Source organism: Mya arenaria, chromosome 2 (assembly GCF_026914265.1).
Source record: "Mya arenaria isolate MELC-2E11 chromosome 2, ASM2691426v1".
NCBI lineage: Eukaryota > Metazoa > Mollusca > Bivalvia > Myida > Myidae > Mya > Mya arenaria.
Genome location: NC_069123.1, coordinates 28,103,293 through 28,247,471, shown reverse-complemented (window position 1 = coordinate 28,247,471; position 144,179 = coordinate 28,103,293). Strand labels below are relative to the sequence as shown.

The following is a 144,179-nucleotide window of genomic DNA, read 5'->3' as shown; positions in this document are numbered from 1 at the left end:
TCACATACTTCTCAACAGTCTAAAAGCAAGCGTGCACTTATTTATATTTAATTTGCAATTAAATAAATATAAGTACTTTAATAGTACTCACAGTTGAGTTTGTTGGAAGCTACTTAAGACATGGGTAATCGATTTTGGCGGAAATAAATCCAGTAATACTTTCCGTGCTATCGCCTACGTGTCAACTTTTGTTTCTATAAATTATCAAAGTTACACGACTTGCTTTCTCCTTGCCGCCCTGTTTGGTCCAACCTTAAGACATTTCATCCTTAGCAATCGCACCTTCGGTGCTTTGATTATAGTAGAACCATATAGTTGTTGCTCCTAACTGCAGTCATCTGCAACCTGACTGCGCTTTATAAATCATTTAAATGGTCGATATTCTTGTCAACATTGAAAAGTATTTGTTTATTAATAATAATAATAATAATAATAATAATAATAATAATAATAATAATAATAATAATAATAATAAAATTAATAATAATAATAATAATTAGTTTTGACATTGTAATGGGGGTTAGAAAGGTTAAAACAAATTTCACATTTTAATTTCAATACATTTACATACTTAATCAATTATGTAGGATAATAATATTGGCAGTAGATGTATTATTTACGCGTGTCCAGTTATCGTAGCAGCCAATGAACTAGTTAAAATGGCATGTGTGGCTTTTGGGGCCCTTTATAGTTTTTGTTCACTTCAGCATTCTTCTTCGAATCTTCTGGCGAACGATCATATGGGCGTCTAAGGGTATCCCTGCACAGGGTCACTCCGAATCCAGGTCTGTTTGGTAAGTCAATGAAGCCGTTTGCCGGAAGTGGCTCATCGGGAAATAATCCGCCAAAATATGGGACTATTTTGTCTGCCTTAGGACTCAGATTAATGTATTCCGCCACGGGACAATTACTAAAGGCGTACTGGAGATGGTAGGAATACACGCTTGATCCATGTGGAATCACCATGGTGTCGTGCGACGCTGCCATGGCAACGACGCGCCTCGCTTCCGTGATCCCGCCTAACCATGTTATATCCGGTTGGATTATGTCAACACAGCGGGAATTGATGAGTTGCTTAAAGCCGTAGCGATTGTACTCGTGTTCCCCAGTGGTCAGTAGAACTTTTGATCCCCGGAGGTTTTCGCGAACCTCTTTGTATCCTTCATAGTCGTCGGGCGGTAAGAATTCCTCCATCCACTTGAGGCCGTGCGGTTCTAGCTCTTTGGCCAGTCTGGTTGCGTAGGGGACGGTAAGCGCCATGTAACAGTCCAAGCTCAGGGGGAAATCGTTCCCGACTTTCTCTCGCCAGCCTTTGTAAAACTCAACATTCTTTCTCATTCCTTCGTCGCCGGCGGAGGGTCCATATGGACATGGAATCTTAGCGCCGACGAAACCGAACTCTTTCGCGAGATCGGGTCTCGCTGTTGTTGAGTACACAGGTAATCGCTCCTTCGTTTTGCCTCCGAGTAAAGCAAAGACCGGCTCATTCCGCAGTTTACCTAGTAAATCCCACAGGGCCAAATCCACAGCGCTGATAGCCTGGATAGGTAGTCCCTTGCGACCGTAGTTTAAGGTCGCTCGAAACATCTGATCATTCATCAGTTCCACGTTACGAGGATCTTGGCCTTCGATGAATCTGCTAAGATGTTTCTCCACAATGAAACATCCGGGCTCCCCGCCAATCGTGACGCCTACACCGGTAGTTCCGTCCTCCGCTTCCACCTCGACCACGAGCGATCCAATCGCGTTTATACCCCACGACTTCCGGTACTTTTGGTAGAGCTCGTATCCAGACATCGGATTGGCCACCGGTATGGGACTTCCGTTGATCCAATGGTCATCGTCGACGTCATGGCAATCAGCTCCCTGGTCGCCTTTCGCCGCTTCCGGTACGTAAGCGCGAACCTCCTTAATGCGCGGAAAATCTCGTGCAGACATTGTCTTCGTTTTCAATCAGACCTCTTCGGATGAATAACGAACTACTAAATATGGATATATTTACTTACTGATAACCTTGAGTTGATAATTAGATGAGGTATCTGCAGCCGCAGCACATTTTAAGGTGAAAGATATGCTGATAAATATTTATTAAAAGATAACGATGTGAATCTTACAAATAAGCTCTCATTGTCATGATAAAGACCATGATATTCACTGATTAAAAAAACAAGTGAACCCCAGTAAATCGTGAGCACTCTTGTTGTTTGTAAATATGGACAAATCCGGTATACTCCTTCCAAACCGAAGGTAACTCTTAGCGCAAACGGAACCCGATCTGGTAAGTTCGTTACAACAATCATATAGTCTGGTGGTACTCTTGGTAGGGGTTCCCACATGAAGAAAGGGCTTAATCGATCTGGCATATTCGTATATTCGTATAATCATTGTATGCGCATTTGTGGTCTTTAGAACAACCAATGGTGGTGGTGTTGGCGGTTGTGGTGACGATGGTGATGATTAAGATGATGATGATTAAGATGATGATGATGATGATGATGATGATGATGATGATGATGATGATGATGATGATGATGATGATGATGATGATGATGATGAGAAGGAAAAGGAGGAGGAGTATGGGAGGAGGAGGAGAATGGTGAGGATAATGCTTATGATGATGATGCCGTCCTTGACTAGATGACAACAGTCTCTACCCACTACCTCGTGATTGAAATGATCTAACTCGCGCATCGAATCCCTATGTAATTTCAATAACTCGAGTAATAACTGCAGTAACTATTTCTTCGTTTCGTATGATATTTGGGGTGTAAGATAGTTGGAATTTATGATATTTTGGGGTGTACATGAATTATATTTGGGATGTATGGTATTTGGGGTGAATAATAGTTTGAGTGTATGCTATTTGGGGTATTTTGGATGTATGTTTTTTTGGTAGTCTTATACTTGGGATGTATGATATTTGAGGTGTTATATATAGGGTGTATGACTTTTGTACTATTAAGGGTGTATGATATTTATGATTTTGGGGTGTATGATATTTCTGCTGTATGATATTCGGAATGTATGATATTTGGAGTGTATGATATTTGGGGGTATATGGGATGTATGATATTTGGGGTATTTGGGTGTATGATATTTAGGGTGTATGATATTGGGGATGTATGCTATTTGGAGTGTATGATATTTGAGGTATTTGGGATGTATGATGTTTGGAGTGTACGATATTTGGGGTATTTGGGTGTATGATATTTGTTTTTTTTGGGGTGTATGATATTTGGGGTGTATGATATTTGGGGTATTTGGGTGAATGATATTTAGGGTGTATGATATTTGGGATGTATGCTATTTGGAGTGTATGATATTTGAGGTATTTGGGATGTTTGATATTTGGAGTGTACGCTATTTGGGGTATTTGGGTGTATGATCTTTGCGGTTTTTGGGTGTATGATATTTGAGGTGTATGTTATTTGGGGTATTTGGGATGTATGATATTTGGCGTGTATGATATTTGAAGTATTTGGGTGTATGATATTTGGGGTATTTGGATGTATGCTATTTGGGGTGTATGATATTTGAGGTATTTGGGATGTATGATATTTGGAGTGTATGATATTTGAGGTATTTGGGATGTATGATATTTGGAGTGTATGATATTTGGGGTATTTGGGTGTATGATATTTGGGGTGTATGATATTTGGGATGTATGATATTTAGGGTGTATGATATTTGGAGTGTATGATATTTGAGGTATTTGGGATGTATGATATTTGGGTGTATGATATTTGGGGTGTATGATATTTGGGATGTATGATATTTGGGGTGTATGATATTTGGGGTATTTGGGTGTATTATAATTGGGGTGTATGATATTTGGGATGTATGATATTTGGAGTGTATGATATTTGAGGTTTATGATATTTGGGGTGTATGATATTTGGGGTATTTCGGTGTATAATATTTGGGGTGTATGATATTTGGTGTGTATGATATTTGGGGTATTTGGGTGTATGGTATTTGAGGTGTATGATATTTGGGGTATTTGGGTGTATGATATTTGGAGTGTACGATATTTGAGGTGTATGATATTTGGGGTGTATGATATTTGGGGTATTTGGGTGTATGATATTTGATGTGTATGATATTTGGGATGTATGATATTTGGGGTGTATGATAACGGCAAATGCATGCAGCAAACACAGGAATCTCAGATTTTCTTAAACTTTGAAAGCGTAAAGAGGATAACTTTTTGTACAAACCTTTTTTGTCTTTTTTTAGGAAATACCTAAAATGGATATAAAATGTCAATTAATTGTATTATTTCAGATAAAGAACTCTTACTGCGTGCGAAAAAAGCGTCATTTTGAAAAATTGGATGAAAGAACAAACAGTGAAATATTATTTTTCTGTGATAAATGTTTATTAACCACCGAGAAAAATGATGATATCCTATAGTGAAGTATGAAGACAAAACAGTGTAAATGTTATGTCATTTATTTTGTCTTAGTATTCAAAAATAAAGTTTAGCGGCATTGTGAATAATTTGAAAAAAATCCTAAATTTTCTGAAAATTCGTCATAAACAACATCATTATCTAATTAGCCATCAACAACAACGTCTTTAATTCTTGATAAAATGTTGCAACCGTTTGTAAAAGTCCCAGCTTGACCACTTGCCAAGACATGGACATAATTGACCAGAAACTAATCGCTCTATTTGGTTCTATTTTAGGAGATAAAGCTGGTCGTTCATATTGTGTCCATGGCGGTAGCGACACGCCCAACTATCATTGTCGCGCAAGACGTTTACGGAGCAGTGAACACATTGCCAGATACATGCGTCTGATACCCGATTTAGAGTAGTTAACCCAAACCACACAATACAAATTGCTTGAAAATTACCATGAATGATCATAAATGTAATGTGTGTCGATGCTATTTAGTTTAAAAGCAAATTGATAGAAGGTAATGGCCATAAAATTAAATAATCGTTGTAACGTAATAGCGACAGTCTGACTCATAATAATATGTCAATTGACAGACTGAAAATACGCTTTAAACATAAATTTTGACTTAAATTGAAATAAAGCGCATTTTCATTATATTATAATTGCACGACATATTGATAAGCAACAAAAGTTATTATGCAAATTGGAAAATTACTCCGTGCAGTTTTGTTCACAGCGCGTGCGCGATGAACCGGGAGGTGGCGCTGCAGCCGAACACGTGACACTCCCATAATGCCTTGCAATCTGTTCGTCTGTTTCTGTCGTCTGCAAGGAATCTTCGAATCTGCTGTCAAGACAGAATTTGACTTCCAGGCTTTTCAAAAAACAAATTTCAATTTTAAGTATTCTTGCTTCTTCCGAAAATTATACCTTATTGTGTTTCAAGAAAAATGTCATGCGACAAAAAGATATTGCATGGCTTTGTAAACAAAAGCCCCAAAGCGTATTGGAATTTCAACCTTCTGCGTAAAATAAAGACACAACGTATGATTTTAGTTTTGAGTAATGCGTAAAATCAAAACAAAAAAATTATCATTAGAACCGCATTTTTTTTCTGAGCCTGAATATTTCCAATAACATTTGTCTAACAAATGTTTCACAATTTTAAACTCAATTTGCACCCGTTTTACGTTTTGAGACGCATTCTTTAGTTAAATTCCTAAAAAAAACTTAAACACTAAAGGCAAAATTATGGAAAAGGATATGAATTTTAGCAAAAAAGTACATATAAGCACAATTCAATCAATTAACTTAAATTATTTCAGATATAACTTAGTTATTATATCAGAGGAAAATTGAGATACATAATTATTCAAAATTAATACATACACACGTATAACAAACACAAATATTGAATGATAAACCTTTCATTACATACTAAATAATGTATTCATGGAAAATATTAATAACTGATAACAAGATCATAAACCGTGTATTTAATAGCTGAAATCGCAAAAAAATATTAAATGATTGGTGAGTGCTAAACTATTTACTGCTATCGTCTCATAAGGTAGAAATACCGTGATCTCTGCACCTTTCTTTGAAATTAAACTCTATATCCTTCATAAGAACCATTGTTTTCGACATTTATCAGTGTGTGTATACCACGTGACAAATTGCGTCATAAATGCTACGTCGGAAGGCAGTATTTTGTTTCGAACGAAGACTTTAAACAAAGATAACTTCACTATTTCTTCACCATTTTAAATGAAACATAGTGCAGTCTATGCCGCTTACGAAGCCCCGCCTTCGGTCTTTTACCAGAGTTTGATTGAGAGTTAAGTTTCCTAAAACACTTCGACAAACTTTTTCACGACGGCCGTCTGACGGAGCACTGTCAAACCATTACTCTGGAAAGAAACAGGTTTGTCGAAGTGTTTGAATAAATTAAGCACCTTATCCAGTGTGGACACACCACGTGGTTTGTGACGTCACATTTAGTTATAACGTGAAGTAAAATACCGCATTCCGAGACTTCCGTTTTAAGGCAAACATGGTGAATATATATATAAACAACTTTTTGGACCAGAAAGGTAATTTGCTTCTCGTCATAACAAACAATACTTTGTCCATTTTCAGCATTTGCCCACGATTTTTGAAAAAACTATAAATTACTCAACATGCCGCTTAGTAACCGAGTGTAATGTACATTTTTCCGCTTAGCCTCCGCTAGGTTTTATAAAAAATGATATAAAAATAACACACTTACAGCGATAATCCTTTTTGAGTCGAGCGGTATTTTACTTCACGTTATAACTAAATGTGACGTCAAAGACCACGTGGTATGTCCACACTGTTATCAAACTTCGGTAATAAAACGAAGGTGGGGCTCTTTTGGCGACATAGACTGTCCTTTTTTCATTTATAATGATGTAATCATTAGTTATTAGTTAGAAAAGTTATCTATGTTTAAAGTCTTCATTTTAAGCAAAAGGTTGCCTTCCGAATTAACATATATGACGTATTTTATCACGTGGTATACACACACTGTTTCCACACACACTGCATCCTCTTTAGTATATTTGAACATCTTATTAGGTAGTAAGAATGCATCTTTAAATAAAATGTTAGGAAATTAAAACCGGCCCGGATCTTTCGATCGTCGGCATCTATTGTAGCTACAAAAACTACGAACGATTTGATTCCGACGCCATACAGTCATAGCAGGAGAGCTCTCTGTTTTGAATTCATTTACTCTAATTCCAAGAAACAATGCAATCCGCTTTGAAGTTACAATTACCGATGTGGCCAAGAGTATTTCACGCGGATTAAATTACAAAAACAAAATGTCCAGTGCTCAAGTCTGTTACAAATTAGTTTCGCTGGATGGCTTCTGACAAACCGATCTCGGAATAACTACGTTCTAATATCGAAATGAATTTCGGTGACAGACGGTGGTTAAAATTTAGTTTTCATTAACAATTTGAAATATTCTGGCAATCAGGCCGATGACAAAAGGCGATTAAACGATTCAAATACCATAGGGTACACAGCAAAATGAGCATATTTGATTATGAAAATGAGCAAGATTAAACCCGAGCCGTCCCATATGGTCATATGGACGAAGCCCTTGAAATACAGCCAAGTAGCGGTCCACGGCTATTGTTTCTGGAACAAAAATAGGGAACCTAGCCGTATGACGAAGTTAATATATCAAGAGGGGCATTAGTTAAAGATCTCATGGATGCGTTGATCAAAGACTTAAACGTAAAGTGTGTTTTTCGACGTGTCAAAGGCGCTGGTTTTAAGAAGAAACGTATGTGCATTGTTATGAGCAAAATAAAAAATACTATATTTGTGTCCGAGTTGTCCCTTCGTATGGTCTGAAAATTAACGCTATGAAAATGATATGCGTATAAAAAATACGCGCTTCCAGACATTCATTTGGTTAAGATGAGTAGCATTGCCTTTTTCAGGGGTTCCGTTTGTTTTTATTCTAAAATTTGAATATTGTAACTTGCAAATATAGGGAAAATCAATGATCAGATTTAAGATATACAAAACGCCTTGTCTGGCATTAAAGGGACTAGACACCAGATAATACCTTTGCAAGAAAAAGAGAAAATTGACAAAAACTTACATACAATTGATAATGAACAACGCATTGAATCTTACCTACATTTGATATATCACTTCGCTTACGACACATGTATCTTTCGCAGTTTTTGCGTATTTTTCCAATTCCAAATTTACTAGATTTGTCTACCACGTTAATCCCCGTAAATTTCACATGCTAAATATACACACTAACAGTGCCGTAGCCAGACTTAAAAAACACCGAGGCAGAACGGTCTAGGGGGGTCCGGGGGCTTACCCCCCCCCCCCCCCCCCCGCGATTTCCTGCATTCTGGAGTATCTTTGGTAGAATTAAATGCATAAGAACGTTACATATAAATATAACATTTCAACATGTTTAGTGCTATACCTTTTGATACAGGTGAAGGTAATTCTACACGGTTTACATAAATTTTGACAAAACAAATGTGCATTTAGAAGAAATTTACAGTCACAATCATATGAGGCTTTGTTACCAATACCAAAAACCTACTTCTGAACGTCTCACATATCGTCACTCTACCGTTGTTTGTAGAGTTTATTCTATTATATCTAATATTCTGTTCTTTCTTCAAATATAGATATTCCGCTTCGATGGTTTGAGTAGATTGAGGCAAATGAAGAAAGTCGAAAAGAGTTATTTTTAGAGCTATTGAAATTGTTATATGCCAAAAAATCACCGAGGCAGCTGCCTCGGTGTGCCTCAGTGTAGCTACGGCACTGCACTTTAGCTCGGAAACCATTATACTCTATTTTAAAATAGGACAACACAGCTGAGACAGCGACGACATTTTCTTCTAATCTTGTAAAATGATGTATTATTATTGGCCTCATATTATTTACGTCTAATCTTATTTTGAGGAAATACTGTATTTGCCGAAAATGGGACCATCTGGTGTCTAGCCCCTTTAAAGGTTGTTAGTATGCACAAAAATAAATGGTTGGATGCAACATAGTCGCATAACCATTTCTCTTGTGTAAGTTTATACTTACACCCAGCCGCTGTTAATGTATATCGCTTCACCTGATTTAAATCAATAACGGCTGACTGCTTATTTACTGAAATACATGTAATAGAAAACTTGAGAAATATTGCCTTTTTAATGGACAAAATCAAAATGTTGACCACTAACTCTAAGTATCGACTGGTGTATTCTTTATTATAATCTTATATTTTGTCAAAAGGGATGGCTTTCTTTCGTAATTTCGCCGATTTTTTTTTTTGATTTCGTAAATTCAGCCGTTATGGATTTTATCCATGTGCATCAGATTATTTAAAAAGATTTCGAGCTCTAAGTCTGTTTGTGAATATGCATTTATCAATTTAAAGTGGTCGCCCGGCTGTAAGGAGTTTTTAAATGTTTAAAATGTTTCATGCATATTAGCAAACAAAATCAACAACAACAACAACAACAACAACAATATTAAAATAACAACAACAATGGGACAAGATGTTTAAATGTATTTTTAAATTGTTTGTGTGTTATCTTTAAGCGTTCAACAAGGAACGACAAGAATTTATTTTCATTCTTTACAATGTTCTTGTCGTGTTTCTCAACATTTCATTATAAAATTGTAACAAAAACGATTCACGATTAATTAAACGAATTTTATACGAATTTCGTTAATTATTCGGCCTCCCCCAAAAAGCGTCTCATCAAGGTGAATGGACATTCGAACATGAACAGACTTTCGGAGCAATATATCAAACAACATTTTGAGAGCTGAAACAGATTTTGCTCTTTAAGGCGGCTAAAACATTAGCGATGATTTCACGAATTAGTCCCCTACTATGTCAGAAAAAAGGTGAACTTTGACAGAAATTCGCCATACATCTTGATATCCTCCCTGTAATCACGCCCTTGCCTCGACTGAAAGGCTATACATCACTAAATGTAGCCGGAACATAGCCGACCATAGCTGATCACATCACAATTAAAACGCGGTTTCATTATGTTTCATTATGCTTCATTGCTAAGCGTGTGCTCATTAATGGTCCGCAGCGTGGCCGCCCTCTGTAATTTGAGTTTTTGTGACGAAACCTGTCGCAACAATTAGCTACAATTATGGGAGTCATTGGAAAACATGGAATGAAACATATACATAGGTTGGTGCTCGTTTAATTTTCGACGCCATCGGGCTATATATGGGCATCAGCCGAAGTGAATGTATTTGTATTTGTTAGTTTGTGGAGCATAGTGCAAAGACAGATTGAAACCCTGTAAGGGCTGCCCTGGTGTTTGATCGTGCACAAGGGTTTAGCATTGACATACGGGACCACCGTTTAACGACCCGCCGGTAAGACGGTTGACAGTCAAGTGTTTTACCACTAGACCACGTATCTACCACAAAATTATACAAACAAAAACAACAACAAACACACAGACACCACCACCACAAACATCAACAAAAACGGTATGTCTTTAAGATGTGTTCAGTTGTTCACGTTATTAATGCCTGTCTACACTATATCATATCACTGCACTCATTTTAGAACGTTTTTTGAACCATTGGTTAAAACGATATTTTCAATTGCATGCGTACCTTGAATAAAGCAAAATAATGGGCCGATTGTTACAAACTTTGCTGCGACTGTTAAGAACTTTGTTACGATATATTATCATCATCATCAGCAGCAGCAGCAGCAGCAGCAGCAGCAGCAGCAGCAGCAGCAGCAGCAGAATCAACATCATCATCATCATCATCATCATCATCATCATCATCATCATCATCATCATCATCATCATCATCAGCATCATCATCATCATCATCACCACCATCATCATCATCATCATCATCATCATCATCATCATCATCATCATCATCATCATTATCAGCAGCAGCATCAGCATCACAATTAAAACGCGGTTTCATTATGTTTCATTATGCTTCATTGCTAAGCGTGTGCTCATTAATGGTCCGCAGCGTGGCCGCCCTCTGTAATTTGAGTTTTTGTGACGAAACCTGTCGCAACAATTAGCTACAATTATGGGAGTCATTGGAAAACATGGAATGAAACATATACATAGGTTGGTGCTCGTTTAATTTTCGACGCCATCGGGCTATATATGGGCATCAGCCGAAGTGAATGTATTTGTATTTGTTAGTTTGTGGAGCATAGTGCAAAGACAGATTGAAACCCTGTAAGGGCTGCCCTGGTGTTTGATCGTGCACAAGGGTTTAGCATTGACATACGGGACCACCGTTTAACGACCCGCCTGTAAGACGGTTGACAGTCAAGTGTTTTACCACTAGACCACGTATCTACCACAAAATTATACAAACAAAAACAACAACAAACACACAGACACCACCACCACAAACATCAACAAAAACGGTATGTCTTTAAGATGTGTTCAGTTGTTCACGTTATTAATGCCTGTCTACACTATATCATATCACTGCACTCATTTTAGAACGTTTTTTGAACCATTGGTTAAAACGATATTTTCAATTGCATGCGTACCTTGAATAAAGCAAAATAATGGGCCGATTGTTACAAACTTTGCTGCGACTGTTAAGAACTTTGTTACGATATATTATCATCATCATCATCATCAGCAGCAGCAGCAGCAGCAGCAGCAGCAGCAGAATCAACATCATCATCATCATCATCATCATCATCATCATCATCATCATCATCATCATCATCATCATCATCATCATCATCAGCATCATCATCATCACCACCATCATCATCATCATCATCATCATCATCATCATCATTATCAGCAGCAGCATCAGCATCAGCATCATCAGCAGAGTCTGAATTTGAAACTATAAAGCTGCACCCAAACAGATTGACAGTTTCGAATTTGTTTTATTTTTTGTCTCAGAAATAGCCGATTTTTGCATCAATGCCTTCAATCCATTCATATTAGATAACTCGCAATAGAACATATCTCAATTGTCTGGAAAACTGCCAAAAATTTCATTTTTTTTCTTAAAGCATTAGTAACGCTTTTAGCCATAGAACATGAAATATCAAACATAAATATGAAAAATGGCTATCGGACTGTTTGTAAGCAGTCTTATATCATTGTTTTCCAGACATTAGCACAAAAGTTGGCTCATTCCGAGACAAAAAATAAAAACAATATTTATGCAAAAAGCTTCAGAAACATGCTCAGTAGCAAAAAGTTTAAACATAAACCCGGTTCAGTAGCAATTGTTGTCAAAACTGTCAATTTGTGAGAGAGCAGCTTTAACATTCATTTTCACAAACAGATAACAGATGATACTAAAACTAGTCTAGTAATGAGTACAAGTATTTAATCATCGATACTTTGCTGACACTGTCTTGTTCCATAATAAAAATTAAGATTTGCAGAAGGGGCATGATTACGAACAGTCTCAAGTCTGAGTTCAGAACTGCAAAATAATTGTTCCAAGATGATGAAACCAGCTGAATTTTACATCCATCCTAATATTAACACTTAATCACATTATTTCTTTTGTAAAAAAAAGGATTAAAGATGATTCTTTGTAATTTAATGAAAGTGCTTTTCTAAGGCTGAGTCAAGACTTTGACTTCAGACTGTTCGTTATCATAGCCCCTGGGGCTCGAGTCTCAAATTCACACTCAATACGTTTTGTGAATATGGGCCTAAACCTTTATCAACATGGACACTAATTTTCTGAAAACGAAATTGATATGAATTTTAAGATATCAAGGATGTATGTAGTCAAGGGGTGGCATTCAATATTCAACTTAAGTAAATCTTATGGTCATACATCATAGACTGCATTTACTCTTTTGCCAGTAATGGTAAGTTATTAAGAACAAGTAATCCGATTAGCTACATCGTTCTTAGGTTCATTTAAGACCAATAATGAGTACCAGCCCAGGTAAACAAGATGATATGGTGAATATCATCCTAAACGTTATCGACATGGAGTGAATTCTTCCTCAAACATTAACGACATGAATTCATCAACTCAAAACGTCTTAAACCCCCAAATATAGCCAAGAAGCAAACGACGGATGGGCAGATGGTTGAAAAACAACTTAACAAGCTACATTTATTGATCTGAAAACTTTAATCTCTTTGAGGGTCGTTGTGCGATCCCCAATTTAACACGAATGGCCCCCGGTTTTCTTCAGGACAAAATAGAAATTAGCCCCCCGAATTGGCTCCTCACATATGCCTCACTGGGTTAGAATGGCTCAGACATTTTAGACATGTTTTGGAGGAATTTCGAGTAACGTGACAATTTAAACTGGATAGTAGACCCCACATTATGCTCAAAATATGATATCTCCTAATACAGTCATAACTTGATATGTCGAAGTCGTTGGGACACCTAATGAAAACATTCGAGATAACGAAGGTTCGATATAACCGAAATACAAAAAGTGAATAACTTCACCGAATAAAAATCGAAATAAGTTCGACATAACCAGAACAACGAGACAACCGAGTTCGACATAGCGAGTTTGGACTGTATTACCAAACTATTTATGTTTTACTGTTATAATAAGTATGCAACCATGGAAACAGACTGCCAAATATTCACAGTAATCTCACAGCTTAATAAACAGATAAAAGCAAGGACTTCCATGCCTTAAGAACTAGTGATTTTCTACAACTCAAATATTTCTTTTTGAAATTTCTTCACATTTATAGTTCGATCGCCCGGCTCAGCTTGCCAAGATAGATCTCCCGTTAAATAGAATAATTTTCTAAACTATCGTAATTTGCAATTGGAAACACTTTGTCATGAAACAACTTCACCAAAACGTTTCATGCAAATTAAGATAAACGCAAAAACTACCAGCGACCCAATAGCAATCATCAGAGGGCGGAGCGTCGAGCATATCGAATTCTGAATCAAATAGCTTGAGCAGGCTCCTAATGCCGCAAAATTGGAAGAGGCAAACGCTATTGGTCCATTGTGCGACAATAGCGCTTTACGCTATCACTCGAAACCGATACAAAATCTTAGACATCTTGGAGAAAATACGGTTTTCTTGGCTTTTAAGTTTTATATGTGGTGATCATTGAATGTTGTGTGTTTGGAAGTCGTAGGAGGGTCTGACTATAATCCACGTGCTTATTTTTTGGCGACATTCTTGACGTTTGAAATAAAATGGACTTTCTTCTTTGAGGACAATTTCCCAACACGTTGATTTTGGAAATGTATTTTATGCTGTGGAACCGGATTTTTTGTTGATTCCAGAGGTATTTTTGGTTTAAAAACACCAATTCTATCAGACTTTATAGGTAAGATCATGTTTGAGTTTATACTGAAATTGTTCAGATTTGAATATATGATGCAAATATTATTATTTTAGTATGCAGACATAAAAGTATACAAACACAATTAGGGAATGCTGCTATGAATATGTCAAATACAAAATCTGATACGAACACTTCGCCTTATTGCCTCTATAAATATATTATAAATTTGACACTATTATTCAAAATCAATACATACACATGTATAACAAACATCAATTTTGAGTAATAAACATTTAACTACTTACTAAATTATGCATTTATGGAAAATATCAATTACTGATAACAAAATTGTAACCGTGTATTTTATAGCAGAAAGTGCAAAAATATTAAATGATTGGTGAATGCTAAAATATTTACTGTGGTTTACTATAGCCGCATAAGGTTGAAATACCGTGTTAAATGCTCATTTTTTTCAAATTTAACTCAATATCCTTCATAAGAGCCATTGTTTTTGACATTTATTCATCCTTTTTGGAATATTAAAACAATATTATTTGTGATCAATCCTATCTGTGAGTAAGAGTGCATCTAATACTGTTCAAAGTCTTTATTTCTTTTTACCTGGACACGTTTGTTTTTAATTATACATTATATTGCATTGTAATGAATAAATAAAGTTGATTCAAGTATTTCATTTTGATTGCAAATCATTTTATGTTGACAGTATTGCTAACAAAATTGTAACCAGCCATTAATCAGTTAGTATTAGTAGCAGCGTCTGATAATAAACCGGTATCCTGGTACCTGTAATCTTAAATGGGCACCTGTCAGTAAACGTTCTGACATGGGGCGGGTGTAAAACCCGGCCCTGTAATTACTCTACACCCGGTACCCCACTTTGATTGTCTATTTTAGTTTAAAGGTCTTAATATTCGGTCAAATGATAATGACCTAACTTACGAGCCTTTGTAATGTTGATTGTGTTTATAAGAAGTTATTGCCTACGGTTTTAAAAAAGGACGACCTATTGGTTAAATGATTACAGTCTGACAGAGTTACATGTACAACATTATCATTCCCAAAGTCGTTTTAAGTCCCCTCATACCCTTTGGATATTTCCCAAACACTGGCCATATTATTGTCTGTCTTTTTAGAAAATAATCCTTTACAGCACATAAGCAATTTCAAATGATAACCAAATTTATATTGTAACCAAAATTCACAAATAAATGTTTTTCTTCAAATTATCCAAGTAAGAATTTTTAATGTCAAACGATACACTTATATATATATATATATCATCATAAATGTGTAATTAGAAACAATAAACATATAATATTGCACACAATTTTCTAATTGTAAATTTATAAACTTTTAATGCCTGTAAAAAATTGAGCCAAACATGCATTTAGAGCAAATCCGTTTTTCGTTTTTTATTCGATTGATTCAACAACATAATTATGTTATATCATTTTTCAACTTTACATTTTTTTTAAATGCACAGCAAATATGTTTAAATGAGTTGCGTATTTCATGTGTTTCATATTCAAGTATTAGGCCATTCTAAATTGCTTTTATGTTTAGCGTCAACCCGTCGTACGAAAACTTATCTAGATCTCTTGATAAAAAAGCGAACCCGCGAAAAAACGAGTACTTAATACAGTGTGTGTATACCACGTGATAAATTACGTCATATATGCTACGTCGGAAGGCAATATTTTGCTTAAAATAAAGACTTAAATCAAAGATAACTTTTTGCTGACATCACCATTTTAAATGCAACAAAGGCCAGTCTATGCATCTTAAAGAGCCCCACCTTTGTTTTATAACCGGAGTTTGATTAGGTGATTAGTTTCATCAAACACTTCGACAAACCTGTTTCCCAAACAATGTTTTGACAGTGCTCCGTCAGACGGCCGTATCGTGGAAAGGTTTGTCGAAGTGTTATAAGAAACTAAACTCTCAATCAAAATTTTGTAAAATACCGAAGGCGGGGCTCCGTAGGCTGCACAGACTGCGCCATGTTTCATTTAAAATGGTAAAGAGAATTAAAAGTTATCATTGTTTTAAGTCTTCGATCCAAGCAAAATATTGCCTTCCGACGTAGCATTTATGACGCAATTTATCACGTGGTATACACACACTGAATACGAGGCATCCTTATCAATGAATAATAAAGACTCCATAGTTCGTTCTGGACCATTTTCAGTTGTTAGATATTCATTTCAAAATGAGTTCATGTTTCATATAAAACTTGTATTTAAATGTGTTGACCATGGGAATCACACATCATGCATTATTTTCTGATATTAAATGCCAATAATACGAACTAGTACAAAGTATGAAGCATGCTGATAACAATTGTGTTCTGCAGTCGTACTTATAGTAAAAGGAAATGGAAAATACGAGACTATATGGCAGATCGTTGATCATGTCAAAGAAATCGATCAGGAAGCCCAAACGCTCTCTGCCCGCGGACGCGTAACATAAACGAATTTGTATGGCCTTAATTGCTAAGATAAAACAAAATTTGAGAGAAAGGTGAAAGGTTTCTTTCTTTTTAAGGAAGTTCTATTTTTCTTCGTACTCAACAGCTCTGGTTGGAAATCAGTTTAAAATGAACAGAAATCTTAAAACTGTTATCTTAAACATGTACTCGGTATCTTTTTTTACATGTACCGCCATTTGGGCAGTAACTTGTTTAATTGACAATCACTCAGATTGACCACTATGCAAGTATACAGCTTACAGACTAGTACTGAACATAAAGTTTAGTGTATGTTATATATATTTTTTTTTCATATTCCTTGTGGTCTATAGAGAAGAGTTAAAGACATATTTTATTTCAATTATTTGCAAAAAGACATCAAGTGATATACGTTTATATATATAAATTCCCATTCACCGTAGTGACGCGATGCTATTGGACACTCGGTCAAAATAGCTACGTATTTAATGTATGATTCCACATAGTAAGCTTATTAGAAGTGAAAAGCATTTCGTATAAAGCCACACGAATCGTTTAATGTTAAGCATTTTCAATTAATATCACACACCCTCTCGAATCTTCCACCTTTTGGCAACGTTATATCGCTATTTGTAAAGCCATTAAAGAGACACTCTTATTCAAATCAATACATACACATGTATAACAAACTTAAAAAAATTGTGATGAACCTTTAACTACTTACTAAATAATGCATTTATGGAAATGTACGTGTATGTGTTTTTTTTAATTTACTAGATAAAAACGCACAAATACTAAATGACTGGTGAGTGCTAAAAGATTTACTGTTATCTACTTTCGTCTCATAAGTAAGAAATACCTTAAGGCTGCACCTTTCTTTCAAATTAAATTCGGTATTCTAAACTATTATTCATAAGAACCATTGTTTTCGACATTTAACCATCCTGTTTGGTATATATTATTAAAAAATGTATTAATTGTGGTAAATCTTATTTGGGAGTAAGAGTGCATCTTTAATGTATGATTACCCATAGTAAGCTTATTAGAACTTAACAGAATTTCGTAAAAAAAAACCACACAAAACGTTTTAAGTTAAGCGTTTTCAATTTATAACACACCCTCTCGAATCTTTCACCTTTGGCAACATTATATCGCTATTTGTAAAGCCATTAATACGATACTTAACATCAACAAACATTCTAATTTTGTGTCATTATTTCACCATTTCTCATTTCGAACTCTGTGGGGTAAAATATGTGAAAACACGACTTAAAACGACACGAGAAGATCGCAAATTGCGGGTTCCTTTTTCACCAGATGCTTCGAGGTCCTCCATCATTATCTATACGTCATTAATCACGTGACAACAGGGGGTGTATCAACCAATCATTATCTCTTTTATTCGGATTTGTTCTGCTCTCTTGGTCAAAACTAACACCCGCAAAAAAGTCTTGTTAATAGGGGCAACTTCATCAACAATTTAAAGATGGGTTAAGACCCTAAAGAAGAAATAGCGATGATACTATTGTTCTTTTGTATGTCTGTCGGATGTGTTTTGTTAGGACAGATATGAAGAGCTTGCTGAAGTAAATTGCCGGATTGAAGTTTGATACTTTTCGTGCGATGTCTGCGTTTGTTTTGTTTGATATTTGAAGATATTACTTTCCTTTTTGATGTAGGATTATGTGCTTAAGCTTTGATTTTGATAATGAATAAGAAAACGGAGGTAGTCATTGAATTATTCTGACGTGTTAACATTAACTGGTATTCAATTTACATTGATAATTTATTTATACATGCATACCCTATTTGTGTGTCTTTATGACATAATATAGATTAATAAAGATGTGGTATCTATAACTGATCTGAGAGATAAGGCGTTAAAAACTATTTTTTTCCATTAACCTGACCGACCCTATTTTTTTCCTCCCGACCTCACGACCTTATATTTTTTTGCCGTAGGGTGATTTTTTTCCAAAATCTCTTTAAAAAATATTAAATACAAAAACTTGACCATTCTATATTTAAAAAGTTCTACAGTAGCGATGTACCCTGATATAGGTTGGTTTGGTACAGAATCTCTGTTCTCAGTTATTATTTTTCAAAAATAGAAGAAAGTTATGCCTACCTGCCTACTCTATTTATTTTGGAGATGATAGTGGGCAAAAAAAGAACATTTTGTTGGCCGAAACTGAAAATATTTTGGTTAACATTAAAACGATTATTGCGTTTGAAAATGACCATGGTTTGATTTATAATTAAAATATACATTTATCTAATTTTTTATCAATATTCCGTTTTACTCATAAGCTGCAATTATCCATTTTTATTAATTATATAGAAAACAAATTCTGATAAAAATGTATAACATTCTGGTTCTCATCCGGGTTACTGAAACGTTTTTTTTTAAACCAGCTAACATAAATATAAACTGTTCTCTATTTCAAATTTGATTTTAAATTAAAACGTTGAAGTATATATACATTGGATTTGTCTATATCATAATGTACTCATAGGTAGAAAAGCCGCCCTAGCTGTTTCATCTTTCAGGAAAACATCATTTTTTTTTTAAAAATTCCACAATCAAAAGATCTTTCTTTCTCCTTAAATACAGGTTCGCATCTAAACTCGCAGACACGGACAGACGGGCGATGATGGGTGTGGTGGCGGAGACGGGCGTCGACTATGGCGCCATCTACGGCCCGTTTCCCGCTGTCGGCAATATCCCGTCGGCACATTTCATTGGCTACCTGACCAGCGACAGTGTTAGGGAAACGGCTTCAGTCAGGGTAAGTGGAAGATTGTCGAAATTCAACGCATTTTACTATTTCCAGGAAAACATTATCTATTAAAAAAGGGATTCCCATTTTTTACGACCGACCTTAATACGTTTGATTATACAAAAAAGGTACTGTGCATAGCCATAAGGGCTTAAATACATAAAATGTTTGTTTCCAGTTTTCATGCCCAAAAACAGGGGTAGGTAGGTCGTAAAAAATGGGAATATTTTTAATAGCTTAAGTTTTCCTCATTTTTCTGTTACCAAAAACAATAGGTTTAATGCTTAAGAACATCGATACACTTAGTATTTGCATCGCTGGGATTGTTAAAAGCTGAACGCCGAAAACACTTTGTTTTAAACATTTAATAGATTAAAATCAAACAAATGAAAAAAAATCTCAAGGCAATAAGAACGCCTAAGATTGGCGGTAAAAAATCGGGTAGGTCGAGAAACCGGAAAAAAACATACATTATTTTACGTTTAAACCAATTGTTAGCAACAATACGTATTCACAGCTCATTAATCGATAACGTGACGGCCACCAGAACCTTGATTTATCAACGCGAATTTTCCTCAGACACGAATACTCATATTACACAATATTTAAATTTTAACCAGACATATTAAAGGGACTAGACACCAGATGGTCCCAAAATCGGCAAATACATTATTTCCACAAGACAAGCCTAGAATTGTCAAAACCAGCTAGTATGAGACCGATAAACATCATTTTACATGATTAAAATAATATTTTGTCGTTAACCCGTTTACGATTATCGCATACTGATTTCCCAGTTTATAGTGTGTATAATTAGCATGCAAAGTCACGTGTTTAGTAATGATACATGTGCCGACGCTATTTTTAAATTAAGTGGGGTTTACGTGGTAGACAACCCCAGTAAATTTTTAATAGGAAAAATACGCAAAACTGCGAATAAGACATGTGCGGTATACAAGCGATGTGATACATCAGTTAGGGAGATTCAATTCGTTGTTTACAAAGACTTCATTTTATTGTTAGTTTTCGACAACTTCCTTTTTTTCTCGCATCGTATCATCTTGCTTCTAGTCCCTTTAAAACAATAATATTCATTTATATTTCCCTATATGAGAGCTACGCGGACAACATCATTGTGTGTTTTTTTACATCCTGACAACTCACACCGAAAGGTTCAACATTTAATAGGCGGGACATACGTGAAAGACAGCTTGGAACGACATAGCTTCCTTTAACAAGAGTCGCATTTTCAAGTGTGTTTTTTTCAACCCTCTAACCGAACCATGTTAATAATATTAACTTAAAAAGACAGGTGGGTTTAATTAGTCAAATTTATATGAGTCCAATTTGTATGTACGCGACAACCTGCTTAGAGGGGCGTGGTTAACGTACGCGAGATAGGCGCGGTCTATGGATAAACAAAATATTAAGTGGTACGCAATCTATGAAGCATTGCGGTATTGAATAAAGTTTAGACTGTTGGAAGGTCAATCATGTTTGGTTATTAAATGTTTAATAAACATATATCCTCCAGACATGCAGACATACGTGAAAGCTGGGAACAGCCTTTTTACCGTTCGTGTGAGCGGCGAGATCATAATTAAGTTTCTTATCCCAACTGGTTTTCAACTATCATATTGCTCCGACAGGCTCTATATTTGCATGTGCTGTTTAAGATTGACGAACAGTCTGGTTACCGTATGTAAGAACAGTGCGGCCCAACTTTAGTCGCTCATCTCGACAGGTTGTAAACGCTTTATGACGTCCCAACAGGTTCAACATGCCAATGTATTCCCCCAGGTGGACGTACGCCACAACCAGCTGGGAACGGTATGGTTACCGTACGTGAAATCGGCATTTTAAGTATAAGTTAACCTTCATCCGTACAGTTTGAACAACTCAAACAGGTTGGAGTTCAACATCACCCCAACATGTTAAAACATACAGATTTTTTCGACAGGTGGATGTTCATGACAATCAGCTGGGAACGGCCTGGTTGCCGTACGTGAGAGCGGCGCGGTCGATGGACGAACAGAATATGGAGGCTTACACAAAGGATGGACACATTTACTATAGGTGGGTTGGGGTTTATCTTAAATCTAAGTGAGTTATAAAAAACAGAGTTAACGTAAATTTTCCGTTTTTTCCGTTTATGTTTGCGTTGCCCGCGTTGCTTACTAAAATTCAGACAAGTGAAAAGCAATTCGAGTATGAAACAAGTTGGTACAAGTATTCTTTATTGCAATAATTTCAATCGTTTCCACAAAGTAGTAGTAAGTTTTTATCATAAATACAAAAGTTGATATCGCGGTATTAGTGTCTTTTTGACTTTAATAAACAACAATGACTTCGCCTTTACAGGACCTTGCAGATCATTCGAAGCGGGAAGGAGCTACTTGTCTGGTACAGCAAAGACTTCGCCCAGATTCTCGGAATACACGTTTCCCTAACTCCGATAGGTAATAAAATGCACCAACGCATAATCTCAAATTATATAACAGTAATTTCAAAGCCAATCACTTTTATGCATTACAAGTATTATTTTAAATTAAGTATTTACAAATTACGACGAAAAAATTATCTTAAAGAGTTCAGAAGAGTTTTATAATTATACTTTATTATAGACATCACTAAATTACCATTGTAAAAATCTGAATAACAACACATATTCTTCAAACACAATAGCAGAAATGATCATACCAAAGTTATAATAAATATGACAGGCCAATCTTAAACTTTTCTGCAGATGGTGACGAAATTCCGTGTCCGAAATGCGGGGAGAGTTTCCAGTACCAGTATTCAATGTTAGCGCATGCGCGCTTCCGGTGTAACGGTTCACAAAGCACCAGTTCAATAAGTCCTGGTCGCAGACACCCCAAAACAGATCACGCTCTACCAAGTCCAAGTTTTAGCGACGGGCACGCAAGTGACAATTCTGATAACTCAGACATAAGGATATTAAAACGTAAAAGTGATTCTGATGTTGACCTTGACCTAAGTCCAGCCAAGGTCATGGTTGTAGAGGAGAATAACAATGTCGCCACGCCCCCTCAGTGTTCTCCAAAAGCGGAACGAGAGAGAGGTGAAGCTGGAAGTGCTTTCAGGAAAGTGGAAAAGTCGACTGTAAGCCACTCCCCAACCGGACAGTCTAATGAGGCAAGAACATCTGTTCACAGACAAGAATCTAGATCAATCGCAAATGAAATGTTACAGGAAAAAAGCCAGGACAACTTAATGCGTCATCTGTACAATAAGAGAATGATGCCATCGGCTGCATTGAACAACCGTTTTGTTGGCGGGTTTGGAATGATGATGCCAAATTGGCTTGTTCCGAAATCATCCAGCACCCAGCAGTACATTGATCCACGGTTATATGCCGAAAGGTGCCCAGTGCCAACGTCAAGCAAACCGAACTTTTTTCAGAACCTTCCCGGACCAATAAATGTGCTATCCCAGGACGCCATAAGGTCGTATCCAAACGGTGAAATGTTGAGTAAGCAGATTCTGATGGAGCAACTACGAAAATCTCAGCTTCCGTGCGTGCCGACGGCGAATCCAATGGTTGAGAAAATTCTGCAGACCGCCTCCACTCCGCCAATACTGCAGCGTCCAATACAGCAAATGAATCTGGCCCAAAACTGGTGCGCAAAATGTAACGCGACGTTCCGCATGACTAGCGATCTCGTTTACCACATGCGATCTCACCACAAGCGAGAGTTTGACCCAATTAAGCGGAAACGAGATGACAAACTACAGTGTGACGTGTGCAAAGAAACTTTCAAAGAACGTCATCATCTCACACGACATATGACGTCACACAGTTGACCCAATTAAGCGGAAAAGAGATGACAAACTATAGTGTAAAGACTTAACTAAAGTGTGCAAAGAAACTTTTAAAAAGAACGTCATCACCTCACACGACATATGACGTCACACACATGACTTTTGACATTAAGTAGAGTGATAATAATATTGACTGTTGTTAAATTGTGCCAAATTGTAAAATCGAGATAGGAGCACTTCGTCAAGAACAAAACTTCAAAAGATGTATGTAATATATGTTGTGCAATATATAAATTATAGGCAATTGCCATGTATTTCGGAGCGAAACATGACCTCACATCAATCTTTTACGTCATATAAAGTAGTGTGTAGCTAATTTAATACAGTGCGAGATGGAGTAAAATTGTCAACAAACTTAAATAATTAAATAATGAAAGACATAGTTTCAGCCAATACCCCCCCCCCCCCCCCCCGGATATTTTAAGAATGTCCAATGTATATCAGAGTATTCAAGGGACACTAAAACTTGTTTCTTTAAATATGTGTTAATCCTTTATACAGAGCAATTGCGAAAATATTTTCTATTACATAAAGCTAATGACTTAATACTACTTTAATACACATTTGTGTATAATAAGTTAACTAAAATCACATTCAATGTCTTTAAATAAATGCGATAACACATGTCAGGCTTCGAATTATGTTCATTGTGTTTATATTCATAAAACTATATTAAAACACCTTAAAAAATCAAATTAGAATACATTACACATTGTTCCGATCGTTGTAAAAGTTAATGTTTGTTAACGGCATCGTTGTTAACGTTTAAGGTGATTTTAGTTAACAACGATCCAGTTAACAACGTTGTTAACTTAAAAAAAGTTCTGAACAATCGGCCCATTGTCTCAGAAAACTAATGCGTGAACATTTGTCAATATGTTTCATTTTATTCCTGTTTTAGTTTTGCATAATTATGTGTGTGTTTTTTGTTACTGCGTATTAATGTCCAATTAAAATCTTGTTATTTCTTAAAACCGACGCTGCTCGTTGTTTTATTTTATAACAATGTCTTATTACTGCAGTGAATAGTTTCCTATTCAAAACCACCCTGTGAACAGATGGTGGCCCCACCGCAAGGCCCTAAATCTACATGCGCACGAGCGCACTGGGCTCATTAATGAATTCACGTGCACTGGAGCCTGGAACAAAAACACCGCAACGCCTTAAATGACAGAAAAAGATTTCGGGCCTAACCTCAATTGTCCTCGACATATGTGCAAAAACTCCTTCAAAAACCGCATTAGTTTCCTTAATTAAACACTTCGACCTTTCCGCCGAAGCCGCTCGAAGAAATAGCTCAGTCATTTAAGCCTTGTTCATGCTACATTAATGCGAGAAAATACAAATTTTCATTCCTGTCACCGCATGTATTCTGTCGGCAAAATGAACAATTTAAACAACAATGCTGTTTTATGAAAACCATGACCAGAGAATTTTCAGTTAAGATTCTCGTCTATTTAGTTGTCTTATTTTCAACAATTGACTATTAAACAGAAACTATTATTTCCTGTTTTGGATGTAGTCTGTACGGTCGGAGAATCTAACATGAAGATGGTGGTAATTTTAATTTATATATAAAAAGTTGATATACTATGAGCCATTTGCTCATAGCTTCGATAAAGTTAACATCGTTGTTAACGAGATAGTTGTTAACTTTTAAGCGTGATATATTTGATGATGTGCTTGTATATTTAAATACTAGTAAAACATAAAGTCTTAGATCTTGTTAGGAACCCTGCAGATTAGAAGTACACGCGTATTCAAATAACTTCCAGAGTATTTAAGATTTGTAAAGTTAACAAAAAAGAAGTTAACAACGTTGTTAACTTTACCAAAGTTTTGAACCAGTATGTTATAATTATCAACATACACACATTGTTTTCTGATTGAAAATATACGGTAAACATCTAACGAAATAGCACCCTAACTAGATCGAAAGCAAACCAAAAGAAGTACCATTTTTTATTATTTTTTATTTTTGCAAAGGAACAAACAGAAGCAGACACTATTGTACGACCCATCAATACAACAATCTGTCCGTGTTTGCTCGAAGAGACAGTTCCTCACAGACTCATATTTCTTCCGCCAAGGGGATGAATGGGGACCATTGGGAAACTAATTAGGTCCCTAATGAGATAGACATGTTCCAACAGAACGCCTCAATCAACCGCTGTCACACGAGTTTACCATCCCATACAGAGCTGACGCGGTTTTTCTGCAAATCCAAGTCCCTTTGATTCAAAAGTTATCATAATTCCAAGTTATTCATACAAGTTAATTTAGACCGCCATATTTGGTATTCAATTTGGAACCATTCTTAACTATTCTGATTAAGCGCACTGTTCCAGAACATACGCTGTCAGCGACCGGTTTTTGATGCTTCCCATCAAATTTATGATACGTCAAATTCCAGCGGCTTTCCCGATACCGCATCCATTATGTTTCCTAATAGACCATTCGTCTCTATATCCATCATCCACTGACCACCAGACATTATCAACGTCAGACTGCAAACACGATTTTATTGGACATACAATTATTCTTTGTGTCTTTTGTTAGCTAACTCATATGTACTGTTACATTCGGAACTCCTCGGCCATTTTCCATCGAAAACAACATCCGATCGGATGTATATATGGACAATTTACAATGTCTACTCTTGGAGTTCTTGATTATTTATGCAATACAACACTTCACTGGCAATCAATTTAAACGTAGATATGTTGTAAATGTATTGAACCAATAATTCTACTCCAAACGTAGCCATCGTATTTTGAAGTCATGAAAAGAAGTCATTCGAATCTGTTTTGGCTTTATTTGAGCAATACTAAATTCAGACGATGTCAATTATGGTAACAATTTCAACCTTTCCAAGTGAGGCTGAAAAAAACATGAGTGATTTACATTTAATAAAATGATTTATTTATATTTGTACATGTAATATGACAAAGAAACTACAGGAACGCCTACCAAACCTGTCTACGGTACAATGATCAAACGAAACACAAATGACAAGGGTGGGTGTGTACGCTTATTTATACTCGCACTCGGGCCTTGCCCATTCGGCGAGGGCTCCGTTAAGCCCTGGTTAGAGCTACCCTGGTTCTTTAACGTGCACCAGTGCATAGCACTGTCACACGGGACCCCCATTTAACGTCCTTCCCGGAAGACGATTAGTTTTGTTAAGTGATGCGACGGGGGATCGAACCTGCGACCACTGGATTGATAGTCAAGTGTGTTACCTCAAGACCACGGATCCGCCACCAAGTGACAAGGCCAGACGCACAGACATATAAACAATATCGTTAGCAACATATTGTAGGGTCAGTGCCTCAAAACGGTCTGAGGAAAATATTTTTTAATATGGTCTTCGTTTACATGGCCTCATACTTGCCAAAATATTTACTGGCAACTCGATTAGTTTTCTTTCTGTGTAACCATTCGAGGAGTTATAACAGCTGTGCATTAACCCACTTAGAATGCACGTCGATTCAAAGGCAGTCAGAATTTGGCAGTTTTACATAATAGTTAGATGACATGAAGTAACATTTTAATTATCAAGAATGGGCGGAGTGAGAATAGCCCACGCACCCTTCTTAATCATCAAAATATTACTTCAGGTCATCTACCTATCTTCGAATACAACCTCACTGACTGACATATTGTGAAATCAAAAATCTGACGCAGCCTGAATGTGTATCGGATGAGTGGTAGTAGGTAGACCTTTAAACACCTGCTCAAGTTGGAATTATTAATGATTAAGTCTAGAACTTAATGATTGCCTATCTGTAATTTCATTGGCTGAAAATGTAAGTTGTATTCTATTCTGCGATTAAGATTTACTGCTATTTTGATAGTATCTTGAAGGACATTGGTATTGACTGGATTTTGATTTTTCTATTCAAAGATATATACACTTTGCACTTGACTACGTATCAACCATACGTATGTTCATCTTATATTTATTCAATTTATTACGTTTTTAATGCCGTTCTTACCTTTAAGTAACCTTTAACTTAAAACCTAAATATCCACGAGATTTAACAAAATCCTTATTATTCATCCCAATATAATCATCCTAGTTTACAAAACATTTTCTAACTGATTTATCATAGATTCTACCACCGAACCGATTTCTATCCCCCTAAAACTTTTCTATCCCCTTAAACTCCTTGAACTTTTTTATACCCCTAAAACCTTAACACTTTCCTATCCCCCCCCCCCCCTGATATTTTATATCCCCCTAAAATTTTCAACCCCCCCCCCCCCTTAAACTTTCATTAAATTTAACTGACATAATCACGTCCACAAAACTACTCATTTGAGATCTTAAATGAAGAGCATTAAGCAAGTCTTCTTCCAGCTTGATTAGTTCTTGCGATTTCTCAATTTATCCTGTTTCCCATGCGTTCGCTATATTGATGCGCCGGAGATCATTAGAAGCGACAATAACAGCCTTATCACTCAAAATACAAATAATTGCACAGAAGTGTTTTATTGGAAAACATACCGATTAGTGAAACGTAGCATCTGATATAAGCTTAACGAACATATTTAGATTGGGGTTATGAGGAGGGTGAGACGATATTTGATTATGTGACATATTTGGAATTGCTCAGACCACGTGATTGATAGGGTATTTGGTTAGATGAACGCGGCGGCGGTCGGATGGCTGAGACAAACTATATAGACAGTTTATGTAATTTTCTGATTTTCACCATCTGATAAAAGTAAAGTGAGCATGTTTTAATTGAGGTCAGTTGAGTTTCCAAGGCAACCCTTCAGTTTTAAAGATCCTCTTTAAGATATTTTAAGTGAAGTTGTTGGATTTTTTTCTTAAAGGGGCTAGACACCAGGCCCCAATTTCTCGAAACTTCTTAAGTCCCTTATAACAGGATTAAGCTAATCTCACTATTTTTGTTTTTCTATAAAATGTGTTATATTTACTTCTTCAAGAATTTTTAGAAATTATGTAGGAATAATCTGTATGATTATCAGAATAAACCATTTTTCATTTACCAAAAAACATTTTCAGTTTGTATTTTGGCTAATTGAAATAAGCGACTTAAGCCTGTAAAGCTTAAGACGTTTCGAGAAATTGGGGCCAGATGGTCCAAAAATCGGCAAATGCAGTATTTCCTCAAACCATGCCTTGAATTGTTGATGCGAGCTAGTAGGAGGCCGAGGATACATCGCAAAACGCAACACAATCATGGTGGTGTCTCATCTGTGTTTTCCCGTTTTAAATAGCACATACTGGTTTCCCTGTTTAAGTTATATCTGTTTGTGAGTACTAATAGATATACCGACGCTATTTTTAAAGTTACTGAGATTTACGTGGTTATACAAAACGATGTCAATTTTATGTTAGTTTTGGCAATTTTCATTTTCAATTGCAATTGTATCCTCTGGTGTCTAGTCCTTTAAATGCCAGACAAGGCGTTTTTTATATCTTGAGTCTGATCATTGATTTTCCCCATATTTGCAAGTTTTGAATATTCAAATTTAAGTATAAACGGAAAACCTGAAAACAAATTATAAAGGCTATGCGACGCGTATGCGTGTATTGTTTTAAGCATTATCCTTTTCTTCTTCTTCTTCTTCTTCTTCTTCTTCTTCTTCTTCTTCTTCTTCTTCTTCTTCTTCTTCTTCTTCTTCTTCTTCTTCTTCTTCTTATTATTATTATTACATGTATTATTATTTTTATTATTACTATTACTATTATTATTACTATTATTATTATCATTATTATAAGCGTATATTTTCAAACCATACGAAGAGACAGCTAGGACACAAATGATATCACGTGATATATATCTTGACAATGATCATGCAGAGGCTAGCAAGCTAGATGTGTTCTTTTTATCATTTACAAAATTAATAGCTTTTCAATGCGTTTAAAATATTTCATTTTTCCAAGAGTAAAAACTGTTTGCGCTTAAGAACAACCCATCCATTCTTTGTTTCCAAAATTTGGCATGACAGCTTCAGAACTGTTTCCTTTTACAAATAACATTAGCGATCTTATCTCCGCTCGATTTAACACGAATGCCGGAGATTGATGGCCTACCAATATGACCCGCGACAGTTGCGCCGCGTTTCGCCGCTAATTCGCGATATTTCTCAAAATCACTGGCTTCGTTGAACATATGTATGCGGAAGAAATGACATTGTCGGAGTCTGTAATACATCAAATTGTTAGCAAATTTGGATTAGTGTAAACACCGTCACTGGCAAGGAATTTTGAGAGAAATATGTTTGCCGAAAGTACAATTAAATTTCTCCTGATCAATCGTTGAAAACAGGAAAGTAAGTTCTGACTTTCAGATGTTTGGAGATAACAATATTTAGATATCAACATGAAACAGTGCTTCATCACCTCGGAAAGAGGTTAAAATAGAGTGAACAATATATATTGGTATAGAATAAAAACACAAATGATGCACTGCCTCAACGCCTTTCAAGGTAGATGTATATAGACCATATCTATATAGTATATAGTTATATGCAACTGCTTATATAGGGTCTATACCAATAAAGAAAATGAGTCTATACACTGTTTCAACTTCAATCAACGTATATACACTGCTGCAACACCTATAACCGTATATAGGCCATATCTATATAGCAAAGGGGTTTATACACTGCTTCAACGCCTATCACCGTATATAGGCCATATCTATATAGCAAAGGAGTATATACACTGCTTCAACGCCTATCACCGTATATAGGCCATATCTTTATAGCAAAGGAGTCTATACACTGCTTCAACGCCTATCACCGTATATAGGCCATATTTATATAGCAAAGGGGTTTATACACTGCTTCAACCCCTATCACCGTATATAAGCCATATCTTTATAGCAAAGGAGTATATACACTGCTTCAACCCCTATCTCCGTATATAGGCCATATCTATATAGCAAAGGGGTTTATACACTGCTTCAACGCCTATCACCGTATATAGGCCATATCTATATAGCAAAGGAGTATATACACTGCTTCAACGCCTATCACCGTATATAGGCCATATCTATATAGCAAAGGAGTCTATACACTGCTTCAACGCCTATCACCGTATATAGGCCATATCTTCATAACAAAGGAGTCTATACACTGCTTCAACACCTATCACCGTATATAGACCATATCTATATAGCAAAGGAGTCTATACACTGCTTCAACGCCTATCACCGTATATAGACCATATCTATATAGCAAAGGAGTCTATACACTGCTTCAACGCCTATCACCGTATATAGGCCATATCTATATAGCAAAGGAGTATATCCACTGCTTCAACGCCTATCACCGTATATAGGCCATATCTATATAGCAAAGGAGTATATGCACTGCTTCAACGCCTATCACCGTATATAGGCCATATCTATATAGCAAAGGAGTATATGCACTGCTTCAACGCCTATCACCGTATATAGGCCATATCTATATAGCAAAGGAGTATATGCACTGCTTCAACGCCTATCACCGTATATAGGCCATATATATATAGCAAAAGAGTATATGCACTGCTTCAACGCCTATCACCGTATATAGGCCATAACTATATAGCAAAGGAGTATATGCACTGCTTCAACGCCTATCACCGTATATAGGCCATATTTATATAGCAAAGGAGTATATGCACTGCTTCAACGCCTATCTCCTTATATAGGCCATATCTATATATCAAAGGAGTATATACACTGCTTCAACGCCTATCACCGTATATAGGCCATATCTATATAGCAAAGGAGTATATGCACTGCTTCAACGCCTATCACCGTATATAGGCCATATCTATATAGCAAAGGAGTATATACACTGCTTCAACGCCTATCACAGTATATAGGCCATATCTATATAGCAAAGGAGTTTATACACTGCTTCAACGCCTATCTCCTTATATAGGCCATATCTATATAGCAAAGGGGTTTATACACTGTTTCAACGCCTATCTCCGTATATAGGCTATATCTTAATAACAAAGGAGTCTATATACTGCTTCAACCCCTATCTCCTTATATAGGCCATATCTATATAGCAAAGGGGTTTATACACTGCTTCAACGCCTATCACCGTATATAGGCCATATCTATATAGCAAAGGAGTCTATACACTGCTTCAACGCCTATCACCGTATATAGGCCATATCTATATAGCAAAGGAGTCTATACACAGCTTCAACGCCTATCACCGTATATAGGCCATATCTATATAGCAAAGGAGTATATACACTGCTTCAACGCCTATCACCGTATATAGGCCATATCTATATAGCAAAGGAGTTTATGCACTGCTTCAACGCCTATCACCGTATATAGGCCATATCTATATAGCAAAGGAGTATATGCACTGCTTCAACGCCTATCACCGTATATAGGCCATATCTATATAGCAAAGGAGTATATGCATTGCTTCAACGCCTATCACCGTATATAGGCCATATCTATAAAGCAAAGGAGTCTAAGCACAGCTTTAACACCAAAGATTGAAACAAATTGCCATCGAGTATCTTTTTAATACTAGGTTTATATTGATATAAACACATACTTTATTTGCTTAAAATGGTAGGAAAATGGCTTTCATATTTTGTTGTTGGAAAATATACATGTATCAAGATATTGAATGTGCCGTCGAGATCAATTGTATTTAAACGAAAACAAAGCCCCCACTGACAGAAATGCATCTATGGCAGCCATTCGCAATCTGTAGAAGAATGGATGGCCTCGCAAATATCTGTATCAATTATTTGCGCGGGCCTGACTTAAGCAAGAATGATACCAGGGAAATAAATGTTCCCATAAGAGAAATTCTATTAAGCTAACTAATTTAATGATTTGTTCCATCAAGGGCTCGTTTTGCAGTCTAGAATTTATCCAATTTTGAGCTAATATTTGACATTGATTATGATAGAGTTGCGACAGAAAATGAAGTCTTTGGCAGAAATGTATGGAGGGATTCGTGGGCCATATTTATTTTGCAGATACCGATGCTATTTGTCTAGATTTGGTGTCAGGTTCGTGGAGGCAATGCGTTGATTCTCCTACTGCATAAGTGAAATTCGGATAACGGCAGAGTGATTGATTGTCCGTATCTGGTGGTGTGGGAAGCAACAGTCAAGTTAAACCTACGGCGAGTGACTTAAAGGGATTCGCTCATTTTTTGGCACCCTTTGTTTTTTCCACGGTAATTTATCTTAAAACACTTAACTATTTTACTCTTTTATGCGGAATATGCAGAAAAGAAATACATTTAAACTATAAAACGATTCTGCTTTAAGAGGGGAGGCGACCCGCTCCGGTAAAGTCAAGGAAAAAATAGGAAACTTACAACAAAACCCCTGGCCCACGAATACTCTTCGGAAACTGAGGATACTTTAACCTTTAACCCCTGTGTTAAAAAGCGTTAGCGCTATCCAAAATCATGGACTTCAAAGACAATATTTGAGCATGTATAAACATTTCTTGAAGGATTCCAGCCGTCAGTATCTTAGGTTAAACACGCCCTATGATTTGCTACACATGAATTATGCATGAAGAAAACAACAAGTGTTTTTGTTTACCAAAACATGAGCGAGTCCTTTTAATAGTTGGCGAATGGGGTAAAAACACATCAACACATTTCCTGATCATTTTAGTCAGAATAGTTTTATCCAGAATGGTTTCAGATTACTTAATTATCATGCTTTGCTTGGTTGATAAAGCAAACGCACACACAAACTATTTATTGTTTGCGCGCATGTTTCCGCCAATGGGATTGTCGGACGGAATCGCGCTGGTTATTATGTAGATATTTCATGTCAAACAATACGATAGTTTAGAAATTAGTTGCAGCGGCCTGCCGATTGATTTGTTTAGAAGATCGAACACAAACAATAACACTTAAATAGAATACTTTGCTGCGTAGTAAAATCAATTATTAGTGTAAATATCCTTTACTCACTCAATACGTGAGTATACTATTTATTCACTAATCTCAAAATACAACAACACAAACAGTTTAGGAATTGGCAATGTATTTGGTGAACATGTACACAGGAAAAGGCAGTATTCGGATGCTGGAAGATCGGTTATAGCGTCTGAGCACATCTGGATCGTAACCTTGGTCAATCGTGGCCACGTCCGTCTTTAGAATCAGCAACATCAATAATGACTGCATGGTATCTTAGAAAACATCATGAAACATCTGAAACGAAACTAAACATACGGTAAATCTTAAATCATAAAAGTAACAAATACGTTACTAACTTATGTTAGGTAATCAAACGGTGGAATTCTGTAAATGAAAATAAATATGCATGTTAATCGAGCACATGTAACAGGAAAATCAACCTGAAAATAGGGATTCGCTTTCAGACATTTCAAAATAACTTCTTATTTCACCAAATACAAAACCTCGAGTGACGAAAACAAAACCGTTTTCCCCATATACCCACAAGAACACGAGAAAATCATGTTACTAGTGTCCCGCCAAACTAATCCACCTAAGTACTGAAGTACTAGTACTTGAACCAATCTTCTGAAAATAAAGTTTATATTTTTCAAAACGTGAATAATTGTATTTAATAACGAGAACAAAAGTTGATACCACTGAAACTGATATTGAACACCATTTACAAGGAGGCCGACCCCCGAAACTCCCCCCCCCCCCCCCCCCCCTCCGCCTCCACTCCATACAGACACACAGACTTTAGTACTGGATCTTCCGGGACTTTTTAGGGGATATTCGGGACTCAAGAGGATGGTACGCGGTAGGAATACAACTAATATGTGGAATTATTCAGTGAGCAGACTCTCACAATAGTTATTTTTAATTCCTACGAAGGATTCTTGTAGACTTGAAAGGGAGTATTTGGTATGTAGGGCTAGTGACGGGGATTTCACCTTTCAACCTTTTTAACCGCTGACCTCTAGTACAGAGAATCCTAATATGCATTTCAATTACGGCAGTCGAAACTCGTTATGTCGAACTATGTTATTTCGATGTTTGGTTATATCGAACATTTTCCAATGTGATTGGTTGAGATTGACATGTTTTTGCATGTCGGTTGTATCGAATGTTCGTTATCTCTAATTATTTTGAGGTCCAAATGACCTCGACCTAGCGAATTTTGACTGTACACGAAACGCACCAATACATTTTTTTTTACAACGAAGGCTTTATACTGCACAAAAAAGACACATCTTGCATTAGCATACAAACAAAAACTTAAAATACAACCAACATAAAAAGCAAATGTAAGTGCGGATGGGCAACCATTTTGTACTGGACTAAATCAATAAGAAAATCAACTTTAGCGGCTGTTTACGGGTCCGCCCAATGCCACTCATCCGATACACAACCCCTGCGTCAAATTTTGCGTTGACAATGTGTCAGCCAATGAGGATTTATTGAAAGTAAGTAAGATGACATGAAATAAAATCTTAATGATTTAGAAGGGCTCAATCGCCACGCTCACCCCACCTATTCTTTATCATTTTGATTTTAATTTATGTTATCTTACTATTTCTTAAACTAAGATCGCTATGTCCATCCATTTTATATGATGGAATGGACGAAAAGTCAGTCGATCTTACTTCTAGTTACTTGTAAGGCGATGAACTGGACGCGATTTCATCTACAAGACATTTGTTTTGTCTTTCTAATTCATCAATAGCCAGTTTGTTGGCTGACAAGTAAAACAAAGCAGATTACTCGGGAGCCAGGGTCTTGTTTGAGGAGTCACCAAACTTGGACGGGTTGTAAGCACACGTCAGCTTATGTAAATCTAATTCCCCTCTTCTGTTGGAACATAATTCGTCCGTGATTATTTCTGGAAGTCGATGCAGTGCAACAAAAGATCGTAGATAATGACAATGCTGAGTATCGAAACAAATCTGTCCTTAAAGAAAATTGACAATTTCTAACCGCTGATGAAAATGCCACTCAAATGCGTTAAGCATCAGTGTATCTGTTAGCGATCTTTTCAATGTGACTGAAATAGTTGCTAGTCTAAACTTGTTGTCTTAATTTTCATGAAATTTAGTCACATAAGTGAAGCTTCGATTGCGATGCTCTGAACAGACACATAATTACAGTTTTTATGTCAATTGTTGGTTGAGAGCTTGTTCATGAAACAAAATTAGGAAATATGGGCTGTATCATCAACATAACCATTTGCCTAAATTGCCTGAAATACTGCATAAAAAGACCACTGGGGGCCAGTGTTTGCTTATATTTCAATAATGGAGAAATAAAGAAATAAAATAAAACACGCCAAAAAGCACCATTCAGACTAGAAAAATAAGAAAACAGGGGGGGGGGGAATCCCAAACCTTCCTGCAAACATTATTCTAAACAAAATAAGCTTTGGTTCTAAGGGAGGGGCGCAAGTCACAAGGTTTTGCCACTAGGTTACGCCCCCTCTTACGCGAACTCCTGGATTCGCCCCCGAGACCACTGTTTCTTGGAGCATATCAAGTAAAAGAAGCTTTAATACCTCGTTTTATTCAGCCAAGTTGCTTATTAAACCTTAATTTCACAAAATAAAAATTGTCCATCGTGGTTTTCAATCGACAATTTATTTGTCCAAGTCCAATAAGTCCAATATCCAATATTTTTTAAAGCTGCACTCTCACTGAATGACCGTTTTGACAAAAAAATTGTCTTGGAATGAGCCGAATTTTGCGTCAATGTCCGAAAACCAGTGATATAAGACTGCTGACAAAATAGCAGATCGCTCTTTTCATATTCACGTTCGAAAAAAGATGTTTAATAGTTAAACGCGTTACTAACGCTTTAAAAGAATTGATATTTTCGGCAGATTCATAAACAATCGAGATCTGTTCTATTGTGAATTATCTTATATACCTAAATTGAAGGAATTGACACCAAAACAAACTGATTCTGAGACAAAAACTTAAAAAAATGTCAAAACTGTCAATCTGTGAGAGTGCTGCTTTTAACATGAGAATCGTACACGATTAATACCAAAGCTTAGCTTGATCCGATAAATTGACGTCAGCACTGGACAATGAATCATTAATATATGTCCTGTTTTCTGCTTATCCTAAAGCCCATTGCGATTTAATTTAATCATGTTATATTGCATGACGATATATTTACACAACAAGTATACTTAATTATTGCATGCAATTATATTTGCGGACCAATGAGAATCGAGTATTATTCAAATTTTAAAATTCAAATTCATATTATTAGCCTGTTTATATTCCATATAACGCTTAGTTGATTACTAAACGAATAGACTGATAACGTTTTCATTTTACGATTTTTCTACGCTGACTCCGCCCATTATTTATCATTAAAATGTTACTTCATGTCATCTAAATATTACTTAATACCATTAAGTACTGTTATTTGAAAATGTTCGTGACTTTTTTCACAACAAGGTAGTGACATCATAAATAAATGTCCATGTGCAGTGTGTCTATGCCACGTGATAAATTGAATCATATATGCTACGTCGGAAGGCAGCATTTTGCTTAAAAGGAAGACTTAAAACAAACTTCTCTTTTACTACACCATTTTAAATGAAACTAAGGACAGTCTATGTCGCATAAAGAGCCCCGCCTTCGTTTTATTACCAGATTTTGATAAGGTAATTTGTTTCATCAAACCTGTTTCTAAAACAATGTTTTGACAGTGCTCCGTCAGACGGCCGTATTGTGAAAAGGTTTGTCGAAGTGTTTTAAGAAACCAAACTCCCAATCAAACTCTGGTAAAAGACCGAAGGCAGGGCTGCGTAAGTGGAATAGACTGCGGCATGTTTCATTTAAAATGGTGAAGGAATGGTGAAGTTATCTTTGTTAGTATTTACAGCATTTATGTCGCAATTTATCACGTGGAATACACACACAAATGTGCAATTAATAGATTGTTTTATTAAGCGGAACTATTATACCAATTTATCAACAAAACTAATTCCAATCTTGAACCAAATGTATATCTTTCCAAAAATCAAGAACAAATTCACATTCTCTCAGTAAATGAAACAAATTTGCTTGGCCTAATAAAGACCACTAATGCATCGCATCTGCCCATTTGTCTTTATAATAAGGCAGGTCCGCCTCAATATGTGCTAAACGGTTTCATTCCATTACCTCTTAATATTTCATACGATCTTCCGAGTATTGCAACGCTCTTTTGAGACTTATTTTGTAATTGGAAAATACGGCAAATATTTCTACCATAAACGTGATCCTAATATTAATCATTCACTCAATTCTCCTCGGAATAATGAAGGGACACAATCACAATATTGTTATTCCTGAACGGTCCTGCGATACATTCACGAGATTGCCTTATTGTTTTTTAGACCTTTGTCACAAATACAGATGGACAATTGCTCATTTATTTCTTATAATATAATCAGTCAATGTTTAAACTTAAATGCCAAGAAAATAGACAATGGAGTCCTGTTCGCAACAGGCGTAAGATAGAATACCTTAAAATAAAACAAACAAAAAACTTCATCTAGTTAGTACAACTAATAAAAAAGTAGAGGGTTTTCTTCTTTTTTTTATTATATGCCTAAAAAGCATATAAATGACATTCAGAAGTAGTTCCTTAGAAAAGCGAGAAAAATATATGCGACCGTTACGACATTTTGGAAATGAAGGCGTTGTGTTCCAGCCCTGTTCGCGGTGACGTTTGATTTGGATTTGAAAAAATCAGTGAAAATATAAAAATGTTTTTTCAAAGTTTAAAATAGTGAAATATCATTTTTATTTCACGGTTAAATCTATGAAAACCACCGAAAAGCATATTATAGCTTTAAGAAAACTCTGTTCAAGACATTAGTGAATATGGGCCCTCAGACTTACAACGTTAAATAATACGGGCCCTGCGACTCCAGAAGATAGTGAATACGGGCCCTTAGACTAAAGACATTAGTGAAAACGGGCCCTCAGACTCAATATGTTAAACAATACGGGCGCCCAGATTAAATACGTTTGTAAATACGGGCCCTCACACACAAGACGTTGGTGAACACGGCCCTCAGACGCAAGACATTAGTGAATATGGGCCCTCAGATTCCAGACGTTAGTGAATACGGGCCCTCAGACTCAAGACGTTAGTGAATACGGGCCCTCAGATCCAAGACGTTAGTGAATACGGGCCCTCAGATTCCAGACGTTAGTGAATATAGGCCCTCAGACTCCAGACGTTAGTGAAAACGGGCCCTCAGACTCCAAACGTTAGTGAAAACGGGCCCTCAGACTCAAGACGTTAGTTAATACGGGCCCTCAGACTCCAGACGTTAGTGAATACGGGCCCTCAGACACAAGACGTAAGTGAATACGGGCCCTCAGACTTAAGACGTTAGTGAATACTGGCTCTCAGACTTCAGACGTAAGTGAATACGGGCCCTCAGACTCAAGACGTTAGTGAATACGGGCCATCAGATTCCAGACGTTAGTGAATAGGGGCCCTCACACTCAAGACGTTAGTTAATACGGGCCCTCAGACTCCAAACGTTAGTGAAAACGGGCCCTCAGACTCAAGACGTTAGTTAATGCGGGCCCTCAGACTCCAGACGTTAGTGAATACGGGCCCTCAGACTCAAGATGTTTGTGAATACTGGCCCTCACACACAAGACGTTAGTGAATATGGGCCCTCAGACACAAGACGTTAGTGAATACTGGCCCTCAGACACAAGACGTTAGTGAATATGGACCCTCAGATTCCAGACGTTAGTGAATACGGGCCCTCAGATTCCAGACGTTAGTGAATACTGGCCCTCACACACAAGACGTTAGTGAATATGGGCCCTCAGACTCCAGACGTTAGTGAATACTGGCCCTCAGACACAAGACGTTAGTGAATACGGGCCCTCAGATTCCAGACGTTAGTGAATACTGGCCCTCACACACAAGACGTTAGTGAATATGGGCCCTCAGACTCCAGACGTTAGTGAATACTGGCCCTCAGACACAAGACGTTAGTGAATATGGGCCCTCAGATTCCAGACGATAGTGAATACGGGCCCTCACACTCAAGACGTTAGTGAATATGGGCCCTCAGACACAAGACGTTAGTGAATACTGGCCCTCAGACACAAGACGTTAGTGAATATGGGCCCTCAGATTCCAGACGTTAGTGAATACGGGCCCTCACACTCAAAACGTTAGTGAATATGGGCCCTCAGACTCCAGACGTTAGTGAATACTGGCCCTCAGACACAAGACGTTAGTGAATATGGGCCCTCAGATTCCAGACGTTAGTGAATACGGGCCCTCAGACTCAAGACGTTAGTGAATATGGGCCCTCAGATTCCAGATGTTAGTGAATACGGGCCCTCAGACTCAAGACGTTAGTGAATAAGGGCCCTCAGACACAAGACGTTAGTGAATACGGGTCCTCACACACAAGACGTTAGTGAATATGGGCCCTCAGATTCCAGACGTTAGTGAATACAGGCCCTCAGACTCCAGACGTTAGTGAATACTGGCCCTCAGACACAAGACGTTAGTGAATATGGGCCCTCAGATTCCAGACGTTAGTGAATACGGGCCCTCAGACTCCAGACGTTAGTGAACACTGGCCCTCAGACACAAGACGTTAGTGAATATGGGCCCTCAGATTCCAGATGTTAGTGAATACGGGCCCTCAGACTCCAGACGTTAGTGAATACTGGACCTCAGACACAAGACGTTAGTGAATATGGGCCCTCACACACAAGACGTTAGTGAATATGGGCCCTCAGATTCCAGACGTTAGTGAATACGGGCCCTCAGACTCCAGACGTTAGTGAATACTGGCCCTCACACACAAGACGTTAGTGAATATGGGCCCTCAGATTCCAGACGTTAGTGAATACGGGCCCTCACACTCAAGACGTTAGTGAAGACGGGCCATCAGATTCCAGACGTTAGTGAATAGGGGCCCTCAGATTTCAAACGTTAGTGAATACGGGCCCTCACACACAAGACGTTAGTGAATACTGGTCCTTAGACTCCAGACGTTAGTGAATACTGGCCCTCACACACAAGACGTTAGTGAACACGGGCCCTCAGACTCCAGATGTTAGTGAATACGGGCCCTCAGACTCCAGACGTTAGTGAATACTGGCCCTCACACACAAGACGTTGGTGAATACGGGCGCTCAGACTCCAGACGTTAGTGAATACTGGCCCTCAGACTCCAGATGTTAGTGAATACGGGCCCTCAGACTCCAGACGTTAGTGAATACTGGCCCTCACACACAAGACGTTGGTGAATACGGGCCCTCAGACTCCAGACGTTAGTGAATACTGGCCCTCACACACAAGACGTTAGTGAATACGGGCCCTCAGACTCCAGACGTTAGTGAATACTGGCCCTTAGACTCCAGACGTTAGTAAATACGGGCCCTCAGACTCCAGACGTTAGTGAATACTGGCCCTCAGACTCCAGACGTTAGTGAATACGGGCCCTCAGACTCCAGACGTTAGTGAATACGGGCCCTCAGACTCCAGACGTTAGTGAATACTGGCCCTCACACACAAGACGTTAGTGAATACGGGCCCTCAGACTCCAGACGTTAGTGAATACTGGCCCTCAGACTCCAGACGTTAGTGAATATGGGCCCTCAGATTCCAGACGTTAGTGAATACGGGCCCTCAGACTCAAGACGTTAGTGAATACTGGCCCTCAGACTCCAGACGTTAGTGAATACGGGCCCTCAGACTCCAGACGTTAGTGAATACTGGCCCTCACACACAAGACGTTGGTGAATACGGGCCCTCACACACAAGACGTTGGTGAATACGGGCCCTCAGACTCCAGACGTTAGTGAATACTGGCCCTCAGACTCCAGACGTTAGTGAATACGGGCCCTCAGACTCCAGGCGTTAGTGAATACTGGCCCTCACACACAAGACGTTGGTGAATACGGGCCCTCAGACTCCAGACGTTGGTGAATACTGGCCCTCAGACTCCAGATGTTAGTGAATACGGGCCCTCAGACTCCAGACGTTGGTGAATACGGGCCCTTAGACCCATGACAAAAGAGATATTTACTAACGTCTAGACTATTATAGTCTGTGTTTGCGACTCAAGTGTGTGTGTTTTTATACAAAAAGAAGTGAATAGCATTTATTTTGGCAAAATATAAACAATTATAGTAAAACTAGTCGCATGTAATTTACCAAGTTATATTTATCCTCACTTCTCTGTGGATACTTATTTCACAACAAAATCAAGATCAACTGTTTTGAGTCTTCAGTCTTCGGTACGGCTCGAGAACGCTAGGTCCCAGGTAAAGCTGAAACATTAGCAAAGGCGTAATATTAAATTTCATTCGATTTATCATGGTAGACAATTAAATATTGCCAAGGGGCATAACACTTATGGCGACATGCGGCCTTAGACGTTATATTACAACATGCCATAGATCCGACTTTGATCCACGTATGGTCCGCGGCGAAGTGCCAGGAAAATCATATCGAATGCCGTACTCGACTTTTACGAAGTAGTGTGGGCTTAAACATTCTTTGATCATAAATAAACTCACGAGTCGTCGTAAATTTGTTGCAGATGCTCAAAGAAACGTCGTAGTGATTCCAAATAAACCTATGTCGATAAATGATTAGCGTTTATCGCCTTGAATCGTAGTATATAGTGTCATCACTCGGCAATTATATTTCCATGTCGAAAACAGACGAAAATGAGAACTGGTGATATTATTTGACAATAGTCAACAACGTATGGATTATATAAAAAAAATGCGTTTCAGACACTGTTCAACATATGACGACAGCAATTTCATTTCTACCGGCATAATGTGACATCTCTTCGAATTCCTATCGAAGCTAGTTTGTAATGTCGTAGCAGAAGTCGTTAAAATGTTGTGTATGTGTATTTCTTTGGACCTTGCGTTCAAGGATAACCCGTGAAAGTGCAAGCACTTATTTCCAACGGGGTCCTTTGTTTTTGCTGAAGGGACAGCACGCTGAAGAGACAGTGGTGGGGTACAAGGAAGTCCGGGTGCGAGACCCCTTGGTTCTTTTACGTGCTCGGTGTAAAGCACCGATACACGGGGTACAACTTTCCTGGGTTAAACCAGTACTGAGTACACCACTTTTCCAAGCACTTGCCTTTAAATGCCTAGCGCCAGGCAAGGGAGCTACTTGTACCAATTTTTAACGTCTTTTGGTATGACGCGGCAAGGGATCGAACCCACGACCTCTCGCTCCGTAGGCGGACGCTTAACCACTAGGCCACGGTTGTAGGGGCTTACCTTGACAAAACGATTATTGATGGTGTGTATCTTATTTAATACTGTAGGTGTAACGCACTAACCAGAATGTAAGATTTTGAAGAAGGGAGGGTAATCGATTTTGTCCATATTTACACTGACTGTATGAGTTATTCACCCTCTCCTCGATATGAATATGAAAAACTACAGAAACAAGCACAGAGTCAACGCCAAAGACATAGAACATTCAAACAAACAATCACATGGTAATTTAACGCACATATTCAGTCATGTTTTGAAATAATGGTTTTAGGCAATAGGTAAATACAACAATGTTATAATAAGGTAACAGGAATACAACAGGTGTGTGAAGTTGGCGCGTAGCTCGTAGATCGTACATCAACATAAAAATAAATAAATTGGTCGACATGGATCGTAGATCGTAGATCAACAATGCATTGTTGACCTGGATCATAAATCGAAGATCGACAATAAAACGGAAATATGAATCGGTTGATCTGGGTCATAGATCGTAGCTCGACAAACTAAAATACATCAAATATTGTCGACCTAGATCGTAGATCGTAGATCGACACCCTGTTATACATAAAACTATTGTTGACCTGGATCGTAGATCGTAGATCGACACCCTGTTATACATAAAACTATTGTTGACCTAGATCGTAGATCGTAGATCGACAACCTGTTATACATAAAACTATTGTTGACCTGGATCGTAGATCGACAACCTGTTATACATAAAACTATTGTTGACCTGGATCGTAGATCGTAGATCGTCAATCTGTTATACATAAAACTATTGTTGACCTGGATCGTAGATCGTAGATCGACACCCTGTTACACATAGAAATCGGTTTACCTGGATCGTAGATCGTAGATCGACAATAAAAGTCGATTTATATTTCCGTTTTATTGTCGATCTACGATCTACGGTCCAGGTCAACCGATTTCTACGATTTATGAACTAGGTCGACAATGCATTGTCGATCTACGAACTACGATCCAGGTCAACAATACTTTTGATGTTGTTTTAATTTTATTGTCGATCTACGATTTATGATCTAAGTCGACAATGCATTGTCGATCTACGATCTACGATCCAGGTCAACAATATTTCTGATGTTGTTTTACTTTTATTGTCGATCTACGATTTATGATAACTATCGTTACGCGAGACTCTGGTCTTGTGTTGAGTCAGGGGAAACCGGAGTACCCGGAGGAAACCCACATGTCCGGCTTGGTGACCAGGCCGGGAATCGAACTGAGACGCGAGTGCCCTAACCACTGTTTTAACATAAGTGTCATGCTCGAAAAGTTTCATCAGAATAAATAAATTATAACAAAGGTTATTGCTAATTTCACTTTTTCTTCTTTAAGTAGCAGCCACATTGGCCTTGAGTCACTCCTAAATGCAATCCCAATGTATGCCTTTTCATAAGATGTATATACCAAGTTTCAGCACTTTAAGTAAAACCTAATTTATTTACTTGAGCTGGACCCACTTTTCTATTTTTATTAGTAATAGCGACCCTTACCAAATATACTAAAAGCAATTCCATGCTACGTCTTCACATAAGCTTATGACAAAACAAGTTTTATCATCGTACACCAATTCTTACCGATGTTATTTAGCGAAAACCATTTATCTGTGATAGTCACAGCAACATTGACCATGACCCTACCGAAACAATCACTCGCTTTATACACAAGAAGTATTGCCAATATAAGTTTAAGATATTTAGCAGACACAATTCTATGTGTATTAACCATTGGACAGCGAACTCGACCTTCAATTCCATCAACCAATGACATAATTCCAATGTACATATTCACATGAACTTGGTATATACCATTGTTCATCAATATACATTAAATTAAAGACAAGAACACATTTTTTTTCTGTTTTTAGTAAAAATGACATTGACCGTATTCACCCTCAAATCAATTCTATTGTCTTTCTATTCATAAGCTACCTTCTAGCGAAACCCATTCACTATTTTATTAACAACAACATTGACCCAACCAACGCCAATAGCAAACCAAACCTACTTCTTCACATTAGCAACATACACACCGAATTTCATAACTATACATCAATGCGCCAACTAAAAAATAATAATTCTATTTTCATCAACCTTAACCTGACCCTTCTGATCACAAAATCAAGCCGAGTGTACGTTTTCACATGAACTACCTACAGATCCAGTTTCATCACTCCAAAGCAAAACTACCTGTTTGACACCATCCCACGCGCCCTACTGTCCGACTAAAGACAAACCTTTAACATTAGCATTTTTTGCCTTCCGACGTAGCATTTATGAAGCAATTTATCAAGTGGTATGTACACACTGTACGTTTAACCTCTAAATAATCTTCGCAAAACCTGGTTACTATACATAAATTGTGAGCTATTTGCGCAATATTTCTATCTATAGCGTGTATGGCATAGAATAACAGTACGATTAAAGTGCAACTTTATTATTACATAATCAAACTTTTTAATAAAAATAGCCGAGAACATGGGAGTAAAATCCTGGCACTATATTCATAATGCATAACTGCAACAACTGATCATACTCCCCCCTTATATGAAGAGTATGGCTGTCACTGTTCAAAGCAATACAAGAGATTGTTATCCGATGGTAAAATTTATAAGGCCAGGCAGTGAACAAAAAGTTCGTGTATAAAAACAAAAACACATCGTTAAAAATGTCAAATAAGAGCGATATAAACTGATGTTATGACAGAGAGTATGTTTGGGGCGAAGAATAATTTCTATCGCAATATTTTGATATTTCACGGCGGAACCAGCGATATAAACTGATGTTATGACAGAGAGTATGTTTTGGGCGTAGTACAATTTCTATCGCGATATTTTGATATTTCACGGCGGAACCAGCGATATAAACTGATGTTATGACAGAGAGTATGTTTTGGGCGTAGTATAATTTCTATCGCGATATTTTGATATTTCACGGCGGAACCAGCGATATTAACTGATGTTATGACAGAGAGTATGTTTGGGGCGTAGTATAATTTCTATCGCGATATTTTTTTATTTCACGGCGGAACCAGCGATAAAACTAATGGTTTAACAGAGAGTTTGGTTTGGGTGTAGTATAGGTTCGATAGCGATATTTTGATATTTCACGACAGCGCCAACGATAAAACGACTGCTATCGCAAAAAGCTTGTTTGGAGCTTGTATGGGGTCGATGGCGTTCCCGAGAAGTGTAAAAACGTAGAAATCAAAAGGAAACTTATGGATCTTTATACTGTCATTGTTTTTATTGTAAGTCACTTATATAAATACGTTATTTTGAAATGAAATTAATAACAATTATGTTTCTGCTTCTTGGATAGAACCCAAAGAATTTGCTGTAAAAGTGTCCATTGGTTTAACAAAATTAAAGCGTTACCTTTGGGTATACAGCATCAGAACGCATCAAGAATGGTAAGAACATAAATTGTTTTTTAAATATTGATACATTTTATTAAAACATGAAAGCACATAATATACGTTTATTAAGATCTTTACATAAGTACATCGTCTAAATACATGGAATTGAAGTATTTATGTTAAGTGTATGTAAATGGAAAGTGCGAAAATAAACATGTATTTTGTATTACATCGTCAAGGTAAAAAGTATAGTATTTTTTTAAAGAAAAGGAAAAGAAAAGAGTACAGTATTGATGTTTAAGGTATAAATATATGTACATTAAAACGAAATAATGTCACCGTATTGCAAACAGTATTATAACAGAGGATGAACTTTATTATGAATAATTATTGAGATTAGTATTACGAATACATAGTGATTCTGTAACATGTTTGCAGAGCTTAATCACCAAACGTTTATTGTAATACTTATACAATTTTCATTGATAAAAAATCAAGTAAGCATATAAACATAAACATTTAAACAGCAACCAAATCACGTTTAAACAAAAAATTACCACCAAAATATCAGACTGATGTTAACCAAAAGGGCAAAAAATGATATCAATGATCAGTAACAGTTGTAACGAACTTTGTGAACAAATATTTCATTATCTCATTAAAATAAACATAATTATTATGAATTATAGATATATGACGAACATACTTCATTTAATGTAATTTCGTTTCATGCAAAAATTAGGTGAGAAAAGTGCTCGATTGCAAACAAAATGGCGGATTTGTAAAATAAATACCGGTTCTAATACAAATACTACCTGGTAAGTGAACATTTTTATTAAATTTTAAAAAATATACGCATCAATTATGTAGCGAAAAACATATTCTTCGATCGGCATCTTAGTTTGGTAGATAAAAACGTTACTGAACATATTGTTGGTTACGATGCAATGTTTACAAATAAACGTGTTGATTTTATCACAATCTTACTTTTTTTCTCGGCAAATACGGCATTTCTATGTGTGTTGAAACTGTGCTTGCATGCAAATATTCCTAATGTCAAAAAAGGACGGTTATCATTCGACTGTACACGTTTCACGGTCGATAACCTAACCTCCCCCCCCCCCAAAAAAAAAAAAACCCAAACCCTCCCCTGATAAATAATGGTAATGCCAAAAATGGTGAATGATGAACATCGAAAAATTGAAGCTAGTTGTAGTATATCTATAAGGTGAAACATTTCGTTGACATTGTTAATTTTAGTGAGATGCGAATATGGAATAGTTTTGAAATAGAAACAAATATATGATTTTTAGTGAATATCTTATAGTGTAGTGTACAGAAATGATATCTTACATATTAACAGCAGAATGACTAACAGGTTTCAAATATATATCACATATTATCAGTAAAATCCCTTACATGTATCATGCTATAAGTATTTTGTCACAGTTAAATTCCCCTAAATAAAAAATGTATGTAAAAAGTTTATGAACATATAAACTTATGAACGTATACCATAGTAGTTTAAATGAATAAAGATCGAATGAGTGATTGATAAAACGATTTCAAGTAAAAATAAATTTTGTTAATCTGACGGCGTATGTTGCTAAAAATCTCGAGTTGTCGATTTATCTCTAATAATCTAGTAAGATTATCGGATTTGACTTTTGAAAGTAATGAACGCAACGATAACGTCAATAATTGAAAAATCTCATTTTTTATCGGTACACAAATCATATGCTTTTTGTTTGTTTTGATGATTTAAGTCAAATTATTTATTATCATAATAAATCATAACAATTAAACAAATATGTTTGCATCAACCTATATTATGCCCCTTTGTTTAAAGTGAGTCTTTATCTGACCTATATTATGTCCCTTTGTTTAAAGTGAGTCATTATCTGACCTATTTTATGTCAATTTGTTTAAAGTGAGTCATTATCTGACCTATGTTATGTCCCTTTGTTTAAAGTGAGTCATTATCTGACCTATGTTATGTCCCTTTGTTTAAAGTGAGTCATTATCTGACCTATATTATGTCCCTTTGTTTAAGTGAGTCATTATCTGACCTATTTTATGTCCATTTGTTTAAAGTGAGTCATTATCTGACCTAAGTTATGTCCCTTTGTTTAAAGTGAGTCATTATCTGACCTATGTTATGTCCCTTTGTTTAAAGTGAGTCATTATCTGACCTATGTTATGTCCCTTTGTTTAAAGTGAGTCATTATCTGACCTATGTTATGTCCCTTTGTTTAAAGTGAGTCATTATCTGACAAAGAGTTTTATATTTAACATATGTGCAAAAAACGAATGTATGGTTTGGAAGTTCTACATATTCCTAAACAGTTAAGTGGTGTTTTTTAACGCTTTTTGTGTTTCGATTATATCAAATCGTCGTCATCTCGAAGTATTTACCAAGGTCCCAAGGACTTCAACATCGCGGGTTTTGATTGTATTCAATATTCTTCATACGCTGAGCCAGCAATCATGTAGGCCATAAGAATAATTGTAACTAGCAAACAAATACAAAAGAAAAAACAAAATGAAACTTTGTCTATCGCATCACAGAGGTGTTTCCACTGAGACGTCTCATCTGTATCCTCATCGCTATTGTTATCTATGTCTATTTTTCTGTCATCAATCTCTTTTTTTAGAATAGTTTCTTTGTTGGATGCTAGGGATTTATTTCTTTTCGCTGATGTAGGCTTTCCTTTTGCCGCTCTGTTATCATGTTGAAGTTCATCCTCGACTTTGTTGTTGAAACAAAACTTATATTGTGAGGCTTTTACAAACGCTTTACACCATCCTGGCTGTTTTTCTTTTTCATGTTTGGCGTTCAGTACCTCAGTCATGATTGCGATCATAGTCTCTGTGAGGCCACAGACCGTCTGAAAAACAATTAGTACTGCGGCTATGGAAATAGGTTCCGAGGTTTTTGGCATTTCGTCTGCAATAACTGTCAGAAACACTGACAGAGATAGCATGACTGTCATTGAAAACCCAACCCTTTCTCCGGAACCCACAGGTAGAAGAAACACCATTGTTCCAAGAAATGACAAACCAATTATTGGTAGCAGAATGGTCAAAACATAAAACCCTGACTGGCGTTTCAGGTACAGCCGAAAAACGACTTCTTTCATCATTCCAGACTGCCGTTTGAAGAACCTCGTAGATTCTAATATCCACTCAGCGTTTTTGGTCACAAGGCTGACAAAACCGTCGTCAGGAATATTTAGTTCCACTTGGTTGTCTATAACATCGTAGGCCCAGAAACTCACATCACATACCTGTTTATCAAAGGGCCAGAACTTCATGTTGAAAGTGCAGGCGCTCTCGATGATATTTCCAGGGGACATCATGGCCATTCCGTTATACATCACAATCACATGCATCATGTCGTTTTGCATGATGACAAACTCGACGGGCGTACCAAGGCTCAATGGGGGTTTCCAAACCTCGCTCTGGTAGAACGCAATCTCCTCAACACCTCCGTAATCTGACGGCGTCCATGTTAATTGTTCGTCCATCCACGTGCACATTGTCATTAGCGGCATCGTCATTGACCCCTTAACGCTATCAACGTCCAACAACGAGTAAAGATAGAGCGTAACGTTCACCTTCATGGTGGACGACTGGTTTGCTAGAGGCACAATATCCGCGTGGTAATCTGTTAGCAAAGCCGTTCGGAGATCGATCACGTTAGTGTAATTTTTACCGAGCGAGTAAGGAAATAAAGTTTTCAACACCATAACGGTTAGAAACACACGGAATGGTTCAACAGTCTTCATTTTCACGGTCTGTCCTTTGAAGCAGTTTTGAAACAACTGATTAACTATGAGTGAGATATTTTAATTTCAATCAATGCTGAGGTTTAATTTTCCGTACGGTCAATAGGTTAAGATGATAGCTTAAATGCTTATATAAGTTATTGAACTAATGCTTTCATTATAATGCTATCGTTTTTTGTTATATTTGGTATGTAAAATGTATGTTAACACTCTTCAAAAAAGTATTGCTTTACAGTTAGCTACACGGTCTGTTTTTATAACTTTATCAATATTTATGAAGATTACATACACATTTTAGTAGATGATATAAATTCACCACAGTCCATCTGCTGTTTTTATCACTGTTTGAAATCAGAAAAGGGGTTTATAATCATATTGGCAGTTTATCAGTGAATAAATAGTCTCCATTCGTATAATGTTTAAGTCACACTCGTGTTATTTTTAATTCAATTAGTATACCAGAATAAACGTTATCAATTATATAGATCTATGACCTGGTACTACCCTACAATTGTAATAATATTTACCTTGTACTATTGTTGTAATAATGGAAGGCTTCAGGTAATTAGCGATTGTTTTCTGCTAAATAAATAGTCTTGATACTCGTTCGCGAAACAAGTTATTTTAGCCTGGCACTTTTCGATAGATCATCCAATCGTAACAACTCGGCCACCTCCGAAAGGCTTCGGGATAGTTATTGGATATTGGCCGATGTGTTTTGATTAATCGTCATCGTGCAATAACTTAAATATTGAAAGAAAATAAAGGAATTCTCATGAAACTTAGAACATATATTGCAAGAGACAATAAACACACGTTAATAAAGCAAGGTACATAGCTGTTTTACAAGTGTTGAATTATGTCCCTGCCCAACTCACCAAAACCAAAGACGAACGATGGCATCCACTTCTGGGTACAATTATTTCAAATAAGTATTTCAGCTGTACCTCTTATAATTTAAACGTTTGTTACGATATAGTCACGATTGAAAAAAAAAGTTATTTAGATTGTGGTTGTTATTGTTGTTGCTGCTGCTACTTTTGTTGTTGTGTATAAATACACTAGTACAATGTTGATGTGTACTTTTGTTGTTGTGTATCAATACACTAGTACAATGTTGATGCGTGTGTGTTTTGTTTGCGGTGTTTGTGCGTTTGTCTTTCACGTTTAGGGTAGGTTTTTTTCTTAACATGTACCCCTAAACAAGGTTTTTGTTCCTGGAGTCTTGACAACTGGGCTTGTCCCTGTAGTTTCCATTGTATTTGAAGTAAAAAAAAAACAGACTAAGAGTTGTTTTTTAACATGGTTGTTTACAGCTCCTAGGCGTTCGCCGCAATTGTAACTGTCATTTCGTAGAAAAAGGAACCGATGGACACTGTATGCTGTACAATAACACAGTAGTTTGATGGGAATGAACTCCTGCTTTGGTGTCATATGACCAGTAATTTATTCAGTGACATTAAACTTTAACAATATAGTATTTTGTTTTTTTTTCAGATTCATCAAATATCTGACTTATTTAGGCATTTCGAGATTGTACATTGTAAAACTTCAGTAATTCATAGTTATTTTAAGCTTGATCGTTCGAAGGACAGATCCCTTTGATAAATCTAAAGAAAAATAAATATTTTCGGTTAAATATCACTAAATGTTAACAGGACATTTGACACCATAAACAGAAGTTCATTCCAATCAACTACTGTGAATATCATACGGATCTTCTTCGCTGTTTTGACCTTAAAGATTAAAAAGTATTTCGATTCATTTCCGAATTCAGTGGAAAAAAAATATACAAACTGCAGCAATATGTACTTTGGGTAATTTTTAAGGTATTTTTACATATCAGTTATTTAGAAAGCAATACCCTTTTCTCTTTTGCCAAACTTCTTTTGGTTCGACAGGCATAAAACATAATATTACGGTCAATGACATGGCAAAACGAACATCTCATTTGTACATCGAATACCTTAAATAAAATATAAACGTTTATTGTGGGAACACATCTTCATTAACGACAATGATGGTCAAAATAGAACATTGTATTTGCAGTATTGATAGATATTAACACTTAATCGTATATTAAAACAAATACAAAATTAATACAAATAAAAATAATAAATATATATACATTTAAATCCGCAATCAAATACTTTTTAAACTAAGTTTCACTCTTATCTTCAAACTGATATAAACAAAAGCAAAACAAAACATGAAATCGATGAACTACGGTCACAAATATTTCAATGGACAGGATCAGAAGAGTTAAACTACGGTCACAAATATTTCAATGGACAGGATCAGAAGAGTTGGACTATGGTCACAAATATTTCAATGGACAGGATCAGAAGAGTTAAACTACGGTCACAAATATTTCAATGGACAGGATCAGAAGAGTTGGACTATGGTCACAAATATTTTAATGAACAGAATCAGAAGAGTTTAACTACGGTCACAAATATTTCAATGGACAGAATCAGAAGAGTTGGACTATGGTCACAAATATTTCAATGGACAGGATCAGAAGAGTTAAACTACGGTCACAAATATTTCAATGGACAGAATCAGAAGAGTTGGACTATGGTCACAAATATTTCAATGGACAGGATCAGAAGAGTTAAACTACGGTCACAAATATTTCAATGGACAGGATCAGAAGAGTTGGACTATGGTCACAAATATTTCAATGGACAGGATCAGAAGAGTTAAACTACGGTCACAAATATTTCAATGGACAGGATCAGAAGAGTTGGACTATGGTCACAAATATTTCAATGGACAGGATCAGAAGAGTTAAACTACGGTCACAAATATTTCAATGGACAGAATCAGAAGTGTTGAACTACGGTCACAAATATTTCAATGGACAGGATCAGAAGAGTTGGACTATGGTCACAAATATTTCAATGGACAGGAGCAGTACCGTTGAACTACTGTTACAAATATTTCAACGAACAGGATCAGAAGAGATGGGCTACAGTCACAAGTATTTAAAAGGACAGGAGCAATACCGTTGAACTACTGTCACAAATATTTCAACGAACAGGATCAGAGGAGTTGGGCTACAGTCACAAATATTTGAATGGACAGTAACAGTAACGTCGAACTACGGTCACAAATATTTCAATGGACAGAATCAGAAGAGTTGAACTACGGTCACAAATATTTCAATGGACAGAATCAGAAGAGTTGAACTACGGTCACAAATATTTCAATGGACAGAATCAGAAGAGTTGAACTACGGTCACAAATATTTCAATGGACAGGATCAGAAGAGTTGGACTATGGTCACAAATATTTCAATGGACAGGATCAGAAGAGTTGAACTAAGGTCACAAATATTTCAATGGACAGAAGCAGTACCGTTGAACTACTGTTACAAATATTTCAACGAACAGGATCAGAAGAGATGGGCTACAGTCACAAGTATTTAAAAGGACAGGAGCAATACCGTTGAACTACTGTCACAAATATTTCAACAAACAGATGAGTTGGGCTACAGTCACAAATATTTGAATGGACAGTAACAGTAACGTCGAACTACGGTCACAAATATTTCAATGGACAGAATCAGAAGAGTTGAACTACGGTCACAAATATTTCAATGGACAGGATCAGAAGAGTTGAATTACGGTCACAAATATTTCAATGGACAGGATCAGAAGAGTTGAACTACGGTCACAAATATTTCAATGGACAGGATCAGAAGAGTTGAACTACGGTCACAACATATAAGCAGACTATTTTCAAAGGTTTTAATTATTTTAGTGAAAGTAACAAAACATCGAACTTTTAAACTATTTTATTATTGTAATGAAACCGACACACAATCAGAATATGTTTAAATAGTTCATTTTAAGTGAAAGTGACATACTATCGCACTTTATTTAAAGTCTTTTTTATTATTCTAGTGAAAGTGGCATGGGACCAAACTTAGGCCGAGTAATTTATTTATTTTAATATACATGATATATAATAGTATCGACCTACGGTTACAGATAAATCATTATTTTATTGAAAAAAAACCCCACATATTATCGAACTACGTTAAGAAATATTTCAATATTTAAGTGAAAGTGACATTATCACTGAATTATGAAAAATATGGGGAACGTATTTATCAAGTTTTTTCCTTCCTTTATTCAATTTATATTGAGCAAAAGTAATTGTAATGTCTGATATGTTCCGATATGGGATTTATTGTTTTGACGAAAACAAAGAATACACTTTCCAACAAGGTGCAATGCATGAGTTGAGGACTGTTAAGATCTGAAACGGCGATATTCATATCCATTTACATTTTGTTAACAGTTTAACCATTTGCCGTGGTAGTTTTACAATTAAAAACTTGATATTATGAAATGGTACAACTTTTTTACTTTTAATTAACAGGTTAATGGTAAAAAAATAATGCAGAAGAAGCATCAAATGAACATAAAATTTGCAGCATTTGCCTCGTCCAATAATACAAAAGCCTTCTCTTTAACAGTGCCAACATCTATATCAGTTAGCGGCCTCGGGCCGAAAAGTGATATAGATATAAAGCCCGCATTTTTAAAGAATCTGATTGGCTAATTAAACAGGGCCTTCGGCCTCGTGCCAATACGACTTCCCTCGGACAAATAACATGGCCAATATCAAATCACTTATTTATTAATAAAACATCCACAGCAATTTAAAAAACAGCACTCAAAACACAAAGTTATAATGACTCAAAGTCCATGACTCGCACGGGATATTTAAATTATGGTTATTGTTTTCAATCAGAGCAACCCCGACATGGTTTGTGTACGGTTCAAAAACTCTACATTAAGATAGGAACACACCATTTTATCATTGTTGTTGTACTTTCTATTTGACGTAGAAACGTTTTGCATGTGAATATAACGTCAGTGTAATACTTTACTTGCATTTACTACTAGATGTCGCTGTGGTGAAATTATTGTCGATATATTTGAATTGTTTCTTTGAGTTAAAACGTGTTGAATAGTAATTTTATGATTTGAATAATACCAAATAAATTTCTATAACAGGTCGGTTGGTCTTGATAGCAGTATCTGAGGGAAATTTCAACTTAGCAAAAAAGCCAGAAATTCCAAAAGGACTAATTTTAAATTGTTAACAAAAATATCTTGAATAAAATATTTACATATCGTTTACACTTTCTTATAAGCATTTCATAAATTTGTTTAAAATAACGGTTTCGCTAAGTTCAACTTTAAAAAGGCCAATTTCTAACCAAAGGAGTTTTATCATAGACATATGTTGTACTGGGAACAAGACATGTGATTTGCTTTAGCATGACTTTTACAATGGCACTACATTTCAATTATAGAAAACTTTTAATCATTTTTATAACACCAACGTATTAGGTATTTCTAGACCTTAAAGTACTCATTTACGCTATATTCAATATTCCACATACTCTGACCCAGCAATCATGTAGACCATCAGGACAAGTGTTACTAGGACACAAATACCAAAGAAAAACATAAATGAAACTTTGTCAATAGCATCAGACAGGAGTACCCATTCAGAAGTTTCATTTCCATCTTCATCTTGGTCGTTATCAATGTCATTTGCTCTGTCAGCTTTCCTTTCTTCAGTGATACCTTTGTTTGAATCCAGTAATTGATTTCTTTTGAGGTTCCCGGATGTAGACTCCTTCATTGCCTCGACGTTATCGTTGTGAAACTCATCTTCTACTTTGTTAGTGAAACATTTATATATATATTTCCTTGCCCTTATAAACGCTTTACCCCAGCTAGGCAGTTTTTCTTTTTCTTCTTTTTGATACACTAACACGGTTAGAATAGCGATCATAGTCTCGGCTAACCCACAGACCGTCTGAAAAACAATTAGTACTGCGGCTATGGAAATAGGTTCCGATGTTTTGGGCATTTCTTCTGCAATAACTGTAAGAAACACAGACAGTGATAGCATAACTGTTATTGAAAACCCAATCCGTTCTCCGGAATCGACGGGAAGAAGGAAAGCCATTGTTCCAAGAATTGACAAGCCAATAATTGGAAGCAGAATGGTCAAAACATAAAACCCTGACTGGCGTTTCAGGTACAGCCGAAAAACAATTTCATTCATCATTCCAGACTGCCGTTTGAAGAACCTCGTAGATTCTAATAGCCACTCAGCGTTTTTGGTCACAAGGCTGACAAAACCGTCGTCAGGAATGTTTAGTTCCACTTGGTTGTCTATAACATCGTAGGCCCAGAAACTGACATCACACACTTGTTTATCAAAGGGCCAGAACTTCATGTTGAAAGTGCAGGCGCTCTCGATGATATTTCCAGGGGACATCATGGCCATTCCGTTATGCATCACAATCACATGCATCATGTCGTTTTGCATGATAACAAATTCTATTGGAGTACCAAGGCTCAATGGAGGTTTCCAAACCTCGCTCTGGTAGAACGCAATCTCCTCAATACCTCCGTGATCTGACGGCGTCCATGTTAGTTGTTCGTCCATCCACGTGCACATTGTCATCAGCGGCATCGTCACTGATCCTTTTACGCTATCAATTTCCAACAACGAGTAAAGATACAAAGTAACGTTCACCTTCATGGTGGACGACTGGTTTGCTAGAGGCACGATATCCTTGTGGTAATTTTGTAGTAAAGTCGAGCGGAGATTCATTGCATCAGTGTAGTTTTTACCGTGAGCGTTTGGCAATAGGCATTCCAACACAATAACGGTCAGTAACACACAGAAGGGTGTAAAAGTCTTCATTTTAACAGTCTGTCCTGCAAGGCAGTTTTGAAACAACTGATTAATTACAAGTGAAAGTGTCTGATCTCAGTCATTTGAGAGGTCTAATTATCAGTACGGTTAAAAAAAGGTAACCGATACCTTAAGTCTTCAGTACAATATACACGTTTTTTGTTCTTCTTCCGAATATACATAATCAGTTTTCAAACTGATATTGCCGTATAGTTTCACAATTGACTAGGCCGTCAATCCTTCTTAAAATACAAATCTACATAACCCCCTTCGAAGTCACGCGATACCTCACCCTGTTTATATGAAGAGTTTCACTAGCCAGAGGAGACTCATTTGGATTCAAATAATGATTTTGTCAAATAAAATAAGTAATTATCGACGGCGGCAGGTTATTCAGCTCTCTCAAAATATGTTATATAATGCGATATATTACAGCTGAATAATAAAGATTATCATAAAAAGAGGCATTTAAGTCCATAGTCCACATCCTGATTATGTCAAAGCTCTAAATATGAAAATGTATAGTTATACTCAAATGTTATTTTATTTGTTAAAAAAAACAATTCTCCTTTCTCATGATAAGTAAGTCGCAACTGTATTCATTTTATTTCATTAGACCACTACGTACTGTATGATATCAATGCTTTATTTTTATGGCCTGGTTCTGCCGTCCTCTTTTAATGATGTTTGCTAGCTACTTGCGTTGTAGTATTGAAAGGTTTCGAGTAATTGGGGATTGATTTGCGCTTATAATTACTTCAATGGCACCCGACTAATTCCCCAAACAAACTTCAGTCAATATCAATACTAATTGATCCAAATTTAAGGTAATTTTACCTGTCCTGTTATTGATTTTGTATGAATAATTCAAGCGATATTTTGATTATGAGTATTACTTAGATAGCTTATAGAAAAGTTTACGGTTATTCTTTGGTTAACTTAAAGTTTCAGATCGTATTAGACGAAATCGAACCGGTAGATATATCCGTAATTGTTTTCAACGTAAAAAATGGTACTGATCAAGTTGTTATCCATGAAAAATTGAAGATGAATTCCATTTCATATGTATTTGTCCTTATCTGGAATGTTATACGAATAAAATACGTTAAGCGATATTATTATACAGTAAGCATCCGTTTGTGTTTAAGTTCGTAAAATTCATTGAACTCCAAAAACAGAGTTTCAAGTTTCAAGTTTTAATATACCAGAAGGTCGTAGACCCATGAGGCATAAACAGACAAGAAATGTGTCTGTTATAGATGCATTATGTTTAAACAGTGTGTTTATACATACCACCTGATAATTTCGTCATAAATGCTACGTCGGAAGACAATATTTTGCTTTAAATGAAAACTTAAATCCTCCCTTGGCGAGCCCTCCTTGGCCATTTTCCATCGAAAACAACCTCGGATGTATATGGACGGTTTACAATGTCAGAAATCTTTTGCATTTTAACTACCCTGCAAGTTGATTATATAGTAATTTTAATTTAGCAGTTTAACGTAATGACTTTACTCTGGGGAATCTTAATCATTTATGCTATAATTCACTTTAATGGCAATCAATTTATAGATTATAATACAAAATACACGTTATAACTCTAAAATTAACTAATACAATTACTTAAAATATGACGAGCTAATTCTACCGATGTACCGGCATACATCCGATGTCGTTTTGGACGGAAAATGGCCGAGGTGTTCCGAATGCAAGTCCATGATATTTAAATAGCTGGAATTATTGTTGATTTATTCCCCTTTTCAACATTTCTTTTACAAAAGACGAACATTGACATCGCTGGGGTGCTTTTATTTGAGATCACCATTTAAGCTTAATTCCTTAAATACGTTTTTGAAATTGAACTTGAAATTGAAATTAAGAATGTAAATATTTGTACTAAATCACTACTAAAATCCCAGCTCAGACAACAAACCAAACCACATATTAGGGCAAAGATTGGTTAAAGATGCACTCTTACTCCCAAAATATATTTACCACAATTCATACAACTGCTTTCATATACCAAAAAGGATGAATAAATATCGAAAATAAATGAAGGATACTTAGTTTAATTTGTAAGGAAGGTGCGGAAAACACGGTATTTCTACCTTGTGAGACGATAGTTGATCACACTAAATATTTTAGCACTCACCAATCATTTAATATTTTTGTGTTTTTTGCTATTAAGTACACGGTTACAATCTTGTTATCAGTAATTAAAAATTTGCATAAATGCATTATTTAGTAAGTTGTTAAAAGTTTATACCTCAAAATTCATGTTTATTATACAAGTGTGTGCATTAAATTTGAATAATAGTGTCATTTTAATGGAAAACTATTAATGTACATGAAAACGAACGCATAAATAAGTCCGATAGGTAAATTTTCAACGATTTAAAAATTAACACCTGCATTAGCTTTGCATAATATTTGTTTTTGGCTATTTGGGCTATCTGAAGAGACTCATATGCTTTCATAATGGAATGCCATACTTTCAAATGCATTCAAATAAAGGCGATCACACTCCAATTCGGAACTCCTCGGCCATTTTTTTATCGAAAACAATCTCGGATGTATTTGGACAGTTTACAAACTCAAAAAGTGGTACGTTTCAGTCCGCTGCAAGTAGATCGCGTAATAATTTTATATAGCAGTTACACTTTATGACTTAACTCTTGGGAATCTTAATTATGTTTGCAATAATTCACTTCACTGGCAATCAATTTGAACTTAGATCAATAATTACAACTATTAAACACTACAATTAATGAATGATATAATTCAAAAATTTACGAACTCCTTCAACTGATGTACCGGCATTCAGCCGAGGTTGTTTTCGATAAAAATGGCCGAGGAGCTCCGAATGCTATTTCTGCTGAGCTGATACTTTATACTTTAAATTTTCTTATTTAAACACATTCTTGATCTTATTTTATTTCTTAAAAGGAAACAAACATGAAAGTTACAGTTTTGATATTTTCTGTCAGTTTGACAATCTGTATTTCCCTCGAAAGAGATGTATTTTATACATGTAGGACTATAAAATATATACAATCATTTTATTTTAGCCACTCTAGACAAAGTCATCCTTCTTCGTATTAGTATTATTGAGCTCTTGTTGCCACTATTGATTAATCTTGTTTGTTCTCATGTGGTCATGTATATATGATCTGAGTGTAATAAAGTTGTTTTATATTGTATTGTATTGTATTGTATTGTATTGTATTGCATTGTATTGTATTGCATTTTATTGTATTGTATTGAAACAAATTACTGCAACATAATACCGATCAGTAAATAAGAGTGGTATTAAATACAGTATTGATAGCATACGTTAGTATTATTAGCCTCATCCTTATGACTAATGTAATTTTCAACAGAAGTGATTGACATTTTATTAAAGCTGTTCAAATCTATATGTATCTGTGATCATATATGTTTGTTACACTTTAGTTTCTACTTTATATCAATTTGGATCATATTGAAATTCTTAACCATATTACTTATGCACTGATTAATCAGATAACTTTATGCATTTAAAATAAATAGAACATGTCAACCCGTTCACCATGCTCCTAATACAGGGCCGGGTTCAGGATTTGATGTTAAAGGGGGCGTAACTTAGGAGCGTAACCTTTTGACTTGCGCCCTTCCTAAGAACCGAAATTAATTATGTTTAAAGTGTTGACATGGGGTTTGATGGTACTCCCCAGAGAATAATATAACAGTTTGTAGTCCGAAATGGTTCATTTATAGTATTTCATTACTCTTTTTCTCCTATAAGGCCTAAAAAAATATGTCTGTTTCGGGTAACCCGACCCTACCTATAAAAATGCGCCGACCTTAACTATTTTTTTCCGTTTCAGAGCAAAAAAAATATTCCTTAGCAAATAGAGAGTTACGAAGGGCGGGTAAATGGAGATTTCAATCAGAATTATTGTTTATATGATAAATCAAAGTCAGGCAATGACAGTAATGTAGGAAAGACTGCCATGTGCAAGAAAACACTCTGAACTTACGAGAGATTTTGAAAAAAAAAAACCCTACCTACCCTACCTAGAAATTATGGGAAGGTTACCCGAAACAAACAAATTTTTTTTTGGCCTAATAAAATAAAAAGTAAACTTGGACGATTTCAGGCCCATCCTAAAAGCGCTAGTGTTATACACAATAACATATAAATAGAAATGTTTAAAGGTGACTAGTATGCATTCACTAACCTTAAAGCTGCACTCTCACAGATTGAACGTTTTGACAACATTTTTATTTTTTGTCTTTGAACAGCCAATTTTTGCGAAAATCCAAAGAAACCTAGTTGTATAAGACTGCTGACAAAAATAGATCGCAGATTTTTATATTTAAGTTTAAAAAATGATGTTTTATGCATTTTTCTTACACCGTTAGTAACGGTTTTATCCATAAAACATTAATTTTTGAACGGAAAAATGAAAATCTACGATCTGATCTTTTGTCAGCAATCTTAATTCATTGGTTTGCAGATATTTATGCAAAAAAATGCCCTTTCCAAGACAAAAATAAAAAAGTTGTAAAAATGGTAAATGGTCTGTGAGAGTGCCGCTTTAATGGGCCACAGAGAGATTAAAGTAGATTATTTGGTCGAGGGCTATTCACTTGTTGATCGAATCTCTTTGCGAAGGTAACATGCGTACGGAAAATTAAACTTTTAAAACAATGCTTTATTATTTAGGATTTATTTAACACGGATGGGATTACTCACTCGTTTGATCACCAATGTTGATTTAAAGGGACTGTGTCACAGATTGGCACCAAAAAAAGTTTTTTTTCTGTAACGAATCTCAGGACAATTATCTAATAGAATGTGTTACGCTATGATATCATAATTGTAAAAATAAGTACCAAAATGTAAAAAAATGTGTCGGAGACCGGGTTCGAACCCGCGTCGCCAAAATTGAAGTCCAGTGTCTTATTCACTGAACTTAAGGCTTACTCCAATAGGGTGACATAATTAAGCTATACACCTACCTCGGTAATATCACGTGATAACACCGACTAGCCAAACACGCATAAGGAATGAATTCTACCTGGTAGACATACCCAGTAATCTTTTTTTTAATGGAAAAACGAAATAACTGCTGAACTTAAATAAATTGTAAACTATGTGGTACTTCAGTTAGTAAGTTTCAATGCATTGTACACATCGATGCCAAGTTTATGTCATTTTTTGACAATTTTCTTTTTTTTTCGCTATTAATCATCTGTGAGACAGCCCCTTTAACGTTTTCTATTTCTTCAACTGCCAGTATGAAAGGCGGGCACATGTGCTTAACAATTACATGTCATATTCAAAATTCCATTCAAATTGGTCTGAGCTCGCTATTGTCAGAACTGGAAAATTCGACTGCTTTAAACATTTGTTGTCTATGCATGAACAATCACTTAATTGAGTCCAATATGTAAGATCCTGAATTAGTTTCAGTTTCACAGACTGCCAATACCATTTGTTGTCAACATTCAGGACCAAAATTGTCAAACAGCAGAGTTAAAGGTCATTACGTTTGACTGCTATATTCAAAATACTACACGATCTACTTGCAGCGTAGTTAATATGTAAAGATTTCTAACATTGTAAACCGTCCATATACATCCGAGGTTGTTTTCGATGGAAAATGGCCAAGGAGTGTCGAATGCATGGACTTGCTTACCTGTGTGTGCATGGTCTCTGACAACATTAATTCATGTGTATAGGTGTAAACGAGGTTTTTGCGCGCCGACGACAACACCAAGACCATTATACAATACCTTCAATGAAAAGACGAGCAAAAATATCTTGCAATTTAGCTAGTTAATTATTTTGACATTTCATACATATTTCACAAGAGTCCTTCTTTACATAAAGGGGCTCATTCACATTTTAAGGAAAGACATCATTGTTGTTTACTGAGTTGTCATTTTATACAAGATTTTATTAAACGAGTTAATAAAATTTGTTAGTAAGCGAGCCTCTGGCGATAGGCTTTTAATCTGCAGTTCATTTGAACTGAGTAATTAGACGATTACGTGACCCGGGTAGCGAAACGTTCAATACCATGTTAGTATATTTTACAGAACAAAGTGCATATTTATATAAAAACATATTTTTCAATATTTTGTCACATTTTCGGTATTATAATTTTTAGTTCGGAATTATAAGATTTTTTTTTGATTTTTTTTTAAATGATTGAGTTTGAAAATCCGATGCCAGTGTCTTATATCACCGGTTTCCAGACATTATCTAAAAAATGGTTTAATCAAAAAATAAATAAAAAAAATGAATATTGATATCAAATACCAACTCTTTCCCTGAATAGCTGAAGTAAACACGGTACCTTTACAATTTCATTTTTTTTTTTAAAACTAACATTATGTAATGTCATTCAACATTCAAAAGAATCGATTCCAGACTGTTTTCTCGTAATGTATAATCATTTGTTCCTATTCATTTACTAATTCCAGAAAAGTTGATTTTTTTCGCAAAAAAACCCAAATAAAACTGTTAAAGTGTCGAATTCACTAACTATTTTAGCATTGAAGTATACAAACTCTTCATTGTTGATCTAGAGGCATATTTTTCTTCCAGATTTATCGCGTCGACTTAATGCTATGCATCGACGGTTTTTCTTGTTAAGATTTGTACCAGGTACATCGTCCTCGAGAGAGTAATTATTTTGATTTGACTCAACTTGAACTGACTTGTCTTCGGAACCACATACATTATATTAACACAAACATGGTAAATGAACAGGTAATTCAAATAATGAATTAGAAGTATATGATTCAATGTGATCTAATAAGGCGAGGGTGAACAGAAACAGCGTTAAACCTACACATTTAACAGAGTTCCATTTAAACAGAATGCATCTATAACAGACACATTTCTTGTCTGTTTATACCTCATTGGTCTATGAACCTTCTGGTTTATTACATTTACAAAAATAAAACTTGAAACTTGAAACTCTGTTTTGGAGTTCATTGAATTTTACGAACTTAATCACATACGGATGCTTACTGTATAATAATATCGTTTAACACATTTTTTCGTATAAGATTCAAGATATAAACAAATACATATTAAATCTTCAATATTTTTTGGATAACAACTTTAACAGTACCTTTCTTTATGTTGAATACAACTAAGAATACATCTACCGGTTTGATTTCGTCAAGGGCGATCTGAACTTTAAGTTACCCAAAGAATTTATAACCGTAAACTTTTCTATAAGATATCTAAGTAATACCCATAATCAAAGTATCGCTTGAATTATTCATACAAAATCAATAACAGGACATGTAAAATTACCTTCAATTTGGATCAATTAGTATTGATATTGACTGAAGTTTGTTTATGGAATTAGTTGGGTGCCATCGCAGTAATTATAAGCGCAAATCAATCCCCAATTACTCTAAACCTTTCAATACAACAACGCAAGTAGCTAGCAAACATCATTAAAAGAGGACGGCAGAACCAGGCCATAAAAATAAAGCATTGATATCATACAGCACGTTCTGTTCTAATGGAATACAGTGAACATAGTTGCGACTTACTCATCATGAAAAAGGATAATTATTTTTGTACAAATAAAATAACATTTGAATATAACTATAAATACATTTTCCTTTTTAAGGCTGTGACATAATCAGAATGTGGACTATGGAATTTTAATGCCTCTTTTTACGATAACCTATAATAATTAGCTGTAATATATCGAAATATATAACATATTTTTAGAGAGCTGAATAACCAGCCGCCGTCGATAATTACTTATTTTATTTGACAAAATCATTATTTGAATCCAAATGAGTCTCCTCTGGCTAGTGAAACTCTTTATATAAACAGGGTGAGGTATCGCGTGACTTCAAAGGGGGTTATATAGAGTTGTATTTTAAGAAGGATTGACGGCCTAGTCAATTGTGAAACTATACGGCAATATGAGTTTGAAAACTGATTATGTATATTCGGAAGAAGAACAAAAAACGTGTATATTGTAAAGAAAGTATTAGTTTCATACGTTACTGAAGACTAAAGGTATCTGTTACTTTTTTGAACCGTATTGATATTTAGACCTCTCAAATGACCGAGATCAGACAATTCCACTATTAATTAATCAGTTGTTTCAAAACTGCCTTGCAGGACAGACTGTTAAAATGAAGACTTTTACACCCTTCTGTGTTTTACTGACCATTATAGTGTTGGAATGCCTATTTCCAAACGCTCACGGTAAAAACTACACTGATGCAATGAGTCTCCGCTCGACTTTACTACAAAATTACCACAAGGATATCGTGCCTTTGGCGAACCTGTCTTCTACCATGAAAGTGAACGTTACTTTGTATCTTTACTCGTTGTTGGAAATTGATAGCGTAAAAGGATCAGTGACGATGCCGTTGATGACAATGTGCACGTGGATGGACGAACAACTAACATGGACGCCGTCAGATCATGGAGGTATTGAGGAGATTGCGTTCTACCAGAACGAAGTTTGGAAACCTCCGTTGAGCCTTGGTACTCCAATCGAATTTGTTATCATGCAAAACGACATGATGCATGTGATTGTGATGCATAACGGAATGGCCATGATGTCCCCTGGAAATATCATCGAGAGCGCCTGCACTTTTAACATGAAGTTCTGGCCCTTTGATAAACAGGTGTGTGATGTCAGCTTCTGGGCCTACGATGTTATAGACAACCAAGTGGAACTAAACATTCCTGACGACGGTTTTGTCAGCCTTGTGAACAAAAACGCTGAGTGGATATTAGAATCTACGAGGTTCTTCAAACGGCAGTCTGGAATGATGAATGAAATTGTTTTTCGGCTGTATCTAAAACGCCAGTCAGGGTTTTATGTTTTGACCATTATGCTACCAATAATTGGCTTGTCAATTCTTGGAACAATGGCTTTCCTTCTTCCCGTCGACTCCGGAGAGAGGGTCGGGTTTTCAGTAACAGTTATGCTATCACTGTCAGTGTTTCTTACAGTTATTGCAGAAGAAATGCCCAAAACATCGGATCCCATTTCCATAGCCGCAGTGCTTATTGTTTTTCAGACGGTCTGTGGGTTATCTGAGACTATGATCGCTATTCTCACCGTGTTTGTGTATCAAAAAGATGAAAAAGAAAAACTGCCTAGCTGGGGTAAAGCGTTTATAAGGGCAAGGAAATGCTTTAATAACAAAGTAGAAGATGAGGTCCATAACGATAATGTTGAGGCAATGAATGAGTCTACATCCGGGAACCTCAAACAAAGAAATCAATTACTGGATTCAAACAAAGGTATCACTGAAGAAAGGAAAGCTGAAAGAGCAAATGACATTGATAACGACCAAGATGAAGATGGAAATGAAACTTCTGAATGGGTACTCCTGTCTGATGCTATTGACAAAGTTTCATTTATGTTTTTTTTTGGTATTTGTGTCCTAGTAACACTTGTTCTGATGGTCTACATGATTGCTGGGTCAGAGTATGTAGAATATTGAATATAGCGTCTATAAGTATTTTAAGGTCTAGAAATACATAATACGTTGGTGTTAAATGGAAACAATATTATAAAAAGTGTTCTATAATTTAAATGTGTTACTATGGTAAAAGTCATTCAAAAGCATATCACACTTGCCAAATTTAATTGAAAGCATATATGTCCACCTTTCATATTGGCAGTTGAAGAAAAAACGTAAAACCAACACTGGTGATTACACGTGTTAATAATCTGATCCGTATTAATTCAAATCCTAAATAATAAAGCGTTGTTTTAAAAGTTTAATTTTCCGTACGCATGTTACCTTCTAAAAAGAGATTCGAACAATTAGTGAACTGCCTCGACCAAATAATCTACTTTAATCTCTCGCAGTGGCCCATTAAGATTAGTGAATGCGTACTTATAACCTTTCAAGGGCCACGCTTAACCTAAAAAAAATGTTTGATTAGGGTTACATCCTTTTCAAAAATAGGTAGGGTAGGTAGGCTTTTTTTATTAGGCTTTATATAAGAATGTCACTTTCATCATTGGAGAATGCCATTAAGTAACGGTTTAAGCCATAAAACATTAACTTTCGAACGGAAATATGAAAATCTGCGATCTGATTTTTTGTCAGCTATCTTTTATCATTGGTTTGCAGATATTTACGAAAAAAAGTGCTCTTTCCAATACAAAAAATAAAAATGTTGTAAAATCGGTAAATCTGTGAGAGTGCAGCTTTAAACCATCTTCTGCGGAAAACTGACATAGGAACTCGATTGTTTAACGTTTCATCAGACGGCGCGTGCGACGACATCATGACAGGAAGTGTTTTAGATCGATGTTGACGTCAAATAGTTCCTCTGAATATCACGTTAATGACGACTGGCGCAAGTGGAAAGGTTACGCTCCCTAAGTGACGCCCCTCTAACGTTGATTCCTGGATCCGTCCCCATCAAGAATATTTAAAGGGAAATAACTACATGTACCTTTATTCCGGGTTTATGTTTATGGCTTGTTTCTGTAGCTTTGCGCATAAATACACGAATCCGATGTTTATGTTGTGAATCACTCACTCACTCAAAAATAATACTCCAATATGCATTTCAGATAATTATATAAGACTTATACAATTATATATAAGGCATTCATTTTCTAAGTAAGATTGACAAATCAATATATCTCCTCCCCACGTTGCGCTAAGAGAGACAGGATCATTTTAAATAGATTTTAATAAAAATAACATGAGGTTGTGAATAGGTATTTTAAAACATTTTTGAATGTTTATTGTGTTCTTTTGACATACTGTGAAATCATTTATATTTTTTGGCATGAAATATCGTGGTTTTCCGATTTTTTTTTATTTTCGTGGACACTTGAATTCATTTGAAAAAAATTTCGAAACCGCGATCGTCTGCATAATCTCCACGCGCTGAGCACATGATTTCCGTCTTCTAGGTCATACGGTTTATGACACTCGCAATAGTGGTACAACATGCCAATTAGTGCATATACCGAAGCCATTGAATACCAATTGAGAATTTTGCAAACTGTGAAAACACCGAGAAGGTGCGTATATTTGAGTAAGCAATCAATGTAATCGATTAAATATTTCATTTAAGACAAAAATCGAGTTACATTCAACACGCACATTTTGTAAACCTGGAGATTTTCATGAACAGCACACGTTACAGCACGTGTTTCTGTCATTTCGTTCATAAAAAACAACAATGAATTGATTTGGTTTGTTATTTGTTAAAGGCAGATATAATATATTAACAAAACAATCATAGTTAGATATACTGTGAGTTCGGTATTCACGCTGTATATCGCTGTATACTGCGACCTCTCTTAAGGAATGAATTGCGGGGTTGATGTCATTATCGGGGATATGAACGCAATTGGGTTGGTCAAAGTACGCGTGGAGTCCTTCGGACTCCACACACATTGACCAACCCAATTGCGTTCATACCCCGATAATGACATCAACCCCGCAATTCATGAAGCTTATTCACGCAATTGGGTTGGTCAAAGTACGCGTGGAGTCCTTCGGACTCCACACACATTGACCAACCCAATTGCGTTCATACCCCGATAATGACATCAACCCCGCAATTCATTCCTTATATTTACACCAATAGTTCATTATTTCATTCAAGAATTGTTAAAAAAAATACTTCATTTCATTTAAGAAAACCTTTCAGTAATCCGTTTTACCCATTCTGTAAATAGAACGACCCGACTATAACCGGAAACATTTTTTTTCAAATGACGTCACAATAACGCGGGAAAAGATCAACCACTTGAAATCACTTTAAAACGTAAAATTAAAACACTTCTGGTACCAATATATTTAAAATATAATAAACTAACACTTTTAAAAATGTTGATCTATATTTTACGGGACCTGCAGACACAATACAACCAATAACAATATCAATAGCTTTCATGTATATTGTTATGCAATGGATTACGATCCGAACATATCCGAAGATGTTGCGTTCATCGATTGATGAACGCAATTGCCGAAAGGCAGTTCTAAAGTATTCCCTATTATTACTTAGACCAAACCTAGCTTACCATTAACTTTAGGGAAAGCACACGTGAGGTCTTTTATTAAGCAGTATATCAAAGTACGTCTTGCTTCTTCTACAGCTGATCTCGAACTCCCCGTGATATGCGCGCGCACCAGTGACGTCAGCACTTCATGTGTAAACAGGTCAAAGAGTGCACTCGCACTACACTCTCCCCCTGTTTCTTTTGTTGGGACGGCACCGGGGTCTGTAGAAGGCTGATCAAGTCATAAGTATCTGACAAGATCACTGCTAGGGCTAGGTCCAACCAGTAAGTTGAACGAGCCGCCGACGTCTACCAAAATATCTACATCAGTAAATATTTTCTTCCAGCACTTCTGGGTGAGGCTACATGGAGTAACCAACTGCAACTAGGTGTTATGGGCTCAAATTTAGTAAACCCACCTACTTCACCTTCCCCCTCCCACCTAAAAGAAAAGGAAGGCAGTTAATCCTGTAGTTCAGGATACTGCATACAGCCTCCTACCATTGGTATTGGCTGTCTTCAACACATCCTGCCATGGTGCATGTCTGATCTTTGAAACAGCATTGGCAATACTCCCTAGATGTCCAGGTGTGGTGTGGCTTGCTTTTATATTTCCGAAGTATGGAGAGTCAGTCTCCAGGAGGAAACGGGACTCATCCATGTTTCGCAGAGCTTGAATGGCACTTTCCCCATAGGTCAAGAATGAAGTAGTATACCCAAAGTGGGTATTGGGAAAGTGCCTACTCCACTGGTCCACTGCATACTGGCTTCCGGAAAAGCAATGCAGGTGAATCCTCTGCTCAGTTGGGATGCAGCCCTTTAGCTGAAACAAAAGCTGCAGCATGTCATCCCCAGCATTGCGCTTGTCTGGCCTGTTATGGAGTACCAGAACATGATCTGGGCGAAGATACTCAAGGGCCCGATGGAGAACAGAATGCTGGATCCCCCATGTGGATGGCTGTGAAGTATAGTCTAGGCCTACTTCACCCAAGGCAGAAACACCCGATAACGCCAATGCTGCCTCAAAAGCTGACCAATCTTTCTCGGTCAACTTTGCAGCATGCTTCGGGTGGATACCAACAGCCACCACAACACCTTGCTGACGTAGCCTATCCACATCTAGCTGAGTAGGGTAACTGTTCACGTCACAGAACACCGCTACTCCGCCAGTTACCTTGACCTTCAGAGAAGGGATACAGGGTGCCGAATCGACAAGAGCCTGTAAATCATCTATCCCCATCTTGGCCCGTTCCGCTGTACGGTCAGCATGGAAATGACTATCCCATGCCATGGGGACTTCCAGGCACTCCACAGCTGGAAAGGCCTTCATCATGTCTTCCATTTTGGACTGGTTTAATAGACTGCATATAACAATCTGAGCTCTCCAGTGGAGCAATAAACCAGGGGTTGAAATAGGGGACAGAGAAAGCACCTCCGGACAAGGCACTTCGAGAGCATCACAAAGGGCCAGTACTGAGGCCCTACTCCTGTTGTTTATTTGTATCTCATCTGCCCTGATTTGGCCCGCTAGGTTAATGAAATTAACCAGGGACTGCAAGTCCGGGGTGCGACTCAGCTGCATGGCCTGAAGATTCAGGGCAGTAAGGCGCTGCGTGGTCACCTTTTCAGTGAGGATCTGCTCCTCATTGAAGATGCCTGGAACATGGGCCTCAAAAGCATGGGCCCTAGAAGGAACTGCGCCGCATCCGGCCACACAGCAGATGTTTCCTACGCGCTGCTTCTTGGCTGGCTGTCTAGCAGGACTCACGCGCCTAAGACTCCTAGTACCGGAATCAATAGGCCGTGATCTGGGCTGGTAAGACCTTTGACGACCAGTCGGCTTTTGGCCTTCTGGTGATCTCCGATTCTTATCTGGCGTTCGCTGCCTCTTTGTAGGTTGCTCCCTGGAACGGGAATAGTCCCCAGAGGAACGATAACCCGAACCAGAGCTACGACGTGAGGAGTCCCTTAAGGAACTATGCCTCGTCATCGGCTCTTTCAGCACTTTGTGCTCTGTTTTCTCTTTTGGAGCATTCCTAGTGGTGGCCTTCTGTGGACTCTTAGCCTGACTTACAGGCTTCCTGCGTGGACTTCGACGCGGGGATGGCGGCAACGGCTCCTGCACTTCCTCTGTCGGCTCAGCCAACAAAGCTTCCTCCTCTGCCTCCACCATCTCTACTGAGGCATTTTCTGGTTCAAGTGAAGCCTCTGCGAAGTTCACGAGAACCTGCTCCAGGGAAGGATCCTGCTCAAGACGAATGTCCTTTGAGGGACCAGCCGGCATCTCACTGACGGGCTTCTGTTTGTGGGGGATCTTGAAGATATGTTCATCCACCCACTGGTCTGACTGAAACTGCAAATCGCAAGCTTCTACAGCCACAGTCTTCAACCACTGTCGTTGGTTTTGGCTCTTCGCAATGGCGACCTGCTGCTGCAACAGGGCCATTTGACGCTCCGTTGAGAGCCCGGAGAGACCTAATTCCCTTATAAGGTTCCGGCTCGCTACCAAGGCCTTCTTCTCCCCTGCTCGTTCCAAACATTCTCCAAAGTCAGACATCTGAAAGCAGAGAAAATACTGATTGCCCTTTGACCCATATTACAGAATAGGGAGCTATTGCTTAGCTCTACAGGTCTTGCACCAGTACTGATCAATGTCTAGTGCCTCTGTTGCTGTAATGTTGACACACGCACCATGAAACCACTCGTCACAACCGTCACACTGGATCATGAATCTGCCTTGCCAGGGTTGGCGGCAGAAACAATATGCTGAGGTATCTTCAGCTCCATCATCTACTTCCAACTGAGGACTGGACTGCCATTGACGGACCCAATCTGGTAAGGATCGATCACGGCATGGTTTCATCCGGTCATGATTAACCACGAAAAGTGATTTCCTCAATTTGATACGGTAAAGGGATGCTGAGATCTTCTTTATGATAACAGCCGGTCCCTTCCAAGGTGGAGAGAGCTTTCGACATTTACCCTTGATAGACGCTGTGTCTAAGAGATAAACCACATCACCAACCTCATATGCCCGCTGCAGGACGCGGACATCATAGTCTCGTTTCATACGTTTCAGTGACGTATTCAAGTTGCTACGAGCTGTCTCATGAGCTACCTCAATGTTTTTCATTAAGGTTGCTACATACTGGTCTGCTGGTACCCTAGCGGGTGATGTATGTGGGAACATCAGATATGCAGGAGTGTTTACTTCTCGGCCAAGCATGAGCTTGTTTGCCGTAAACCCTGTACTACGGTTGACAGCACTACGTAATGCACCTGCTATCTGTGGTAGATGGATATCCCATTGGTCTTGTGAATCCCCAATGTAACACCTTACTGCATCCATCAGGGTACGATTGTATCGTTCAACCTGACCATTAGCGGAGGGGCGATAAGGTGTCGTTCTTGCCTTATGAATCTCAAGGACCTCACAAAGTGAAGTAAAAAGCTTAGATTCAAAATTACTTCCCTGATCAGAGAAAACCTGTAAAGGATACCCAAATCTAGAAAAGAATTGGTCAACGGCTGCTTTAGCTGTTACTGCCGCTGTTTGTGATGGCAATGGAACACACTCTACCCATTTAGTAAATTGATCTACCATCATAAGCACATACTGGTTTCCCCTGGGCGTCATTGGTAAAGGACCCATGAAATCCAAGTGTACTCTCTCCATTGGAGCACTAGCCTGATACTCCCTCATAGGTGTATGACCGTACTTTTCTGACTTTTTCTGCTGATTGCAAGCAGCACAAGTGGAAACATAGTTGGTTATGTCTGCACCCATTCGGTACCAGAAGAACTTCTCTTTGATACGGGACTTAGTTCGTGATACACCTTGATGACCTGCCGAAGGCAAGTCATGGTTCAAATGCATGGCCTCACTTTGAAGCGATTTTGGAACCACTAGTACCTTTTCCTCTCCCCCATCCTGTTGTCGATACAAAACTCCCTCAATCAACAGGAATTGCTCTTTCGTTATCCAGTATGATTTAGCACATGGACTGGACAGGAAAAGATCTCTCTCCGTTGGGCTAGATGAATTTACCAACCATTCAATTATGTGGTCCAGATCCTTATCTGCTCTCTGAGCCTCATGGAGATCACTCAGAGTAAATCCCCATATGGCTTTATCTTCAATGTCTGCACCCAGACGGCAAACATTAATACTGACCAGATCATCCTTTTTCAGGATTTCTATAAAAACATCTTGCCCCCCTGGATCCCAGATCCTGCTATCTGCTACACTAGGCACTTGCTCAGAAACCAATGAACTAGACTGCACTGTTGTCGGAGAGGCCTGAGTATCAGGCTCAGCTGAATCGGCTACTTCAGAGACAGTTACTTGCGGAGAACCCCCTTGGTCCACCGGCTTGCCACTATTGTCACAGACATGGTGTTGTTGCTCTGTAATGTATTGAGCACTCGCTGATCCCCTGTGCACAATCTCACTCTGTATCGTTGAGCCCTCCGGCCACGAGATACTATGTGCCCGTTGTGTACTACCCAATGTGGCTGTAGCCCCCACTCCCTGACAGACGCTCCCGGATGCTGGGTTCACGAAGGCGCGACCTTCCCCAACCTCAGCCTTCTGCGCTGTCATCGGAACTACATCTACCTCCCGGGAAAATGAACCCCATTGGTTGTCAGCCCTCACACAATACTTACAACCCCCACAAGGCAGATCTTCAACTGCAACTCCTGCTACATATGAATTGCAGTGACCAGGGTGTGGCATACGAGAAAGTGCATCTGCATTCCCATGCTTTTTCCCTGGTCTATACTCCAAGATCATGTTGAACTGAGCCAACTCCTCAATCCAACGAGCTAGCTGACCCTGTGGTTCCTTGAAATTCAACAACCAAGTCAAACTTGAGTGGTCGGTCCGGACCTTAAAAGGTCTTCCAAGCAAATAATGTCTATACTGCCGAGTAAATCTTACAACTGCTAACAGCTCTTTTCTCGTGGTGCAGTACCTTCTCTGCTCTTTTGTTAGAGCATAACTACCGTAAGCAACAACGTGTTCAGCGCCATTCTGCATTTGCAAAAGTTCTGCGCCAATAGCGTTGTTTGATGCGTCACAATCTAGAACAAACTCTCCAGTTTGTTTAGGGAGAGCAAGGACTGGAGGGTTTACCAATGCTTGCTTTAGTAGATCAAACGCATTTTGCTGTTCGTCACCCCACTGGAACTTATGTTTTCCCACAACCGCGTAGAGCGGTTCACCTAACTTTGAGAAATCCTTAATAAAGCTCCGGTGATAGTTAGCTAATCCCATGAAGCGCTCAACGTCTTTTGAGCACTCTGGAACGACCCAGCTAGAAACTGCTTCGGTATCAGCAGAAGTCATAGCCAAAGTACCGCCGCTAACTTTTCTGCCAAGAAACTCCACTTCCTGCTGGAGAAACTCACATTTCTTTGGTTTAAGTTTCAGACCATGAAGTCTAAAACGCTGCAAGGTATCACTCAGATTCACTAAGTGATCTTCAAAGGTCTTCCCCAACACAAGGATGTCATCTAGGAAGGCGAGGACAGTTTTCCAGGTCAAACCACGCAAAACCAGGTTCATAACCCTAGCATAGGTGGCGGGGGCATTGCAAAGGCCGAAACCCATTTTTACATGCTCAAACAGGCCCCACTTTGTAAGAAAAGCCGTCTTTTTGCGGTCCTCGGGCTTGATGGACACCTGCCAGTAGGCCGAATTAGCGTCTAGCTTTGAAAACCAAACGTTTCCGGCAAGTGTGTCTAGACAATCATCAACAAGAGGGAGGGGAAAAACATCCTTAACTGTTACATTGTTAACAGCCCGATAATCAATGCACCACCGAACGCTGCCATCCCGCTTACGAATGAGCACCGGTGACGATGCCCAATCGGAAGTGGATTCTTCAATTACACCAGCTTGCAACATCTTCTTTAGATGTGCCTCCTCTTCTTCAGCAAATGCAGGGGGCGTCCTACGAAGACGCTGCTTGATGGGTTTGGCGTTACCAGTGTCAATACCATGCTCGATGTCGGTAAATGAACCAAGATCAAACTCATCTTTAGCAAACACGTCTTCATAGGTGGTCAAGAGCTGCGCTAATGCAACTTGTTGTTCAGCTGTCAAGTGTCTGATAGATGCATCAAACATCGCCTGGAGGTGCTGTGGCACCTGGACCTTTACATCAGATAAAGACTGGGCACTCGTGATATCCGAATGAGTGTCTTTATCTTTTGGGGCGACAGAGCAAATGGTATGCTCCATCAATTCGGCGGGATAGGCCCTACCCACCTCTCTTCCTTTTCTAAGGAGTTGGTACCTGTCGCTTGCATTGACAATACACATAACTGGCTTGGTGCCAGCATTGCGCACTATCCTAGGACCAAAAACCTTACCATCTTCACAAGGCTCTACAAAGTAGTCTGGCATTTCAGTACTTATCACACAATCTACTTTTGCTACTGAGTTAGGAGGAATGACACGGCGCTTTGCAACTGTCACACGAGCGACAATAGGTGCACCATCTATCTTACCAGAGTTTAAGGTAATCTCGTAGCCCTCATAGTTGAGCGTACCCTTACCCATGTTGAGTATAGCATTACCTTGCTTCATGAGGTCCACCCCAAAGAGCATGTCTTGCTCAATGGGGGCGACATAAATTGGACCTATATGGCGGTGCTTGCCTATTAACAGCTTCACATCATCAGCAATGAAACCTTGCATAGACATTTTCCGACCGGCAGTGTCAAGCCTCACATCACGAAGCTTATTTGGGGGTCTTTTAAGATTGGCAAAAACCCTGTCTGAAATAATCGTTACCTCAGCAGCGGAGTCGACGATGGCGTCTACCCATACATTACCCACACAGACAGGTATTGTGAATGCTGACATGGATTTCAACAAACACACCTTGATGGGAGGCTCAAACTCGTTGTCTGTAACTCTACCAATAGCTGGCAGAGGCCCTGGAGACGAACAAGGAGCAGGGATCTCCCCTTGTTCTTCTGGCTGGATGTCATTAGTGGTCTCATTTAATGAAACAATGACTGCCGATGTGCCATCTGGTAGTGCACTGGATGGTACAGTCTCATTTGAAACAAGTTTGCTACTTACCTCCTTTCGCTCGGCTGAGCTTGAGCCGGAGTCTTGCTGGGTCGAGGTTCGGCTCCCTGTCCCGACCCTTTTGCGTTTAAAAGAAAGGACTTGAATTCTTTTTTGTGTGGACATTCGGCAATCCTATGAGATTTGCTATCACATACGTAGCAACTAAAAGTACCTCTTGGTTTGTTGAACCGTTGCGGAGATGGACGCTGCTGAGTGAAGGGCCTAGTTTCACCAAGCCGCTTCACCTCTTCTCGTAGACTCTGTATTTCGGTCTGTAGTTTGCTCATGTCTAACGCAGGTCCAGAAGGATTCTGAACGGCGTAGACATTTGCTACCTCCTCGTCATAATCTACTACTGTATGAATAGTTTTTGTCTTACCCATAGCACTCTTGGAATGCTGAAACAACCTTATGTTATTCATGGCCTCTTCAATGGTTGTATACTTACGCATGAAGGTGCTATGCCCAGCTTCTCGATCTTGCAGGCCTTGACAGAAGCGGTCTATCGCCTGCTGGTTTGTGAAGGTCTCCGGCAGTGACCGGAAAGCTTCAGCCGCTAACTCTTGTACCCTATCTGCCCAGTCTTCCATACACTCACCTTTTTCCTGGGAAGCGTCAGCGAACTTGGCTTGCGCAGAGGCGGGAAACTCTGAGCCGAACCGCTCCTTAAGTTTGCTCAATAAAGAACGGTAAGGCATTTGTGGACTGCATTGAAGCAATCGAGCACATTTGTCGAGTGCCTTCCCTGACAAACAATGTAATAAGCAGAGTTTACAATCATCTGTACTCCAGCCAAATGACTGCGCACACTGCTGAAACTTCATTTCAAATGAATGCCAGCTCGATTTACCATCATATACCAGAGATTTAGGTATATCCTTCAATGCATGACTACCCTTGTGCACAGAGTGGCCATGAGGGGACGCCTGTACTACCTCTTGGGGGTATTCCGCATGTTTTTGCGAAATATGGTCCTTATCAGGCAAGGAGGGGTGTAACTTGACTTGCTCACTCTTTATCATTGGGGCTTGTCTAGTGTCGGACTCATCAGTAGATGAATCAAGACGGTGAAGGGACAGGAGTTTGGAGTGAGGTAACCGACTGCTTTTATGCATACGTACCTTTTTCTGTCGGGTACTGTATGAGCGAGGGATACCAGACGCTGACTGGACATCCTCGTCACTGTCACTTTCTCGCAGTCTACCCAGGTCCAACCTTTGTTGAACGGGGTACTGGGGTTTCAGCTGTTGTGATGTTGGCATATAGTGGTGGGCCATTGGAACAGGGGCATTTGTCTGATTGTAAACACTGGGGCGTGGCAATGCATGATCAGATTTATAGTGCTGTGGGACACTAGGTAGCATTGATGTAAGTTGATCAATGCGGTCATTCAACTGCTTTTGTGCAGAGGCAACCAAGGTCTCAAACCCGTCAACCTCTGTCTCAATCTTTGAAACAAGAGGGGTGGTATGGGATGTTTGTACACCTAGAGGAGGTGGGCAGGTGTTGCCGACCAAGTCTCTGTTTGGGGTGAAATCCAACTCTTGCATGACAGTGTCCGGCAGTTTATGCCGAAGCATTGTCTGCAAACTTTCTGGTGTGAGATTGCCATAATGCTCACGCAAATCCACAATAGTAGATGCTAACCTTGGGCCAATATTTGGAATTGTCTGCAAGTCTTCAACAGACAAGAAGTTTACAAGCACTTTATTACTGGCCATGCTTACAAATCAAATGCTCCTGAGTAGAAGATTAACTTGATTGAACAACCACCGACCTTGTTTGTCTTCTGTCCGGCTACTCTTCCCGTCCGAAAAGTTGCTAAGGACGCTGAAAAGGCCTCAAAAAACAAACAAAAGCAAACGAAGGGGCCGGGTTAGTGGCAGTCCATGGAGACTACGACGTAGAATCAAATAATCAACTGGTAAGACCAGAAGAAAATTAACAATGGCCAAAAATTGACGAAAAAATGTGGCTTCAAACGCGGGAAAATTCTCGAGGAAAATTTGCCAACAAAAGTTGCAGAATTTCAGCAACAATTGCACTGGAACGGCTTAATAAAACACCGCTGCCACCATTAAAGTATTCCCTATTATTACTTAGACCAAACCTAGCTTACCATTAACTTTAGGGAAAGCACACGTGAGGTCTTTTATTAAGCAGTATATCAAAGTACGTCTTGCTTCTTCTACAGCTGATCTCGAACTCCCCGTGATATGCGCGCGCACCAGTGACGTCAGCACTTCATGTGTAAACAGGTCAAAGAGTGCACTCGCACTACACTTCATTTAAGGAATGGAAGTTGAGGTGTAAATATTAAAGATTATACTCGAGTATGTACACAACAAGGCAATTGGAAAAGGGACTATATTTCGTGGGATATCGAATTCGTAGATCACCCCGCCCACAAAAACCAGGAACATTAATGAATTCACAGTAGTTGACACGTTTGTCATCCATGGGCCTTGTATATGTATAATGAAAGGAGGTTAGTCATGGCTGTAATAATCTTGACATTTTTGTTTTCAGTCATCTTTGTGTTCATTTTAAATACTGTCTCAAGTTTGTTTTATTCAAATATATGTCAAACACTTTATCCAGAATAACTAACTGTAATATTTGTATATGTTCATTTTTACAGTTAGTGATTCTGGATAAATTTAGATAACTCTATTTTGCATAAAAAGCAAATTATGGCCCTTTATCTATTATAAAATAAACAAGGGGCATAATTCTGCAATGAACCAAAAAAAAAATTCTTGCAAGGTTCACAACTTCACATCACTAGCTATGTATGTTCCAAGTTTCAATCAATGCCTTTTATTGGTGTAGAGTGCCAGGACAAAATTAACATTATAAATAAATGAACAAGGGCAGATAACATTCCAACAACTTCATAATTTTATATATGTACCAAGTTTCAATCGATTCTTCAAGCAGATTCTGAGTTAGTGCATGTACAAAGTTTACATTATAAAAAGAGCAAATGGAAAACTGTGCAATAAAGTGCAACAGAGTTATAATATTCTTGCAATGTTCGCAACTCCACATTTTACATTCCATGTATGTTACAAGTCTCAAATAATTCTGTAAAGCAGTTCATTTGTTAGTAACAGGGCAAAGTTTGCATTATAAAAAATGAGTAAGGGAAGTTAACTCTGCAGTAAAGTGCCAAAGTGTAATGATTTTTGCAAGTTGCACAAATATTTACGTATGGTCCAAGTTTCAATCAATTCCTTAAAGTAGTTTCTAAGTAAGTCCCAGGACAAAATCTACATTATATAAAATGGAACAATGGGAGATAACTCTGAAATAAAGTACCACACAGTTATAACTATTGCAAGGTTCACAACTTAACAGTGCTATATATCTATGTACCAAGTTTCAATCAAAAAGTTTTTTTGTTCTGCTCCGGACAAAATTTGGTTGAAGAAAAAAATAAGAAAAATAGTGGCCCCAAATATATTCATATGAAAGTTCTTCATTAACTTTTCTTATACTTACAGTGTGTGTATACCACGTGATAAATTGCGTCATAAATACTACGTCGGAAGGCAATATTTTGATTTGAAAAAAATACTTTAAACAAAGATAACTTCACCATTTAACATGGAACATAGCGCAGTCTACGCAGCTTATGGAGCCCAGTGCCTTCGGTCTTTTACCAGAGTTTGATTGAGAGTTTAGTTTCTTAAAACACTTCGAAAAACCTTTTCGCAATGCGGCCGTCTGACGGAGCATTGTCAATACATTATTCTGGAAACAGGTTTGTCAAAGTGTTTGATGAAACTAATGACCTTATCAAATTTCGGTAATGAAACAAATGTGGGGCTCTTTAAGCTTTTTAGACTGCCCTTTGTTTCATTTAAAATAGAGTTGTAAAAGAGAAGTTATCTTTATCTTTATTTTAGTCTTCATATTAAGCAAAATGTTGCCTTCCGACGTAGCATATATGACGTAATTTATCACGTGGTATACACACATTGACTTAGTTTGGTCAGAATATGGCAACACAAGCGCGTTCAGACCTAAATGCATTCAGTATCAATCCGTTTTTTTCTATTTTTAGCAAAAGTGACCTTGACCTTTACCATAAGGGCCTCAAATGCAATCCCATGAGGGGTCTCCGTAAATTCTTCCTATTTACCAAGTTTGATAGATATGTCAGGCCAAACTAAAGACATTCATTTTTAAAGATAGTCTATTCTGGTAATAGGACTAGTCAATTCTTGAGCTAGGTATTCAAGGAACAGTCTTTTATGTTATTAGGACTAGTCTATTACTGACTAAGCATTCTAGGAACAGTCATTCCTGGTACTAGGACTAGTCTATTCTTGTACTATACATTCTAGGAACAGTCTATTCTAGTACTAAGAAAAGTATTCTCTGGTACTAGGCAAACTAAGACTAATCTATCCTGGTACTGGGTGTCCATGACCTGTCACGTGTTATAGGCGTTATTAGGAACTTAGTGTTTAAGGCGTTTCTGATAACGCCTATAACACTTAGTTTTTCGATAATATCGAAAAACTAAGTGTTATAGGCGTTATCAGAAACTAAGTAATAAGAAAGTGTTATAGGCGTTATTAGAAACTAAGTGTTATATGCGTTATTAGAAACGAAGTGTTATAGGCGTTATTAGAAACAAAGTGTTATAGGCGTTATTAGGAACTAAATGTTATAGGCGTTATTAGAAACGAAGTGTTATAGGTGTATTTAGAAACTAAGTGTTAAAGGCGTTATTAGGAACTAAGTGTTATAGGCGTTTTTAGGAACTAAATGTTATAGGCGTTATCAGAAACTAAGTGTTATAGGCGTTATTAGAAACTACGTGTTATAGGCGTTATTAGAAACTAAGTGTTATAGGCGTCATTAGAAACTAAGTGTTATAGGCGTTATTAGAAACTAAGTGTTATAGGCGTTAATAGAAACGAAGTGTTATAGGTTTTATCAGAAACAAAGTGTTAAAGGCGTTATTAGGAACTAAGTGTTATAGGCGTTTTTAGGAACTAAATGTTATAGGCGTTATCAGAAACTAAGTGTTATTAGAAACTAAGTGTTATAGGTGTTTTTAGGAACTAAGCGTTATATGCGTTATTAGGAACTAGGTGTTATATGCGTTATTAGGAACTAAGTGTTATATGCGTTATTAGGAACTAGGTGTTATATGCGTTATTAGGAACTTAGTGTTATAGGCGTTATTAGAAACTATGTGTTAAAGGCGTTATTTGAAATTAAGTGTTATTGGCGTTATTAAAAACGAAGTGTTATAGGCGATAATAGAAATTAAGTGTAACAGGCATTATTAGGAACTAAATGTTATAGGACCAGTCTATTCTGGTACAAGGCCTCAGTAGGAAGTTAGTCTTATAGGACCAGTCTATTCTGGTACAAGGCCTCAGTAGGAACTAACTGTTATAGGACCAGTGCATTCTGGTACAAGGCCTCAGTAGGAAGTTAGTCTTATAGGACCAGTGTATTCTGGTACAAGGCCTCAGTAGGAACTAACTGTTATAGGACCAGTGCATTCTGGTACAAGGCCTCAGTAGGAATTAACTGTTAAAGGACCAGTGTATTCTGGTACAATGCATCATTAGTAATTAACTGTTATAGGACCAGTGTATTCTGGTACAAGGCCTCATTAATAATTAACTGTTATAGGACAAGTGTATTCTGGTACAAGGCCTCATTAGTAATTAACTGTTATAGGACCAGTGTATTCTGGTATAAGACCTCATTAGTAATTAACTGTTATAGGACCAGTGTATTCTGGTACAAGGCCTCAGTAGGAATTAACTGTTATAGGACCAGAGCATTCTGGTACAAGGCTTAATTAGGAATTAACTGATATAGGACCAGTGCATTCTGGTACAAGGCCTCGTTAGTAATTAACTGATATAGGACCAGTGCATTCTGGTACAATGCCTCATTAGTAATGAACTGTTAAAGGAACAGTGCATTCTGGTACAAGGCTTCATTAGTAATAAACTGTTATAGGACCAGTGTATTCTGGTACAAGGCCTCATTAGTAATTAACTGTTATAGGACCAGTGCATTCTGGTACAAGGCTTCATTAGTAATTAACTGTTATAGGACCAGTGTATTCTGGTACAAGGCCTCATTAGTAATTAACTGTTATAGGACCAGTGTATTCTGGTACAAGGCCTCATTAGTAATTAACTGATATAGGACCAGTGCATTCTGGTACAATGCCTCAGTAGTAATTAACTGATATAGGACCAGTGTATCCTTGTACAATGCCTCAGTAGTAATTAACTGTTATAGGACCAGTGTATTCTGGTACAATGCCTCATTAGGAATTAACTGTTAAAGGACCAGTGTATTCTGGGACAAGGCCTCATTAGTAATTAACTGTTATATATCAGTGCATTCTGGTACAAGGCCTCATTAGTAATTAACTGATATAGGACCAGTGTATTCTTGTACAAGGCCTCATTAGTAATTAACTGTTATAGGACCAGTGCATTCTTGTACAAGGCCTCATTAGTAATTAACTGTTATAGGACCAGTGTATTCTGGTACAAGGCCTCATTAGTAATTAACTGATATAGGACCAGTGCATTCTGGTACAAGGCCTCATTAGTAATTAACTGTTATAGGACCAGTGTATTCTGGTACAATGCCTCATTAGTAATTAACTGATATAGGACCAGTGCATTCTGGTACAAGGTCTCAGTAGTAATTAACTGTTATAGGACCAGTGCATTCTGGTACAAGGCCTCAGTAGTAATTAACTGATATAGGACCAGTGCATTCTGGTACAAGGCCTCAGTAGTAATTAACTGATACAGGACCAGTGCATTCTGGTACAAGGCCTCATTAGTAATTAACTGATATAGGACCAGTGTATTCTGGTACAATGCCTCAGTAGTTATTAACTGATATAGGACCAGTGTATTCTGGTACAATGCCTCATTAGGAATTAACTGTTATAGGACCAATGTATTCTGGTACAATGTGTTATTAGGTACTTAATTTTAGTGTTATAGAACCAGTCTATTCTGGCACTAGTAGCATTAGGAACTAAATGTTATAGGACCAGTCTATTTTTGGCACTAGGTGTCATTTGGAACTAAATGTTGTACCAGTCTTTAGGAACTAAGTGTTATAGGACAAGCTTTTGTGCTTGTCTCTATAGTTTTCAGTGTTGTTCTGTTTAATCCAACTATAATATTTTACAAAGACAAAACAACACAAAAGCTTAATAGGAACAACTTTTTTATTTCAGATAAAAACTAGAACTGTAAGCCAAAGGCTAACGAATACCCCCCAACCCTTCCCTGTCTAGGTTGTTTGCCCAGGCCTTAGTTATGGTATCATTAGAAAGCACAAGGCAATACATTATTACCCCACTCCCACCCACCTCAGGGGAGATAACAAACCTGTTTCTCTCATTTTCACCATAAAGGGGTCATGACTCCTGACAGGATATTCCAAAATGAAGGTGGACGGGTGAATTTGACAGTCTGCCAACCCAATTTCTGTTTACCCACCCCCACCACCTCCCCCCCACACATGAGTACCAAGGAAATAATACAGGTGCACAAAATCACATATACAAAGGTTCACATCATGGTCATGGATAGCTGAAAGTTTGAGAAAAATATATTGAAAAATGACAAAGGAGTAGGCCACCAAAGCGAATATTGTAACAAATTTAAGGCCTGTATGCACCTAACTTCAGGACTTTTGATGGTCTTTTTAAGGACAAAATCAATTAAAGGTCTTTTTAAGGCCATGCAAACATTCTGATTAATACAGGTGCACCAAATCACATATTCAACAGTTCATATCATGGTCATTGACATCTGAAAGTTTGAAAAAGATTTATAGAAAAAATGAGAAAAAATGACCAAGGATTAGGCTAGACAAAGCTGTATAATTTTTGCCTATTTTAACTTATTCAGGGGCCATAATTGGAGACATGATCATGTGATTCCAACCACAATCACAGGGGCAAATGTTCTCACCATGGCTAAAAGTTTGAAAAAGATTCATTCAAAAATGACGAAGGAGTAGGACGAACAAAACTAATTTTACCCAATTTAACTCATTAAGGGGCCACAACTCCACTCAGGATCATGTGACTCCCACCAAATTCATGGAGGCAAAGGTTTACATCATGGCCATTAATATTTGAAAGTTTGAAAAAGATTTGCTCAATAGCTTCAAAGAAGAATCCTGGACAAAGCTAATTTTGCCCAATTTAACTCATTAAGGGGCCACAACTCCACTCAGGATCATGCGACTCTGACCAAATCCACGGAGGCACAGGTTTACATCATGGTCATTAATATTTGAATGTTTGAAAAAGATTTGTTCAATAACGACAAAGATGAATCCCGGACAAAAAAAAAACGGACGGACAGACGGACAGACAGACGGACAACCCGATTCCAGTATACCCCCCCCCCCAAACTTTGTTTTGGGGGGTATAATAACTTCTATTCATCAAATAATAGAACTATAACATGGAATAAACATATAACTTGTCCAAATTATAGCCAGATAGTAGTACTGAAATTATTTTTTAAAGGGACTCGTTCACAGATGTTGGCATTTTTTTTGTAAATTGTTGAATGCAAATGCCAGATAAACATTTGAATAGAATTTAGTAAATCCAAGCCTGGAATAATTTAATTTTCAATAGCGTTTACAAGCGCTTTCTGGCAAAATAAAGCATCTTCTATCATATTTTTCAATAGTGATTGAAACTAAAAGCATTCCAACTATTGTAGATGTTTCATCATTTTTACAAGCATTTTGTTCAAATTTCACAAGAGAAAAATCTGAATTGATGCCAATAAAATGTGAACGAGTCCTTTTAATCAATTTTTGAGGTTAAAGCTGGTTTTGCCTCTTTTTACTTGATTATTTTTCATAAAATTGAAAGAACATTTCTAGTTGTTTTTTGCCCATTCTCCTAGGTTGAAAATAGCAAAGGAAATAACAGCATGTAAGAAATATAATAAATTTTATGCATTCATAGAATATACTCATATTATTAATAATAGATTCAGAAGTTGGCCAAAAAGTCAGTAGATTAACAGAATCTGGCTTTATCAATTCGCACAATTAACATATTAAAATTATTGAAATGAAGGGAGATTATTTGAGATTCCCTGATAGAGAAGTAATCTTTGTATTAGACCTTAAAAAAGGCCAAGCTAGAAAGAAATTCAGTTCAATCTACACGTAAATCTGGTTCATTTCCAAGATGAAATATATCCGATAACTTTTTATAAGGTCTTTATTTGCAGGTTTAAAATGCATGGGTAAAAATGCAATAAGCATCAAAATATTATATATAATATAGCAAGTATTGCAGAAAACAAAGGATTAGTACCGGTACTGTAAGTAAATGGCTTCATCAAGTCAGAATTAATATATATGAAAGAAAAAACAATCAAGAAGGGACACCTATTGATGGATGATAATGCATTTTTTTAAACAAATTTGTAACTTATAAGTTAATGCCTTTGCAGGCATAATATTGTTGAAATTTCAACTGTAAAGCTGAGTTAAGAACAGCACTCTCTTATCACTTTTTTGTGATTTTTGAAGTACTATCTTTATATTAATTATTAAAAAGTACCAATACAATGTCGCTAATAGTTATAATAGTGCCGTTCCATTTGTACAAAATTTGGAGTTAAGATTTTCGATATATAAAAGACAATGGATTGTCAAGTAAATGATTTAATGATCCTAACAAAGAAACAGTACAGAATAGATTGTTTCTTTCAATGTAAAAAGTTCATATTACTTATTTCATACGCCAATATTTTCCTTTGGAAACATTTCTTTGTTTTGAATTTTATTATCAGCTAAATACTTGTATGACTTCTCAAACACCATAAAGACAGTACAAGGATTTCCCAAGAAGTCACCAAGACCCTATTGACATCTTTTCACCATAAAAAAGCATCTAAATATCAAGAAAACTCATAGTGAAATTAAGGTTCAAAATAACATAGACTAATGCTGCTTTATCGGAGGTCATGGCCGATGGCAATATCGACTGATAAGCCCTGTCGTATATGGATGCTGATTGGTCAAGCAGTTATTGAACAGCTGCTTTGATTGACAGGCTGCTTTGATCATGTCAATGCTTAGATTTTATTGTTTAAATTGTAAGTTTCATTCTTTGCAGAAATGCTCGTAATGAACACATTCCTAGCAAAAGTACGGTGAATATTATGGTGAATATTTTGCAATAATAGATAACAACTTCTAGCATATATTTCACAAATGTCATGAATATTTGAGACCAGCTCATTGAAATATGTCAAAAAAATAATATGAAATTCACACAAATATTTAGAAATTATATTAACAATGCTTACAATCTTTCATGAACAAAAAAACAAATAACAATGTTTTCTTTAATATAATAAAGTGTATATGAGATATATAAACTTTATCACAATTTTGTTGTATTAATTATTGACAAGTTGTTCAACATGTCTATGTTACATACAGGATACAATATTCAAATAACTTAAAAATAAAAATAATTACATTTTTTCTCCAAAACCTTCTTTTCTAAATTTTATCATAGAGATATTTTTATGAGGTTACAAATTAAGCTAACAAAACAGTTAAAGGTTGGTAACTCTGGCCATTCTGAGGGGGACTGGGACAAGTTTGGGGGAAGGGGGTTCTGACCATTCCCAAAACTTTTTTTTTCCAAATTTGACAATTTAATTAATGAAAAAAGAAAACACACTATTATTAAATGGGAAAGTGAAAACAAACTTTATAACATTATTTTTTTCTTTTTTTTCTAAAAAAAACATTCAAGTAAATTTCTAGGTAAAAGAGGAATCCCCAATTTTTAAGTCAAAATTATGATTTTTCCCACTCAGAAAGTCCCATGCCCCATTAAAAAATGATGAGAAAACAATTGGTACAAATAAATTTGAACGAAGAAGAGCAATCCCTTCCCTTGTATCATTTTGATTGTCCATACAAACATAATATATATATCATGCAATCAACATAATCATCAAAGGGACGGAATCATGCAAATAACATATTCATCAATATAAACGATGCTATTAAAGTAAAAATATATCACGTTTTCAGAATAGCATACCGGACGTTTATTAACAGTGAAAATTGTTATTGCATTTTTTTTTTCGATAACTGAAACATATTAATAATACAAACTTACAATTTAGTCATGTAACAATATATCATGTTTTCAGAATAACATATTGGACGGATATTAATAGTAAAAATATTGATTGCAATTATTTTTTTGACAATATCACTGTCAGCGACATTTATATTCACTGCCAACTGACTTAAATCACAGTTTGATAAAATGTTACAAAAAAAGGACAAAGTATACATATTAACAGGATAAAAAATATATGCATGATTAGTAGTAATGCAATATCCCATTAAAGGGACTAGACTCCAGATGGTCCAAAAATCGTAAAATACAGTATTTTTTTAAAACAAGCCTAGAATTGTAATGCCAGCTAGGAGGCCGATAAAACATCACTTTACATGGTCAAAATAATAAACGCAACAATCATGTTGCTGTCTCATCTGTGTTTTCCTGTTTAAAATAGTGCATATTTATGGTTCCCCAGTTTAAATCATTTCTGTTTATGAGTACAGATAAATATACTGATGCTATTTTCCAATTAACTGGGATTTACGTGGTCGACAAAACTAGTAAATTTCAAATTGAAAAGTTCCTATAAACTGCGAAAGATGCATGTGTCATAAGCGATGTGATACATCAGTAAGTAAGATTTAATGCATTGTACACAAAATTTCATGCAAGTATTTAACAATTTTCTTTTTTTCCTTGCAATTGTATCATCTGGTGTCTAGCCCCTTTAAAATGAACCATTTGATAATGATTGTCAAACTAAAGATAGCAAAGTAGAAAACAATACAACAGACATAGCTTTACATTTTTGAAAATATGTAAATAATTGTCATTTCAATAGCAGATTTTATTTCAGAACTCACTGTAAAATCATAATTAATATATCAATAACAACGTCTTCATGTAATTCAATTTTTAGAGATAAAGATAATGAAGAAGTTAACATATCCAGTGAGAATTCAACCCTTAGATCCCAGAAGAAAAACAACAACACTTAACACTGGATAACTTCTTTTTGCAACTAATGAGTATTAATAAAGAATAATAAAATAATATGATAAATAAAAGTCCAAAAATTCTATAAATAGAGGGTATATATCCCTTAAGTAGGTAACATAATCTTTTCACAATTTCTTTGGAGGGTTTCTGTGACATAAAATGTTTTCCATCTACCAGTCATCCATGGCAGACTTTGACTCAGGCTGAGGTGATGTGGGGGTCACCTCAACATTACGAGTTGAAACTTGAGAAGGCCCCTCATGTCGCGTGACATTGTTGGAATTATAGTTGTAGTCGGCAGGGGGTGGGGCATCATTCTAAAAATAGAACAAGTTTGATGAGTACAAAATAATTTAATTATGATTTATATCAGAAATACAAAAACAGTCCACAAAGGCGCTGTTTATGATAACTAAAGCTTCTGTCTTTTGACTCGAGAGTCTGATAGTTAAACCTCAGCAGAATTTATTTGTAACTTGAAGTTTAAGTAATTCAACACAGAATTAAATCAAAATAGTTATTCAAGACATACTCGTAGGCTAATTAAGCCTTAACAATATGTTTGTGTGAGTAGCACACAAAAATGTTAATACAAAGTTTTAAACAAAAAGATTTATAAAATGTTTATATTATGTTCAATAGGGTGAAATACAAAGTGCACAAGGTTATGGTGGTGATAACATCAATGTAGCAAAAGCCATCCATGTATTATTGCATAAAGATATTCTGACATCTATATTCCATTTAATTCTTGCAACATTAATAAAAAAATATCTGATACAATTCACAGGGGACAGAAGCAAACTACTATATACATGTATACTTTGTATATATAGACTATGGAAACATAAAATTGGTTTGCTTCTGTCCCCTGTAAAATCATTAAACATTGATTTAAATGTGAATCATTTGTATTAATAACAAGCTGATTTATGAGGGTTTTTTTATGAATATTTGATGGGGTAGGTCTATTTTAAGACTACTGGTAAAAGTAGTGACAACCAGGTGAGCTGAGCCTATCAAATTTGCTAGAACAGCGATAACAAGTGATTTATTAAATAAACAAAACTTTTTCAATTGGAAAGAATATATAAAACTAGAGACCTAGAAAAGAACTAGATTTCCCGATATTCTATGTAGTAATTACGTATGTTACTTGATTTCTAAGAATAGTGTTATAAAAAAATCGTAGAGATATTTTAAGATGTCCCAGAAACCACACATACCGCAGGCATTGATATAACGCTCTTTTCTCGCCCATACAGATTGACCTCCTGATTCTAAGAAAAAAATGAACAAATATTTTTTTTAACTTCTCAGTGGAGTTATAAGAAAATATCTAATACTTTGTTATGGAATAATTAAATATGGAACTTTGGGTTTACTTGCTATAGCAAAGCCCATGCACATTCGACACAACATTTGGGTAATACTTGAGTAATGTTCTATTCATATCCAAAAGATCACATGATTGTGTTGTCAGAGGAGGCACCTAGAAATTGGCTTTATCACATGTCATGGGGTTGCTTTAAGTTCAAGTGTTACAATACAACTATTACATACTTTTTATATATCCCTTTAAAGTGTAATATAACTGCTTTTGATGACTTTTTTGCTGGCTTTAAATTTTATGCCAAAGGTTATACCTTTGAATGGAAATGGAAATTCTTCAGTTTTGGTAATGAATATGTAATGTGACAAAAGAATCTTACATTTATTTTCATATTCTCCCTTAATAACTTTTCCTTAAATTGTTTCATAATTGCTTGTATTCAATGACAAATCATGTAACATATGTATTGTACATTGGATCATTACACCAAAATGTTAGTGCAAAAGCAATGTGCTGTTTGGAGAACAACAATTACTTATGGTCACAATGAGTTACATTTGTGCATTAGCGTGCAGAATGTTGTGCCTATTCGTATTCATACCATTGGTAGAGGTAGGGCCTGTAGGTCCCCGTTATCATAAATACTGGCCTACAATTTGTATATTTTACAGCCTTAAAAAATGAATTATATATATTGATATATTTAGTTATGATTTTTTTATGATAAATATATTGAACTGCTAAATTACTTCAGTTTTACTGAGATTATCAACAAAGTCAATAGCCAGATTTATTATCTTTATAAACCACAAATACAAAAAAAACATTCTTTAATTGGATAAAAAAACATATACAACCTTGTCTTACATCAGAGCTTGGATTTTGAAAAAAATATTAACCCATCAAATCCTTGGGACAAATTCCCATGAAACTTAGCAATAAAATGGAAAATTCCCATTGACGTATCTTTAAAAATTCCCACAAAGCATGGTCACTTATTTGAAAGTTCCCATAAAGAATAAAAATTCCCATAAACAGTCATAATATTTGAAATTCCCCCAAAGCATAACCATAATATAGGCTTATTCCCCCAAAGCATAACCATGATATAGGCTTATTCCCCCAATTTAAAGCATAACCATATTATAGGCTTATTCCCCCAAAGCATAACCATAATATAGGCTTATTCCCCCAAAGCATAACCATGATATAGGCTTATTCCCCCAAAGCATAACCATATTATAGGCTTATTCCCCCAATTTAAAGCATAACCATAATATAGGCTCATTCCCCCAAAGCATAACCATGATATAGGCTTATTCCCCCAAAGCATAACCATGATATAGGCTTATTCCCCCAATTTAAAGCATAACCATAATATAGGCTTATTCCCCCAAAGCATAACCATGATATAGGCTTATTCCCCCAATTTAAAGCATAACCATAATATAGGCTTATTCTTATTCCCCCAAAGCATAACCATAATATAGGCTTATTCCCCCAAAGCATAACCATAATATAGGCTTATTCCCCCAAAGCATAACCATAATATAGGCTTATTCCCCCAATTTAAAGCATAACCATAATATAGGCTTATTCCCCCAAAGCATAACCATAATATAGGCTTATTCCCCCAAAGCATAACCATAATATAGGCTTATTGCAACAAAGCATAACCATAATATAGGCTTATTGCAACAAAGCATAACCATAATATAGACTTATTCCACCAAAGCATAACCATAATATAGGCTTATTGCAACAAAGCATAACCATAATATAGGCTTATTAAAAGAAAGCATAGCCATATTATACATTTACACAAAAAGTATAATCTACATATTGGAGAATTACCCCCCCCCCCCCAAATTGTAAATATTGTAAGTCGTTTACACAATAGACTGATAAGCAGTGTACATACAACAAGCACCATACCCAAAAATATCCAAACTGTATATATATATATATATATATATATATATATATATATATATATATATATATATATATATATATTTAAACAATCATGCATATAACATTATTATGGTTATCCAAAAAAAAATAAGCTTTGTTAAAGTAAACAACATCATAAACAACATCGCTGTTAACTTTTAAATGCAAAATATTTGAAAACATATTTCGCCAATTGTTTAGAACTTTGTTAAAGTTAACAACAAAAGACATCGTTGTGAATTATTTGATCATGTATAATTAAATAACAACATATACAGCTTTATCATGCTTCTCAAACCTTGTTAGATATATATTACAGATCACAAGTGTATCTATTAAACTTAAGAAAATTAGAGAAAAATTAAAGAACTATGACATTCAAACAAAGTTGTTAACGTTAACAAAGTTGCAAAAAATCGGTCACATGTGTTTTGAAACAATTAAAGTTCACAATCAATAATCATGCGTTAATTAAGCTTTGTTAAGTTATCAATGCATCAAACAACTTAATCTGTTTCCGAAATTCAAACACTCTCTTACCATAACTAAAACTGCAGAATTTAAACAAAGAATAATTATAGATGATCTATTATTTCACAAAATATGACTTTGTACGATGAGAGCTGATAGCCTTTACAATCAAGCTATAGATATTGTGTTCCCCCGGGTATAGCACTATTTTGACATTGAAAACTTGCATCTAAAATGACTTATATAAACCACATGGACATTCAGGAGGCAGGGCTTAAACTTATTTTATTTTTAACTAAACACACTTTTGAAAATCTGGGACTTGTGTAAGTAAGGATGGCTCTAAAATGTGTGGTACGCTCCACTGGCGTTTTTGGAACTTTTTCCTAAGAAACTTGCTTCTGGTGTCTTTTATCAGAGGCCTGGTGAAAAGAATCTTTATTCAGCTGTAATCATATGCTTTTTCAGTGATGAACCTACATATTGTCCATTTACTGCTAAAAGAGCCTTTTTAACGTATCATAACAGTCTGATAAGCTGTGTACAGTCAATGGATGAGTATACTGGAAACCCCATCACTCGCAGGCATATATTGATGATAATAGCTTGCATGTTTCAATGAGATTTATTTCTATTTCTTGGAGTGAACAACCAAAGCCCATATCTTCACACTGCCACGAGTCAAAATTTCACTTTTGGTGTTTCGAGATGTAATATCAACGATATCGCACTGAATGAAACAATTTGAATTTAAATTTAACGCTAAAAACTCATTTGAAATGATATTGAAATGATTGGTGACATAACACCATTCCAAAAATGATATCATTTATAGTTTGTCCCAGCTGAATATGCGCTGACATTTGATTTGGATTATAAGCAAAAAGAACCAACCAAGATTTCAAACAATTAATGCTATCAAAATATCATATGACTGTTCAAATAACAGTGTGATATCAGTTATATCGTACTGATAAATTTCTATAAACTACCAAAATGCATATAATAAATTCATGATAAATATTGGTGAATTACTAAAAGGAGCAATCAGCCACTCAGTGATCATTTATAAACTCAAGTTCATATCAAAATAAAATGCTATATCAACCAAATAATTACAATCGTTAATATATGATAAATTTAACTAAAAAAGGAGTAGATGGCCTGGACACTAATTAATCATAATTGAATGCTGTATTAATTTCATTATTAAGTTTGTAAAAAAAATGTTGTGGATGTTCTGTTATTTTCAAAACGTGTAAACTCCTACACAAGTGGCTAATATATTGGCATTTTATTATGAAACAACTTTGAGTAAAGAAAATTACTTCATACTCGATAATCCATATCCTGTGATAAATAAATAACCATTTATTAAGCTTCAACCTATGAAGAATAGAATTAAAATTTAAACAAGTTCAACCTATCCATAAAACAAGAGAACCACAAGGGGATGCCAATACCAGTCTGTTTTTCTCAGTCAATCAAGGGGAACACACATGTATACTGCCACTGGTAACATGTCTCGAGGGGCTATAATGCCAGAGGGTACCAAGCCACATTAAAATAGTAACAGATGATTTTGACACATTCTTGCTTTAACCCCACAGTTCTTTTTTTTATACTTAATTTCTTGAGAAAATTGTAAAATGTTTTTTTTAAGCTAATAAAGGCCAAGGTAAAAGTTTTTGCACACTTATGATAACATCAAGGCTTTGACAATACATTTATAATTTTTTCTTTAAAAACCAGACAAGATTACGGTGTGCATCTTAATACAATTGAAAGTACTTTACATAGTATATCCATGTAAAAGAACAAAGAGTTGCATAAATCTTGTGCTAAGCCCTTGTTTAAATGCATGTTGCCCTTTTCCCTCAACAGCAAACTTGAAACTAGATCAAACTTCCATTATGTGCGTTCAACATTTACCAAACTAAAAGTCATCATGGTAACTTGGCCTAGCATCTCGCTGATATGACAGGAACAATATGAAATTCATTTAAACACAATTTTAACTAATCCATTTTATGATGTTCATGATGTTCAGGCTTAACGAAAATAATGTTTGTTCATGGTATATCAAACAACAGTTTTTTTTCTACTCCACCAGACATTATTTTTTAGTTCTGTTTCTTGTACCAGCAAGATGCATAAATGTACTGTTACTGTAGAGCACTATAGTTATCTCTGACCTACCAACCCTTATAATTTTAGCAGAGAAATCGGAAACAAACAATTAATTTGTTTGGCCTTTTCAGGCCTTCCAGCAGTCACTAACAAAAAAGTGGGTGGTTTTCTGACAGAAAAGAAGGAAATAGTAGGAATATTTTTTATAAAAAAGTAGGAAAAGTAGGAATATTTTTGGTTAAATATGTAATTATTAACTTACCTAGAGGAGATGTTTTTAATGCAAAATCATACCATTCTATATGCCACATTGAATATTTTAGTGAATGATGCTTGGTTGGTTTCTGTTGCTGAACTGTGTGGGTGAAAAGATGATGCACGTCAAAGTGGAACATGTTGCCACACCTTTCAACAACAGAAACCAGCCAGTTTGACATCTTTTGTTCATTTTCTGCAAATAAAACTAGCACAAAGATCAAACTTTAATATTTTTGCGGACTTTATTTTCAAAAAAGTAGAGATAGTAGGAGTTTTTTAGAAAAAAGTATGAAAAAGTAGGAAAAAGTACGAACGCTGGAAGGCCTGCCTTTTCTATAAATTAGTATGAAAACATGTCTGTAGCCTAACTTTATTGTAAATTTTGGTATTTTAATTGAAAGTGAATTTTTCCAACACATTAATTTGAAACATATAGTTTCTAATACATTAAACATGATTGTCTCTATAACTAATTGGCAACATGTTTATATTATGCTCATCTTCTACATTGCTGTTGTTGAAAAATAAATTTGAATTTTGACAACGCCAGGGATTCAAAATTTTGTTTATAGGTGAAGGAAACCTTCTTAATGTAAAATCATAGCTGATTTTAAACCATAATCACGGGAATTTCAATACAAAGCAAAATATTGCTTGATAACATAAGACAATTATTAAACTCTTTTTGAAGGAACTAAAATACATAAAAATATTATAATTAACTATAATGTAAAAAGTGAAAATAAACTTATCAGTCTCAACTGCCAGAAAGGCATATGAAAAACTAAACAAAAACCTCTGAGATTTCTAAATCAGAAAACAGAGCGTTGCAGAGCAACACCTTCAGTCGTCTATCGAACAAGGCGCATAACTTTTAAATTATTTAAATCAGAGTTATGGACATTGCTATACATTTTTATATCGTCTTTAACATGTGCATATCTTTTTTTAAATTACATTTTTTGAGATACGGCCTGGGTAAAATTATTTACACAATGATGATGCAGGCAATGCCAATGGAACCAAGGATATTATAATTTCATGTCTTTTTTCTTTCGAAAAACAGACAAACTCATAAAAACAAAAGGTATAATTTCATATTCACTCTACAAAACTTCATACTTTATTTTACATATTCAACATACCTCCATGACAACATCCCCATTTCTCATTGGCTGTTTTTCATTCACAGTCTGCATTGTCGCCTTCTTATGCTGGGCTGGTGGGGGCTTCTTCTTGGGCGGGGCCCCACCGAGCTCGTTGATGCGCGCAAGCAGAAATTGTTTGTCCTTGCCTTCCAGTACGAGTTGTTCTTTCATCATGTCTGACAAGTCTTTGTGGGCAGAGTTAAGTGCGGAGCAATAATACACCATGAGGCTGTGAAAAAGAATACATATTAGGCCACAACCAAAAAGAACTTATTTCGGCCTTACCGGTCCTACATTTAAGGGCTGGGCAAGTAGGTATTAACCTGACTCCCATTTTCAGGAATGAGTAGGAGTTGGTTTTTATCACACTTCCTAACCTATAAATTCCATAATGAAAAAATAAAAAAAATTGTCATTACCTCAGGAGTGGCTAAGAAACAACCAGGTTGCAGGAGTTGTTCGGTTAATGCCAAACAAACTTTTAGATTGCCAAACAAACTATATATCTAATAAGTGTGGCCTTAATCCTCCATATTGTAAATGCATTTTATCACTAATTTTTTTCTGTTGAATTTGGAGTTTTAGGGCGGAGCAAAAATACACGATAAAAAATGATGATATTTAACCTCCATTCTTTGAAGGCATTTTATCACACTTAAAATATTCAAATTGCAGGCAGAGTTTAAAGCCAGAGAAATAGAACTATAAGACATAGTACAAAACAAATTTAAAAATTCTGATTTCTCCATATTGTGAAGGCATTTTTATCACATGTTGAGTTTTTCAGTATTGGGCGGGTAAAGGGCAGAGCAATAGATCACCTATATCAGCTAAGCAAATGAAATCAACAAATATTGTGTGACAAATATAATACAGAATTAATATTTTTAGTGCCAGTAATTTCTGTGCGTCAATGAAATATTTGCGATTGAAGCAAATGGTATTAAGCACAAGCTCACCATAAGATTGTTAAACAAAACACATGTCTATATCACATTTCTGTTTCTATAAGCCATTCTTTTTTCTTCTGCTAAACAATGTGCCGATATTAAACAGTATATGACATCACCTCTAGGACTGTTCATGGCCATGGAGTAGGATTATATTAGATATAAAGTTAAATATCAAACTTCAAACGAGCCGACGTTTTTCAATATACGTACATTAGGAGAATAATGACGGCAGAAACCACCGCAGACGAGGTCGTAATCGTCCATATCGTATTAAACCATGTTGCTGCGTTGCCGATCTGAACATCAATGATGTCGGACGGCTTGTCGTAGATACGGAATGGCCCGCACATTGGAGACGGGTTCATGCTGAAAGATTGAGGTAATTCAGATGATTTTATCAGGATATGATAGATTTAAGAGTGTCAATCAAATTTCAACTGAGAATAACTTCATCGATTTACGCATCAACGCATCATTTCGCGAGTTATCGTTTTACCCAAGAAAAGAACAAATCGCACAATTATATAAAAACAATAAGAAGTCCTTCAGATTTAGCTATTGCAAATACTTTAAATCGCATTTTGTTTTCCATAACAAGTACAAGTTACTGAACCCACTACCGGAGTTATATGAATCATACACAAGGAGTGTGAGAGCATTACCTTTTATGCATACATAAAAACAAGGAAAACACTCCAATTTTCATCGGTGCAATACAAATTGGTCGGATTTAAAACTGATTTATTTAACAACGATTGTGAAACAAGTTATTACAACATTACATTAACCACTTTTGTTAGCTCGATGATACACAAGAATGTTGACTTGTGTTGTGGGTGGACACAGGAGTACCCAGAGGAAAACCCCACTTGTCCGGCTTGGTGACAACAATTTCAATCTTAATCTAAGATGTAAAAGGAACACATACTTAGACAGCGTGTATCCCACTGGTATACATATCATGAAGAAAGCAACCATCAGGATGATCGTGAAGAACGAGTTTGACTTGGACGCCTGGTAAGGTTTCTCTGGAGGTACGGTGAAATACAGGGCCGAAAGCTGAAACATGCAAAAACACAATAAAATTTATATTACCTTGGCAATTGGAATTATTTAAAAACATGTATGAGACTATGAGCACATCATTGTAACTAAGCTTCGAGACTGGATTCTTTTTTAGACAAATTAAGCAGAATTCTTGGGCATATTTAAGGACCACAAGAACACAGATTGTAAAAATGATATGAGTTTAGGCCCAGACCTTTATTCCTCCATATAGCTGCCATACATGCCATATTTCTAATTACAACAATTTTTGACTTAGTCAACATGGTTCTTTATGGTAAACTCGTATTATTAAGGATTCTTTTTCTTAAAATTCCACCAGATGTTCATCCTCTGCTGGGAGACTGGGGGATCTGTCGGATTTCCGGAGTATTTTATGTAATATGAATGCTTAGCTGGGAATTTGCAAATCTATTAAGAGCACATAAAATAGGATTTTTTTAAATCACAGCGGAGCATTCAAACTGCATTAACACACTGAAAATCAGAATCAATCCTAATATTGAAATTATAAACACACAGAAATGTGTTCTGAATCCTTAAATGTACTTACGTATTTTATGTAGAACATGAGGAAGAAGTTGACAACGCTAACTCCAGATATAAGGGGTGCAAAGTGGAACCCAAGCCTGAAAATTAGAAAGATTTTTAAACAAGAGAATTGCAAATGTCACTGTACCCAACAGCCAAAATATTCATAAAATATCTTAAGCCGTTTCCTAAACATAAGTCCTTCGCCTCATTTTAGTATGTCACTCAGGCCAGAATTGCTCCATTTTTATTGACTTTAATAAAAATACAAGTTATACTGTAAGAACACTGATCCTTTAATATTTCAGAAATGTTTTATGAATACTGGCCTAGGCGTTTAAAAAAAAAATTAATATGCTTTAGCCAGAGTCAACAGTTCTGCTACACATATAACCGTATTACAATTGTGTACATGTGTACGAAGTTCTTTAATATTTAATGTTTGACATTTAAATAACAAAGGGCAATAACTCTAAAAATACAAAAGACAGAGTTATGGTTCAAGTTAATGCACTCCTCCTTAATAACAACTATAAGTTTATTGATAGACTTGGACTTAAATAGACTTATGTCATTTAACCTTTCTCAAATTGTTCTTCAAATAATAAATAAACTAATAATGTAAAAGCTATTTTGCAAGGGACATTAAGTTCACAGTTTTGGGCAAACACAGTCGAAACTCACATGTCAAACCCTGTTATCTCGGATTTCTGCTTAATATGTCAAACTTTTTTCGAATGTGTTTGGTTTAGAAAGAAATGTTTTGTATGAGGTATTTCCCGAGGTCCTTTATAATGACTTTGACAAAGTGAGTTTTGAGTGTATGATTTGGCCAAAGCAAAGCAAGCAATTAATTCTCAAGCTGGTGCATAATGCACAGTCTAAGTCTTATGTAGCAAGATTTAGGCAAAAAACTATACAAAATGCACAGTTTTTAGTAAATGGGCATTTTCCAAAACAAAATACTACACACTATGGAGCAAGTTAAGTAATTTTTCATCGTAAAATGATACACAACATAAAATGTATGTAAGCAATGCACAGAAGCAGTCTTATGTCAATTTGCAGCCAATTAATTTAATAACTTGTGCAAATATAAAGCAAATTTTTAAAAGCCAGTGAACAATACCTTTATATATATAAAGTGCAAACTATTCGGCAAGTAAGCAAATTTGCCAAAGCAAATCAATGCAAAGCAAATAGGGAAGTATAGGCAGTTTTCCAAAGAGAAAATATTGCATAGCAATAAGAAAGCAGGCTACATGAGTGAGATTTAACCAGAGCAAAATTGTGCATAGCAAGAAGTAAGCAGGCAGACTTCCAATGCAAAACAACATAAAAAGCATTTTTTCCAAAGCAAAATAATGCCTAGCAATATGTATTAAAGCAGAAATTTATCCATTGCGTAATAATGCATAGAAACTATTACATGTAAGTAGACAGTTTTCCAAAGCAAAATAATGCATAGTATTCATAAAGCAGGCAGATTTCAAAAGCAAAATAATGCATAGATGTAAGTAAGTAAGCAGTTCTCCAAAGCAAAATAATGCATAGCAATCACTAAGCAGTGAATCTTACCAAAGCGAAATAATGCAAAACAAAAGCAACAACCGTAAGCAGTTTTTTTAAGCGCAATAATGCACATTTCTTGTACACAAGAAAGTCTCCAATGCACACAGCACAGTCCAGTACAGTTTATCTTACCACAGTAACGTTTGCGAGTAAACTAGGCTTAAAACATTTAGTGGGACATCAAATACAGCGGGGCCAATCGATTTGGCCAGGCCACATTCACATTTTGAAGTTATGAGTCTGAAAGTAAAACACAGTTCGTATTTTTATATCACGTGAATAATTTTTAAATAAAGTTTGAGCTTAGACAAGGAATTGTGAAATGGCATAAAAAACACTATTTTCATATTTATAAAACCTATGATATGAACAAATATTTGAAAGAAAAACTTTTATTAGAATTTTGATTTAATGGTACACAAGAGGAAATACATTTTTTTTGCCATTTCAAAAATCCTTCCCAGTTGGCATACAATGAACCTGTTTCACCAATGAAAGTACAACAATTAGATCTTTTTTTCTCTTCATTTTTTTGTAACTATTTCGATAAAAATACTTTCAATCAAGGCTTTTAATGTATTCTTTTTATATTCATGTTCAATTAATTGAATGAGGAAATAAGAATTCAAGAATTTTGTTGTACGATCATGGATAAAAAAGGGTCAACAATCTTTGAAAAAAAACACATGACAATCTTACCACAACAACGATTGAGAGTATACAAGGGCCAGGACATTTTTGGGAATGTCGAAAATTGGTGGCCCCACCTTCTTGACCAGTCGGCAACTACATTTTGTCCATACAAGCCTGCAAGCCAAGATTTTAAGCACATACATAAGCATTGAGGGGCATTTCAAATAAAAACGACACATTTTCAATCTGATATATTTCAGGTAAATAAATCTGTATTTTTTTGCAACCTTTTTGTCAATTTGTCATAAAAAATAAATAAATTATTATTACATCAAAAATTGAGATTTTAAAGCAAGTGGTTTAAGCTTTTAATTTAGTTGATCAATTCATTTTTGTTACCTTCCTGTTTCACCATGCTATTTAAGTCATTGAGAAAGTCAAGGTCATGAGTAGGGATGTGTGATATAATCGATAAATCAATATATTGCGAACCATTACAGATCAATACATATCGATATGCATCTGTGAAATACCGGTAGTAATATTTTCCTGTCTTTTTTTACCATATGAATTTAAGTTGCAACTGTTGACAACAAGTTTCGCCAATGAGATTTGATATATGTGGGTAAAAATAATTATTTTTCGCTTGTACAATGTAGTTTGTGATAATACTTCCGTTTTTATTATTTTTGGTTGTCACGATAGCAAAGGCATATAAAAACTTTTGTTCCTATTTTTAAATGATACATATCGATACATACTGTGTTACACGATGGTTACATGTGATACATATCGCAGTCCCATTTTTTCATCAAGAACCATCCCTATTCATGAGCAAAACAGAATTAAGCCAAGTAAAAGATATATCTTTTGGTATCACCAAATTTCAATTAATTTTACGGAATGCTACTCAATAATAAACATTGTCAACAAAATATAACTATGTATCAAAAATTATTATTCAATGCATTTTATATAGAACATTTGGATATTAAAGTCTTAAAAAGAGTTAATGATAATTTACTGTAAAAAGTGACAGCTTTATATTATATGTATAAAACATGAAATATTTTTATATTAAAATCAAACAAATTATCTTGAATACTTTTACCATTACTGTTTACTTTTTATATGCAAGACAAAATAAAATCTAACAAAATGCCATACTTTCTTGTTCCCTCGACAAAGATGGTAACTGCAGCATTGATGTTGAAGTCGAAGACTACCAGCTTATAGACAGCAGAACCAACATACGTCTCCCAACACTGAAATCACAATAAAAATTAATGTCATATCAGGCCCCGCCCCAAAATATCATTTCGGAATTCACTGCCAAAGAAACAGAGTCTGCTCGTCAGAATCTTTCCTTTTCAAGAAGTAAAGATTTTCACACATAAAATCTGTCACCGATTTGTCTGAGTTAACTTGAGCTAGCCCACTCTTAAAATACAGTACAGTAAGTTGTAATAAAGTTTTCAACATACGGATATAGCAGGGCAGTCATTTTGGCCGACATCACATGAGTTTTTATCCTTGCACGTGATCTGAACATACAGGGAAGCCACGATCATGGTCAGTGATGCAAGACGTAGAAATACCATCCTGTAAACATAGTAAAGATGTATAATACAAATTTGATATTTTTCCATGTTTTTAATTTTCTTGCTTTTCGTAAACATAACATTAAAATAATTCATCATATTGAACCGAATCAAATATTTTCATTCACCTGGTGTTTTGCGTAGAGAAAACTTGACATTTATATTAAACACTATGCAAGGAATCCTGTTGAGTTATTACAGCTGCGATTGTTTATTTCAATACTGCAATCTGATTGGATAAGTGTGACATCATTTAACCAATGATATGTGATGTTACACTTATCAGCTACTCTTGTGCACAAAAATATGTTGTGGATATTTAAACCTCATAGCAAAAATAACTATTATTAATTTTTGAATCCTAATGAATAAATTTTTAAAGGCACACAAATACAGGTTGCTGCAAAAACATATTTTTATCTGTACCTAAATCATATGCTTTTTTTGTTATATCATTAAATCACACTCACAGATTAAACGTTTTGAAAACTTTTAATTTTTTGTCTTGGAACAAGCCAATTTTTGCGTAAAACCATGGAAACCAGTTATATAAGACAGCTGAAAAAAAATTAGATCGCAGATTTTTAAATTTAAGTTCAAAAATTTATTTTTTATGCATTTTTCTTAAACCGTTAGTAACGGTTTAAGCCATAAAACATTAATTTTCAAACGGAAATATGAAAATCTCTGATCTGATTTTTTGTCAGCAAACTTATATCATTGGTTTGCAGATATTTACGCAAAAATTTGCTCTTTCCAAGACAAAAAATAAAAAAGTTGTAAAAATGGTAAATCTGTGAGAGTGCAGCTTTAAAGTAAAATAAGATGATTATAAATGTATTAAAAGTAAAAAGCATTTTTTTGGCATTAACATATATTGTGTGCCTTTTAAATGAATATATAAGGAATTATTTCATATTTTCCACTGCACTTGCTTGCAAATTTCCCAAGAATGGCTACGGCAATTCATGGAATTTGCTGATGTGCCTTCATTTGTTAATACATGACACTAACATACAAAAAATGTGATAGATTTTTAGTAAGGCCCTTTTGATTTACTTGTTTTCATTTGAAAGAATATAATTATGAAATTACTAGATACTAAGCAGATTGTTCAGAAATTTGTTAAAGTTAACAACACTGTTAATGATATCATTGTGAACTTTTAAAGGTGAAATATCACAAAATAAGCTCATATATTCAAATAAAACAAGCATAGCTGAGACAGTTGTCTCAAATCTGGTTAGGAATACTGCAAGCATATCCATTAAATTTCCAATGCAGCAAAATTTTAGAAGTTAACAATACTGACATTAACAATATTGTTTACTTTAATAATCAGCCCACTGATTCATAGAATAAACACTTTATTTTTATGGACAAGCGGAATACATTCTTAATCATCATTCACAGTTATCCTTTGCCATTGGTTAACTTAATTATATATTTTTTAACCCAAAACGCTTTTTAAAAATCAGGTCATTGCTACGGTAATGATTATTCTTATGTGGTACGATTGGATAGTGGTCTCCCTTAAAACGCAACCTGCTTGCACTCACCTGATAAGCGTTATCTTGATAACAGTCACAGGTCTGTAGTCCTCAAACTTAACAAGGATACCGAAGATGACAGGGTACATGCCGTTCAGGAGGCCAATGACGATGGACGGGAGAAACTCTACGAGTAGGATCACTAGTGAATGGTAGTTATCCGCAACATTCGGGTCTGTGGTGAACTGAAAATGTTGATAAGTTATTTAGCCTTATCATAAACTTGAATAATTTACAGTAATATTATATTTGTACATAAAAAATTTATTTAAAAAGGAATGGAAGCAGTTTTGTATTGCCTATTTAAAAGTATATACAAGTATTTGGTAAGCAAACATCAGCAACAACTTTTATCTTAACAATTATATTTTATTCTGAACAATTTCTTCATGGTTTTAGAAACCCGACCTTTGAGAACTAATGTATTACCGTAATATAAATATCTGTTTCAAGTATCTACAATTTGGTTAAAAAGTTTCTGACCCTTCAAAGCAATACCAAAAGGCCCACTTGTTTTGAATGGGGCCTCTCTAATTGCAAACGTTCATAGTAGGCATATCAAATCCTTACTACAAATAGTTTTATGGTAAAGCGGTCAAAATAGTACGCTCTGTCAATGCTTGAATACACATGATATCTTAAAATTTCAACAAAATCTGAAATGAAGTACAGTTATAAGTAAATGTATATTTGAACCTGTACAATTTTGCATATTCTTGTTATAACTTACATTGGAAGAATAGTCCTGCGCATAGTAGATGGCTGCTCCCGCGCCACCGAGCATGATTAGTATGAGGAAGTTGATGAGGAATCGGACAGTGAAGACCTTGCACTTCTGTCCGCGTGTACGATTCCGCACTTCCATTTCATGTCGCTGATCACCTAGGTCCGCCTAGCATAGAAAATTCATTATATACATAAACAAATAATATATTTTACATCTAATTTGAAATGATGGTTTTTATATAAATCCTCTTTAAAATTGAAAGGCATTAATTAGAAAGGAAGACAAGTACACCGTACAGACCACTATAACATTCACTTTAGTCTTGCATATCTATCTAAGTGGTTTAATATAGTAAAATTTACATACTTTCTAGTTGAAAAATATAAATAGTAAAATTCATATACTTTCTAGGTTGAAAAATAAGAATAGTAAAATTTATATACTTTCAGCCTGATTAGTAAAATTAACATACTTTCTAGGTTGAAAAAAATGGTAATAGTAAAATTCACATACTTCCAACCTGATTAGTAAAATTCACATACTTTCTAGGTTGAAAAATATGAATAGTAAAATTCACATACTTTCTAGGTTGAAAAATATGAATAGTTAAATTCATACTTTCTCGGTAATAAAATTCACACATTTTCTGGATTGAAAAATATGATTAATTTAGTGAAATTTAAATAATATTTTGATCAAAGAATGGCAATTACAAATACTTACGACTAGTCCATTGTAAATACTCTTCTGCTTCAGTTTAACAGCTTCGTCCTCATCAACCATGTAGTCGAAGGCTGCAAACACCGTGTTACAGTACACGCCCTGTTTCGAATTTTCCTTCGCCAGAACAGTCTCCTTGAAGTTCGACAGAGTGCTGAAATATACAGACAATATTCCTGTTATTCAAGTTGAATTATATCCCTTAATTTATTTCTGACTAATATTTAAGGGAATATGATATTATAAATATCAATTTCTTGGTCTTTACAATTTCTTAATGGGAAATCGTAGCTTTAAGAAAACAAACAAAACATATATTCACAAAAATATAAATTTTAATTTGTGTTCCACAAAAAAAAATTGTACAAAAAAGTAAAAAAGGCCATTTAGAGTAAACAATAAATATAAGGTTCATTGGTAAATGCAAAAATAATGTTTCATAAATTATAAAGTGCATGCATATCAACATAACAACATATCGAAAGTAATATTGAGTATAAATAAAAGGCATTCATAGTTTTTTGAGACATAAGAAAAATGAGAAAAAAACATGCTAGATTACACATTTTAAAATGTATTATGAATGTTTGTAGGCATACATTTAAAAAAATTGCATAAATTTTCTCTTTTCAGGTCAGTTTAAAATTTATATTTGTTTGAAAAACAGCAAATCTCTGTTGACTCTTTTGGAAAATAATATTGTATTTTGGGGGAAAAAAAAGAAGAAATTACACCAATCTGTCGCATGACCAGAAACAACCCCACATATTCTAGGCTCAATATGGTTTTTAAATGACTTTCTATTCTACCTATTATAACAAGCAAATAATGGCTTACTCTATAAAGCTTAATTATATATGATCAGCATTTTATACATTATTTTATTAAGCTGGTGTCTTCAAACAAATACCTACATGTATGTGTATTTCAAACTTCTAGCTACACAAAAAATTACTTCCAATTTTTTTTTTTTTAAATCTCATGACTCTATTTCTACAAAAATAACACACTAAATTTTTTCATCGGATCTAAAAAATGCAACAATAAAGAATAAAAAATTTAACCACACACATTTGCAAGAAAAATTTATAGGATGAAAAACGTTTTCTCTTGCGAAGAAAAGTTACATTTAAGGGACCGACGGTCATGTTTATGTAATTTAATGCCCTCTTTTTATAACGAAGATACTGACAGCTAGAACCCTTTTTGTTTCTCAAACATGATTCTTTAAAAGGCTTAAAGGTTAAATTATCCATCAGCTAATGTATGTCAGTCCTTGTGGGGTAGTGGTTTTGGTGCAGTTTTGGTGTTTTTTATACATTAAACATTTCGGTAATAAAGATTAAAATAATTATAATATAAGCGTCTTCAGATGCACTACAGTGATAAAAACAAATTTGGTTCAAAAACATGAGCAAATCTCTTTAAAAACCATGTAAAAAGTCTGCAAGACAATAAATAGATTTAAAAGTTGATGCTTTGCAAATTAAAATTACAAAGAAAGGATAATAAATTAAAAAATTGTTCAGGATTATCATTCAAAATATTAATTATGTAAGGAAAATAAGAATTTGTCTTCACCTGCACCTGTTTTTAAAATAAAATAGAAAACATAGCAAATTTTATTTCGTCTGCTCGCTCAAATTATATTCGTCTTCGTCCAAAATATGACAAACAAAACATTAAGCTCATGTAGCCTAAGCCTTTTGTAATCATTTAACTGGCGCAATAACTCAATAACTGCATGTAGGAAATAGAGGCAGATGTTGAGTTCTTGCACTAAGGGCAATCGTAACAATTCGGCCATTTCCAGCATGCATTTGGATAGACCTCTGAGATATGCTTCAAGATATACGAATATGGTATAAGGCTGCCAGCGATTAACACAATGATGATGACATTACCGTCAGTAGACCCGTTCAATTATGTCAACAATGTATGGAATGATTCGTGTCTAAATTACGCTTTTGAGAAATCTGATTTGATCAGATTCAAATTACTAGAAAAACAGCTTGATACTCTGCACTGTGTGTTCAATAATATGTCCCTTGACGGTTGAAAACACATTCAACACTCACAGCCATGATGGACTACTTTTTTTAAAAACTAATATTTCCAATATCATATCAGTTTGATAATGGCTGAGTTGTTCCGATTGGCATTAAGGTTACGTGACATTTTAAGATATTTTTTCTGCAATATATTTCAACATAAAACACTTAAATCATTAGAGTGCAGCAAACAAAATGTTTTTTCCAACATCTAATACTCTTGAATATTACAGTAAAAGCTTGAAATTCATACCTAAAAACAAAAAGTAAATGAAAAGGACAATATCTTACAGACAAAAATAGATTTCTACGAATCAGATGTGTGGTTTGGAATCAGATCATGTGACACTGATTTGCCGCTACTATGGCCATTATTTTTCTATTGACACCAAAATTAATACGGGTTAATCATGTGAAAAAAAATTAATACTAACTTTCAAAACTCCAACAAAAATTGTTCCAAAGTTATTAATTCGAAACAAATACCTGACAATAAAAACATCAGGCAACGTAATCCCAATGTGGCAGCAATGAGTTTTACTATCAGGTGCATTAAATACTATCTATAGATCTATTCAAATGACACTAACGAGCCTGTAACGTTTTTTAACAATATTTACTCTAAGACTCTATCGTGCATTGCGATAACAATGTAGCTCATGAAATACTAATTTTCTAATCATTCATCATAAACTACATAAATTACAATATACAAATTTTGTGTGTTCAGATGCCAATTTCTCAAAACTTCTTAAGCTTAAGCAGCTTAAATAGCTTATTTCAAGTAGCTTAGATACAAACTTAAGTTTGAATTTGATAATGAAAATGGGTAATTGTGATTGACATCAAGATAATTTTTATTTAAAAGACAAAAAACTCTTAAAGAAATGAATATTACGCAAAGTATCGAAAATTTCAATTTTCCGCTTAGCTAAATCCTTTAATTAGGACTAAGAATGATTCGAGAAATTGGAGCCTGGCAACTTATACATACGCATCATCGCTATAAAAGTAGCTATTAAATGTGTACAGCATGAAATATCAAGAGGCTATATATGTATTCGTATAGTGCATTTTGGTGCTCACCTTCCAATTCGGCTATTTCGAAGGACATAAATAAAGCGTTAATAAATTTATGCGACAAAAGCAGAAAAAGGACAAATATCAGACTGACCATTGATGGTCAAATAACTGAAAAAGGGAAAAAAAGCAATTTGTTTGAAAATCTGCTGACTATTATTGACTGTTTCTGCAATGATAAACATCATGAATGTATCTTCTAGCAATAATATTATCTGACTTGGACAAGAAATTTGACGCTATTTGCGAAAACCTGAGGCCGCAGTTGCAAATGATGTTACGTGAGAAATCACAGCACAATCATTTTTTCAACACGCTGATTTTTTAACCGTGACAGTGGTCATATTTTTTTCTGTCCAATAACAAAGAGATAGTAAAAGTATAACAATGTCCGACTTAAAACTAAGGGTATTGAAAAAACGTGATATCTCGTATAACATCGTTTATGCATTAGGCATTGCTTTCATAGATAACGTCACGAATGGTAATATTATGTTCTCGAGTTAACCTTGATTGCGCAGACATAAAATAAGATTTTTTTCTGAAGAATAATTTTAACAGAATGCTGTACATTTCAGAAAATGTAGAGATGTTTTGGGAGAAATATCTCAATAAATTGACAGCAAACAGCACACAAGACAGACCATAATAACAACAACATGAAAACCACAAAATTTCACCACCAGCAATATACAAAGACAACATAGATATAAAAACACAATCTGGTGCTTAGACGAATCAGAAATCATACATGCCATATGGGGCATGAATGGGGGGGGGGGGGGGGGGGGGGGGGGGGAATCCCGGAATTTCGATCTATCCCCTAGTCTATTTGGAATGTGTTTCACTCAGTTCATCAAACGGCATGATAAATCAAAAAGCATTTCTGCCCAATCTATGCTACTTGCAACTTACATCCCATTGTGCTTGTGATGATGTTCACAGAATTTCGTAATAAAATTTTGATTTTTTTTTTATCCCAGGATGTAAGACGATGATGCTATGATGGCAAAAAATGCACTGAAAATTAACATTGGTGAAACTCACTTGCGAACCATGATGATGAGACTGAAAAGCAAGACCAGCACGGTAACGAGAAAGTACGCAAGCGGCATGTTGTATTCTGATGCGGCAAGCTCCTTTTTCCTGTCAGTGTAGAAGCCGTTAAACATTGCTGTGTTTTCCATCCAGCCCTGAGGAAGAATAGTATAAATAACTGACACGTTTGATTTTATTATATACCCCTCATAAATCCACACTCAATACATATCGCAAAATACGGTAGTCCGTATTCCACTCCAGTGCAATACGGCTGTATTCCACTCTTGTGACGTCATGTCATAACAAGTATCATTGCGTGATGTTAAAATTACGTCAAAAAACAAAATGGTGCGTTGTTAAAAGGACATTTATTATAAAAACATGTGGCTTTTAAGTGATCTAACCAGTAATGTATATAATAAATGAGTTATTAGTACTGCGTTCTGAAATTCTTATCATTTATGACGATTGTATAGAAAGCCTAATTTCAACAATTCATGGTCACATATTTTTATTTAGTATTTGAAAAAACGTTCAGTATACTCCTAATGATAATCTTAAAATAGAAAAATAAGGCATTTGAATTGTAAAATCGATATACATTTGAAACGAAGTAGTACTAAGCATTCAAAATATTTTGAGATTTTATCCTTTTTTTCGTTTTCACTTACTGTTCCCTGAAAGAAGTCGAGGATCCGCGTTAGTGCATCGGATGAGACATTCGGACTGTAACTCGAGCTACATGACGTGACATTTGTAGTGTACGCACTAAATTGCCCATCATTCCCCACGAGGTCGCTAACATACTCAGTCGTGGAGTTGAACGAGACTTGGAAGATCGTGATGCAGAAGAAGAGGAGGAGGAAGATGAAGATGTTGAGGAACAACAGCCAACGGAGGAAGGTGAAGTACGAAACAACACCCATACCCTGGTGACCTGAAAGATGATGAGATTGTTAACAAGAGCCCCTAAGAAGAAACACTATCGCTTATCTGGGGTTTTTTTATGTCAAACAAGGAGCTTAACTAGAAAGTTATTAAAACCAGAGTTATGGGCCTTGCTGAACATGTGCGTATTGTCTTTGGCAACATTTGTACCAAGACTCATTCTTCAATTGCTTTTGAGTTATGGGTTAAGTTTAAGTTTTTGTATGATGCTGACGCCGCTGATGCCCAAAATGACAGCAATGATATGGCTATGTCTTGAATTTTTCCTTAGAAAACAGACGCTCTAAGAACATTAATGGGTCATCTTCAATACAAATGACCCAAAACCATAGGTCCAGGACAGGTCATGCAAAGACCCCATATTTTTTATTATTGATAAAATGAAAATATTATTTTCATTATATATTCATATTGTACCAAAATGGTCACTATTTTCCAATTTCAATAAATAAATGAAACATTTCCTAAAGAGGGTAGGTGTCTTGATCAATTTAAACAAGTTATCAACATGATGTCACAGGCTTAGAGTAAATGATCTGAGGTGGGATATACAGGGTGCAGGAAACCATATTTATTTTCGAGCTTCACTCTCACCCAGTATTGTTTCCTTTGCCCTGTATAGCCCATAACGGATCACCTACTTGCCCTGTAGCTTATAGCTAGTATCCTTCTCATGAAGTGTGAGTGTATTATTAATTTAACCTCTGACCTTACCATGTCATGAGACACTCATTGACCTGAATCAGAAATTATATAATCATACGATGAGTAATTGCAACTTTTTCATATTCTTTGAAATATAGATAAGGACAAAAGCTGATAAAAACCTTCAATTTTTTTCAACGCCCCTTTCCACACTTCAAGGGAATACGTTGCCTCACGCCAGCTGATCTTGAAGCTGTTCCATTTCTGTAATGGAGAAGAAACAAATTAACCACTTCAGAAAAAATATATTAAGTATGGTAGCTTTTACAATGTAATTTTGAAAACATAATTACAGTCGAAACCCATTGGCTTTATACCCCTGAGAGATCAGCCAAAAAATACTTTTGAGCCTCGAGAATATCGAGCCAAGTGGAAATGCTTAAATAGAGTAAAACAAAATCGGTCCTTTACATCAAGTTCCAGCTATCGAGGAAATCGAACCAAGCAATATCAAGCCAACAGGTTTTGACTGTATTTAAACTGATAATGGAAATTGAAAAAAAAAAACAGATTAAGACCTCTCTTTTGGGTTTAAACTTCAGTGAATTAGATTAATAACTTTCATAGCAAAATCTATTGAACGTTGCATTTCAATTCATGTCTATTTATTTAAGAACTGACTTAGTATTTGTCAGAAATGACTGACCAATAGAATGAATGAAGACAATGATGTATGACCATTAAAGATTATTTTAAGTTGAATATTGAATACCATCCCTGTATCAATTTCTTCCCTGGGGAAGAGATTTGAACATGTATTAGGGGTATACTAATCAATGTCAGGCTAAAATGAATTAGAAAAAGCTAAAAATAAATCATGGAAAATTGCTTACGCTTTTCATGGAGTATTTGAATCCCTTGGACGATTTCATCGGCCCTTTCATCAACATCTCTCTGGAAATGGAAAAATAATCTTGTTTGAAGATATTAATTTAATATAATATAAGTAAAAGAATGCAAACTTTTGTGTTGAATTAAATGATTTAACTTTTCTCAGTGAGAATGGTCTAGTGGTATATATCATAATTATGTCTGCCTCGCACACAAGAGGTTGTCAGCGTTTAATCACTTCTAGGGTGTGCATGTGTGTGTAATTTTAATATTCATGCACTCCAGCATTAAGGCCTATTCAACGAGAACTCCGATAACATTGTTGTTCATTTTAGGATTTCGGAGCATATTACACAGTGTACCAGGATCTGTGTGGTCTAGTGGTATATATGTCAGCCTCTCACCTAAGAGGTTGTGGGTTTGATCCCTACAAGGGTGAGAGTAGACTAGTTGTATAGGTGTCTGTCTCTCACCAAAGAGGTTATGGGTTTAATCCCCAACAAGGGGAGAGTAGTCTAGTGGTATAAGTGTGTGCCTCTCACACAAGAGGGTGTGGGTTCCATCCCCATCAGGGTGAAAGTGGTCTAGTGGTATAAATATCTGGCTCTCACCCAAGTGGTTATGGGTATGATTCCCACTGCAGAGGTACTTTCTCATGACCACTATAAATGGACACCCATAATTCTCCAGGTTTCTACTCAGAAAATTAAGTGATTTTACAAGCAATCAGCTTTGGTCACAATCAAGTCAAAAGAGAGTATAATAAAGGGCAATAATTTACACCAAATACAGTTACCTAACTTGATTAAGTAAGAAGGTTGGATGGTTTGGAGCCCTTGTATAAAGTTGCAATGCAATAAATGATGTTTTTGCTGAAATATTGACTTAAATGTGGTAAAATGCAAAACCTTAACCAGAATTTCTACTTAGAATAACAAAGGGCCATAAATTTGCATTTTATGTAAAATAAAGTAATCCAACTTGGTTATTCAAGTAGGTTGGATGGTTGAGTATAATTGTATATTAAGTCCCAATGCATTATACATCCAGTACTTGCTGAAATATAAACTTTTTCGTGCTTACATGAAATTTGCATTTGAATAACAAACATTAAATTTAAAGAAATATTCCACAATTATCATTGCTTTTCAAACAATTGTTTATATAATTATTTAATTACAATAAGTGATGACACTTCTTATTAATTATTTATTTTCAACACTGGTTTATGCAAACAATTTAATCATTGGGAATAGTTACAAAATACAGGACTGTAATATTAACATATTCATTAAATAATTAAAAGACCGCTGAATGAAAATTTACACATTTTTGTAAAGAAACCATGCAATCGCTTGAATTACGCAAATCAGCCGTAACTGATATACAATCTTTTATTTGCATCCCCTGTAATTAAACAAAGGATCGCTAACAAATCCAATAAGCAAATCAATAGCTAGTTTAAACGGAGTTTTATGACTTTTCCTCTATAGATTTACAATAAATATTTATCATGTCAAACAATTCTCAGAATTTTCAGATAATCTTAATGTCATTCCCGGGACAATTTATGAAAAGTCAATCGAAAACTTATTGACCATGACAAGTTTTAACTTATTTTAGTGTTTATGCGCATGTCTCTGCCAATGAATTGGCTGTACAGATCTTAATTAAATCATTTGAATTCTGATTAAAACGACCACATGCAAAGTTCCATTTAGAAATTAATTTGTTTTGTTATGTGGGTCGATCATTCAGTGGTTTGCACATGCATGCTGACTAGATCTCAGTTAAGAGAGACATTCATGCAAACACAAAGCCTTTATTCTTTTTACACTCAACTCAATAATTAAATTGGCATCATCTGGGCGCAGTCTTGCTGCTTAGGCAAAAAAAATGGTTAGGTTAGCATTATATTCTTTTAAAAAAAACAGGTAGGGTAGGTAAGCTTTTTTATTTTTATTTTTTTAAGGCTTTACATAAGATCATTAAAATATTTTTTTTAAAAAGAAGAAGTTTTTTTTTTACCAACGGTCTAAAAATTGGTAGGGCAGCGCCTTATTTGTAAATAATGTTGGGTAACCCAAACAAAAAGTATTTCTTTTTAAAGCCCAATTTTTTTGTTTATTCAAATTACACAAAATAAACAATGAGATTGGTTTACATAGTCACACAGTCTACACAGTTGCTGTATTTTAGTGCTTCACTAAACCATACATGCCATATTTCTGAGAGGCTTCCCAGGGGATTTTGGTCTGAATTCCAGGGGATTTTGATATTACACCAGGGGATTTTTACACGACGAAAATTTGCGCAATATCTGCATTTATAATATAACAATAAATACAGAAATACATTCAAATTACAATAATTTTTGGGCTTAGTCATCATGGTCTTTCATGGAATTTCACACTCATAATATTATTGATGCTTTCCACTGTCAACCTTAACCCTTTACTTCATAGATACGCAATTTTACTTATCTATCCATAGCTTCATAGATACGGATCTTAACGTTTTATCCATAGCTTCATAGATACGTAATCCTACGTATTCGTAATGTAGGGGCATTTATTTTCATACCTGATGCTTGTTTATTCGCTATAAATTCATATTCATGAAGTATAAACATCGATAAATACAATGCACTAAAAAAAACATTATGTTACTATTTAAAGAATTTCGGAAAATCGCGAAATAAGGTCACTGGTATCAAAGATGCGTAAAACGTTGACTGCGCAGGTTTGTGGGCATTCGTTTCTCGTTTTCCTCGTGGAAATTTACACAATACTGCAAGTTATAATTAACTACCAATAATAAAACTATATTTTATTGATCACGCGCCTGACGTCACAGGTCATGGTTCGAAAACGTGTCAAAATGTCGGCCATGTTGGATAAACAAAAAATCATCTGGCTTGTATAAACAAAGGCCATAAATCATTATATGGGACATATGTGTCACTTCTGTTTCGCTAATCCGGTCACAAAAATGCGCATCTGCTTCTACAAATTGAAAGTAAGTACAAATGTGTTATAAAATAATGACTATCCCTATTGTTAAACTTTGACATGACCCAATTTAACATCGATCAGCTGTTGAAACACGTGTTTTCGAATACACAAGAATGCAATGTAGAGCTAATTTCTGCCCTTGTTAACTTCAGTTTAAAACAACATTCCTGAATAATGTCATTTATATTTCAGTGTTTGACTGACGAATCGGAACATTCTGGCTTCGATTAAAATTAGTTGGAGTACGACGTCGAGATAGCGAATTCGGACCTCGGCGTCACGCACACAAGGATACGAGAAATGAGGATTTTTAAAATCAAGCCCAAATGACAATACCTGGACATGCAATAAACGATATAAATTTAGAAAACAACAACATGCAGGCCTCATTTAGTAGTTGAATAATAACTTTATTTGTTCATTGTATTGTTAAATAACCGAAAGTAATACGTACTGTGACTGTTGATCAACTTTTTTTTTCATCGTTTCATATATATAAATATACCGTGCTTCTTTGTTGTGAATTATTTTTTAATTCTGTCCATCTTTGTTTCAATTCAGGTTGCATTAAATGAATTATAAAAATATGTTGTTTATATAATATTTTGTGTTATGTTTGATAAATAAAAGTGTAATAAAAATTAATTTTCATCAAATTTGACATATTTTTCTGTTTATTTATGAATAATATGCGTAAATAATTTAGATAACAAAATAAAATTTATATGACTGGATTGGAAATTTAATTCTCTATAAACTTTACATTGATGACTTATTGATTAAACCAAAAGAAATACTAAGAAAATAGGTTTGTAATACATGAGGGTTAAAATTCCAATAATATCAATAATCTCCTATGAAGTAGGGGTACTGATATGAACTGATAAGCCATACACTGGCAGCCTGAAATGGCTTAGGTTTACATGAAGTAAAGGGTTAAGCAAGTTTTGAAAAAGTTTAGTTTTTTTTAAATTCCAGGGGATATGGATCCCCTGGCGGGGGACCAGGGAATGGGTAAAAATTCCGGGGGATTTTCCCCCCCCGCCGGGCGATATGGCATGTATGCTAAACAGTTTAGTCAGCAGCAGGGAAGCACCCCTCATATATGCCAACTTAATGGTTACATTAAGCAAAATTAAACAATAACTATTACTTACTTAGAAGACTATAATGAATATTGGGCTAATTGTTCAAAACTTCATTACATTTAACAATGTGATCAATGAGATGGTTGTTCAATGAGATGGTTGTTAACTTTTAAATGTGAAATACTCGATGATTTTCTGATCTGTTAAATAAAACAAGTTTAGCTGAAATAGTTGCCTCAAAGCTTGTTAGAAATACGGCTTATCATAAGTGTATCCATTAAACTCCAGAACAGTAAAAAAACTGAAAGTTAACAATGTGGCTTATAACTTTAACAAGTTCTGAACAATCAGCCAAGAGTTCAATAAAAGATCCTGAAGTGTTAATGGAATCATGAAGTTCAAATATTTATTTTAACCCAACATCACAAATTGCTTTTAAATTGGTGATTCTCTCCCATAATTAGTATAAACATTATATATTTAACATTTGTGAAGAAAGTTATGATAACTTATACTAAGTCACTCTCGTTGGCACAATGTTGTGTTAGAGTTGGTCTTGTGTTGTGGGAGAAACCTGACTATCAGGTATTAAATGTGACTGTCCGGCTTGGTGACCTGACTAAACCTGGCAACCTCATGTAATCCCAGGATGGGAATCAAACTTGGGTCGCCTAGGTAAGAAGTGTCAGTGAGCTAACCACAGTGCGCTAACCGGACAATCTCTGATTTCAATGGAGTTGAACATCAGTTTTTTAATTTTTATGAAAAACCACATTTATTGGGCTTTAAACAAAAGAAAATCTACATTTTTTTCATCAATGTTTGAACAGTTGTGGCAGAGAAGCAAAACTTTGTCAAAATGAGTTTCACAAGAATATAATTACATAACTGCTATTTACAATGTAAGTGGTTTTATTATCTGTCTTGTGATCTTGTCTGGTGTGTTTTTGTAAAAAACATATTGAACCAACGCTCCTTTGATGTTTGTTTTTATGCAAACAAGGGACATAATGCCACAGTTCTTTAAGTTAGAGTCGTTTGCCTTGTTATGCAAGAATAAACCATGTTTGATTTGAATGTATTTAAAAAGTTTGCACGACACTGACTCCGCCATTATAACATCAAGGCATATCATGTAATTTGAAAGATTTTTTTTAAAAGAATTATTGCTAGCATTAAGTCTTCGAGTGTCAATTGTTAAACCTTCAATCCATTGGTTGGGAAAATAGAGAAAGTGACCTTAGGTATCTGGCGAACAATTTTTTTTACCTCTTTCGTTCATGTAAATATGGTGTCCAAGCATGGTTTTGATTAAACTTCCTGTCAACATACTGATCTAGCTCTTTATTCGTCGAGGTGACAATTTCTGGGTGCTTTTCATTCTTTTTATACACAAATTCTTCCTTCGGCTTTTCAACTGGTTTTACGACAATCACGGCTGAATTCTGCCGTACGTTGTTATTATTTCTCTCCGGCGAAGGTGGCGGTGGTATGGCTGGAGATGTGACTGGAGTAACCTGCCGTTTCTGTGGCGGTGACGGTGGCGGTAAAATTGGGACAGTATCCTTTGTCGCCGCTGTTGCTTTTAAGGTGGGGGGTGGGGGAGGGTGAGGCTGGACATCTTCTAGTTGGTAATTGTCATCATCGGCTGGCAATCCCCAGGGGTCGGGTGAAACTCGAGCAGCTCCTCTTCGAAACATTTTTCAATTTTTTTTCCAGCACTCAGATCCTTAACTTCAATAGCACTTAAAATTATTTAAAAAATGTTAAAAAGTTAATTTTTATTTAATTATATGTAAAATTGTTCACAGCAAATTACTGTCAAAATGTTGAAAGAAAGAAATATTTCAATCAAAAGGTTTTTGCAGATAATCCAGCAAAAATGTTTTTCCAAATGTGTCCTTATATAATCCAGATTTTATTTTGTCACAAAAATCATCCTTTTAATAAGAATATAGAATCATTTTCTTCAGCGTATTACCTCATATCACAGAAAAATGGTTTTGAAGTAAATCATTTTTTCTTCCAAGCTAAGTTTGAAGACAAATATAGCTATAATTAAGCTTAAAAGCTATTTCTCTCATAAATATATTCAAGTTCCTTCTAAATCCAAATATTGTCATTGAACCTTGAAACCTGACACCACAAAGTCCACATCTCATTCCAAATCACAAATCACAAATCACGCAAATCTCTTGACAGCCATTTTTTTGCACAAAATTGCAATATAATTACTAATCATTCCTTTTTTGTTTCCTTCTTTTATTTCTCACTTAACTTTATTATTTCAGACTATATAAATGATTGGATTGTTTGTGTAAAATGTTCCCCTGTCCAAAACATGTTCAACCATGCTCGAAATAAACTATCATATAACAATAGGATAATGTAAAACTTGTAACAAAAACCTTCTTGTGAAAAACAATTACAAATTTATTTTCAAGTGACTTTAAAGCTCTGAAATTCCATTATATATTTTTGTTGGCAATTATAAGAACAATGAAAATAATTCCATGACAAATATCTGTTTGTCTGATACGCGTATTTAAAAACAATCACATTTGAATATAATTATATCTTTAAAATGCAATAATTCCATGTCAAATACAACATTTCACAAATGTTGCATTTCAATTCTCTTATATTTTCCATCCTGCATTTTCTTATTGCCTTATAATTCTCATGGAATATCAAAACATAATCCATCACACAATGATGTTCGTTCTCACAGACTTTCCTATGCTAATATTGACCCTCGAGATAAAGACACATTTTGATAGCAGCTACAAAGAATGGTCAAATTACCCATCTCATTACTAGAGCTGCACTGCTTAATTATTAACAGCCTAACCAGCATCAATAACAGCATCATAATACATGAAGGTCACCAACTAGGTGAAAGTGCAACCATTTTGATAAATAATGCAAAGCAGATATTCCAGTCCAAATATTTTGAAATATAAGTCAAAGATGATATTCCAGTGCAAAGATTTTAATGTTTAATGCAAAGCCAATGTTTCAGTGCAAACAATTCATTATATAAGGCAAAGTAAAATTTCCAGTGCAAACATTTTGATATATAATGCAAAGCAGATTTATTCCAGTGCAAAGATTGCAATATATAATGCAAGCCCATATTCCTGTGCAAACATTTTAATTTATAATGAAAAGATGATATTCCAGTGCAAAGATTTTAATATGTAATGGAAAGATGATATTCCAGTGCAAACATTTTAATATATAATGAAAAGCTGATATTCCAGTGCAAATATTTTAATATATAATGCAAAGTGGATATTCCAGTGCAAACATTTTGATATATAATGCAAAGCTAATTTGTTCCAGAGCAAACATTTTGATATATAATGCCAAGCGGATTTATTCCAGAGCAAACACTTTAATATATAATGCAAAGCAGATTTATTCCAGAGCAAACATTTTAATATATAATGCAAAGCAGATCTATTCCATAGCAAACATTTTGATAAATAATGCAAAGTGGATTTATTCCAAAGCAAACATTTTGATATCTATTGCAAAGCAAATATTCCAGTGCAAACATTTTAATACATAATGCAAAGCAAATTTTCCAGTCCAAACATTTTGATACTGAATGCAAAGTGGATATTCCAGTGCCAACATTTTGATTTATAATACAAAGTAGATATTCCACTGCAACCATTTGATATCAAGCACTTTTGATATATAATGCACAGTGGATATTCCAGTGCAAACATTTTGATATGGAATGCAAAGTGGATATTTCTGTGCAAACAATTTGATATCAAATGCAAAGCAGATATTTCAGTGAAAACTTTTTGATATTTTGATGTCATTTTTTTCATATATAATGCAAAATGGATATTTCATTGCATTTTTTTTTGGATATCTTATGCAAAGCTGATATTCCAGTGCAAACATTTTTATATATCATGCAAAGTTGATACTCCAGTGCAAACATTTTGATATATAATGCTAAGCATATATATTCCAATGCAAACACTTTGATATCTAATGCAAAGCAGATATTCCAGTGCAAACATTTTTATATATAATGCAATGCAGATATTCCAGTGCAAATATTTTGATATATAATGCAAAGCTGATATTCCAGTGCAAATATTTTGATATATAATGCAAAGCGGATATTCCAGTGCAAACATTTTTATATATAATGCAATGCAGATATTCCAGTGCAAACATTTTTATATATAATGCAATGCAGATATTCCAGTGCAAATATTTTGATATATAATGCAAAGCAGATAATTTCCAGTACAAACATTTTTTATAGATAATGCAAAGCGGATATTCCAGTGCAAACATTTTTTTATATAAAATGCAAAGTGGATATTCCAGTGCAAACATTTTTTATATAAAATGCAAAGCAGATATTCCAGTGCAAATATTTAGATAAATAATGTGAAGCAGATATTCCAGTGCAAACACTTTGATATATCATGCAAAGCTGATATTCCAGTGCAAACAATCATATATATAATGCAAAGCCAATATTCCAATGCAGAAATTTTTGCCAAGGAAAATATTTGATTTTTATATTAGTTTTGTATCAAGCCTTATTTTATAAAAAAAAATTATGGAAACCAAATTCGAAGGGATTAGCAAGTAGAAAGAAGCTTGTACCTTAAACCACCCATCTATCATAATGTAGGTAAGGTCATTGAAGGCCAATCAAATTTAGTTTAAATTGTGGATTTAAAAATATAAATTCTTTGGCGACTTTAACTGTCACATGGCAGCAAGGGGCGTAGCGTTGAAATTGATACACCTAGTAGTCCCCTCATACAAGGGAGGTCCAGGGGCGTGCTCCCCTGAGAGACATATAAATATTACTCTAAGAATGTTTTTGACAATTGAGCAATAGTGGGAATTAATTTTTCTCAAAACGTGGTCCTCAAGTGCCAAAAAGACTAATCAGCATATTGAATGAGAGGGCTGATAAGCCCATTGACTCTCAATTTAAGATAAATTGGTGCTATGATTGTCTCGTAAATGTTGTCCACACTTAAAGTAATGATAACATGTTTGTACTGGATGTAGCTTTTACAGCGGACATAATACTCATTTAAGTTAAAGAAAGAATTTTCAAGGGGACACTCAGAAAAAAGTACCATAATAACAAATATATTCCAACAATGTTCTATCAAAAACTCCGCAGTCACAGTAAACTCAAACATTCATCTGTTGCTGCATTTCTTTAATCGAACAATGAGCATAACTCAGCAATTATTCAACCCAGAATTATGGGCCTTGTTTATATATACATGTGTGTATTGTCGATGAGAATATGTCAGTATCAAGTAATTATTTAAATCATTTGAAAATTGTGAAAATCTGGTTTTACTTATGGCAAAGGTAAAGCCTATGCACCCAGCAGACAACGACACAAGGCTATGAAAGACAAAACAATATAAAAATTCTGACAAAAAAGAGAACTAAAACTTCCTTCAATAAAAGATTACGAAAACTGATAATTACATAATTATCTGTTGACCTGATGCATTAATGACCCACATTTCCTAACGACTAATTGAAATTCAATTGCGCATCAATAAATTACAAATGCCTTCTTTAGAAAAGAAGTCATTACCTGTAGTTTTTGAAGCTTACTTATGAATATCAGGGCCTTAAGAAGTTGACACAAGGCTTATATCTAATATTATGTTAAGAACAGAATACTGTTTAAACACAACTTTACTTAAACAAATTGATTAAGAACACTGCTGCGGCATAGAATTAAGCCATTTCTCGCTCACCGCCAAAGCTTACTGCATGAAGACTGGAGTAAAGGCTTTTTAGCATTGATAAAATAAATTATTCAGACAAGATGCCAATGCAGCAATTCCTCATTAAAGCTTGATTATATTTTCGACGATGCAATTTTGCAAACCTAAGATTATAAAGCCAGTGTCACCTAGTTTTTTTTTTAACCATGAAGACCGATATTTATACCTATCAAAAATATCATCAATTTAAATAACCTGATCAAATTTCATGAAGATCAATAGTGAGTTTATTCAAATTGTGTGAGGCAAAATTAACATTTAATAATCACAGCTTTGACTAAAATATAAGTCCTAGAGACCTAGTTGTTGACCCTAGATGATACATCAAAGAAGCAAAATATAAAGATCCGAAAAATATAATCATTGACTGTGGTGCTGACAGGTCAATGGTATGTGTGCTAGTGTGACAAAATGTGTGCTTGTGTGTACCGGTACATGTATGTGTGCTAGTGTGACAGAATGTGTGCTTGCGTGTATGTGTGTAAGTATGTAAACTTACCAAATGTCATGAAAATTGGAAAATTTTATTTGCTTAAATTCTTTTTTACTTTAATGTAACTAAAATATCATGCAGAAAAAACTTCATGTTTTTTTTTTAATTTAATGACATGGGAAACTCATTTCCTATTCGATGAAACACACATTTTTATTTTAAGCCTTATTGTGAGCATTATTATTAATATTAATATTTATTATTAATAAATGACAAAATTAATAATTAATTTTGTCATATTTATTATGTTTTTTTTTCATTTCCTTACTTTTAAAAGTTCTTTCATCAAGCAAGTTAAATTGTTGCTTATCTTAAAAAAGTGAAATAAACTTCAGTATCATAAAAGATGCCCTTTAAAAAAAAAAAAAAAAATTAATACGAATTGAATGAATGTTCATTTTCTTAAATGAACAAAAAATTGTTATCGAGTTATTCATACATTTGTGTGCAATGTTTATATATTTTACTAAAAAAGGGGCTGTTTGAAATGGTTCCAAACAAACCAATTTTTATAAATATGCCAATAATAATTCAATGTGCCCATAATCATTTCATGTTTCCATAAAGATATTTTATACTCTTACAATATTGACGGAAATTCAATTAAAACTTAAGTTACAGATTACGTTAAATTTGCATTTATATAGATAACAGCCTAACCATGAATGTTAAGGTACAAAAACAGTACAACATTTTCCCCACTTCTTTCATACTTCACACAATAAAGTCATGCCTTAGGCTATAAAAAGAAGCATGTTTACATGTGTATTCCTAGTCTCTTGGACACAGCAGGGTTAAGTTAAAATAACAATATATGGCGAGAGCAAAAAGGTTATAAAGATCATAATCGGCAATACACAGTAAGGAAGTATTTCAAAATTTCCAGTGGTTCGATCAATGTAAACTATCGGATCAGATATTCGACACTCGTAAGGAATTATGACGTATGGTTTAAATAGAACAATTGGCATTGGAACGAAACTCGTAAAAATATCTACTTAAAGCATTAATGTATTAACAGCAGGGGGTTTATAAAAGTACAGAACAAATCCATTTAATTTATCACACCTTCGGGACACGATTCTTCTGCTATATATAATGTCAACTACCCTATATAAACTTTGTTAAATTCTTGTTTTAATTGTTACATATTTTATACATTTTAAGTTAGAAAGTCGTATATAACAGCACAATTGTTTTTAATCTAAAACTGGTCATCACTTGTACGAAGTGGAATATTTCAACAGTTTTTTCCAACAGTGTTTAAGGATTGGAATTTTAGTGAATTTAATTTTTTTACCACAATTTCTACAAATCACGTTCTCTTGACTTCTAAAATGATAAAATACAATAGAAAACATTTAAAAACTTCTGACAGAAACAACCAATTTAGTCATTACTTTTATGTAGTAGATTGTACAGCTGTTTTCAATGGCTAGTATAGAGACAATTTGTGCAAAACACTAAAATGACCAAAAATAAACCAGCACCACTTTTAAGGGATTTGGCAGGGCCCTTTGATAGGGGCCAAAAAAGGGAAAATACTAACATTGTTTTCAAACCTTTTATTGAATAAACTCATCAACATATTCATGAATGGCACTTATTGATACAATTGCTGAATGCCAAGGGGTCAGTGCTCTTCCAAAAACATTGTTTTTTATTTACAGGCAGGCTTGTCAATAAGTTTTTGTTGAACCGACTGAAACAGAAAAGTAGGCGTCCAGCTAGGGGGATCCATGGGTATGCCCCCCCCCCCCCCAGGAAAATTTTGAAATTCAGCGCTTCATTTCCTGCATTCTGGGAGTAATAATTAACCCTTTACTTCATAAATACGCAATTTTACTTATCTATCCATAGCTTCATAGATACGGAGATCCACGCTTTATCGATAGCTTCATAGATACCTTATTCTACGTACTCGTAATGTAGGGTCATTCATTTTCATATCTGTTGCTTGTTTATTTGCTATAAATTCATTTCCACGAAGTGTAAACATCGATAAATACAATGCACTCAAAAAAACAACAAACCCTATGTTACTATTTTAAGAATTTTGGAAAATCGCGAAATAAGGTCATTGGTATCAAAGATGCTTAAAACGTTGACTGCGCGGGTTTGTGGGCATTCCTGTCTCGTGTTCCTCGAGGAAATTAACACAATGCTGCAAGTTATAATTAACTACCAATAATACAACTATATTTTATTGATCACGCGCAGGTCATGGTTCAGAGTCGTGTCAAAATGTCGGCAATGTTGAGAAACAAAAAATCGTCTACTGCGTCTACAAATACGCCAATCGTAAGATAATGATTCAGATTATCGGAAAATTTTAAACCAGTCAAGGCGATGCTCTAAATATCGAAAAGAGATGTTATAGGCGAAAAGGGCCGTTTTTAGCGGTAAGGAACATTTATAACCAAAAGACTTGCGATCAATTTTTTTTTTCTTCTGAATTGGAACTGGCCCAAACTCCATTTGAACCGTCCATTTCGGCTGGCGCCCAGTTCTTATTGACAACCCTGTAAAGGGGAGATCTTTACCTGGGTAGGTAAAAATACATACTTTTTCAGGAGGGGAACTTTTGGCCCCAAAAAAGGCCGAAAAACCCCACTGAGCACACATACTGTTTGATTAAACTTTCAAATTGATATGTCTGAGTACTTTTTAGTAGTCAGAATACCCATTTAAAAAATAATGGCCTTATTGACCCATTTTGGTCAGTTTAAGCATTGTTAATTTGATTTTGCAAGAAAATATTTCGATATGATTTCTGGCAATCGCTTCGCATTTAACTGAAATTCTTGATTTTACAATTTATAGTTGATAAGTTGATGGCCCCTCTGTCTGTAAAACTAATTGGTCCCTGAATATCTGTATCACTATTGCTCTATGAATGTTTGACATTGGCCCCTACATCTGGCCCCTAAATGTTTGAATGATTAAGGCACCTATATCTGTACGACTATGGCCCTATGTCTGCATGACAATGACCCCTTAATTTTGATGTGACTATGGCCCCTATAGTTGTGTAACAATGACGCTTTTTGTCCCTGTGACTATGGCCCCTATGTCTGTATGACTTTGGCCCAGATGTCTGTATGACTATGGCCCAGATGTCTGTATGACTATGACCCCTATGTCTGTATGACTATGGCCCCTATGTCTGTTTGACTATATGGCCCCTATGTATGTATGACTATGGCCCCTATTTCTGCATGACTAAAGCCTGTCTTTCTGTATGACTATGGCCCCAATGTCCGTATGTTGTCTGTAAAAATAGGACTCTTTCTCCTCATTCCTGATTAATTACCTCATATCCTTCTTGACGGACATGGGGCGGGGCATGGCTCGGATGAGTTTCATGACGTGATCCCTTTCCTCATCTGTGTCGATCACCATGTCCCCAAGGCCTAGTTTCTGCATGGCGTCATTTACTTCTCCATGCGAAGGTTCAACCTATGTGTAAAAATAGTGTTGATTATATTTACACAACAGGAATAATAAAATAGGTCGAACACGCGCACTCCCATTCATAGGTTCAACATACATGTAAAAATGGTTAATATACACAACCAACATACTGAATCATAATGAACTCGGGGAAAAGATATTAATAACAATGTTAACAGTCATATAATATAACAAAATAGGTTTGTTTCCTGTTTCGGACCAGGGCTAAAAACTGGCAATTTGCCGGTCTGGACTGATTTTGACCAAGCCAGACTGATTTCAGTTTCAAAAAGTGTAAAAAAAATCGGCCCGAAATTTATTCAATTTTTTTTTTTTCAGTCCAAAACGACTACGTCAGTAAAAGTTGTAGAAATTGTAAAACACAAACATTTATGGGTCATTCAAACATTCAAAACTACCTCCCATAGGTAATAAAAGTGTCTTAGTTACCATCAGACCAATGCGACCAGCTGCTTTTTCTGCTACGCTGATCACTCTATATAGCCTATCTGTTAATTAGCAGACGCTTGCAATCGGTCCAATCACGTGTATTGGTAGGTCGCAGAAGACACAATTAAACAAACTATGTGTTTATTATGTGCTTGCAGCTATCCTGATTAAGTGTTAAAATCGGTCCATATTTTGACATGGCAATATGCTATGTCGTCGTCGATCATTACATGATATATCCGTTTGTTGATTACCAAACTGTTAATTTAAATTGTAATCAAGAACCATTGCTGGTTAGAAACAGTTTTAAAGATAAATGCATTTGTCATTGTTAATCAGCGAAAGCATTAAACATCTGAATTAATTAACCTAGTCATATATAGGCGACAGGCTTAATTAACTACATAGTCTGAAAGCTAAGTGTGCCGCTTACGTCATTTTAATTCACAGTAATGAAAAAAAAATCATTGTTGATATCACACTTAAAGGTTGAAGCTCCGATTATAAATCTAGATATATATTATTATTCAAGGTTATCAGTTGAATGTTGACCCACTGTAGAAGCATTTAGCAAATAAATCATATAATAATGTTGCACTTTTTGTCGTCTGACCGCTTCTCGCCGACCACAGTTAATTACGATCGCAGTCATTCTTGTAAGAAACGCGGCAGAACTCGATGAAAATCTCATTTGAATTAAGCTTGTATCTATCACTATATGAATCAGCTATGCTGGCTCTAGATCCCTCTAACGAATTGCCACACAGCGAAAAAATATTGACAGAAAAGACGTCGCGAAAATGTGTGACATTTTTTCCATGTAATCAAACTTATGAACGGGTCTTTCTTTTTTTTTGAGGGGGGGGGGATTTTTTTTTTGGGGGGGGGGGGCTGTCGCCAGGTCCCGACCGATTGAGGTACCAAACTTTTAGAAGCCCTGTTTCGGACTATCTTAAAAAAAAATTCGCCCGATCCTAATTTTTTAAAGCTATTGGACAATCGTTCTGACATTTATTATTTTGGACCTTTTGACAGTACATCTTTTTGGTAGTTTCTTGTTTCCTTAAGATGCGTAATTGAATAACTGGCTAAGGTCACAAATCCGAACACTTTTTGAGGTTTTTCACAATTATCTTGGAGAGTTTTTGTTGTAGTAAGTAAAAATTGTGTATGAAACATCTTTGGTTAATGTGACAACATCTGTCAAAGTACAGATTCACGATCTCATCAATTTTATGTCGAAAATTGTCATTTTATGAACAGTAAATCATCCTTCAATTAATGCTATGGAGGGCACAAATACCGAACACTTGCAAAGCGAAAATACACGGTCATACAATTATAATTAATAAGTTATGCTATATTAAATTAACACTTAGCTGCAAGTTATTTATTGTTTCCGATGATTTTTTAAACATGCAATTCAAATGTAAAGTGTGATTTCTATTTATGAATATCTTGAATGTAGGTCAACATAACTGCAAAACCTAAAGATGGACGTCATTCCCCCATGTGCTACATTTTGATCTTTAAGCATATAAACATTGAATGGCATTTTTTTTGGAAAAAAACTTAACAAAACAAGATGAAACTTTGTAAGTGTGAACTGAAGGCAAGCCTCTGTATTGATCTAAATCATCAAATAATCGATCACGGTAAACAAACGCTTGTTTTAGCCGGTGTTCGGGATTTGTGCCCTGTTGGGAAATGTACCGTCAACCAGTATAGGGCACTCTAAAGTAAGTATTTACCAAAATTTATATCACCTGTTTCAAGTGAGACAATAGCATTCAGACACATCGTTTAATTTAAAATACCTAAAAATATCATTAAATAACCTTGACCTTCCTACGCTATTCTTTACGGCAATGAAATCAGAAACTAACTATTTTATGTTTTTGCCTTAAATGATATAGCCTTTGAATCTATCTAAACGCTAATCAAATTAAAAAAAAAATCAACAATTCTTAATATTCACTGTTAATAAAAATGAATATACAATTGAATTTAAACTGATCAATATTCACTTTATCAACAATCTTTTTGTTATGAATTACAAATTGAGCTTCAACAGACATATTATATTTCAAATTATGTACCGTCTGCAAAATAAGACAATTTTATTTTATATATAAGGCATGTGGGATATTATCAATAATCCAATATATTGCACTTATTTTGAAAGAACAGAAATGATTTGTATCGAAACATAGAGGCATATCAATATTTTCTTTATTATAAATGGTATATGTATATTGCGCTTTATTAATGTGTAGTTAACGTTTCTTCTTGAAAAAAAGACAAAATACCCATTTTGTAAGACAATAAATGATAACAGTTAAAATTTCAATAATCATGGCGGTCTATACATGATTATTGTAGGTAAAGCGGTGACAAAACAGAATTGCAAATGCGTCACTGAAGAACAAAGACATTAATAAAAATACATCCTATTCACATCTTATCAAAATATCAAAACAAATTGATAGTGAAAACAAGGTTAATTTTGCGTTACCTATTTCTGAACTATTTTCACTTAACCTATCATAATACACCATTGAAATATTGTGAAATGTCGTGATACCTTTTGCAATACACTATTGAAATATCATGATACATTTCACAATAAGCTATTGAAATATCGTTATATATTGCAATAAGTTTCCGACTACCCTGTCGAAATACAGGGGTAAATTTTATTGAAATATTGTGGTATGTTTTTAATCACGCTGTTGAAATATCATGATATATCATGGTTTGTTTCAGGACAGCCTGTTAAAATATCATGATACCTTTTAGGAAACACGTTTGAAATATATTGCAATACTTTTTCTGCCAATAATACCCATCTCTGTTGTATAATATACCTTGTTTGTTGGTATAACGGACCTACGTCTGTGCACTGCCTGCCTGTCCTTCGACATCTTTTTACGTCCCATCGACATACCGAGATTGGAATACTGCGCTTCTTTACTTGGTAGCGTGGTATTTGCCTGTTCCATAGTGTTCCGGTACACTTCTTGGCCTGTCTTTTGATAGACCGCCCCTAGAGGAAGAATAGATATACTTAATATACATATATGACAGAATTTTTATTTTCCAATCTTTAATAAGATTATTTTATACTTATAAAGAGACTTTAATTTTAAAGTAGATTAGCAATAAGATAATCATTTGCAATACAATACTAATTAGTCGCTATCAGTCAAAAATCACTGCCTGCTATCATATAATGAAAACAGCCACCAGTATGATAAACATTCACATGTATTTACTGTTATTCAATTATTGATTTTTTGACATTTCCATTGTTAATGGCATTGAGAAATGAAAATAACATTTAATGACAATAAAAATAGTTAACAACACTCAAGCCCCAATTTCTCAAAAAATCTTTAAAAACAACTTAAGCATAACAAGCCTAAGTAGTTTAGCCATTTAGCAATAAAATATTTAACTAAATAAAAATGTTTTATTGTGATTATCATAGAAATAATTGCACTTAAAAAAGTCTTAAAACTAAAAAACTTTTCACAAACATTTCACAAATTTACACCAAAATAGAATTAGTGATCTTTAGCTTGATCCTACTTGTTCGAGAAATTGAGGCCTAAAGTTAATTCTAAGAATTGAATGTTGAAACTGATTTAATATCGTCAATATAATTGACAGTATCTTGCTCAAACAATGACCTATTCTTTTAAAACCTCTTTAAAGAAGCAGAATTGGAAGACATTTATTAATTAATTCTAAGTTAGATCATGTTTCCGGCAATGGAATCCCCTGACAGATTTACAATTAATCATTATAAAGTGCTCTCTCCCTAAGGTCCCTAAATGCGATCCCATGAAAGTTGTCCATAAACTCTTTCGATACACCAAGTTTGGTCACAATATGTCAACCCTAACTAAAGTTATTCTGAACAATAGGCGAGTTTGACGCTGGCCCGCCCAAAAAAATCCCGCCCGCACGAGTTCACAACAAGGTTTTTTATTCACTTGTGAAAACTTGGTTTATAAACACTTAAAACAATTACTTAATGATGGAAACAGAGCTGATTAATTCTTAGTTTGTAACAAATTAGTCCTCATGTTTCATTAATAAGTCTTCAGGCCGATGGAAATGCTGGACAGATTCACATTTAATCATTTAGAAATTAAGGCAATTAATCTACATCAAAAAAATCAGTAAGCCATTTTACAACAGAAAAGTTTAAATATTTTCTACTAGTAAAATTATAATGTTCCCGGTCTGCCAACAAAATAGTGTAGAAGACCAAAAATAAACACTACCTATGCAACTTTATGACAATAAATATGGTTTGCAACGGAAGTTAGATTCTAAGAACTGATTGCTGGAATTGATTTTGTGTCATCATAACATGTGACGTTTACTTGCTTCGACAATGTTGTATTCTTTTCAGAAACTCTTTATAGAAACATAATTGGAAGCCATTGATTAATTCTTAATTGGTAACAAACTGATTCTTAAGTCCATTTCCGGCTACCACGGTACTTTCTTCCGTTACACCTTTTACATACCGTGGGAAAATTAGATAACAATATCTTCTTTATATGAATATGCATAGGGCGCAGGTCTTAGACAACTCTTCTTCCAATAAAATCACATGTTTAAGTTATATTCTCTCCAATAACCCTCAACTTTCAGTTGTCTCCGCAGTTTTTAAGTGGTCTTAGTGGCGTGTTTAAAATTAGAAGAAATCAGGCAGACTGCGTTCAATTTGAGCCAAACTTCTTTCTTCTATGGGAAACACGAAACCAGGTTTTCAATGATGGACAGAACTTCATCCTTTAATGTAAGATTCAGCTTCAACTGTTTTACCTAACTTTAATAACTTATACCTTGATCTTGACCTTAGGGTCCTCAAATGCATTTCCATGGTCTTCCATAAACTCTTCCAATATACAAAGTTTGGTCAAGATAAGTCAAGTTATTTAGTTTCAACCGCTTTTCTATTTTAAGTAAAAGTGACCTTGACCTTGACCCCAGGGGCTCCAAACACAATCCCATGAAAGGTCTCCAACACTTTTCCAAAATACCAAGTTTAGTAAAGATATGTCAACCCTAACTTAAGTCATTCAATACTAACCATTTTTCTATCCTTAGAAACAGTGACCCTGACCATGACCCTTGCGGCTCCAAATGCAATCCCATGAATACCAAGTTTAGTCAAGATATGTCAACCTTAACTAAGTAAAGTTACTCAGTTTCAACCATTTTTTTTCTTTTTTGAGTAACAGTGACCTTGACCTTGACACAAGGGGTCTTAAACGCAATCTTATGAAAGGCATACTTCCTATATACAAACTTTGATCAAGATATGTCATTAACTGTAACTTGATTTATTCAGTTTTATGGGTGAGTTTGACGCTGCCTGTACACCCGCCCGCCAAACTGCCCACCCACTCGAACAACACTTTACATCATTCTAGTAACCTGGTTTCACTTTGGGAAAACGTGGTTAATAAATCCAAAAAAGGTTTGGCTCCACCAATGGGATTGCCGGAAATATTCTGATTTGATTATCAAGAAAAATGGCGGAAAACAACCACCAAATTTCCATTAAATCATCAATTGATTTTATTAAGTGGGTTATTTAGAAGTCCGTGCATGCGAGGTGGTGAGTTTATTTTGTTAATTGAACTATTAAATCAGCAGTTGAGCTGTGACCAGTTTTACCAAATGATGCACTCTTACTCCCAAATAAGATTTACCACAATTAATACAATTGTTTTGATTTATCGAAAAGGATGGATAAATGTCGAAAACAATGGTTTTTATGAAGGATACCAAGTATAATTCGAAAGAAAGGTGCAGAAAACATGGTTTTTATACCTTATAAGACTATAGTAGATCACAGTAAATCTTTTAGCATTCACCAATCATTTTTTTTTTTGGCGTTTTCAGCTATTAAATACACAGTTACAATCTTGTTATCAGTAATTAATATTTTCCATAAATGCATTATTTAGTAAGTAGTTAAAGGTTTATCATTCAAAATTTATGTTTGTTATTCATGTGTATATGTATTGATTTTGAATAAGAATGTCACTTTATTAAGTAAAACAATAATATAAAATAACTTAAAAAATGCATTTTATTTAAAATTATCTTTTACATTATTATGTATTATTACGTATATTGTGTTTCTCTATGTGGCACAATTTGAAAGGTTGTTATTCTTTTTAAAACATGAGGAATTTTATGATTTACCCTTTATAATATATTCACAAAAGAAACTTAAATAGAGTTTATCAATATCTTTCTTTACTTACTTATATAAAAGAAAAATATCAACAATTAAGAAATCCACAAGATATTTAAAATAGTAGCTCCAAATTTGTTGTCTCGAAAGCACACATAAATTTGCCAATTTTAATTAAAACAATTTTTATGGATAAAAATGATATACGTCTGTTGCCAACACTTGTATTAATTTCTTAATCTGAAAGTCTGAAAATTGTTGGTAATATCATATATATACAACCAGATGCAAACGAAAGCAAAATTGATAATCTTTTAAGTCATTTAAATGGTTCTAGCTCTTACATTACATCCATTATAATACCAATAATGGTTATGGCAAATTCTATAGAAAATCTCTTTCATATTTAAAGTGATGAATGCGGCCTATGTCAATAGTGAAATTCTACCTTCAATAAATAGCATGAAAAATATACCAATTCTTCAATAATGATCTAGAGCCTATTGTTATCCAAAAGCTATTTTGGGGAATTTTATATATATGTCAACAGTTTATTATTCCAAAATGTTTGGGTCATATTATGGGCTGATGCATGAAAAGTGTTTTGAAATAATTTTATTGATTTTTTGGCTAAACATTTTATTTTTTTTCAACATCAACCAATATATTATAATTATAACATATTAGCCAAGGGATTAAAAAATGTTGTTTTTTTGGTATCTGATTTTTTAAATTCTAAAAAATTCATAATGAAATGTAAGATATAACATATTTTGGTAAATATTCCATGCTGGGCAGTCGCCAAGTAACACAGCTTTTTCATTAAATTCTCATTTTCTGACATTAAATCTATTGATATTGTTATTATTGGTTTTCAAATGATAAATCATCAAGATATTTTCACTAGTGGATTCATTAGGAGGGGTCCACGCTGTGCGTAACAAAGATATTTTACTAAAAAAATATATAAGTTATCTTTTATTCCAAGTTATGAATGCAGAGTCAAAGTTTCATTTGATGATCCGAAACAAGGGGTAAACATACGGAAGCCACATTTAAGCCAAACTAGAGCTGTCACAGGAGTGACGAATATCCCCAAATGCCACCTGGACACAGGAATGGCAATCCATTCCTTTGAAAAGAGGCCATAACTCCAAGGTTACTGCACACTGCATCTTCTTTTATCATGCATGTATTGTTTGTCCGGAAACCGTTTTTCTATTTTCGTAACAGTGCACAAAAACCTTTACTCCACTGGCCCCATTTTCAATCACAAGCATTGTCTTCACAGAGGCTGCCTATACAGCAAGTTTCGTCACAATATCTCATGCCCAATTAAAGTTGAAGCAGAAACCATTTTCTATTTTTAGTAACAGTGACCTTGACCTTGGCCCCACCAGCCCCAATATCGAACTTGACCTGTATCTTCTGATGTTACACCTGTGTACCAAAAAATGTTCAAATCTGTCAAGCCTTTCATGAGTAATTGTCCGGAAACCATTTTTCTATTTTTAGTAACAGTGACCTTGACCCCACCAGGCCAAATATCGAACTTGATCTGTATCTTCTGATGTTACACCTGTGTACCAAAAATTGTTCAAATCCGTCTAGCCTTTCATGAGTTATCGTCCGGAAACCGTTTTTCTTTTTTTAGTAACAGTGACCTTGACCTTGGCCCCACCCGCCCCAATATCGAACTTGACCTGTATCTTCTGATGTTACACCTGTGTACCAAAAATTTTTCAAATCTGTCAAGCCTTTCATGAGTTATCGTCCGGAAACCGTTTTTCTATTTTTAGTAACAGTGACCTTGACCTTGGCCCCACCAGCCCCAATATCGAACTTGACCTGTATCTTCTGATGTTACACCTGTGTACCAAAATTTTTTCAATCTGTCTAGCCTTTCATGAGTTATCGTCTGGAAACCATGAAAACCGACAGACCGACCGACAGACCGACCGACGACGGACTGACAGACCGACTGACTGACAAGCTCACTCCTATATTCCCCCTCAAACTTCGTTTGTGGGGGTATAATAATATATTTTGACAGATGTGATTTTGCAGCAGGATAAGTGTTTATACTTAGACATCAAAGTAAATGTTGCTGACCCATATTTACACTGGTCTGACCTTATTTTTGACCCAAAATGACCCATATACAAACTTGTTCTAAATCTTATGCTGAGAAAAATTCTTGTTGAGTTTCTGGAAGAACACTGTTCTTAAAAATTATGCTGACAATTATTCTCACCAACTTCCATGAAGATAAAATAAAAAACTTTAAAAAAATGGTTAACGACATCCACACAAAATGTGCTGCCAGCCCTTAGTTACGGCCTGGTTCTTCCAAATCTATAAACAAGTGGGTTTTTTTATGAAAAATCTGGCTTATGATTTTAAGACATTACAGTATACGAAACAGCCCATTATTATACATATGACACTGCAATTAACATTGATAAAATGAAGCAGGCTCAGAACAAAAAAAATTCATTATTACAAAAAAGGCAAGCTACAAGAAAAAAATAAAACAAACCAATAAAAAAGAAGATAATATTGTACTTACTTGCCAGATTAGCCATTATATAATAATATTTAGAAGTCATCTTGGATTTTTTTGACTTTCCGCAAAACTACAGTGGATTTTAATGTGGTTAAAATTTCAACTCTTTTTCTCTTATCAGTAAACTATGCAGTAACTTGGTTGTAATCCAAAATGCAGTTTCCTGATTTTTATTGAAAAATTAAAATGTAAATTTGTAAACAGCAATAACTGAAAAACGCTTTCTCATTCCTGATAAAACACAACAAAATTCCCTATCTTATGATATAAAATATAACGTCTATGTCGGGGATTTTTTCGATCCATATATATTCCATGTCCGATTTTAAATCTTTTAAATGCTGATTTCAATTATTCATTGTCATTTTTATCCTTAAATTCTGATAACAAAATAAGCACAAAGTTTCAACAATTCAACACTGTTTCTCACAACTTCAGGATTCAGACTCAAATGAATATCACAATTTACAGAGATGGGCTTAAATTGTCCGAAATGACATTTTTATCTTAACGGGGACTTTATGGCACTAAGGTTAGGCATCAACAAACAAATCTGATTCACTATATAAATAAAAACATCCCTCTTGAAAGAAGAAAATCCCTTGTTAACAACATTTTACTAAATTTTAAAATTGTGACGTGTTAAAAATGTCTCAGCAGGGTACGAAATAGCCTTTATTAAATATGAAGTTGATATTTATTGGCAATTTTTATTTGAGTTTACAATGAATAAGTTATATCAAGCTATTGATTCCAATTCTGTTGTTTGCATAATAAAACATTTTGTAAAAAAATGAAACCATTCCTTTTACTAATATTTATAAAACCTAAATAAATTATGAAAGAAAAAAAAGTATTCAATAGAAAACATTTTCCAGAATACATTTTGTGGACTTAAAGCCGTACTCTGACAGATATACCAAGACAAAAAATAAAAAAGTTGTAAAAATGGTATATCTGTGAGAGTGCAGCTTTAAATATTGTTTGGGGGTCCAATTTCTTTTATCAAAAACAAATCGTATTTGCCATAATGTAAACGTTTTAGCATCTGGACCTGAAATTTAGGCCCCAAATTGGTCAGAAAAACACACTGAATAAGCTAAGTTTTTGAGAAGAATATGCATTTGAAAGAGAAGAAGTTATATCTGTATAAGGAGTGTACGTGTTTGTTACGATTGAATTGATGATACTGAAAAATGCCTGCTTTAAACAAACATATATAATATATATTAATCCTGTAATAAGAAGGAAAATACTGTAAACTGAGCAATTGAAGCCTTTTAGTTGAAAATGAATCATTGATTTGGTTTGCCTTTTGATTAAAATGAATTTAAGTGATTTGCTCACAAAACAATGACAAGCTAAAACAAAATTTAAATTCAACACGGAAGTTCAATTATACAATGTCATGCAGAAAATGTTTGTAATGGAATTTCTTTTGTTTTAATAATCAGGGGCCGATTTGACGTAAAAGGGTGTGTTACTTAAGGATGTAACCTTTTGACTTGTGCCCCTCCCTCAGAACTGAAATTTATCTGTAATCCCCAAAGAAAATTTTAACAATTTCTATTTTGAGCATAATTGATTAGTTTTTTTCTCCCATATTGAAATAAAATGTAAACTTGGACAATTTTAGGAGGGGTGGGGGGGGGGGGGGGGGGGAAGGCGCTCATGCTTAGTGTGATCCTGTCCTGGATCGTCTTGCAGTAATGTCCTATAAAATGTGTCTTTGCATTTAACCAAACCCCTGACCTTAAATAGGGTTTGAGCCAGGATTTATTAAGGGCTGAGGGTGCTAAAGAAAGGGGACTGGTGCTGAGGGACTTAATGTATCAGGCAATGAATAATTAAAGCATTATGACTTTCAATGAAAATAAAATGTAAAGTAATATAAGGTTTCAAAAACCAAATACTAGTATGTAAAGTGAGTTTGAATTCATAATCATATTTCAATTTTCAATCAAAACAAAAGTAATATTTGATTTAATCCTAAGCTTTTAATTCTTTGAAGGCAAGAGAGTGCATATTCTGGTCTCCATGAGGGCAGAAAGTTCAGCTTTCAAAAAAAGAACAGGGTGCAGATATTGCTGAGGGATTGTTTGGGTTAGAAAACCCTAAAACCCAACCCAAACTATCCCTTAGCAATCACTGACCCTTATTTAGCCTGTACCCTTTAAAATGAAGCAACTTTTCAAACGGAAATATAAAAACATGATGGGTAAGTTTTCCCTATAAATTAAGCTGGCAGAATTACAAATTCCACCCAGAAACTGCTTCTGTTTTTATAGGGCAAAATCAATGACATGTACTTGTATTGAACCAACTGGCCGAACATCTATACCTTTATATGGGAAATCAATGACAATCGCTCAAACTAACCCTCAACCTTATGAACTCAGTAACGTACCCAGTAAACTTATTTATGGCATCTTGGAGGTCTTCATATAAATAATTCTTATTGAATGGGCCTGACGGACCAATTTATGGGTAGAATGAAGGCAAAAAAGATCAAACTATGGAAAACCTACTTTAAAATTTGTAAGTGACTTAAAGTTAGTCAAGCCTATAGTTATTTAAAAGTATGGTAAGAATTTTTCAAGGGGGGGGGTATTAAAATTTCAATGAGAAAAAAAAAAACATTTCATTTGACACTACTGTTTGAGATTAAAATTAAGAGCCTTTATCAATATCATAAGTTATTGAAAATAACAAAAAACATTGTACAAGTTGTAAATATTACAACGATTGTTCAGAGCTTGGTTAAAGTTGAAACAACTGCAGCTAAAACATTGTCACAAATCTTGTTAGGAACACAGCAGAGCATAAGTGTATTGTTGAATATGATCAAAACTTCTGGAGGAATACAGATTTGAAAGTTAACAATCAGATGAAGTTTACAATGTTGTTATCTTCAACAGCATTCTGAACGATCGGACCATTGTACCAAAAACATAATAACTATTGGGCAGATTGTTCAGAACATTTTTAAGTTAACAACATTGTAAACTGAATTGTTGTTAACTGCCAAGCCCCCCCCCCCACCTCCTTAAGTACCCTGTCCCTTTTCTTTAGCACCCTGTCCTTTTTAAAAACAGGCTTAGACCCTAAAGACATAATTATACTGAAACCTAGGATCAGTTGCATTAAATTCTCTGACAAGATAACATATATATAACTGTCCTCATGGGCCATATGGCTTATTAGTTAAGAAAATAATCCATCTTCTATAATTACTTTCACATTAATCAAATCTATAGACATGATATATTTAAAGTGACACTCATATTCAAAATCAATACATATACACATGTATAACAAACATAACTTTTGAGTGATAAACCTTCAACTACTTACTAAATAATGCATTTACGAAAAATATTAATTACTAATAACAAGATAGTAACCGTGTACTTGAAAGCTGAAAGCGCACAAATATTAAATGATTGGTGAATGCTAAAAGATTTACTAGTGATCTACTATAGTCTCATATGGTAGAAATACTGTGTTTTCTGCACCTTTCTTTCAAACTAGACTTGATATCCTTCATAAGAATCATTGTTTTCAACATTTGTTCATCCTTTTTGGTATACTAAAACAATTGCATTAATTGTGGTCAATCTAATTTGGGAGTGAGAGTGCATCTTTAAATATTCTGATGAAAGACATTCAGTAAAAAATAATAACCTATTATAAAATCATCAAGGAAAAATTGTTAATGTCAGTTAAACACTCGGAAGAGGAGTTGACATTAAACAGAGATAGATAGATAAATAAATATAGGGAAATTTGTTATCTGAAGTTATTTATTTGACAATCAATCTCATATTTGTTTCATGACATAACATAATAAATAATATCATTATGACTGCTGATAAAATAATAATATCCAGGAAATGCCTGAAACTTTTCTACCAGATTCTGGGCAATCATGCTAACAATTGTTAATTGATTGATAGGAAAATTTAAGAGTGCTTATGAAATATTAAAATTTGTTTCTGGAAACCTGAAAGCCTAGCTTTTTTTATTAAACTCTTAATTGTACAATTATGTTTTGGCTTGTATGAACAATTTTGTCTTTATAAATATCTGTTGTAAAATTAAAATAACACATTATTTCATCCTATACATATTATTAAGATGATGTTACATGAATATTTTTCATACAAACTTTTTTGGTATCTAATTCATCTTTTTAAAAATATCAAAGAATAAAAATATATACTTATATATAGTCTATCATAAATAGTAAATACTATTTTACAAAATGAAGGATGGATATGTTTTTCCGAAAAATTCTTAAAACAGTAAATCGATGCACTTATATAAACACAGTTTTATGTAAGCATTACTTACCCTTATTTTTGGGAATTCTAAAACTCCACTTAAAAGGAAATATAAAAACTTATTTTACTCTGCCAAATTTGTAAAATAACACTAAAACGACAAAACTAAAATCCCAGTCCTATTTCAACGAAAGAAGTAATTCCTTTTCCAATTACAATTGCATACATGGTGGATAAGTCTTATTCCAAATTAAAGAACACTTAAAAACAGGATTAATGTGACAGAAAAAAAATAATCCGAAAATCAATGACGTCATTCATTATTATCCAAAAGTGTTGACATAAATCTTATATTTTGACATGGTTCGATGCTTTCAACTTGTACTGACCACAGCAGTAGATTTTAAAAGTGCGCTTTATTTTACTTACTTTTATTAAAGCTTACAGATATACCAATTTCATAACTTCATTATTTTTTGTCTTGGAACGAGCAAATTTTTACATAAATTAATCTGCAAACAAGTGATATAATATTGCTGACAAAAAATAACAAACACATCAGCAATAACAGCATCTAACATAATTATACTCATTTAAACATTTTAGCCTAAAATACATTTTTCATAAGCATTTACGAAGCTTTTTGGCAAAACAGAGCATATGAGATCACACTTTTAAAATCTTTTTATAATAAAGCATTTATTTGAACTTGTCATGATTTTTATATCATTGTAACAAGCACTTGTGCTTAACTGTTTTTTATATATGACCATATAAAATGTAAATGAGTTCCTTGAACATAATGTTTTTCAATCACTTTCTTTCTTTAATAAAAAGTCAAACCCACATTTTTATAAATCAGAAACTGAAAATAACTTATTAATACAGAAACAACTTTCGACAGAGGATAAATGAAGAAACCATGGCAATTTGATAAACCAGAGAACTTTGGAGCATTTAATACAAACAATCGTCCTTTTGTCCCCAGTTGAACAACTGGCAAAACAAACAATAATTAAAGCAAGAGTTATGAGCCATGCTATATGTTCTGTGCATATTTCTCTGGCAACACTTAAAGTTTCAATTCAATTGAATCATGTCTTGAGTTAGAGCCAAGGTTTAGTTGACTTACTAAATGCCAACAACAACACAAAGGCCACCACCACCACCAACATCACCACCCACAAGGCACTAAGACCACCACCACCACCAGGGCACCATGGACATCAAACCACAAGGGCACCACCGCCATCAACTGCATCACCCCCAACTACAGCACCACCACCAACATCAGCATCAAAGCTACCACAATACCTCACCTTTTTGTCTTGGAAGGAACAAATATTTAGCAAAAACATAAAAAGTTGAGCAACTGGCAGACATTAGTTGGCAAAGATGGTGCAGAAAATGAACATTTCTCATGATTTGTTTTTAGACATATCTTTCATACTCCTTTTTATATATTTTTTACAAGTATGTAATAAAAATAATGATGACTGTAAAATTCAAATTATTCTGTATTAAAACAAGGGAAAGAACTACATCAAGTCAAGAATGATTGATAATTACCAAGTTGTCTCTCTTGCGCTAAATAGATAAACTAGATATCAAATGCCTTTGAAAGAGCCTTAAACAAAGACATAATGCTCTTCCATGCTATTGAAACACAGAAGAACATGGAGATGAACAATACGCAGATAATAATTATGTTTACTGTAACATAGCATTTGGTTACATTCTATGAGCTGTTATGTATAAAATTGAGGTGCAACTCTCGAAATGAATCATGTACTCAATGTACCAACAGTACTCATTTCAACTTTTGACAACTAATTGAGTTTGACTCTGACTTTAAAGGAACACATCTGGGACTTAGAATGATTTACAAATCAGTTTATTTCAAATAGCTGAAATTCCAAGAAGTCTTTCTGTTATATTTCCAAGATTTCATGAACTTCTTTTTACATATAATTAATTTTGGATAAATTCCCATAAATCCAAATTTGATTTTGTTTTTGAAAATGACAATAATCCATCTAGCAGTTCAGTGCTATTATAATATATTTTTGTTTCAGCATATTAAGCTGAAGCCTTAAAGCAGACAGCAAAAGTTTTGGGATTCTGGCTTTGAAAAATATAAACTCCTATAGCATGGTTGGCTATCATTAGGTATAAGTTTTATATTGAACTTGGTTTGGCTATGAAAATTTGCATTGGATTTCACCTTTTAGGGCTTTTTCTATAGTACCAACTATCAGACCCATTCCCAAAGCACAATACAGTCCAGACTCGCTATGTTGACTTCGGATATCTCAACTTTTTGGTTTTGTCGACTTTTTTCTCTGGTTCTCTGAATTTATTCATTCTTATTTTATATAAATTAAATCTGCTTGTGTCGATTTTTCTATCTCGATTTTTTCGCTATGTCAACCTCCTATTCAGTGTCGTTGTCTAATTTCATACATTTCCCTTGTTCATTTTGTCGAATTATAGATCAAGCTGTAGGTGCCAAAGTTTTCATTACTTGCGGCACGTCGCTATAAATAACCATGCGTCTCAAAATAACAATGTCATAATTGGAGGTTATTTAATAAGTGTGACTAATTAAAGTTGTTGTTTTATGTTTTTGATTAAAGAGACATTTATTGCACAAGAGACATTTATTGAAACGCATGAGGACGTCGGTGATATCATGGGAAAATTGGACAACAATAAAAGTTCCGTGACGAAGAAGTTTCTCTACAATGCATATTCAAAGCAAACTTTTTTAAACCATTTAATTGAATTGAATTAAATAAAATTTAAACAAATAACTCAATTTTTTCAATAATTCGTTAGCTGTTTTTACGATGGTTATATGGAACAAGACCGTTTAAAAGCAGAAGTCCGACATCGAACATAAATCTAACTCAAATGAATTGGGATTGGTGATATTTTGTGTAATTCGGATGTGTCGAATGTTTGTTATCTCGTCTTTTTTCCGTCGGTCCCGAAAAAGTTGACATAACGAGTTTCGACTGTATATTATACTTTTCCCAATCTTCAGAATAAAATCCCGATCAAAAGCCTAATAATAAAAAAAGGTTTTTTTTATTTTTATGAAAGACTTTTCACCAATACTGGTTCATTCAACATCCTAATGAATTATGTGATGTAAAGTTTTGGGAATAATTGAATTCAGAAATCATTGATTTCATCACATTCAAAGATTTATCAGATGAGTGTGAAATATTATCTGTCATGATTTAATTATTGCAAAAAATATTTACAGGATTGATAATTATTTCAGCTGTTTTAGGTCTTTTGATAGGGAATAGAAACTAATATTTAATAATTTCCTCATTTGCAGGAGACTGGCAAGCTAAATGGCCTATTAATTGAAAAAATTCCCAATTTAGGCATAATTTCGCGACCGAAAAAGCCCTGCCTAATTACCAATTAATACAAGGCCTGTTACTAAGCTTTCATAGTTATATGGCATTGTGTTAGTTAAATTCTTTCATTATATATATAAAGGCTTATTTTCAGACTAACTGTTTTCCTGTGTGTAATATGTTTGTTGAAACAGAATGTGTTTATTGAAACATACCATATGCTTCAAACAGACCATATGTGTGCATGCCCAATGATTGTATACATTCTGTATCTTCTGTTAAGTCTTCAGTATAAAACTTGTAGTGGTATGGCACACTTGTGTTCTTATTTTTCAATTAAGTTAAAGCTATCGTCTGAATTTAATTAATACTCACCAACAACAAACACACAAAAATATTCCACTGTGAAGTTTCTAAATGGAAACATTTTTGAAACTTCAGCTTATATAAGCCAACATGTAGCTATATTTCTTTTACAATTATGAAGGAAAAGATTACGGTCGGCTGTTAAAAGCTATGGTCAGTCGGGTCTCCTGAGCCATTCAAATTACGTTACCTGAATCGGAAAATTAATAAACCCGTTTCCCATTTTATTTGTATGCTTTATGCACCAGTCAATTGTAACCACGCCACCCTCCCCCCAGGTCCGGGGGTAAACTGGGGATAGCGGGGAATAGACAGTGTTTTCACCTTTCAGGCGACCCTGCAGTGCCGGGTGAATGCGGTGGTTTTGTCTTCGCTGTAAATATATCGGGGAATGGGCCTTACCTAGGGTCCCTGGGGTGTGGGAGCATTTAGCGGGGGATGGGGAGTTATCATCTGTTCATCCCCACAGGACGGGGATTTTAGCCAGGGCTGGCTGGACCGAAAGTCAAAGTCCCCGCTATTCCCCGGACCTGGGGGGGGGGGTCCAATTGACTGGTGCATTACTGAATTAAATATATAAAAAAGAAGGCTGGGGAGTGGAGGTGGCCATGTCAACAAAACTGCGCGGTGTGACCCTTACCACCTTTTTTGGCGATGTGCTCACGCTATTTAAACATTTTAAACATAAACCTATCAAAGCATAAGAAATATGACTTCGACGTGCGTGAAGAGCAAATGAGTTAACAAGGGAAGCAACTTTGCAATGACTTAAATTTCTGGTTACGCAAAACTCTTTTAGGTCACTCCTTCCCAAAGAGTGTTATCTCCCCTTTCAATATGTATCTACATGTATTTATAAATTTTAAAACAATCTTCCAAACTGTACTTGTTTCAGAAGACATTGTTATTTTGTGGTGCTATCAAATAGGAAAAGCATACGTGTTATTACTATTCTAGGTCTTGTTCATCCTATGGCGAGAAATGAACGGGTACTTGACGATCGGATACCGCGATCCAAAATGCCTAACCCTCCATGCCCTACCGACGTTTCACCCCACGATGTCGATTTAAAGAATATCTAAAAGCCACTGAATAGTAACATCTAAGCCATATCTGGACAACCATAAATTCACCCTAATTCACCAGGGGAGATGTCGATCCACAGCATTATGTGGATCAAGCCACAGTATCCTACCTTTAAAGGCTCAGAATGACTAACATGTCAGCCATATCAGGACTACCAACGATTCATCATAAATAACTGAGTCAAATGAAGGACGATTCAAATAATCACAAAAAAATCAAACTTAGTTACTTACATCTTCTTTGTCAAATTAGGACTACGCACAACGCATCCATAACTGACACAGACGGACCGGGTGATATCGACCCTTTCGTATCTTACAGAGACTCAAAATGAATATACAATATTTGAGAAATTGGAAACTCTTTCTGAATTGTGTCCTTTTTGTTGTGTTGTTTTTGGATTTTTAAGCCAAGTTAAAGGAATGTTTGGCATGACAATATCCTGCTGTACATCTCCTGCTAACTACACTGATGACACAAAAGGGCACAATTTCCCGTGCATTTGGGTTTTTTTTGCTCAGGGCCATTTAGGGTCCATTTCTATAATGAAACCTACACAACTACATAGCAGGATACTCAGATTGGAGTTCTGATACGACAATCGGATTTGAGATCAATACACAGAGGCTGCGTACTATAAACATGTTTTAACCATAAATGAGGTGAAATCCGGACGCTTGAGTACAAGAGATGAGTCTGTTGTATAAAAAATAGGCACAACACTGTCTATGTCCACTTGCACCAGATTGCTATCAAAGCTTATTATATTTTCAAAAGTCATAAAGCATAAAAGGCACTTTCTTTTTCACGGCGAATGGTTAAAACGCGACAATGCGATAAATCGCCAATTAGCGGGGCACAAATACGACTGAGGCGCCAAGTTGTTGACGAATATACGCCAAGTGCCATCCCGAAAATGCGCCACTAGGTGCAGCGAAGATTTAAGTGCTAGGGGTGATTGCGCCGAGTTGCGGTGCGAAATACGCCGA

General features: G+C 35.3%; 7 protein-coding genes across 11 annotated transcripts; 2 read left to right on the top strand and 5 right to left on the bottom strand.

Annotated features, from left to right (window-relative positions):
* Window positions 1–535: 535 nt before the first annotated feature.
* Window positions 536–1,961, bottom strand: LOC128223041 (L-rhamnonate dehydratase-like). Its single transcript, XM_052932284.1, has one exon. The coding sequence runs from the start codon at window positions 1,936–1,938 to the stop codon at window positions 655–657; it is 1,284 nt and encodes a 427-aa protein (XP_052788244.1). The 5' UTR covers window positions 1,939–1,961; the 3' UTR covers window positions 536–654.
* Window positions 1,962–19,323: 17,362 nt separating this feature from the next.
* Window positions 19,324–23,274, top strand: LOC128214117 (uncharacterized). Its single transcript, XM_052920390.1, has 5 exons — window positions 19,324–19,458; window positions 21,250–21,279; window positions 21,410–21,525; window positions 21,811–21,908; window positions 22,196–23,274. Exons 1-5 carry the CDS (start codon window positions 19,324–19,326, stop codon window positions 23,272–23,274), a joined length of 1,458 nt encoding a protein of 485 aa, XP_052776350.1.
* A 25,078-nt stretch (window positions 23,275–48,352) lies between these two features.
* On the bottom strand, window positions 48,353–49,684 carry LOC128214108 (acetylcholine receptor subunit alpha-like). The gene has a single exon (XM_052920378.1). The coding sequence runs from the start codon at window positions 49,682–49,684 to the stop codon at window positions 48,353–48,355; it is 1,332 nt and encodes a 443-aa protein (XP_052776338.1).
* Window positions 49,685–55,090: 5,406 nt separating this feature from the next.
* LOC128214103 (neuronal acetylcholine receptor subunit beta-3-like) lies at window positions 55,091–56,428 on the bottom strand. The gene has a single exon (XM_052920365.1). It carries the CDS (start codon window positions 56,426–56,428, stop codon window positions 55,091–55,093), a length of 1,338 nt encoding a protein of 445 aa, XP_052776325.1.
* Window positions 56,429–64,816: 8,388 nt separating this feature from the next.
* Window positions 64,817–66,137, top strand: LOC128214095 (neuronal acetylcholine receptor subunit alpha-7-like). The gene is made up of 2 exons (XM_052920351.1): window positions 64,817–65,791; window positions 66,093–66,137. Exons 1-2 carry the CDS (start codon window positions 64,817–64,819, stop codon window positions 66,135–66,137), a joined length of 1,020 nt encoding a protein of 339 aa, XP_052776311.1.
* Window positions 66,138–68,923: 2,786 nt separating this feature from the next.
* LOC128214084 (uncharacterized) lies at window positions 68,924–77,770 on the bottom strand. Its single transcript, XM_052920341.1, has 2 exons — window positions 77,655–77,770; window positions 68,924–71,005 (listed from the first exon to the last, which is right to left on the bottom strand). Exons 1-2 carry the CDS (start codon window positions 77,655–77,657, stop codon window positions 68,924–68,926), a joined length of 2,085 nt encoding a protein of 694 aa, XP_052776301.1. The 5' UTR covers window positions 77,658–77,770.
* A 7,241-nt stretch (window positions 77,771–85,011) lies between these two features.
* Window positions 85,012–131,752, bottom strand: LOC128218013 (transmembrane channel-like protein 7). 5 transcript variants are annotated; one of them, XM_052925541.1, is made up of 19 exons: window positions 131,586–131,752; window positions 128,157–128,335; window positions 124,700–124,845; window positions 110,987–111,047; window positions 110,276–110,357; window positions 109,172–109,437; window positions 108,507–108,652; window positions 104,332–104,482; window positions 103,612–103,773; window positions 102,891–103,066; window positions 101,215–101,332; window positions 100,898–100,995; window positions 99,230–99,337; window positions 97,548–97,623; window positions 96,858–96,988; window positions 96,140–96,295; window positions 94,974–95,205; window positions 88,910–88,963; window positions 85,012–88,000 (listed from the first exon to the last, which is right to left on the bottom strand). In XM_052925541.1, exons 2-19 carry the CDS (start codon window positions 128,289–128,291, stop codon window positions 87,854–87,856), a joined length of 2,445 nt encoding a protein of 814 aa, XP_052781501.1. In that variant the 5' UTR covers window positions 128,292–128,335; window positions 131,586–131,752; the 3' UTR covers window positions 85,012–87,853. The 5 variants fall into 5 exon arrangements, with proteins under 5 accessions (XP_052781501.1, XP_052781485.1, XP_052781475.1 ...); XM_052925525.1 differs by lacking the exons at window positions 88,910–88,963; window positions 124,700–124,845; window positions 128,157–128,335; window positions 131,586–131,752 and adding exons at window positions 92,776–92,790; window positions 116,356–117,382; XM_052925515.1 differs by lacking the exons at window positions 124,700–124,845; window positions 128,157–128,335; window positions 131,586–131,752 and adding an exon at window positions 116,356–117,382.
* Window positions 131,753–144,179: the final 12,427 nt, after the last annotated feature.

Coding starts and splice junctions, on each gene's coding strand:
- LOC128223041 (XM_052932284.1), bottom strand. CDS start 1,938: ATGTCTGCACGAGATTTTCCGCGCATTAAGGAGGTTCGCGCTTACGTA.
- LOC128214103 (XM_052920365.1), bottom strand. CDS start 56,428: ATGAAGACTTTTACACCCTTCTGTGTGTTACTGACCGTTATTGTGTTG.
- LOC128214095 (XM_052920351.1), top strand. CDS start 64,817: ATGCCGTTGATGACAATGTGCACGTGGATGGACGAACAACTAACATGG. Junction 65,792..66,092: donor GAAATGAAACTTCTGAATGG/GTACTCCTGTCT, acceptor TCATATTGGCAG/TTGAAGAAAAAACGTAAAAC.
- LOC128218013 (XM_052925515.1), bottom strand. CDS start 116,786: ATGTTTCGAAGAGGAGCTGCTCGAGTTTCACCCGACCCCTGGGGATTG. Junction 111,048..116,355: donor TATTTACATGAACGAAAGAG/GTAAAAAAAATT, acceptor TTCCATTTCCAG/AGAGATGTTGATGAAAGGGC. Junction 110,358..110,986: donor TCAAATACTCCATGAAAAGC/GTAAGCAATTTT, acceptor TCTCCATTACAG/AAATGGAACAGCTTCAAGAT.
- LOC128214108 (XM_052920378.1), bottom strand. CDS start 49,684: ATGAAGACTGTTGAACCATTCCGTGTGTTTCTAACCGTTATGGTGTTG.
- LOC128214117 (XM_052920390.1), top strand. CDS start 19,324: ATGGGTGTGGTGGCGGAGACGGGCGTCGACTATGGCGCCATCTACGGC. Junction 21,280..21,409: donor GCCACAACCAGCTGGGAACG/GTATGGTTACCG, acceptor TTTTTTCGACAG/GTGGATGTTCATGACAATCA. Junction 21,526..21,810: donor GATGGACACATTTACTATAG/GTGGGTTGGGGT, acceptor TCGCCTTTACAG/GACCTTGCAGATCATTCGAA.